The sequence below is a fragment of the Brachyistius frenatus genome, unplaced genomic scaffold (genome assembly GCF_029030835.1).
Source record: "Brachyistius frenatus isolate BFR_SWC_R1_liver_20210118 unplaced genomic scaffold, ASM2903083v1 Contig_6, whole genome shotgun sequence".
Taxonomy (NCBI): domain Eukaryota; kingdom Metazoa; phylum Chordata; class Actinopteri; family Embiotocidae; genus Brachyistius; species Brachyistius frenatus.
The window spans coordinates 7,428,345-7,546,732 of record NW_027210605.1 but is presented as its reverse complement, the minus strand read 5'-3'; the positions used below and the strand labels follow the sequence as shown (position 1 = coordinate 7,546,732).

The window sequence follows — 118,388 nt, the reverse complement described above, 5'->3', positions numbered from 1 at the left end:
CATGAAGGATTTTTAAATGAAAATATAACACAGATTGAATTCGAATGTGCTGCTGATGGTCACCTTTCGCCTCAAAGTAAATTTCCTTTTAATAAAACAGTTCACTGAGCTCACAGGTACAAAAAAAAGAGAAAAGAAAAATGATGACATTTTTGAGTAATGCGTAAAGTCTCCAGTGGTTTATGTCCTGCAGCTGTTAATTCTTTGGTGGCCTGATAGGTGTTTGTGTTTACCAAAGAGCTGAAGTGCAGAAAGGTTTAAAGCCTGTAACGCAGTGACCTTGTGTTGAGCAGGACTTTACTGCTTCTGCATTGCTGCAGCCCAGAAAAAACCTGCAAACTCCTTTTAGTGTTTGCAGCAGTGCAGTGGAACGTTGGTGTTTTTCCTGCAGACTGCAGCAAACACAACATCTGCATCATCATCACAATCCAAGATGACCTGCGGTCGGGTTTAAAATACGGGTTTAAAATACACAATAAATTCAACAAAAGATGGTGAGATTCTATAAACAAAAAAACCAGAACAACACCGTACATCCAGCTGCGTTGTGTGTGTGTATGTGTGTGTGTGCGTGTGCGTGTGTGTGTGTGTGTGTGTGTGTGTGTGTGTGTGCAGGATTCATGTGCACTTGGCTCATCTGCACTCATTAGGTCTTCTGTGTCCACACGGCAATATTGCTTTCTAAATGGTCTCCAAGGGCTTTAAGACGATGCAATGGGGCTTGCACGACACCCATCCATCCATTATCTATATCCCCTTTATCCTGAACAGGGTCACCGGGGGGGGAGCCTGTCCCAGTCCCAGCTCACTTTGGCCTTCGGCAGCGTCCCACCCTGGACAGGTCGCCGGTCTATCACAGTTCTACAATACTCCTTTTACATAATTATAAAATATACATGTAATGTGAAAACAAACAAGCCAAGCTGACAAATGAATCTTGTTGTACCTTTTATTTACCCTCCATTTTTTTTTTTTTTTTTTTTTACAGTTAATAATTTCTGACATGAAATCATCATTAGACTTTTAAGAGTTAACGTCCAGAAAAAAAATAGTTTAGTTCTTAAAGAAAAATAAAATTTGGTGACAAAAAAACAACAACAAAACATGCATTTGCAACTTAAAAACAAGGACTCTAAAATTACAGTCAGCCAAGCCAATATTTTTCTGAATGAAAGGGATTCAACCGTGTCTCTGTGAAAACATAGAAATACACTGCAGGTTTTACAAATTGGTGCAGTGGTTTGATGGAACAAAAGCACGATGGGAGGCTGCTTTCAGTCACAAGATGGCGGCAGAGGATCGTGAAAGTACAACACACTGTGTCGACGTTTGGTGCTTTGGTCCGACTGTAAATATTGTGGAGGCTGTCAACAAAAAGGCCATGCTTCTCAGTCGATCTGTCTTCTGTTAACTCTGGTAAAGACTTACAGTAAGCAGCGGGGTCCGTATTTTGCTTTGCACCCCCCCCCCCCACCCCACCTCTTGTCTTCTCCCCGGCGACGGCTGTGATCCCGGGGCCTCTTATTGCGAAGAATTTCTGCGGCAGTATACTTGCTGATTGCTTCGTTCTCACTCCTCACAACAACCAGCTAAGACACTGCCAGAGAAACACCCACAGCAGCCGCGTCCAAACCGTCCCGACCGGTTCCTGCTGCTGCTCTTTCCACCGGTGAGCCTGGCACTCAACACTTTTCCGTGGCCGGCTCTGAAGGTGGTTGTTGGAGGGCCTCATTTAAAAGCCCCTGAGGGTGGTGCAAAGGGGCTTTGCCGGCAGGTCTATAAGAAAAGCAGGGGGGGGGGGGGGATTATTGAGTGACAGTTGTTTGGTGGAATAAACCTAGGCCGGATAAATGTCCACGTAGACACGAAAGACATATTTATGTGTATAGAGGCACACTCAAATGTCCTAATTGCACAATGCGTCGACGAGTCTTCCACTTCACTGCCCAAAGTGACCCGGACCTCGCTCCAAAGTCGATCTCGATATTCTTCTGGCCTTTTGTGCGGGCACCACTTTAAGTGCACATAACTTGGGCAAACACAAACACTCCCGAACTAAAAATAGACGTGCCGTGACTCATGATTTTGCAACAAAAAGCCCAGTTTGATTTAGCTTCCGTCCGCTCACTCGAGTGCCGGATCTGCGGGTGTGTTCGTGTACCTCGGGGACGACAGCTAAAATCCTCCCGCTATCGGTCGTGTTTCCTAGCTGCGCAATGCTATTTTGGGCCGTCGGACCGCTCCGTACCGTCCTCTCCTCTCCCCCGCGGACTCCCGCTTTGCCGACGGGACAACACGGTCACCGGAGACCGGTGTGCGCGCTCGCCGGCGAATGAAGGAAGTGGGAGGAATCATGAAGGGAAATTGGATGTTCGGAGAACAAACAGTTGGGGACGAACACCCTCGATCTGTTGTCTTTACGGCTTGAAGTCCGCAGCCGGGCTATTTGTGGCCCTCCGCGTCTGCTTTTAGCGTATTTCGTGACGCATGGTTGGTTGTGTAACTGGAACTTCCAGAGCTTGATCTGTGGATTAAGCGTTTTTGACCATATCTGATGTCGAAGAAAGAATTTTGATACTTTAAAGGAAGTAGTCTGTGATGCTGGTTTACACCCGTCATGTAAATATTTATTTGTCTGCCACCGTCGTCCACACACACACACGCACACGCACGCACACACACACACACACACACACAAGTGATGACTGCAGGCCAACACACATGACACCTCTCGACCTGCTTTTGGTCGCCAAACAGCTGCATCCGTTTTCCCTCGTGTCTTTGTGGCGAGCCAGACGCTGCCTTCGCTGAGCACATGATGACAGGAATTCCTTCCTGCTCAGGCCTTGATGTAATCCCTAATACAGGATTGAGGCATGCCAGTGAAAACAAAACCCCGCTTGCTTATAATGAATGACTGGCTGCTTCGCGCAGCAAACAGCAGCAGGAGCAGCAATGCGCCTGGACTCAAACCTCTCCACAAATATGTTTCGGGCCCCCCCGGCAGGCTTCACCTCTGCTGACACGTTTGTTTTCTCTCATATTTCTGTTCTACTGGCCATAAAAAAAACAAAAAAACAACACTCATACTAAAATACTGTGGAGTATTTGTTTACAAATATTAGGGTAAGGTGTGGATGAATACTGCATGAGGTGATTTAATAGAGGACTGACGAGGATGTTTAGACTGACAAGAAAGAACTGAAGAATGCTTTTTGGGTTTGCAAGGTTACAAGTTGTTTTCCACCCTTTCCGTGTTTTCTTGGCAGTCTCGATTGCAAAAATAACTTTTTTTGGTGGTTTCAAGTACCGAAAACCATCCTAATATAATTTAATATCTTCTCACCTAAGCTTCGCTGTGGAGCGCCAATAAAAACAGGCTGCTAGTGTCTGTGTCTGGAAGATGCATTGATATCGGTGTGTCTTCTGATTGGCTGACTCTTGTCTGAGTGACGCATGCTCAGGCCAATCACAGGTTTTCTTGTGTGTCGTAGCTTGCTGGCTTTATGACGGAATCGCCGCTCACCGTTTTCTTCCATGTTCTGTAAAAGTTTGGAGAGTTAGCTGTGTTGAGGGCGGACATGTAACATGGGTGTGAGTTTGTGACATCACAAAATGAAGGAAGTCCCAACGGCTCGTCCAAACCACACAATTGCTTTGTGCATTTCTCTTTTACAGTACTTTTTTTTTTTACACTTTTACAGTATCTATATGACAACTAGACCTGCTGTATAATCAAGAAAGAAAGAAAAAAAAAATCAGAATTTGTACAATATTGAACCTTTAAATACATCTTAAATTAGACTGTAGACTGATGCAGGAGAGGAATACTGGCGTAAATATGATCGAGAGCTAGAGAAATATTGAGATGAGACAACAGGAATCAAGATAAAACCAAACATTAATTTCTTTAACAAGATAGAATAAATTGAATGAAGGAAATATTTGGCATTTTAGCTTGAAAAAAAGATTCAACAATTAATTGCTGATCAAGACGGTTGGCTATTAATTTTCTGTTTGATTGACTCGACAAAAAACAGACAGTCACGCTTAAAAACACGTTTAAAGTTGTCTTTGATATTTTGAGTTATACTTTTTAGGTTGTGAAGTAATTACATATTTTGTGAAAACTCTTGTTTATTTTGTCAGATACCAAAAGTGGCACCAAATATTCTTGGGGTCATTTATCTTTGATCTGATAATATCTAATTTCCTGCTTTAAATTATACTTTAGTAACATTTGATATTTACAATATTCATGTATTCAGGTTATTTTATTAGTAAACCGTTTTGCATTACTGTGACATCGAAATCGAATGTAATTAAGAAGCTTAATTTGTTAGACGATAGATGACCTGTGAGACAAAAAGGTATCAAAAGGATTTTTGGTAATTGCACTAAGCAACGCGAATATCTTCTCAGCAGAATTATCAAGGTACAAATCTTTGGTCAAAATATGCCATCTATCTGTATGTTTGTTGTGCAGCAACTACAGGCTTAAAATATTTCAATAAAAAAAATGTCTCAATTAAAAATAGATTTGTAAATTCATTACACACACACTGCAGACAGTGTTTGTCTCAGAATAGCATTAGTCAAAGTAACTGTGGGCTCTGCTGTTAGAACAGCTGCACTCCTTAATAAGTCTACAGTTTGTGACATATTCAACCTACAGGCAACAAGATTTCCCATCACTTCACTAAAACACACGCACGCATTCACACACACACGCACACGCACACACACACACAGTATCTCGGGCTCACCTACTCTTATGCTGGATCCCTCTGGCGTCAGGCCTCAGAGAGTGTGATGCTAAGAAAACCTTTCACCCAGCGACGCATCACCAGCCTCGTGCACTTTACTTCCCTTCCCTTCCCATCCCATCCCATCCCATCCCATCCCATCCCATCCCATCCCATCCCATCCCCGCTCCGCTCCTCTCCCCTCCGCTGTGCATCTCTTGGTCGTTCCGGTGTTCCCGCTAACAACCCTCCTAATCATGCTTCCCTGCTCCGGTCCCATTCCACAAACCTAATCATTTTATGGCTAACAATGACGTTAGTATTTACCGTAGCGCCACATTACACCACGACATGCACGCCGACGGCATTGCCTGGCGCTGGAGCTCGGCCTCTCCTGAGGTTTGCGGCGCGCGTTTGTACATTTATTTAGGTTCGATTTATTTTAGATGTTTAAAATTTAAAATTCCAAACCCACACTGGAGGCACTTAAATGATTAGAGGTAATAAAAGCCTGATTATTTGTATTTAAACATTTATTTTGAAAACCAATTTAAAACTTTTTTGGTGGTGTGAATTGATTGAATTCAGTGTCAGTATTGTATTTCAAACTGCAGCATATTAATAATTCAGTGGTTTTGAGTCTGACACACAGTGAGCACTACTTACTCCTGGTTACCAGAAAACACAGTTGCCCCAATAACTATAAGCTTGTTTGGCCACACATGAGTAAAATACAAAGATCATTGTGCACTGGACGCTGAATGATCATCATCTGAGTCAGGGTGATTAATGTGTTTGAGTTTTCACGGGCCCATATGACTTTTTACTGTACAGCTTATCAGAGACGCGTGGTTACGTGTGACAACGCGGACAGTCCGGGCCCTGTTTATCTGCTGCTCTGTGTGCACCGCAACGGTCGACGACTGTTTTCTTTTTAAGACGTGTGAATCTTCTGTCTCACTGTCAGTCATGAGCAAAAACTCAGATCAGCGCCCTCCAGATACAAATCAGTTGTGAGAAACGAGGAAGTCTGAACTCTTTATCTCTCTTTGGTCTGGCGCTTTTCGGAGAGGAGCGGCGGCCTGCTGGGTCTCCTGATGGAAATCGACTTTCAGTGTGAGCAGAGGAGAAAACAACAACAAAAAGCAGCTGTCTTTCTCTGTGAGGATCAAACTGTGGTCAGACAAATGACGGTGTGGTCCCCGGGGACTCGTGAAAGGGTCACTGGTGGTGCTCTCTGTGTGCCGAGGTTACTGTGCCACTGTGTAATTGGCATCTGTGTTTGGGTGTCTCACAGACCTCTTCATTCAGTAAAGCTTTTGTCCAGTTACCATGGCTTCATGCTAGCATCAGACTCAGCTTAGATGCTTTCACAACACTCAGAGCGGTGTGCTTCAAGTGAACATTTGCTCATTTGCACTTCAGTCAACTTACAGGCCCTATGAAGCTGATTTGAAGGCCTCAACTAGGCATCTTTCGGTTTCTCCTCACTAATTAGTGTTTTACTTAAAGTAGAGGTGCAGAGTGTTCCTCTTTGCAATACAAATGAACCTAGATATTCACACAAGGGTTCAGCTGTAACACTACATGTCAGAGGCATTTATTCGCTCCCAGTTTTGACACTCACCAGCCAGCGAGGCAGCGGCAGAGTTCCTCCATCCACCCTCGTCTCCGTGTGCCCCCCTGCGCTGTTGAACACCAGCAGGAGTCTGTCCTCGGGCTGCTGCGGGGCTGTCCCAATGCGTGGGGGTCACTTCACACTGGAAAACTGTTGACCACCAGCCTCTTCTCCCTCTCTGTGTCTGTGGCTGTCTCTCTCTGCTCCACTCAGGCAGCACAACAAGTCAAGGCATGTTCGGACAAGCCAGCCACCGACAGCCGGGTGCATGAGTCTGCTCCTAGACCACAGGGGGAGGAGCAGAGGATCAGAGAGAGAGGGGGGGAACCTAGAAAAGACCCGGCATGACTCAGCCTGCTTTGGTCAGTTAGCATAACTTTCACTGTAAGCACTTCAATATGTGAAGGAGGAACTGTTTGATTAAGACTGATTCTCTGTGTGAGGTGGGAAAGTCACCCTCCACTCAAAAACCCGATTATCTTCTTGTTCTTGGTCTCTGTGTAGTGTTTAAAACTAGAAGGCTGGTTTGAAATGTATCTGCTTAAAGTTTCTCTGTGCTCATTGAAAACCAGATTTTAAGGGGCACGCCTATTGGCATGATTTGTGGCATCACAAATAATTTAGTAGCCAGTCCTAGTCCAATTTAACTCACACAACTATGATGTGGAAAAGTAAAACCTTCAGTGCCCAATGAACTTGAAGCATGAAGTACAATACCAACCCGGTATCATGCTGAAGTGTTTAATACAGTCCACTAGAGGATACTGTTTCGGTGTTACTTTTTGTACTTTTTACGCCAAGGCAAAACGTGACACTGACACGACATCCTCTAGTCGACTGACAGGTGTATTACACACTTTGGCGTTGTCCCAGCCATACAAGGTCATTTTTGGGACGGTCGAACACAGCTAACTCTCCAAGTTCCTAATATTTTGAAAACCCAATTTATCTAAATGGGAGTGAAAAAAATATTAGGAACACCTCTCAATATAACCCAGCACAGTTCAACAGCACCACAAATGAAAGCCTTCAAAATGACCATTGAAATATACCAACACCTTTCTCAATTAGATTAAACAAGATTAAACCCTGTCAGTGGATTTAAGTTTGTGGCTGATCAGTGTATGAATCCAAAGATTCAGAACATTTTAAGACATTTTATTTTTATTGAATGTTATGTGGGAAAAACGTATCAGATACAAAACAATATTCAAAGTCGAGTATTTTATATTCATTTTAAAACATGTCTGGAGGGCATTCGGAAGTCAATTTTTTTTTTTTTTAAGGACGCAGAGACGATGTGAGGGATGGTGGCAGCTGACTGAAAATATGTTAAAGTGAAAAGCACTTTTAAATTGGACCAACTTGTCAGATCATCTTTGTTATGAGATTATAAAAGGTTGAGTTTGTCTCCAGGCGGTGGCCTCTTTCTCTTTTCACCGTCTCTGCCCCGAAGAGGGTGGAGGCAGATCACAAAGTCTGTCTTTTCTGGCCCATGCACAAATATCAGCCTTTCACTAGTTGACGCTTAATTTAAAGTAAATGAAATCTCTTGAATTCAGCTGCAGTTCGCTTTCATTAGCAAGTAGTCCGACTTAATCTGCCACACAGCAAAATAAATATAACTGGGCACTAGTACAGCATACTAATATAAGCTGCTGAGTCATCAAATCATATTACAGGATCCCTCAGTGGGTCACATCCTTTATAAGAAGACCATCTGTATGAATTATAAAACTGTGAAAATCAGAGAGAATGCATCAGCAAAGATATGAAATACTTGTGAAATGTAAATTTTTTTTTCCTCGAGCAGCGACATTTAATGTCAGATCTGAATTTAAAAGTAATTTAGTAATTATTCATGCGGCAGGGGAAGACTCCGCTATCCGCTGGATCGGAGAGATAAATACCAAATGTACATTGCATGCTATTTAGCTGCTGACTCCTTAAACTGCAAATGTGCAGAATCATCACCATCCGTGAGCGCTAATTATTCTGAGCTGCTCAGATGTTAGCTTGGGCTTTTTTTTTTTTTTTTTTTTTACTAGAGGAGGGTGATGCCAGTTTATCACTGCTGTAGTGGAAGCTGATCACCAGGCAGATTCTGGGTACAACGGCAGGAGCCAGCTCAGCAAAACTCACCTGCTACAATATGCTCTGAGTTTGCCTGCTTTGAGCATCTCCAAAGCAGCGTACTGTACATCGTTGGTGCTGCTCTCCACTGCAGCCTGTCAACAGACTGATGACCTTATCAATGAAAGAGCAAAGTCACTATGATGTTGCGCCCAGAGAGAACTCGACGTACTTTTAGCTCTGCTGGGGGTTTGCCTTTACCCCTCTGACAGCAACTAGAAAAGCAGAACAATGTCCCGAAAAGAGCAGAGGAGGCGCATTCCCCGGAATTCATTGCAAGTGGTGATGCGGCACTGCAGTGCACAGCAGCGTTTTGACGAAGTGCCAGCAGTGTAGTTTCTCCAACTGAGTTGGCTCTTAATTTATGAAAGAATTAACTATCTGTTTACACAAGAGTGAAATATGGACGACTAGTGAGCTGGCCCACTCACAGGAAATTATTTTCCTGCGCTTAAATAACTAAAATCAGCACATAAAACTATAATTTTATGAATCTTCCTACCTGGGATACAGACTGCAGCGGAGGCCTCACATTTGTGTCAGTCGGGAGAGGGGTGGGGGGGGGTGAGAAGGAACCCCTACCCCAGCAAGTTCAAAAGCTTGCTGCATTGATTACATCATCGGAACTGGAGTGCTAGAACGGGACAATGCAGCATCAGAGGTGGGGGTGGGGAGGGTGGTGGGGGGAGTGGGGGGGGGACAATCGGCTAATCTCACCAGTGTCTCTCCATGGAGCTCCATGAACAGAGTGAGAGTGTGTGTGTGTGTGTGTGGGGGGGGTTGGTGGGAGGGGGTCTTTCTCTTCCTCCTCTGTCTCTAAACTCAGGGCACTCCAATAGTGAGACAGCCTTGCTCTGCCTGTCTCTGACCACCTCAGTGTCACGTGACTGAAGAACTGTCTCTGTGAGAGAGAGAGAGAGAGAGAGAGATGCTATGCTTCTGGTGTGCATTCCCGTTTTTCTGTGTATCTGCATCTCTGCGTGCACGTGCACTTGTGCACGTGTGCCATTGGCGGCCAGCACTGCAGGAACTCAGCACACACACACACACACACACACACACACACACACACACACACACACACACACACACACACACACACACACACACACACACACACATAGCATGTGTGCTATTGTCGGCCAGCACTGCAGGAATTCAGCTGCTGCAGGACACTGCAGGATTGCTGTTCTGCTGCCCGCTCACTAGCTCTTTTCTCTCTCTCTCTCTCTCTCTCTCTCTCTCTCTCTCTCTCTCTACTCACTCAGGCAAATTGCTCAAGGAGGACGGTGAGAGCATGTGCTGCATACTTTTTCAGCAGGGGAGAGGGGGGAGGAGGAGGAGGGGTAGGGGTGAGTGGAGGAGAAAGGAGGAGGAGGGGGCCCGAATCACAGAGGTGCAAAGCATGCTGGTGAGGCACTGTGCTGGCCAACTGTACCTCTGAGAGAGACTACAGTAGAGAAATTGGAGACTAGGAAAGAGGAGGAGGGAAGAGGAGGAGAGACAGTGGGAGGCGGGGAGGGGGGAGGAGGAGGAGAGGGGGAGGGCAGAAGCGAGGTGCAAGGAACATCAGGTGAGTGCGGCAAGTTTCCTTTGCTGGCAGTGCAGCACCCACCCTCAGTGAAAGTGTGAGCGGGGAGAACTGCAGATGTTCCCGAGATGATGTCAGGCTCCGGATGTAGCGCAGACCTTCGCTGTCATCAGTGCACGGCGGCCGGCCTGCAGTGAGGCAGAAGTCCAGAGGCCACAGAGATGCTCTGGACTTCTGCTGATGACGCAGGGGCGGCTTTTTCAAGGTCTTAGCACAGTTACCTGAGGTGAACTCAGAGCTGACCAGGCCCTGCATGCAGACAAACTGACCTGGCTGGATTCGTCACCCGGGCAACCCAGATTGGTTTCACAGTGGCATTTTGAAGACTGACTCACTTTTACGTGAAGCTTTTTCAATTTTTTCAATTTTTTTTTTTTTTTTTTTTTTTTTACACGGCTTTTGAAAAAGGCTTGGAGTTGAGCACGGACACTGCAATAAGACAAAAGTAGCAACATTGACTTTTAGAGCAGAGAGTTGCTGAGATACTGCCGGTGCTGCTGCAGTGATATTACTGAGTGGTTCTGCTCTAAAAACATCTTAATTTCTTGTTTTTATCCCCCCCCCCCCCCAAAAAAAAAAAAAAAAAGTTCAAATGCACGCCCAAACAGCTCGGCATGCTTTGTCTCACACAGTTTGGGCCAAATTCTTCAAAAGGAATCTCACAGAGCCGCATCCTGCTCTGTTATCCACTTACAGGATGGCAGAAAAAGTCCTAGCAGCTACAGCACAACTTCATGACTGCACCACAGCTCCCCTGTCCCATGCAGGCCACTGTAGCCTCGTTCTCATTTCCCATTCAGAACTCCGCACTTGGCTTTCCGATACAGCAGATCCTTCTCAAACAGTTTTCCCAGCATCTTATTCACAATTAACACACGCTGCTAAATATAAACCCACAACTAACAAGAGAAAAATAGGGAGCTGGGACTCTCTGCACTCGTTTAAAAGCTAGGTCAGCAAAGATAAAAGTCTCCTCTGGTGGAGGTTTTTTTTTTTTTTGTCCTTGTGTCAAATGGCGAGTCCTCTCCGCCGCTATCTGACACGCCGGCTGCTATTTCCAGCCTGTACCATGTGTTAAACATGGATGAGGGAGCAGTGGAGCCTGACTGCTAACGGACTGGCTGTCTGGCTGCCTCGTTATTACTGGTGCAGAGGAGGCTGAAACTGACGAGACAGTCGCAGCCAGGAGCTTCAACACTGCAGGCATGCACACAGACACATCAACTCCTGTAAGGATGATTAAAGAAGTGCACTATCCCTCACGAAAGAGGAAGACACGGAAGAAGACGACATTACAAGGTAAATAAGACCAGGGTAGAAAGAAACGCATACCTATAGATGAGTCTCGGGCCGCGTCACGCAAGGGAGGAGAGGAGGACAAACTTCTCTGCACTCACTGTGAGCCTCTTGGTCGCTGGTGATGTGCTTTCATGGCGCGGCAAAGTTGACTGCAGCAATGCCTCCTGAACAGAATGACATTGTTTGCACTCTCTCTCTCCCTCCTTCTCTCTCCCTCACTCCTCCTCCTCCTCCTCTTCCTCCTCCTCCTCCTCCTCCTGTACGCGCTCGCTCCCCCTCCTCTTCTTTGCACGCTTGCTGGCAGCACAAACTGCACCGCTCAGCAGTGTTCCCCCACTGCCGCAGCAGATCCTGCATGAGCTCTGCGTATCTGAGTGGGATGGGACTTTTAAAGGGGAATGCAACCTCCAGGGTCAGTGTGTGTGCACATCCTCAGCCCGCCCTCCTCTCCTCCCTGTCCTCCTCAGCAACCCCTCCTCCTCCTGAACCCCCCCCCCCCCCGAGAATCATCAGTGTAAACTAAAGGACTCCTCACAAGAGAGACCCCCTCCACGCACACATAACTCTCCATCCTCTTGTTTTTTGTGTGTGTTTTTTTTTTTTTATTCATTTTCACACCACAGCAAAAGCTGCTTTGAGATATGAGGGTGCTCAGATCTCTGAAGAACTGTTTGCTCCAGGGAGAGGCCAATCTCCTCCAGTGTGCTTTTAAAACAATATCTGAAATCTAATTTTCTCAGAAAAAAGGCCCGGAAGGATGTCCTCAGGTATGAGTTGCAAAAAGATCTATTTAAAATTTCATGAACGGAAAAAAAAAAAAAAGAAATGTGACAGTCAGTTAAGAAAATCACCCATTTTCAAATCAAAACGACCACTTCTCGTCTGGTTAAAAAAAAAAAAAAAAATTGCATTGAGTTATCATACTCTAAATACATCATCCCGGTGCATCAACAAAGCACAAAACGCAAGGCACGCCTCTGGATTATTGCGCTCAGTGTCACCAAACATTGTGACAAATGAGTAACAATCATGCAAGCAGAAATTAAATGTTGCAATCTAAATGCAGTCGGCTCAAAACTCGCTCAAAGTTTCACAATTCTCCTACAGTGAGTTCAAAATCCCCTTCAGTAAAGTAAAACATCCTTATTCTGCAATCCTCCTTACTTCATTACCCAAGATGCACTGCTCTACTGGTGCTATTCTGCAGTGCGCTAAAATATAGAAATATCTTGACCAGCTGAATTTGTCTTTTGTGCGTTGCACAACTCTGTGAGAGTCAGATCATCCATCATTTGGTCGGACATTAAGGTTGAACCTCTCTCTCGGCAATGTCTTTTTCTTCATAGAAACACACTCGGTGTTTCACTTCTCAGCTCTCAGTGAAGATATTTGTCAGCGTACTGCTTGGGCATTGTATAGATGGTGGTGCTTTCATTACAAATTCTCTGTGTTTGAGGCATCAGCGCCTTGGCTATTCTCTGCAGCAGTGCAGCGCTCTGTGCTTCTCACTGCAGGAGCGAGTGGTTTTTTTTTTTTTTTTGCATGACTTTGTGCTGCCTGGGCCCCCGGATGAACCCTGTGAGCCTTCATCTTCTGGAACAAAATCAGGAGCTGCATGCATCTCACATTAACCCTGACTCATCCAGCCAAGGGCATGCTCACCAGCGCATTACAGTTTGTATATACATGAAGGCTTTTCTGCCCAATTAGCTTGTATTTCTGCCCTTATAAGATACGCCACTGCTGGTATCGGCTGAATCAGCAAAAAAAAAAATAAAAAAAAAAAAATCACATAACGGACTATTGGGAATCAGCTACATGAGGCTGTCCATATCAATCAGTGTCCGTATGAATCATAAGTGTGTGACATGCGGAAACTGTGATCCATCAGCAGAGAGCGAAGCATCGCTCCCTGCATGTCCGACCTGCATTCGGTGCTGCATTAGTCTGCCGAGCGGCGCAGCATCTGTCCTCTCCTCTGTACTCTGTGACACCAGGGAAAATGCCCCCACGCCAGCATATCCCTCACATAGCTCACGCCATTCTCAGTAATGGCATCCCCTGTAATGAATAAGCCATGAGGAGGGGCCCTTTTACATGTCCTATTAGATTACCTCGCTATATGCTCTACCTGGCCGACTGTCACTTCATCGCCTCTGGTTCTCCACTTGACTAAATATTCTCTCTTATTAGCCCGGCCAAGGGCACAGTGTAAAAAGGCTCATAGATCATACGAGTGCATGCATTTAGAGTCGTCCACGCTGTTCAGTGGTCCACTGGACACACACACGGCTCTCACACTTGTTTATGATTTGCATTCAGGTGTGAGAAAACTGCATCGCTCTGAGCGCTGATGGGGAAACGTTGAACTGAACGGGTGATTGTGTTGGTTTTTTTTGGCGCCCGGTGTCACAGCGGCCCGTCGCCTTTCGAGTTATGTCTCATTAGGCGTGAGCTGTAACAAAACTTGAGGTGGTGCTCATTCGAGGGAATAAAGGTTATCTGTCGAGTATGGACAGTCTTGACATACGCAGATAATGGAGTCGAGTCCAACCATTGACTGGTGAGTTTGCGTGTCTTTTTTTTTTTTTTTCTTTTTTTGCCATTCACAGCTCATTCCTCAGCTCCATTGATCTGTCCAGAAAAGATAATAGACACATTGATTCACAAGCTCAGCAGCTTGCTTGGTTTACACATCAGTTCAGACTAATTCTCAACAGTCCTCGGTCAGGGGAGGAGAATTGCCTTGACTGACGACTGACTCCTGCCTCTTTGAAAGTGAAGATTTAAAAGCTGTTCTGTGAAGATTTTGTGTTTTGTTTGGGCGCAGCAGAATTTATTTCTAAAAGATGTAGCAAAAAAGGATTTCACAGAGCCTACGCGATTAGGCGGTTATGAGGCGTAATCTCAGGGGGAACTTGTCATCGCCGATGAAAAATAGAGTCAGAAAGGAGGTAATTGAGGCTAGCTAGCAATAAATTAACTTCACAAAAATCTGTATTCGTGCAGTTCAGTCAGTCTGGCATAGAGATAGACTGAATAAGGGGATCCTGACTGAGGAAGAAGGTGTGTGGTGGTGTTTCACTGCACCAATGCTTCGCTGTTGACCTCATTTTGTAAAGCTGAGCAGATTCCTCCCAAAGCCAAGTGGAGTGAAAAAGACATCGTCCACAACAAAACATGTCAAATGTGGGCGTACCGGACGGACTGTGTGACCACGCACGTGGACGAGCGGTTTCACATTTTGAATTGTGAATTCACGTCAGGTGGAAGCAGTCCCCCGATAGCTTTTACGTCACCGACATGGAAACACTGTTTTAAATCCATTAAATTACTCGGAGAGATATTAAAGCTCTCATGTTGAGGGCAGAGCTCTTTATGTGAAAGATATGAAGTGCAGGGAGTCATCAGTTTCTCCCTCAGTATGAGAGCGACGCTAGTAAAAGATCTATGATAGATTGGCATTAAAGTGAGTGGCTGAGCTTCTGACAGCTGGCTGCTCTGTTGTAGTGAATGAGCAGCATCTCTGTCAGCTGTCGATGTCAGCCGCAGACAGTCTGCTCCCTACAGCCGTGTTGAAGCAAAGCATGAAGCCCAGATCAGCCTTAAGGAGGGAAACTAGGAGAAGTCTTGATTAAGCACTCACACAGCTATATTATCAATTTTAAGCATCCCTGTGTAATATTTCCAGATAAACAATCCACTTTTTTTTTTATTTTTTTTTTTAAATGGACTTATAAGCTATCATTTAGCTTTGGCACTTTGTGTATTTGAGATGACTGCAGATAAATGTGAACTTTCAAGGGCAGCTGAAGTAAATATTTGTGTGCATAGGGAAAGAAAAGGTTTTTGTGTTTGTCCTATCTGTAGCAGGTGAGACCCACTGAGCTGTAAACTAGCTAAATTATACCTCCAAATACTGCTTCTCACAGCCAAATTGCACTTCTTTATGCAGAATAAATTAAAAGCAGTGGCCAGTTTACACGTAAAACAAAACAAAACCAACATAATGACAATTTTAATAACACTCTGAAAAAGATAATTTACAGGGAACTGTATGCTGCTCTGTTTTATAATACAATAATATTTGTGTGGTAGAAACATATTTGTGTTCAATAAAAAAAAAAACGTCAGTATTGTTTCTTCATTCTAGCAGAAACTCCAGTGAAAATAGTCTCCGGTGTTTTTTCTGTGAGCCGTTTTCATCTGCAGAGATGGCGAGCCGCTTGTTATTTCGGTCCTTTTCCCTGCTGCATTGTGTTCTGGCTTCTTGGAGGAGTGTGGCATATCCTCCACAACAACTCGTGTCATCTGGAGTTGTGTGTTGACTCCTGGCCTACATTCACTATGCTGCCATTTGTTACCTCCAAAAGCACACCGGGACAAAGATTGATAACGTAGAGGCTCCTGTGGAGCGGCCTGTTGATGTCTACATCTGCCTGTGAAATATTTCAGCCGCCGCCGCCGCGGCAGCTCCAGTGTGATTCCTGACATATGCAGCGTCTTCACCAAGAACCCAGAAACACTGAGGAGGCTGCTGCGTAATGAGCAAGTTGTAAACTGGAGGAGGGGGGGGCAGACTCATATTCAAAGGTAGTGTGAGAGCAGGAGAAATGGACATTTCCTTACCTGATTTACTTTCACAGTTTACAGTAACGTGTAAACTAAAAAAAAACTAAAAAAAGGTGTTTTCTTTGTTTTATTGTTGTTAATTATGTCGGAATTTAACATCGAAGAAGAATACAAATAATGTCTTTTTATTCTTTCTTTACATACTCAAAAGATACATTTGCAATGTTTCATGTTTTTGTTATAGTCAACAAATGTTACAGGCATGTGTCCGTTTCACAGTGCTTCTCCGCCGGTCTGCAGCTCTCAGCCCATGAGTCGATAGTAAGGATGTGAATGTTTAAAATGGATCACAGATGTATACTTTAATTTAGAAAAAGAATTAGTAATTTTCTGAAAACAGTTGGAACAGCAGTTCTGAACAAATGCTACTCAAACCGGAGTAAACAGTGCATTTGCTGGGAACTATTTTTACTCACAGATTGCTGCACATTTGGTATTTCTGGCAGCAGGACACTGTATGTGGGACTGAATTAGAAAAAACTACATTTGCCGTGTTCACTGTACCGAAGGGGAAAAAGTGTTGCTCGTGATGTGTAGTAGTTTTAGATGAACAATGGCTGTGTGTGGCACAGATGAATCAAATACTTCAGCCTTTTAACACAGACAATAGTTGGATTACCTGATTGTTTTTTTTATGTTGTCATGGGCTTTGTGAAGAAAAATGAATAACAACAGATGTGTTGTAGGAGGAAAGATACTGATATGTTCAGCTGTGCGTTTTCAAACGTGCTTTTTAGTGTGAATGGTTTATCACTTATAGAAGCTTCCACCTTGTTTTTCTGTCCATTATTCTATTAACTTTAATCTATGATTCAATGTAATGCAATACAGTGAACATAGCTTTATTATTGTTACCAATATAATAATATATTTTTAAGCAATGACTATCCATGACTGGGAATCTAACCACTGTAAATCTTAGAGACTGCTTTGTGATATATATATATATATATATATATATATATATATATATATATATATATCTGAATAACAACAGAAGATAATTTTGACCTTAACATTTTTAGTGATGAAATAAAAAATAAAAAAAAATAAAAAAAACATACATATATATGTATATTGTACATATGAGTTTTATATTGTAATATATGTATATTAATAGGTCAGTTGTCAACCATGAAGTGACTGATCTACAAACCAGTTTCTTTGTGGGTGTCGTCATAAAAAAAATGTAGTGATTCCACCGTTAGTCTACATTTCTTCAGTAATTCAGTTTTTAGTGCCACAGGAATCCCTGAACTCCCCTCATATAAAATGATAAGTTCCTCACTGTATTCTGTCCACATTCTGTGAAAACCTTTTGTTGAGGTTAAATTGGTACTGGGAAAGAAAAAGCCAGATCTTTGCGTCGGCCCATGATAGAGGTAAATTCACCAGCTAGGACCCCGCCTCGGGCGAGGGCGAACCTTCATTGATTGGGGGAGATTAAGCCAGGGTGAGAGTTTCGCGGTTTGGGGGAGGCTTAGTTGAGGATCCATTGCGGCTCCCGGGCCTTGCAGATCCCCGAGATCTCCATGTGGGACGGAAAGATAAAGGCTATGAAAAATGATAACCATAAGTGAAACGGTTTAACAAGAGGGAGGGAGGGTGGGATGCGGAAAACACGAACAGGCCGAGGTTTAGAGTGGGTGGATATTTATAGGAGTGTGGCCGGAAGTGGGGGAGTGGTTGAGGCGTGGTCCTGCTCCTGAAATTCAGCGAAAACTTTATCTCCAATGAAAACATATTGTTGCATTTGTTTTTGTATCTTTGGCAGGTAGACCAAGGAGTTATAGCATCCACTAGAGTCTGGAGTACATGGACTGGCAACAGTGAGTTTTTAAAATGTATTTATGATGTCATGCAGCTCCATTATTCCTTGCAATTGATGAGTCAGATTATGAAATACTGTTTACATTTCACTCATTTATGTTCACCTCTTTCTCTGCCTACCAGGACGGTGTTGCCGACGTGGCCAGTTTCAGCATCGTCCCTCGCCGAGCTTGTGGACACTCGTTTGCCTTGCGGAGGCAGCCAGGAGAGCCTCAACCACGTGAGAGTCGGTATCCGCCATCTGCAACCGCTGTGTGACGGATGAGAAGGGCCGACACTTTCTGACAGGCGGCTGCGAGAGCCGTGGATGCACCGGAGTACAGCCGGGCCGGTCCCCCCCCCGGCTCTGGCTCTGGCTCTGACTGTGGTCCGCAGCAGTAGCTCTGTGGGTCTTCACACCGACTGCAGCGTCACCCTGCAGAACCAGGCCACCGCTGAAGCGGTGACCTCACTCGGCTTCTCCGCGTGTCCCAGGATGGAGAACGCTACGCTGCTGCTCACATAAAAAGACAAGAGTATGTGCAGGTCCAGGTAATGGCGGAGTCTGTCAGATAATTGGAACGACAGTGTAATGTGTAAACTGCAATATCCGAAAAGCTGTTTTTGCTCCCCTACGGTACAAAGAGAAGCGCTGTAATCTGTAGACACAAATTGTTTGCAGCATTTTAGACAGTTTAGTTCACTTTGAGCATCAAACTGCAGGTAGAACAAACTCAAAATAACATTTTAGGTTGAATTTGATGAATATGTAACATTTTTCACAGCGGCAGTCGGAAAGGTATCTAAATATCCCCCTCAGAACGAAGCAGTTCTCCGAGAACAAAACAGATCTGTCTTCAGTTTAACCCCGCCGGCTGAGCCGATTTAGCTGAGAGAAAGACTCCTTAATCTGCGCATCACCCAAGGAGGCTCTCATTCACCTGGGACCCCTCCGTGGAGGTGTGCTGCTGTGGCGCTGCTGATTGCCTCGCCGTGTTTTAGCAGCAATGCACCATTCAAGTCTGCAGGCGACTTGACAAATGAGCAGCGATCTGAGCAGAGGGGATGCTCGTACTGCACCACACACCCTGTCCCATCCACATCCCGCTGTCTTGCAGTGGTTCACCTCTTTTAAACTGACGCCCTTTCTTTATGCTCACAAGCCAGCGAGCGCTCCACGCAAAGTCACGCGAGCGGAGTTCACGCCAAACGCAGGCTTGCTGACGCGTGTTCCAACGGAGACCCAGCAAAAAGAGTGCGTGTATGAACACACGCCTGTATATTTCTAATTCTTTGCAGAAATGTTGATCTTAACTGCAGCTTTATACCAAGCTGCATCATTTTAGTCATTTGACAGAAAAGTAACTGACCCTATTTTTTTATAATTAGTTCATCATTTAAGTCACTTTTAAAGAAAAAAGACGTGGAGCATTTGCTTGTGTCTACTTCCCTAATGTGAGGATTTGCGGCTTTTCTCTGTTTTGGTTTGGAACCTTGCAGGCATTTTTAATTACAGTTTCTAAACAACATTTTTAGTGAGTTCACTGACGAAGAGATTAAGCTGTAAGAAATACAAGTGTAATCTACAACATAAGTGTTGGAAGGAATTCTCCCCTCCAAAAAAAAAAGAAAAGAAACCAGCAGGTTAAAAATGTAAATATAACAAACATGAAACAGCGTTAATGTAAAACTGTAATGGCATTTTGTGACTGGGCCTCTCAAACACATGATAGTATTTTATTATTAACTACCCAAAGGTCAGGATACTGAGCATGAATGATTTTCTGAACCTCACTGTCTGTGCATGCTACTCTAATGACTTGTAAAGATTATTGCTGTGTAAGGATTTCTCCTTTACAAAGCTGGACTGTGCTGGTTTTATATTGCAAGCGATCCACTGAAACACGAGATGTCTTCTCACCTACTGCATGAATCTATTTAAGCGCTCCACCTCCGATACAGTCAAAGAGGTGTAGGACGATAAAAAAAAAGAAGAAAAAAAAAAAAGAGATATCAGGGGGGATTTATGCAAGATGCATCTCAGCTGCATCTCTTTATTCATCTCAATGGACGTCTGTGAGTCGGCATGAAGAACATGAATTACCTCAGGGCTGAACCGGTTCACATGCTTCATTATCAGTATGTTGTCTGCAGCTGCATCCAGCACCTGAGGACAGCATCCACCCACTGGTCCTCCTCAGAAACTGCATCTCAGAACAAGTGAGGGGCAGAGCGTCTGACGCAGCATGCGATCATTCACCTTGACTGCGTGTGCTGCTCGGACTTGCCTTGATGCAGCTGTCCGCGCACGCACGCGCGCACACACACACACACACACACACACACACACACACACACACACACACACACACACACACACACACACACACACACACACACCACCCCCTATAGAGGGAGTGCACTCTGCCAGCCATGGAGTGGGACGTACTATCGATCCTGCTGAAATGATGGTTTTTAAAAGGGAGGCAGTAAGCATGTCTGTGCGCCCCTCCTCCACTGTGAAGGGGCCCTGAGATATCACCAAGTTCAGCACATTGCACCATCACCACATGGGAAAATGGGATTTTCACTGGGAGACGAGCTGAGGGGAAGGTAATTCAAGTCGCCAAGCTATGTTCCCAAACGAGGGCTGAAAAATGAGCCGGATTACCTTCAGACGTCTCACGCAGTGGACAAATAAGGTCATTTTAAAAGTCCTATTAATTCCAGTCCTTGTCAAAGAGAAATCAGATGCCCGATGTGAAAAAGTGCACGAGTATGGAAGTTAAGAAGGAAGTGAGGAGAGGGAGGATGTTCATTCAGCAGTCAACCACATTCGGCTTTTAGCACTAAAGCTGGATGAGCATATGTGCCATCGTGTCCCGCTTGCATTGTGAGATTCTTCGAGAAATGAAACGTTATTGTGAATAAGTTATAAATGAATGGAGAAGAGTTTTTGTGCAGACTCAGTGAGACTCTGAGCCTCAAGCAGGAGGTGTGTAGTCCAGAGAATCCACTAGATGGCAACAGTGTCCTGGTGTTTCCAAACCTCCACTGAAATTTGGTGCATATGTTTGCTCTGACTCACACAGGGCTGCAGACTAGGACATTCTGAGCAGACCAGGGTCTGATACACAAAATAAAACTAATTAGGAGTCACTAATACGTATGAACTGACTTCCTCTGTTCCCTCGAACCGAGCTTGTTGGAAAGGCGCTGCTGCTACTGAAGATTTGAAAGATTAGACGTGACTTCATCAGTTGTACAGGACATGAAGGTCGTATGCAGGGTGCATCCTCCTGCTCGGTCCAATTCACTCATCAATAAACATACTTTGCATTCTTCAGGGACAAGTGCGTTGGTAAGTGGAGTTTGATTGTGACTTTGTGAGCAGCAGCGACCGATGTAGAGGATCTCCACTCGTCTTAACATCATTGGCTGCTTTTTAAAACGGTGTCAGTAAAGGACTGACTGCAGCCTGAAAATGTGTGTGGGCAGACATGGTTCACTGGTGCCGCTGATAATGTCATGCTGCATGTGTGTGTGTGTGTGTGTGTGTGTGTGTGTGTGTGTGTGTGTGTGTGTGTGTGTGTGTGTGTGTGTGTGTGTGTGTGTAATTGACAGTCTGGAGAGTGTTCATGATCAATTATGGTTCCTCTCACAATCACACATCATATCAATGCCCTCAGGACAAACCGTAATAGTGTAATTCTGTTCAATAATACACAACAGAGCAGAAATATCCTATTGTTTGTTGGTATACCTGTAATAAAGATACCAAGTACTCACAGTGAATATAAATCCATCATTTTAGAGATGTTATCACTAAAAATTAATGTAAAATTTAATCAACAAAAAGTTTAAAAAAAAAAAGGCTTTCTAACTGCCTCGTTGTAACTTGCTGTTTAAAAGCATATTGTGGTGCTGATGTAGGCCACCAGGCTGAAGTCAATATGTTTCCATCCACAGTAATGTGAATATAATTAAATCTTTGTGATGGGGAAACAAATTACAACTACTTTTACAACAGTTTTTAGTATTTGTATGAGATAAATAAACCCATCTAATATCTTTTATAATTTTAACCGAATATTTGAAATTTACAAATTGAATGTTGCCTTTGAATGAGACTTGCCAATAGGGGTGGGCTCTATTGCTCTAAAATAATATGACATTTCAGGGTATTTCTGCAATAATTATATTCGTGATAATATGACAACCCCTGGTGAGCTGCATGGACACAGAGGCCTTCAAAGGGCTCTTCCACTACTGAAGCCATGATGCCCCCCCCCCACACCTCTGTGACTGCTGGCCAGGTTAGGAGACAGCTGGAGAGACTCCACCAGCGCAAGGCTGCAGGACCTGATGGCATCGGCCCCGGGGTCCTGAGGACCTGCACCATCCAGCTGTCTAATGTCCTACAACACCTCTTCAACCTGAGCCTGAAGCAGTAGGAGGTCCCGGTGCTGTGGAAGACGTCCTGCCTGGTTCCTGTCCCCGAGAAGACGACTCCATCCGGCCTCAACGACGACCGACCGGTTGCCCTCACATCTCATGTGATGAAGGTGCTGGAGAGGCTGGTCTTGGCCCACCTCAGGCCGCTGGTGAAATCTTCTCTGGACCCGCTGCAATTTGCGTACCGGCCTCGTGTGGGAGTGGACGACGCCATCATCTACCTGCTGCAACGAGCTCAGTCTCACCTGGATGGAACCGGTGACTCTGTGAGAATCACTTTCTTTGATTTCTCCAGTGGATTCAACACCATCCAACCACTGCTGCTGAGTGAGAAGCTGCGGGTGGACATGGGTGGTGGGGGGTGGACACGTCCACCGTCTCCTGGATCACTGACTACCTGACAGGCAGACCACAGTTTGTCCGTTCTGTCTGATACGTCGGTCGGTGGTACGGCAGCTTCTCTGATGACTCTGCAGCGGTCGGGTGCATAAGTGATGGACGGGAGGACGAGTACACGGCAGTAGTGGAGGACTTTGTGGAGCGGGATGGTAGAAATCACCTGCTCCTGAACGTGGCCAAGACCAGAGAGATGGCGGTCGACTTCAGGAGGAAGACGACTATCTATCTATCTATCTAAAACTGAAATATATTTCATACTACATTTCATCTATATTTCAAGAACATACAATTGCAACAAAATAAGTGTTGTAGTTTTATATGTCAGCATAAACGTAACAGTTTGCCTACAAATATTCAGTAAAAGCTCACATAATACTGGGTTTTGTTATACTGTACATCTGATCTTTTGTGGACAAATCACTCCCCTTTTCAGAGCCAACTCTTCGCCAAGCTTGTTGCTGCTGAGTGTTTCGACCCAAGTTATTCTTGTAACGTACATCACACTACAATGGTATGACATAAATTACATCAACGAGAACAAATATTGATTACGATATAAATCTTTGAATTTGTATAAATCTTAAAGACTCTATCGTAAACCACACAGCACACCCCTAGTTTTTTTTTTCCTACTAATTTATCAATAAAAATGTAAAAAGAAATGTATATTCTTCAAATACAAGAAGCAGAAAAGGGACTAAAATCCAGCTGGAGCAAAACAAAGTAGTTTAGTTTCGCTAGAAATAGATGTTGTGTTTTTTGTTTTTTTAAATTTTCAGCTCGTCTCAAAATATGTGCATCTATTATTACTGTGCTTCCACAACTTTTGCAGCCTAAAAACACACACACACACACAAAAAAACCCCACATAATATCTGCATGAACTGCATTCCCAACATGAAGCCATCTTTGCTGTAGCTGCAGACCGTCGGTAGGGAGGTCCTAATCTGGTGGAGCAGCTGGGAGCGTTTTTTTTTTTTTTTTTTTTTTTTTACACCACGTGATGCGAGAGATGTTACAGAGAAGCCGTCACCATTTCACCTAATTCATGTCCAGGCTGAGCAGTAAAAAGGTAAGAAGGACGACGAGGAAAACAAAAAGAAGCGCGATGGAGTAGGTGAAGACTCCCAAGCCTTACCGGGTCTCGTCCACGCTGCCCGTTTCGCCGCCTCGCAACTTGACAAGGTCCGTGTCCTGTGTGCTTTTTCTTTCTTTCTTTCTTTTTTTTTTTTAATCCTCCTGTTTTCTGCTCATCTGGTGGCTGCCTTGTTTCGGTTTCAGTGTTCCTCTTTTCAGCATATTTACATATTTAATGCCGCAAACAAACGGCTGCACACACACGGTGGTGGTGGAGGTGGTGGAGGTAGTGGTGGTGGTGGTGGTGGGGGCCCCGTCGCTTTCCAAACGTCCAGTTCAGAAGAAGTAACCTCTCTTGTTTTCGCCGCTCGCTCGTGTTAACCGTGTTTTGTAGCCTGCTCGTGCTAACGGCAGCGGTTCGTGTAACGGACGTTTTCGCTCGAGACCTCGAAGGTAAACACGGCGTTACGAACCCAACGGCTGGTAACGCTCGATTCACGCGCTGCTGCTCCCCCGCGGAAGTTCCTCGAGCCTGGAGGAGCCCGTCCGTCAGGCCCGCGAGACTTTACGCAGAGGAGCCTGCTTTTACGTGGGCCAGCATCGCCCCGGCGCACGGGTCAACTCTCCGGAAAGGCCTTCGCGCACTCGTTCGCAACTCTTTACTTTAAACTACGGATAAAGCGACGCGGTTTTTTTTTTTTTTTTTTTACTTTCAGAAAGGTTGCAGGACGTTTAGTTTGTTGGTACAATTGTTGAAGGGATGTGCCGACTCGACTGTACGGGCTGTCTGGGCCTGCAGACAAAGTGACAGGAACTTTATTGCTTGCCCCGCAACTCCCAGGTTCGCTCTGTCCTACCTGATGCAGGCAGGGTGGACCGAGATGTTTCTGATGCTCTGTCCACCCTGTTTATATCGGTGAGAGTCGACGAAATAGGAAGAACATCGCTCTGTTTTACACAATACACTTCAACGGCACCACCACTGCTACAACCTCCCACAATGTCCATAAACTTGAGTCAACAATAACTGAGTGTTAGAAGGGAAACTTGGATGTGTTTGTTTAAATTGGTCCTATTAAAAAGTGAGAAATATTCAGTAGAAACCCGCAAAAAGAAGTGGCAACGGATCGCTTTTGGGGGCAGTGGTGCCCCGTCAACACACGCTCACTAAAAGTGCCTGTTTGGTGCCACCGACAGGCCGAGATTTTTAATATCATGGTCCGACAACATTACGAAAAAGGATCTTTAACCCAAAAAAAACACAATAGTCTCACTCCAAGAGAAGTCTTTCTCTGAAATCTCTTAAGACTTTTTGGAGGAAGACGGCAGTGAAGGTGTGTGTTGGAGAGAGAGGAGTGCCAGGAAGTTTGTGGTGTTGAAGTTCAAAAAAGCGTAGCTACTAAAAAAGACTTTTAGAAAGATAAGACGATGGTTTGTGATTTTGCGCAATATGCTCACAAAATTGCACAACTCTGTGCGGCTTTCGTACACATGTACAACATACCTTTGTTGGATAGGGACACTCTGAAGTTGTGGTTACAAATGGACGCCAACACTCCTGTTATTTACCGTCGGGACGCCAATGAGCAATTTAGAGCAGGGTGAATAGTGCTGGCCAAAGAAGAGAAGAAATCATCAACCAGAGCGTGTTTTCCTAAAGCAAAATGCTGTTCCAAGCGTGGAGAGACCTGCTGCAGACAGATGGGAGGTAATGCCATTAGTGAAAGTTGGTGTGTTGACAGGAAGTTGAGCAAGTCTTCTGTTTCAGGTCAGGGATCCTTTCTATAATATTGTTAAAGAGTCCTACTAAGAATCTGAATTCGTCTGTGGCAAAAACCAGCAGTTTTGGACGCCGTGTGCTGACGGGGTGCAGTTTCCCCAAAATATTTGATTGCGGTGAGTTTGTGGACCCGTTTCAAAGATTGTTGCCCCCATTAGTCACTTGGCTAATGTGAAAATAGACTCCAGATTGAAACCTACCGAAGTTTCCATTTTATAACCTTCATGAAGGTAGGATTTATTGCGCTGCTTTTGTATTAGACTGCATTAGTCACAGCTAGGCGTGCCGACACGACTAAGTATAGCCTGCTGAATTGCGCTCATAAAAAGATAACTGGACAGAATAAGCAACAAAAAAAAGGTCAGTTAAAACACTGTAAGGCAAGTGAAAGGCCAGTCACCAACTATCGTTCAATTTAGCAACATGTTTTTGTGACACGTTGAAGGGTTGTGTTTGTACAATGGATGTCTCTGGTAAGCCTTGAACCCTCTGTACTCAGCAGGTCAACAAACAGGCTCGGGCTTAAGTTCAGGTGGGCCCGGTTTAAATTGAGCCTTAGAATAGAAACAAGTGTTTTCTTGGCTCGGCAAGTCAAGCGAGCCCTTCCTCTTGCATTTTAATCAGCTCCAAACCAACCCTGGGGCCCAGGGACCCCAACAAGCCCAGGCCCGGATCTCGACCCGAATATCCCTCCACAAGCCACCTTTTATACTGCTAATGGCTATGTTTATTTTGAGGTCCAAGGTAAATGTGGGAAGACCTTTTATTATTCCGTTACTTTTGTTTTGCTTGTGTGTGTTGTACGGTGGCCCTTTGCCACATGGAGGAGAGAATAATAAAGTCCTGGCTCAAAGAGTGTGCAAATGAACATGTTTCACTCTCCTTGAATGCTGGACAGGCATCGTAAAAGAGATTGTTTACATTCAGATGCTGACCACCCGCTGCTCGCTTTTTCTTCCCTCCTGTTTTCCAATCACTGAGGAGACATGACCCATTTAAATGGTTGTTTACTTGCATTAGAAGAAGAGCCAAAGCACTGCTCAATGAACTCTTGTCTACAATTCAATTAGAGTGGCCTTCCCAGCAGCACAATTTTCCACATTACACAACGCTCTCTACTGCCTCGCTGCAAACACAGCCAGAAACGGGAGGACCAAAGAGCAGCAGTAGTGACACCTGCGCCCACAAAAAGTCACATTATTTCTTTGGGATATTGATGTGTAATTTTGAGTGTGGGGGATCAGGCCAACAACAGTTGGCTTCAAGCTCTTCAGGAAGAAAAGCTTTGTAAGTGCCTCATTACCGCTGTGATCTAATGTAATGGAGTTGGTCAAGTAAGCAGCTATTCATCAGGCTTTTATTGTCCACGTTCTGTCGTCCTGTCCTGAAACTGTTTGTTCCTTAAAAGAGCTGCGGTCCCTTAAACACGTTTTTTTATTTTTTTTTTATTTCTTAGAGCCAGACGTTTTATTGCTACTTTTCCTGTCACCCTCTGACTAGACAACCATATAATAGGAAATGGCTGGAGTTTTTCCCCTTGGTTTTTTTTTTTTTTCCTCTATTTTTGGAGATTGTGGGAATATTTCACTTTCAGAGTAGCTGCTGTTATCCTGTCAGAGACCACGGACCTACTTTTTGCCTGCTTACTGCTACTTTTTAAAGACCAGTACTATTAGACAAGTTAATAACAATCGTGATAGGACAGAGCTGAATTTCTTGGGAATGTAATTTTTTTTTTTTTTTCACTTTTGCTGTTATAACCTAAAATAGTTAAATATAATATGACTTGATAAATGGTTGAAATTGGAAAGATCATGCTCACATAAATTATTGCATTCGCTCTTCTTTATCAAGAAAAGCTGGAGAAGTAATGCATAAAATTGAGGACACATAATCAAATTAGGTTTGAATGTTATATTTATGTCCTTCGTGCACCATAATCCTAAATGAAATTACTCAGCAAAAGGAGCACATGAAAACATGGGTGTTGCACGTGTAGAGCTCATTGATCGGACAGTCAATGGGTAATTTACATTTTCTAAAGCGTCTGCATGGCTTCCCCCTGCAACTCAATGTAAAGATTTATCTCTAACTTGGTTGGTCTCTAGTTTTCAAGTTATGATAGAGACACGTAGAGACATGTCTAGTGTGCAAATCTGTGAAATTCTAGTCGTGCAAATTGAATTTGTCAAGCACAGTCAGATCATGTGTTGTTGTTGTTTTTTTCTTTTAGCACACAGAGTTAGATTATTCAAATATAAAAACTAAAAGAATAACTTGGGAGCTTTATTTCAGATTTTGCTGTCTTAAGCATAATGAATGTTTTATCATCATAAAGACAATAAAAAAAAAAAATTACCTGGATGATTTTGTGCTGTTAAGCATTTTAAAAGAATTAAGCGAGCACCTGTGTAATTGTTTTTGCTGAAACTGTTAGGTGCATGAATAGGCACCGTTTGGAAAAAAAACAACCTCTGTCGTGGAATAATTAATATGACGCTGTATTGTGTGATAAATTAAATACTCAGGATAATGAACTGAGAAAATGTGAGAACAAAATTCTGGATATACATATCTACTTTTGGCTGATCTGATCATCTCATTGTATACTATCACATTGCCCAACCTTAACTAACCTCTTGTATATAAAGAGTGTCTGTTCACAGCAGCTAAAACCTGTCAATTATAAAATTTCCAACTGTAGCCGTTCAATCTGGCATCCAAACTAGGACAGTCTATTCTCTCTGAATAGTCGGGTCCATTATACATAATCGTTTCAATCTAGCACATGCGTATGACTGCTGAAAGACAGAAACTTGTTGGTCTTGTCTTTCTTGGTTGGCTTGACATTGTAGTGAACTGGTAGGAAGGGAAAACAAGGCCACGCAGTGTTGATCTACTGTATGGCAGCTCCAGACTTTAGATCAAGTTGAGATGATAGAACCTCTTCATTATCTTTTCTGACGCTGTAGGAAACGAGGCCACAGTCAGCAGACGATGTCTTCTGCTATTGTGTAATGATAATGTTATCAATGTAAATCTGTATTTAGCTTAATTCTCAGATTTCTCACATCGTAGGACGCTGCCTTCTTTATGTTTTGATCACTAAAAATCACATGAGAACAAAGGCACTGTTGAGGCTGTTCACTACAATGTCGAGTTGTTGTCCCCATGTTACCGAATGAATCGAGTTAGTATACATTCTGTAACGTTTCCAGTATGGTCATGTTGTGTCATTAAAGCCTCAAGTACCACTGATGGACTTACAATATGTCCTTGATGTTTAGCTTGGTGGTGTTTGTAGATGCTAACATCTCTTGGTCCAAACAGAGGAACGGTTACTGAGATTAGTTGATTAATTATCTTTTCTGCTTTCATCTCCTCAAACCTCTCCAGGAAGGCTTCAAGCAACATTTGGGTTTCACCTCGGCTGTCTGCATCGACACAGGACGACCAGGCTGCCTCTCTGGTTGCAGGAGCACAGTGGAGGAGAGGGTCTGAGACTGAATACTCCCCCCGTTAGTCTTTGAGGAGGGGGGGAGGGGGGGAAGAGGAAGAAGGAGCTGCTATAACCACCTGGAGCATGGGGCAAAAAGTCCCAGGTGGCATTAAAACCATTGATATGCGGGATCCGGCGTTCAGCCCCTTGAAGTTGGAACTCCAGGCCCTTAGTCACACCAAGCCATCTCGACTGGATCTGCTGCTGGACATGCCGCCCGCCAGCCTGGACGTCCAGGTCCAGCACTCGTGGAACAACGACGACCGCTCCCTCAACATCTTCGTCAAGGACGACAACAAGCTGGTGTTCCACAGGCACCCGGTGGCGCAGAGCACGGACGCCATCCGGGGCCATGTTGGCTACACCCGGGGACTGCACGTGTGGGAGATCAGCTGGGCCATGCGTCAGCGGGGCACGCACGCCGTGGTCGGGGTGGCTACGAGTGACGCCCCGCTACACTCGGTGGGCTACACGGCTTTGGTAGGAAGCAACGCTGAATCCTGGGGCTGGGACCTGTGCAGGAGTAAACTCTACCACGACGGCAAGAATCACCCAGGTAAAACCTACCCGGCCTTCCTCGAGCCAGACGACACCTTCATCATACCAGACTCCCTCTTGGTAGTCTTGGACATGGATGAGGGGACCCTGGGTTACATAGTGGATGGACATTATTTAGGGGTGGCGTTCAGAGGACTTAAGGGCAGGAAGCTGTACCCGGTGGTGAGCGCTGTGTGGGGACACTGTGAAATCCGAATCCGGTACATAAATGGACTTGATCGTAAGTATAAACTTTTAAATGCTTTAACTACCTCTGTTGTTATTATGTCCTCATGTGAGCCAACATGTCATTGTGATGTCTTGTGCACGGCGCTTACTTAACCAGTGGGTGGATTTATTAACACAATAAACCATGCTGTAAGTGTCAAGGGTTTGTCTGTACGTCTAAATGGGATACATACCTGCAGAGGTTACTGTAGAGCAGCATTATGGTATCTGACTTACGTCTGCCACTATTACGTAAAGCAGTGCTTGTCATAACACTGCATTATTTGCATTCCCACCTTGTAGTTTAGATTACGTGTAAATTAATATTCAAATGTATCCCTGACTCACCTTTTCTCCTATGAGAATGATGTCAGTGTCCTGATCTTAGTGAGCAGTGATCTGCCTGTAAACTGTCCGAGCTTATCATTAACTGTCCATCGTCCATCATAAATGTCACTGAAACACCCAGTCGTCCTGAATGTTCTTGTTCAAAACCACGAGCTGCTCATGTTCCCCCCACACTAATGGAAAATGATTCCAATTGGATTAATCCCAATTTTTCCGTGGTGAAAGGCTCATGAGCTCTCAATGAGGAAACATAGGTGCTTATGAAAACATGTTGTACTACCCACATGTCCCAAGTGCTCCGTGCTCATTAGATTTTTATGTTCAGCTCAGATCTCTCGACCTAGTTTAGGCCTGTGGAAAAGCAGCTCACTGCATAAAAGCCCGTTTGAATTTGATATGACGTCCTTCCTGCCATTTGATGTGGGGCAGGGAAATCCCTGAACTCGTATATCGATTTTTGAAGATATGTAATCTGAGAATATGCAGTTAATTCTTGTGACTCGATCCTGTATGTAGAGTTGTCACTGCCACTGCAGGCTACAACTAAAATATTATTTTTGTTCTCTTCCTGGCTGCGTTGTTCCATCTACAAAATGTCCCAGTTAATGGTAGATATACAAAGGACTGCATAATTATACTTTTTAAGGACCTAAATATTTGTGTAGAACATATTTGCTGATAATAATAAAAAAACATTTTTTTTTTTAAAAACCCAATGTTTTTTGTTAACTTAAATGGGGTTTGTACAAAAATAGTATAGTATCAGCGTGGACACTGAAACTCTTTTGTATTGGCACTGCAATTTCAATTTTTAAGAGACTTTAGATAATGTGTTACAGGCCTTTGTGAAACCAAAGATAGGATGAATAGAAAACAGAAATTTTCATCTCTTTGAAATTCTAACAAATATACTTTAGGCTCTATTAGAGTGCGTCCCTACTATTTAATGACACTACCGTGCAGAAATTGGCTGAATTGCTTTTCCAAAGTTGATGTCCTCTAGAAATCCACCGCAGAACCCAGATGTGTTGGTAGCACCTGGGATGTGGGATTGTTTGTCCATTTCATTACTTCAGTGTGGATTTTCTACTGGTGTAAACTGCCTCCTTCAACATCCTCCACCTTGATACAGCCTGCACACATTGAGGCCAACATCTTGATTCACGATTTCATTAGTTTTCTGGCCTTAAAAGTGCAAAATATCATATGGACTGACGGCATCAGAAAGTGAAGACAAATGATTTTCTTTTTGGTAAATCTTTATCAAGCACAAAAAAGTGAATATAGCACACAAAATGTTCGTGTCCTCCATGGCAACAGCAGATAAATGGTAAAACACTTTTCAAGTCCCATTTTAAAATAAACAAGTTCACTTTATTTTATGCTAGTTTGCGTCTCTATAACTGACATGACACATTATGCACACTGCCTCCTTAGATTTGGGTCAGGCCTATGTTTACACACCCCTGAAAGGAGATGCTGTAGTTGCGAATGCATAACATGCCTCCTTCTCTTGTCTCCCCTCAGCTGAACCCCTCTCTCTGATGGACCTGTGTAGGCGTTCAGTGAGGGTGGCGTTAGGAAGAGACCGACTCAGTGAAATCCATAGACTGCCCCTGCCGGCTTCTCTCAAGAATTACCTGCTCTACCAATGATGGTGCCGACAGTCACAACCCGCTCAGCACACCCTTGTTTCTTTCTCCTGTTTCTCTGGGATCATTCTTGGGTTAAACCCGTTTGACAGCATTGCTGCCAGGATTGACTCTGCCTCATGGATGATTCAACAAGTACGCTTTTGTGTCAGTGGCTGGACTCCTTTTGACTTTCTAATCCTGTTTTTATGACTCTTTACAACTGTACTCTCTAACTTTATAAAATCAGGAATCACTGAGCACTATGCACACGCTGATCCAGTCGATGCCCTGACAGTCGCCATGTTGGTGTGCTGCTTCCAGTTCGTAGGTTGATGTGGTGTAAGTGGTCAGTACCTCTGCTGTGACCTCCACACTTCTTGGTTTAGAAAGTTCTATCTTGTAGCCTTTAAAATTTAAATGCTATTGTGCTTAAACAACAGAGTGATGACAAGTTAACTTTCACAGTAGTGGACTGCCAGTATCTGGCCACAAGGTGGCAGCACACACATGTCAGCCTGTACATGATTTGAATTTGAGCATTATAACATAAAATCCTAATTGTTTTTAGACATTTTTAATAGATAATACAAATTGCTGTTCACACAACATGGAAAAAAGAAGCTGATGGCTCCATAGGGAGTCTGTTGTGTGGATGACTGCACTGTGAGGAAGAGCAGGTGAGACTAAGTTTCTCTGTGATATGGAAGTGCCCCATCACTAGCCATCAGGCATCGGACAGGAACACTATCAGCAGAAATTTTAACGGAAAGGTTATGTCACTGTGATTATTTGTAGCATGCATCTGCAGGAACTTTTTCTCAATACAGTCACATCTTTTTATCATTTGTCACTCCTGCTTTTTGTAGTGCAGTAGTTTTCAACCACCCGCTGTTGAGGCCCAAGAGTGTTTTTAAACTCATCTGTATCAGCTGATCTCACTGGTTTGCACATATTAATCCCGAAAATGGAAAACGACCAGTGGCATGGCTACTGCAGTGTAATATTTGGCTGGATTGAAAACCTGCTACTCTTGGGTCCCACATAGCTGAGAACCATTGATGTGTTTGTGTGTATAACATGTAAATGAGAACGGGGGGTGGGGGGGGGAGTTTGGGAAACAGTTCATGTTGATGCTTGAATGAGCAAATATCAGTTTTAAGGCACCACACTGATAGAAAATGACAATCTAGCTTCAAACAGCTGCACAAATGTCTTTCTTTTTTTTTTCTTTCTTTTTTTTAAAGGTCAGATTGCCAACAAATTGTCAAATGCCATATCATAGACCTGTTGATTCTATAGTATTTTTAAATGTACAGACTGGGTACATATTTGGCACTCAGCTGAATGTGGACACACTGTGCTTCACCTTACTTTTCCTTGCTTGCAACTTCCACTTCATTTGTATTCTTTGTTGTAGATTTGTTTGTAAGTATCGATTAAAGATTATTTCAAATTATCTACTACTGTGCATCGTGCAAGACTCTATTGTCATAGACTTATTGCTTAACTACCAGCAGCTGAGGGAAGACCAATGCAATACTGCAAACTGTGGCCTTGAAATATATATATTATATAATATTTCTGACACATATATATATATATATACACACATTGAACACAATTACGCACTGATTTCTGACATTAAATTGCAGACGGTGATGCTGTAAAAAGTAAACTGGGAGCTACATAGTCTGGGGAAAATACATATATTATTAGCTGTGTTGTATTAATAACGTTTAGCAATCTTTTTCTGTCCAATAAAAACTGGTCTAAAAAGAGGGCAATGAATCGCACACCGGAAGGTAGAGATGTGTGGGTTTTTTTTAAACTGTAAACCTATAGTCCTAATAGTGATCACATTAAGCTAAAACATTTGGTAAGTGACCACTAGCAAGTTTGTTGGTTCAGATTACCAGGGACATGAGCCATCAGTGGAGCCCCTGTGGGGACAGCATTGTGGGGATCCGGGATGTGGGGAAGGAGGTGGAGGGTTATGGAAATCAGCTCATGGGTCTGGAAGAGTGAGACGGTCTGCAGCAGCTCAGCGTTTGAACAGTGGGACTCCTGTTGGGAAGACCTCAACATGTAATGGATTTTTTTTATTATTATTTATTGCATCTTATTTTTAAATCAAGTTCAAATTGTAGATTGTGTTTCATTTCCCTTCAAACAGCTTGTTTAAATTTGCCTGTACTATGCCTCTCATTATGCGATAATGGATTGTGCAATAATTGCTAAAGTCATTTCATAGTAATGGTAGAAGAATTTGCATTTAGTGACCACATGGTAGCAAATCACTGAGTCTGAGACCAAAGTGGAAAAAGTAATAGCTGCTTCAGATGCACTGGTAGCAACTAGCTGGTTGTGAAGCAGTTATACATGGATATTCAAATCCCACAAAACACCAGAAAGGACTTAATGGAACAGAGCAGGTCCCTGCTTTCGAGAAGTTTACACCAGGAAATGATGGCGTTGTTTTGATCATCTGCATCATGTTGGCTGAGGTTGAGTGATGTGACTGACATCCCCCGAGCTGTTCTCCAAGATTTGGTACCAGTGTCATCAAAGCATTTATTTAACTGATTGGTATCGGCTATACTAAACTATACTCTGCTCCTTTGTTTTACGTCAAATGTCATAAACAGAGAGCACAATTTGTGGCAGCATGCAGAAAGTGTACTCTGCATCATGACATGTTTAGCTAACGTGTGCAATGAAGGAAAGTGATGTCTTAATGTCTCTCTCATGCTTGTGGTGACTTAAGGTGGATTACTTACAGTTTACGGTTGCAAAATGTCATAATACAAAACGACATACAGTATATCCATTACTGTCCATTTAAAGTATAAGTACAACTGTGCAGAAGTGAATATTTTAAACCTAATAACTTGAAATGTTTGCTGTTTCAGGTGTAAATCTCTGTGGTAAGGGTTTCAAGGTAAGAGAAGAAACTTTATTTATATAGCACCTTTACAAACAGAGTTTACAAAGTGCTCTACAGAGAAGCAAAGCATAGTCAAACATAACGTCAATACCGGTAAACATTTAGGAAAACAGGAGGCAAAAAAAAAGACCATACCATTAAGGTAATGAATACAACAAAACCAAACAAAAAACCAAAATGAGCAAATGGAATAGAAAACAAACAAGTAAATAAATGAATAAAATAAACAAACAAAAACAGGGGAACAAAAGAACTGCATGAAAGGACATAAAAGGACGACATTTGTGACACAGCATTGTGACAAATCTTTGGTTCACTACAACCTATAACTCCACCGTCCATAAATATTCATTCAAATGCGACCAAAATTAACGCAGACATTCTTTGGATAGTAGATATACGTGTTTTCAAGGGTGTCTGCAGTGATATTAAATATCTTCCTGTAATGTGTAGTGTATGCAAAACCTTTTCAATTTCTTCAAACGTTTCAACTCCACTAAAAGTGGCACATACTGCCCACTTTGATCTCAAGTGGGCCAGACCAGTAAAATCGTAGCATAATAACGACAATATTTCTCTATGTTTAAATCATTGGTGAAGGTTTTTGGATGATAAACCCTATTTTAAGGTCTTTCTACAATAAACTAGAAACATAAAGACCAAAAACTCAAACATCAACCCACTGTTTATCTGCCTGGGGTCTCCTCTGCAGATTCCCTCGCAAAGTGAGCAGCAAACACTGCTGCCTGTGGCAACGAGCGCTTCTGCCTCCGCAGCAGACATCGCATTTGCGCTATTTTTGAAGCAATTACTGGATCGATTAAAAACAATTACAAAACGTTTGTACTCATAAACCTCCATATTCTCATAGAAATGCAATTTATGTCTTTCTGTAATTTTCACACTTAGCAAAGTCATCCGGAGGCAGAGCTGGACCCCCTGGCGGGCTGGATCCGGCCCGCGGGCCGTATGTTTGACACCCCTGCTCTAAGGGTAAGCCACAGCGTGCTCACAGCTTCAGGTTTTTGGGTTTGCGTTGTACATGCTAAAAAAAAGACCTAATACAAAATAATAATCCCATTAGTACATTTTGATGCTGTAGTATGACTTCTTTTTTTTTTCATATTTCGGAGGACATGCTGTCGTATGACACAATGGTGCAGTGGTTAGAGCAGTTGCCTCAGTGAGAAGTGGGTTAGATCACCACTTGAGGCATATGTCAGTTCAGGAAAAGGTCATATTTCAAATAGTGATAAATTTTTTTTTAAAAAAGCAATTTTTGTATATAATATAGCCAGGGCGATGCGGCTAAGTTTGATGTTTCGCCGTGACACAGAAAGTTGATGTTTAAGGTCAAACGATGCTCCAAACCTCACGACACCTTGCACATGCGTCAGGCACCGTCTTTCATGAGTTTTTGAAGATGTTAAAGCCGCCGAAAAAAGCCAATTTTTTTTTTTAAAGACAAAATTAAAACTGCAAGAGGGAATATGCGGACCCTCGCTTGCTGCACGTCGGGGAGCCGGCGGCCCCGACCCGCTGGATCCGCTGGACGTGCAGCATGCGAGGGCCCGCATATCACTGCTTGCAGTTTTAATTAATTTTCTTCTTTCCATTTTTTTTTTTTTTTTTTTTACTTAAAGTCAGGTTACTGAGCGGAATGAGGACAAAAAAAAAAAAAGCATATTGTAGCCTCAGGAGGAACGTTAGTTTTCAGAAACGGAATAATTTGACCCATAACTTTCTGTTCATAAATAGCACACCCTTCTGTAAAGGCAGACCGAGGCTGCTGGAAAATGCCCTGTGCACTAAAACAGGTCCTGGGGCATGACATAGAGCTCTCTGTGGCTTATTTGATCATTTGCATTTGGCTGAAAGTAGACTCTTTGTGCCACACCTCATGCAAACAGCCTCTATTTTGTTTACAACCATAATTGTTGCTTTCCATTCAATTTACTTTAGATTATTTATTTTGTCCTGTGCATTGTAAGGAGTTAAAATGTTAAGAAGCAGTACTGTAAAACCAATAAGCCGAAATAATGAGAATTTTTTAGGCTAAAGAAGAACTGTCTTTTTTTAGTTAGGTAAATTGCATTATTATTAAATTAGTTAGGTAAATTGCAAGAAAAGGAATTACACTTTGACTCACATTTAATTTGAATGTTTCTACTTAATGAAAAAAAACATCAAGATTTGGGTGCAGGTTTACAAACAAATACAACTGAAGATGAAGGAAATTAGTTCTGAACACTGGGTTAGAAACCGGGTTTGTCGGGGTGAGTGATGTGGAGGGATGGGCGTGGGGGCGTGTCAGTCTTCAACCCCTGGGACAGTGTCAATGATTCAGAAACTGATCCACTTTATTCCCAGCATATAAAAAAAAAACAACTGAAAGATTTCTGAAAGCATCAAATAACCTCAGGGAACTTAATTCAACCTTCAACTTAGTTGGACTCGAGGCGCAACAACAAGAAAACAATTATCAAGAATAAGACACAAAGGGGTGAAAATCAAATCAGAACAGAAATAAAATCAAATGCAGCTGATGGAAAGAAGGACGTAAAAGAAAATCACAGCTATCTAAATTTTACTTCTCTCTAACAGTCCTTCAGCTGCATGTTTCACATTTGGTCACTTGATGTCAGCATTTCCAACATTTACACAACCAGACAAACAGTCAGCTATTACACTGGACAACAACATTTTAACTATTTTTTTGTCCCACAAGCTGAAACAGATGGATCTTTCAGTGCTTTATGACTGTGAATTTTGATATTTTCGGGATGATTCTATCTTAAGTGACAGGGTGTATATCACTAAAGCTGTTGTTATGTTTGAATGTGTACAAACTTACCTTTAAAATATACAAATGTCTTTATTTTGCCTAATTTTTGGCCACAGGAGTGTTCCTCTTTTGTGTCCAGCGATACTCTGCCACCTGGACTTTCCTTGGTACAGCTTTTCTATATATCCGCATTAAAGAATACTGGATTAAGAAGAACAATAGGTAACAGAGAAATTCTGAAAACAGATTTGGATTTTTTTTGCATGCGACAAAATCTTTCTAAAACAATTTATCTACAAAATATACTGTTGCAAGTATCAAACTAAATGTAGCTTACTCACTCTGCAAAAAGCAATTCCCTTGTGACTGATTTCACCCTACATCAATGTATCAGCAGCATTTTACAACTGGAATTGTGAAAGGAGACCCCGTAATTAGGCCATGAGATGTTAAATGGGACAGGAAACAAGCAAAGAAAAAGTTCTGTTACACAAATTTAAATGAATATTTTTGGACCTTGGACTCGAACTTTGTTAACGTTGTGAAAAAACTGCTCAGTCTGACCTGTTAAAGGAGAAACTCCGAAACATATACTGTAGAAGGGATGTGTGTTTTCAATTGAACTGCTAACATCTAACGTGCAACAAGGAAATTCAATCTGAAACTCTAAAGCTGTCAAATAAATGTAGTGAAGTAAACAGTAACATATTTAAAAAGTAGTGCATTATGAAGTGGTATGATACGCATATATAATAGCCTATACTTCATGTCAACATTTGATTGATTTACACAAGCCTGAATAAGATCATTCATGTTGGCATAACTGATGAAAATGACACCCAAGCTTTGTTACATGACAACATTTTTCACTATATTAAAACATCAGATGTGCCTATATAAAACAAACAAAAAAACAGGTAAAAAACCAGATCTTTATCAATGAGCAAAGTAAGCTGAAGCCCAGTGTCAGTGTTTTCATGTCAATAACAGAGTGAATGTACACTGTCAATACAGGGCAACAAACATGTTGTTGCAATCTTAAACAGGACAAAAAGCAAGTGCACCTGGTTTGACTGGGGACTGTTCTGGCACAATGACAGATTGCACAGACAGATAAGGTGCTATTAAGACAATTGCACAACTTGTTGTTTTGCATAACATATACCATAGTGCCATGTGGCCGGCCTTGCAGTGTTATTTTCATACATCACAAACAAGCCAATTGGATTACTCGTGGGTGTAGTTTGCATTTGTAACTCTTTCCTAGCAGAAACAAAAAACTACCAATTGTTTTTAAGGAGCTGACTCTCACAAGATATGTCACATTCTTATTGGAGTTGTCACAAAAAGAAGTGAAAAATATAAAGGAGTGCTGTGATTGCAAAGCACATTTGTCTGTTCATTTATGAAAGTGCAATCCATTTGCCACTTTAGTTGCTTTTTGTTACAGTGTATTTTAAGGCTCGGCGATTAATCAATATTTTATCTTATCATGATATGAGACTGGATTTTATTTTAGATTTTGAATATCCTGATATGACATAAGTATTGTCTTTTCTTGGTTTTAAATTTAAAATTTACAGTAATGTCATTTTATGAATGTACCAGACTATTCTAACAATTGTATATTTTACCTTTACTCAACCAGTCATAATATACACATTACAGATAGTTATTTATCAAAAATCTCATTGTGTAAATACTTTGTGAAAGCACCAATAGTCATCCCTACAATACCACTGCAATATGATATCAAGTCATTTAGCCCCAAAAAAATATGCCATGATTTATATTGTCCATATTGCATAGCATATCTGTATATTTCTTTTGCTTATTCATACCATTGTGCTTTTACGTACAATATACACTGCCTGCACGATATGAGGCAAACTCCCATTATGAATAAAGTACAGGCCATTGTGAGAATATTATGTCCATTGTGCAAAAAGTCCAATTTGATTGTGAACAAAAACCTGGGGAAGGTCAACAGGGACTCGGCAGTTCAAACTGTTGTTCTCCTGTTGTGTGGGTTTTTTTTATTTTTTTTTTTTATTTTTTTTTAGCCTTGTTGTTTCCAACGGTTATGCAACAACTTCAAAAAGGCCAAAGGAACACATGTGCCCTACGTCACAGGCAACACCCCCGTCCGGCGATCTGACGTAAATGTCAGGTCACCGTGCGCTCGGCCCTGCGCTGACAACACCACCGAGCCCGGGAAGGACACGAGTGAACGGCGGCACACCGGGATCGTAAAAAGCGCCTTTTGTTCAGTCACTTGAAAATACAAACACGATTTTAACAGAGCGGTCCTGAGAATATGGTGGCTGTTTGAGAAGAAGAAAGAAGAAAGAAGAAAGATGGCACAGAGAGACACGCTGCTGCATCTCTTCGCCGGGGGGTAAGTCACATTTATCGCCATCCTTCTGCGTCCCGCCGGGTGACGTTATTTTTTTTAAATTATTATATATATATTTTTTAACTCAATAGTAAGAGGCAACCCAAGTTTAGGTAGTACACTCGCTGCTATATAATTCATTTTTGAGAGATTTTACTCGTTCAGCATTACGCAGCCAGCGTGCTGAAACAGACAAGGCGAGCTAGCTGGTGTTAGCGCAGCACCAGCTCTCCACGGAAGTTGTTCGTTTCCGCACATGTTCTTCAAACAGCGTTGTAAATTTATTCTCCAAAAATAACGAGGCGAAGACGACGACAAACGTTTGTGTGAACACTTTTAAAGAATAAACTCATAACGCTGCTGGTATTGTGGTGAACAGCGATGCGTCCGGGCGGAAGTTTGCCCGATAGCCGCCGTTAGCTCGCTGGATATCGCTGTTCAATGTTTGGATGAGGAAGGTCGAAATGCCTGCTGCGAGTGATAATGTGCAGTTTTAGTTAATTCACTGTAAAAAAAAAAATTAAAAAAAAAAATTAAACCCCCCTTCCCCCCAAAACACACACATTGTGTTATGTAAATCTGAGACTGAGTTAGCGGCTCGATGGGTCTCCTGTCGCCGCATTGGATGGATATGTCGCAGTTAGCCTGGAGCCGCCTGACGTCCTTCAGCATTATGTAACACAAACTCTTCACTGGCAACAACCACACAGCCATGATATGCAAGACTGAGATATAATTAGGAAGTGGGTGGCATCCATTTAATGTTAAGGTCACATTTGAATAAGGTCACCGTGGGCTTGTTTGAAATGCTTTAGCTTTTTTTTTTTTTTAAATGTGAGGGCGAGGTTTCAGGCTACTGATTCACCTGTCCTGCTTTGATGAAGAGGTCCTTTTAAAAAAAGAAAGAAAAGTGAATTCAGTCAAATGTGTGATAGTGTGATGGGGCTGCTGACCTCTTTGTTTGAGTGTGTATGTGTATATATATACAGAGTCTGAAAACATTTAGTATATCCGACCCACACAGCCAAAATACACGTTTACCTCTCGTGTGAACATTTGAAGCAGAAAACAAGCTGAACTGTGTCTTTGGTTGATTTTAAACAAAATCAGTCGGCCATACACACAATATACAAGGTACAAGGATACCTGTTCATTCTAGACGGCTCCCGCTGTTGCACCTACTGCCCTCTTGTTTCTTATCTTAGTGGGCAGCGGTCATGGCCGCAGCAACTCGACATCACATTATTTCAACATGGTTACATGAGTTTGTTTGTCGTTGGTTACACAATGTAAAACCTCATCAAGAGTGCAGGGGTGGATAGGTGACTACTGATCAGGAATTGGGCAATTGGGTCAGTTGTTACTTTTGTTAAGATGTTTGACTCTGTCTTCCTGATATGATACAGTACAGAGGCTTAGTCTAATCTGTTCCAGACTTCAAAGCTTGTCGCTGACAAGGTTATACGGTCAATAAAGGATGTACTAGTGAGAGCTACAAAGAACTAAAGTGAATTGTTGGTGCAGGGATTATGAAAGTACTGTCTAAAAGTATTCCTTTCTTGGGCTAGGCCGTCTGAGTTGGAAAAACCTGTCCTCCAGACGTGTTGGTTTAACTGTGGTTATTTCCATTGCAGAGTCTTTGACCATAATTGTTCATTGCTCCGAGCCAGTAGCTCTTGAGTTGTTATTATGCGGGGGGAAAAAAAGTCTTCAGTCAAGGCTTTAATGTGCAACCTTGCAAATGATACAGGTTGATAGTATTACGGTTGTCAAAACATATGTATCAAGCAAGCGCACATCACCTACTCTGTTTGCAAGATTTGAATCATCCCAAGGCTCATAATCCTAATCTGTGTGCTCAACCTGCAGATGTAGTGGTACAGTGGGAGCCATCGTGACCTGCCCCCTGGAGGTCTTGAAGACACGGTTGCAGTCCTCCGGCCTCACCCTCCGGCCCATCTTCCAGGTCCACCTGGGCACGCTGAGTGGCACCGGAGTTATCCGGCCAGGAGGTGTTACACCTGGGCTGGTACAGGTCCTAAGGTGAGACGTTTGTTTGTGTTGTTGTAAGGTAAACAGTGCTGCAGCATGCTGTATTGCTTGTCCCTAGATGTTTGATTTTGTTCTGCATGCGGTCATGGGCACAAAGTGTTCCTTCCTGACAGCTGGTGCACTTTTGCTGTTTATCAGTACTATCATGCTGTGACTGGCTTAATTACGGGGTTACTGGCTTTTGTAGCTGCTCATTTGGTTTTTCTCCTTGCCGTTTTTAACTGCAAAGACCTGTGTGTTTAGGCATGTCTGATGCGTTGACATAATGACTTTGTCAAATAAGGATTTTGGTTTGGAAGACATCGAGTTCTTTTGAGGGTCTTGTTATTTACTCCGTGGAGAACATAAAATTTGCTTTCTGCGTCTGTAGTCTGAAAATGAAGGCCTCTAATCCTGTCCTACATAAAGTGATGATTAAGTGCACTCTATCCTGCTCATATTTAGAGTCTCTCACCAGCTGTTTGGGGTGACACTCACCATGCTTTTCCACCTGGCTTTAAGATAGGGATAAAAATAAGTCTTTATGGTTTCCATGAAAAGAAGTGCTTTAATGATTCTGCTTAGGCTGTCGAAGAGTGGAAGCAGCCCCAGTGAGCCGACAGAGAATGAGGGAAGGTTTTACCAAGGGTGCTGCGTCAGTGTTATATTACACTCGGAGGAGTAGGGCTGCAAACTGAACCGGTCTGGACTGGTGTCTGCTGCAGCTGTAAGCTGTAAAAGTTACACATGACTAAAGACATTTTTTTGGGGACAAATATTTCCTTGTTAGTTTAGGTTTTATGCCAGTTTTTCATCTTAATCTAGATAATTGTTAGAACAATTACTCAGAGGCTGTATTCAAAATCAAACATATCGGACATTTATTCTTGCAAGAAGGAGCAAATGCATGCACACTCAAAGGGAGGTGTCCAGCATTGCTCGAAGTCTCTTCGCCGTAGTTCAGCTTATATACAGTGTGACAAACAGTTGACAGTCATCCCCATTTCCTCTGTATATCTGATTTTGTAGATAGTACTGAGTGGGGTCGTAGGTCACAAGATAAAGGTACAGCGACGTTGTAACTGAGACTATATAACCATGTTGTGCAACAGATAGACCAGCATTTGACAAGTATGATCAGTTCATTATTTTCCACCAATAATGCATTTTTGTAATGTTTGTTAGAGAGTTATCTTTGTACTTATAGGCTTGTGTTTATGTATAACCTGCAAGAAATTCCTCATGCACCTTGAGCCCTTGTCAAGCCGTTGAAACCTTGAGACTGGACACTACTTTGAGCTAATTGACGGGCCATTCTTTGAGAGGAGGTGTTGACGAGCAGTGAGAGAGAAGTGGAATGTGTGAAACCGGCTTGAGTGGCAAGGTGTGCATTACAGAAACCGACCCAAACTGCAGGTGTACCCTCCCCCTTTGCTTGGCTCCAGGCAAAGCAGATTGCCATCTGGAAAATTAAGATGTCTTCCCAAAAATAGTTGAAGAAATGTTCTGAGGGGATGTGTCTGACGTGACAAGCCCAGCGTTACGTAATGGAGGGGACTTGGTTTAGTTTAAAAACTGAAAAACTAGCTCAAGTGAACAGGGCTGGTGTAACATTTACAACAATTGCAGCAGTGAGCTATCATATTTATCGAGGCTGGGACGATCATACACAGGCATTTGCCGTTACAAGTGTGGTGACAGTTTAACATGTGCACTGGTGCGTATTAATAAAAGTTTGCTTTTATTTCAGATCCATTCTTGAAAAAGAGGGGCCGAGATCTCTTTTCCGAGGACTGGGGCCGAACCTTGTTGGCGTTGCCCCTTCGAGGTACAGTGAATTCAGTGTTCACGTTTTTAGATGCTCAAATGCATCTGGGTTGTCCCATCTCCCCACCATCCTTACCCACTTTATTTTTGGTGAGCAGTCTTGAAGCTATAAGATAACCTGTTGGCGTACGAGCTAACGCACACTGTGGTGTCTTCGTATCTACAAACAATAAACAAAGCAGAGGCAAAGAAGATTGAGATGAAGCAGAGTGCCGATTTCTCAGCAGAGTCTGTTGTTTTATAGAACCGGGACACTTCAGAGTATAGAACACCACAGCTACTAATCAAAGAAAACAAAAAGGGGACTGTACATACTTTTAACTTTTAATGATTGAAAGCACTATCTAACTGCATAAACAGGAAGCGGTTGTCATGGCAGCAACTTCTGAGTCTATCCCTCTTCCTTCCCCCCTCCCAGCCCTACTGAGTTTTATGTGTGAGCTACAGCTGTCAGCACCAGTAGGCCCATGTGTTTGTATTCGATTAAACTCGTAACAAATACGGCACTATGTTTGAGGTGCAGAGATTAACACGTGCGGTGGTGAGACTAGCTGGGAAATAACGGGCCTGAAACAAATGTTCAGTCTGATGTGGATTCACCTCGTGAAGTTTCAATTCCACCAATGGTTCTATTTTTTAGTGTCGACAAAGAGTCAGTACTTTGCTCGCTCTCCTCATGGCTGATAATCTCAAATCGAAACTCCGCTATACAACTGTGAATTGAAAAAGGCCCAATAAATCTGCCATAAAATGTTGATGAGAATTTGAGACCGAGTCCAACAGAAACAGTTAAGAGTTACTCTGCCCGGGTTAATTAGTAGCCGCAGCGTTATTCTTTGCTCTGTAAATCCGCTGCCCCTGCGGTCCACTGGCCAACTTGGACAGGCTTGCATTGAGAGCAGCTCTGTGGAGTCCAGTGCTTATTCAGCCCATTCTGGTGCACCGAGCGTCTGTTCCAGAAGCCAAGCAGGCAGCAGGGAACAGATTGCTCTGGATACACGGTGTCAAAGGCTAACAGCAGCCCGAATGAAATGATTACACAACTGCAGTTATTATACAACCACAGTAATATTTTGAAACAGAGTTCATATTCAAGCAGGGTTTGTTAATCTTTACAGCTGCTTCCGTGTTCTGAACAGTTTGTTTTCTGTGTTTCAGAGCCATTTACTTTGCTGCATACTCGAAATCTAAAGAGATGTTCAACGGGCTGTTGGTGCCGAACAGTGGATTGGTGCACATGTCCTCAGCTGGTCTTGCAGGTGAGCAGACTGGGTATCAGCTTTTGTTACATGCACGTAATGAATATAACATGAACAGCAGTCAAGTGCAATGCTAAAATAGTTTTTGGGCACTTCATATATTTTTGTTGACAGCATAACACCGTCCCAACATGAACCACTGAAAATGTATATTATTTGCTTCATCAAGGACATGTTTAAGTTCTCAGGCTGTTTTTCCCTTTAATGAGTTCTTTTCATTATGACCTGTATTTTAGGGCACGACTGCTCTAAGTATTAAACTGAATTTGCTTATTTCGTTTCTCGTTCTCAGCTTTTGTCACCAACTCACTGATGAATCCCGTTTGGATGGTCAAGACCAGGATGCAGCTGGAGAAAAAGTATGTCAACTCTTGAGTGTCACCTGTTTCGCGTGTATTTAATGTGTTTTTTTTAAACTCTAGACAGACTGCAGCGTTTTGCTTTATATCGGTAAAAATCAATCCGACTTATTTTAAGATCTCGGCAGGTGGGAAGGGACTCCATATAATGTGACCTTTTAATAGAAACCTTTAAAGTAAGCCTACCTTCACTGTCCTTGGGACCTGCAGTGTGTGAGACTGAGCGTGTGACCTGGCTCCATAAATACACAGCGCTGACGCACTGTCCTGCGTTCAGAAGAGGAGTCTATATTTACATGGCCATGTACAGGGCAGTAGTATCGTGTGAGGTTGTCTGTTCATGAAGATCGGGCCCATGTTTTGCAACACAAAATGGGGGCTGTTTGAATGGGTGGTGAAGGAAGCGGGTTGAATTTCAAACACCATTCAGTTAAGGTTTGACGAGCTGTTCATTCAACCCAATAAGGAAATCCAAGGACGCCACATACTTCCTTATCCAGATGAGCATTGACTTATTGCTTTAACACTAAAAGGCTTGCTTTTCTCATAATAACATTATGACTTAAACGGTTTGTTCCTCTGATAACTGATATGCGTGTATATATATATATAAAAACATGTCGGATGATCAGTTAGTTTAACACCTTGCCACATGTGAGTTTGTGACTCATGAGCCTGACCTGTTTGACTTTTCAGATCCCGGGGAGAGAAGAAAATGAATGCACTGCAGTGTGCTCGCTATGTTTACAAATCGGAGGGAATCCGGGGTTTCTACCGCGGCCTGACTGCATCCTACGCTGGCATCTCGGAGACGATGATCTGCTTCCTTATCTACGAGACACTGAAGAAACAGCTCGCCAAGAGCCAATTCAGCTCTCCGAACAGTGAAAATGAGAAAGGAGCATCGGACTTCCTGAGGCTGATGATGGCAGCTGCTTTTTCAAAGGGTTGTGCATCCTGCATAGCCTACCCACACGGTAAACACGTGCATCCATCTTCTCTTGCAACATCAACAACCTAATGTCAGAGAAAAGTTTTTATAAATGGCTAACTTTAAAAAAAAAAAAAAAAAATATTCTACTTTGTGTCTCCACAGAGGTCATTCGGACAAGGCTGCGCGAGGAAGGCAGCAAGTACAAGTATTTCTTCCAGACAGGGAGGTTAATAGCAGTGGAGGAAGGCTATGCAGCTTTTTATAGAGGACTCATTCCACAGCTAATCAGACAAATCCCTAACACTGCCATCGTCCTCTCCACATATGAACTCATCGTCCATCTGCTGGGAGATTCCAAGTGAAGACACGTTTAAAAGTCAGGAATTTTCCTGACAAACAATGGACGCCTCCCGAAACCCAAAACACACTGGGCAAGAGACTTTTGAAAAAGCAGCACATCCATTTTTTTTGATGTCATGCCACAGATACTGTTATGATGGAACTGAAGCAGGTTGTACTGTTATCCAAAGAGATAAATGCATTATTTTATTGAATGCTTGTTAGGAGTTTATTAAAATAACGCAAGAAGTCTTGGTACTTACTGAAACTCCAATCCTGTAGAAAAAGGTCATCTTAGAGGACTACTTTTAAGTTAACTAAATTATTTTTGTTTTGTTATTTTACGACAGTGTTTGTTTCCTTTTATCAGTGGTAACTGTACCAACACACATGACTTGACTCTACTAGTGAATGAAGGTATGTAATTCTGAAGAGGTGCTAGTAATAATGCTGTTCTTTGCATTGTAATTACCGCACAGACTATTTTGAGATTTCTGCTCTGTTTTGACAAATACAATCTGCTGGATTTGAAGTTCGAGTTAGAGAAATTTATCATATTTTTCATTTATATATGTATATATAAATGCACAGGCTTATCTTCTATCTTTGTTTTCTTTGTGAAAAACATGGTCACCTTTACAATATAATGAGAACTTGGATGCTTATTTGACTAGTGGCTCAATAAAATGCATCAAAACACTACATCAGTTGGTGTTTAACCCTGAAATGAGGATTGTTAATATTAAAACTTTCCCTTATTTTGGGGGAAATACAAGGATAATGCATGGTGGATAGATAAAATACCATACAAACAGTAGTATGGGAGAGACTAGTTTACAAAATATTCAGAGGAATTCATTTTATCAGGAGTTTGTGCTGGTTGACTGAATTGAGATGTGGCTAAAAAAAATATTTTGAGGAAAAGGGTGTCTTCAATCAAGAGATTTTGGGACAATTCTGAAACTTCCAGTATCCGTCACATGAAGAGTAAATCACCCTTTTTGCTTTTCTGAGAACTTCAATCAGCAATCACATATCTTTTCCCATAAAAAAATATTTTCTTGCTTTGCTGTGCTTAATTAAATCACAGTTGATGTATTCAGGCTTTTATGACCCACATAAACATAAACCAAATATATTCCAAAGTGAAAGAAAATATGCAAACATTGATGTAAATTTCAAAAAAATCGGAAGAAACATTATTTTATTTAACTGTAATCACCCTCTTTGAGTCAAACTTTAACAGTAATAGTGCCTTTGGCAGCAATTACTTATGAATCAGAGTCACCTATTACTTTTACACTAAGAAACACTGCAATTTGTCCCAGTTCCTCATAAAACAGGCAACAGTCTGTCAAGCTACTTTGGGACCAAAAGTAAAACAAACACAAAATCTTGATTAATTACAGGTCTAAACTTCATCCTAGACTTCTACGCTTGTTTATTAGCCTCTGTGTGTTAGGCTTTATGATTGGGCTGTTGGGGGGTAGGGCTGTCTCCCAAATCATAGTTCTCAACAAAAAAAGAAAGAAGGAAAAGAAAAGTCAGCTCAGGCCACAGAGCTGACTCGTCATCCAAGACGGGAAATTGATAGGAAATGGTAAAAATGTCTCGAGGCGTTTACGAGTATTTGTCAGTCACTTGGTGTGTGAAATCCAGTGACGGGTCAGACATGAATCAGCAAAAAACTTCTTCCTCCTGTTGCGTTTCTGTTGATTCATCCACACTTTCCTCTCCAACCGGAATAAACAGCCTCTTCACAGAGAGTTTTTAGAGGGAGAACTGCAGCAGGAGCTGTCATGAGGAGCAGGGTGAAAATGCGTTTGGCCTGTTCCTCCCACTCTCTGGAATGTACACAGGGTACCACTTTCTGAAAGGTCACCCTATAGAAAGGATTTATACATTGTATAGATGTAAAGTTAAATTACTCAAACTATTGGTTACAACATTAAAATAGTTTACCCTACAAATGCTTTATAAATTAGTCATAAGACATAAATAGACATTTTTGGGTTGCCAGGTTGGGGTAAATCTCTTCTGCTGATGTTTCTGTTGATACATTTCTTTAAAGGGGAACTTCTTAAAGGAGAACATAAACATGTGGTCAGTGATTTCACTTGAGTCAGCATAGGTTTGTACTGAAGACTACAACACTGAAAGTAAAGAAGAAGCTGGTGGTGTGGAGTTGGAAAGAAGTGTGTTTACCAGAAGTCTGTAGCCTGCTTACTGCTGCTTGAGACTACGTCAAGTAACACACATTAATCTCTTAAAGAACTGCGGTTGAGTTGAGAAATTGACTGAGCACAGGTTTGTTCATTTTGGCTCAGCTCCATCAATTGTCTCTTTAAGCCATGACGATGAGCTTGCAAAGACCAGGATAGTAGCTTTCCTAACAGGAATATTTTTAAAATGACTAATTACAGTGGTGTTCTTCCTTCTATGACAAGCCAAAATGTCTGCTGTGGGAAGGATCTATTTGGACTATTGTTCAACTGTCGATTGTTAGTCACTGTAATGCCAATTTGCTGGAGTACTCTTTCAAGTAGCCCATCAGTTCTGCAATTAAAAGTCTATCAAAGGTTAATTTGGTACTAATAAGGTCTACCCCAAGTAGATGTAATAAGGTCTTTATGACTTGGATTAACATTTAGAAATAACATTTTATTCCAAAGTGAAAGCAAACCTGTATCGTTCACACCAACATAAAGTGACAAATAATTGCAGAATTATTTTGCAGAGGACACCTACTTAATGAGAGCTGAAACCCATTCTTAGCTACTGTTGAACATAGGAATCTATTTTGATTAAACGCCTGAGTGAGCACAGACAGGTTCTTAAATAACAAGACATTACACAATGAGTGGAGTGGATGAAAGCCAAGAGGAAGACGGAGCTGCGGAAATCACAGACAATCAGTGAGACATTGTGATAACCTAAATAATGCACACTGCCTGTCTGAAGCCACAATAAAAAAAAAAAAAAAAAAAAAGGAAAAGGCTACATCAAATCATAAGAACTCAAGACAATTCAATAAATTCAAATTTTAAATACATTTTTTAAATAAAAAATATCAGATTAAATGTTTTATTTGGATTGATTTGACTTTATTAATCCCACAGTGGGGGAATTTACTCGTCACAGCAGCATAGGGAAGACAAAAATAAATAAATAATATTGCACACAATATGAACAAATTTACAAATAGTTATGAGAAATAGGAAATGAGGTAGATAAGCCTTCTCCAGGTGAGAGAGAGGGATCTGTGCAGCAGGCAGATCACCACGTCCTCCAACACCAACGCCTGCTCTGTAGGCGAACTGCAGGGGGTCCAGTGAAGTGCTCACCGGGGGTCTGAGAACGATCCTCTCATCGTCTTCATCAGGTGGGGGGGGGTAAGGCTACAGGTCGGAAATGATTTAGCTCCTTGGGGTGTGCAGTCTTTGGGGCTGGACCCGCACAGGAGTTTTTTTTTTTTTTCCCAGAGGACCGGGACTCTCTCCAGACTGACGCTCAGGTTGAAAATGTACAGCAGCACCTCACACAGCTGATCTGCACAGTCCCTGAGCAGCCCGGAGCTGATGCCATCCGGGTCTGAAGCCGTGGTGGTGGTGGTGTGTGTGTGTGTGTGTGTGTGTGTGTGTGGGGGGGGGGGGGGGGGGAAGGCAGAATCAAGCAGCAATGAATTTAGTAAATATATGTTCACAATAAAGCAATATCTACAATATTTAGGGATGCAATTTATATTTCTTGGGAGATGTTTTCTTGCGCGATAAGTCGGGTGTACGGGCCCCCGGGATTTGTAGCTCCGCCCCTGTCCCCCGTTAAGAGGGCGCTGAGAGCTTTAAATGCAGCGCTGCGGCTTCTGGTGACCTCTGTCTGCCGCAGGGAGAAGAGCTCGGCACCGGACTGGTGACGTGAGCCCGGCGCTCTGACGGCAACCGACCACCCGGACTCTTTTACCAACAGCCTCACTTTGTGCTCGACGCAAGGGGATTCGTTCGTCAGCGCGTCGAGCAGCCTCGCCGGTGATGTTTTCAGCGCCCGCCGGTTCCCGGTGCGCGGCTCTTCTTCTTCCTCCTCTTGTGTTTTCGGCTGGTTCCGTTAGCCAGTCCCTCGTAGCAGCAAGCTAGCTGATGTCTTTGAGCCACTGCGAGCGCCGTCACCCCGACAAAGGGCTCCCTTCACACCCGGGCCGTCTGATGGGAGGGTGAGGGGAACGATGCTGAGATTGCTCCACATCCTGCTGACAGGTAAGCCGACGATGGTTAGTTCAACTCGTCGGCCACCTGGCCGTAAGGCGGGACCAGCTAGGTGGCCTCTTTCAATGTCGCGTTACGCAATTGGATAGCCGGCGATCACCGGAGCTTCATCCGGCACTGTTACATCGGATAAAACTTTCTTCATCAGACAAAAAAAAAAACCCGCCTGGCTAACATGACATAAAACAGCCTTGCATTAAATTAAGGGCTTCGATATGTTCATTGTTGAGTTGTGTTATTTGTGGCCATTGAGGAACCTGTAGTTTATGGTGCTGTTAACTTTGATGCGTGTTATTTTGTGAGGAGGATCCTAATTGATCGTGAGGTTGAATCAACACCTCTCTTAATCAGTATTAAGTCAAACTGAACATGACCATGATATTCATTGTTTACATAACAAACAAGTAGCTGAGAGTTAATAGCTGTACTTGTTGATATTTTTTTTTGGAATAGATTTAGGTCTGTATTCGCCTGATCAGTTTCACGTTTTGTCATTTCCTCACAGGCTTGTTGGGCGCCCTGTGGGATGGAGTTACTGCTTTTGGTAAGCCTTGGATTTGGTATAAACTTAATGCCTCATTATTGCCTTTCCTGTACTTCATGTCTTTTTAAGTACATTTTCTCTGATCCACAGGTGGAATCAGGCTAGTGGGTGGGGACAACAAGTGCTCGGGCAGAGTTGAGGTGCTCCGCCATGAGCAGTGGGGGACTGTCTGCGATCATGACTGGGATCTCCGGGAGGCAGACGTGGTGTGCCTGGAGCTGGGCTGTGGCTTAGCTGAAACCGCCGGTCACGGTGCAGAATTTGGTGCAGGCGAAGGAGAGATCTGGCTGCATCACGTCCAGTGCTCCGGACACGAGTCCAGTCTGACACGCTGTGCTGCGGTCCTCCACGGCAACTTCCGCTGCACCCACGAGAATGACGCAGGCGTGAAATGCTCAGGTGAGACTTCGCTCTGTTGAGGCTTTCGATGTCTTGTGGCGCAGTGCCGGGTGGCTGGCTGACTGACGGATGTCTTGTATGTTGATCTGAAGAGGCTGCACCGGTCAGAGGCCAGTTTGACAAATACTGCAGTCATTTAAATAGACACTTTGTAAAAAATAAAAAAATTGGAACACAAAAGTCTTTTAATATAGTACATGCAAACTCCAACTCCTGTGTCAGGTCACCTAGATGCTGTATATCTCTAGGCCTGTCCCAATTATTACATAATCGCCTGATTTGTGATTATTTGAGCTGACAGCAATCAACTTGCACAATAGTCAGGCTTGTGTCCATACATATGAATAAAAACAGCTGTGTGAAACGAACAGAAATGTCATATTTCGATCACTGTTTTGATCGCGACAGCCCTGTATCCAAAATATTATAATCCGGACAAATATTTTGGAATGCACAGATATTATCTGGGAAACTGAAAAAAGTTTGTTTGTTATCCTCCGACTGATAGATGGCTCGAGCTCCATCTAATGACAGCTGATGAGTGTGACCGATCCTCACATTTTTGTGACGAACCTGTCTTCACTCCCAGGTACCCTTTTAACGCCCACCCTCAACCTGCTGTCCCCCCACACGGTGTTCTCTCCCGGGGAGACCGTTCGCTTTGGCTGCAGTGTTCTGCTCGGTCACCACCTCAGCGACTTCCACCTGTACAAGCGCGGGGTGTCCACGCCGCTGGTTACGCAGAGGGCGGACCAGACGCAGACCAGAGTGGAGCTCACGCTGACCGACGTAGAGACTTTTCACCAGGGCAGCTACGATTGTCGCTACAGGATCAAGGGCGGCTTCCCCTCTCAGCTGCTCAGCTCTCCACCCAGCAACTCCATCAACATCACAGTGGGTGAGTCATAGCTGCTTTGGCTCATCCACATCCATATAATTTCAGTGGAGGCGTGGGCTGTTTTTCTTTTGTTGTTCTTTTTAACCTTGAATAACCCATTTCATTCCTGTTTCTTCTGACTGACAGTGGAACTGCTGACTCCCCAACACTGGTACAACACGTCCACTGAGGCCCCGGCTGGTTCCGTCATTAAAGGGCACAGTTTCAACATCACCTGCTCCACCCCGCAGCAGTACCCTGGAGGTTCTTTCCAGCTGCGTCTGATCCGCTCTAACGGCACAGTGCGGCAGTCTCTGCCCGCCCTCACTCCAGCAGTCACTTTCACCTTTCCCACCGCACAGAGCTCCAACGAGGGCTACTATTACTGCCTGTATCGGGTCCAGCTCGGTGGACGTACCTTTGTCTCCAGAGAAAGCCAGCCCCTGCCTATAGCCGTCAGAGGTAAGGCCGTATTGACTGTAGAGACAGAAACGCGAGTGCTTTTTACATCAGTTAGATTCTCTTCAGATATTTCGGACAGGTTTTTCTTTTCTTTTCTTTTCTTTGTGACTCGTTAGTTCTGCATTTGTACCAAACAAAGTTACAAATCAGTTGGTTGCAGCAGCACATAAAAAAAAAAAGCAATCGATAAAAATGCATTTTAAAAGAACGTTACTCCTCTCACCCAGACCCAGATCCATTACTGAGTCCAATGGTGATCAGCTGGCTTGTGTCCGGCCTGACATTTGTCATAGCTGTCATCATTATAATCACTGTGGCCAAGATACTGTGTAACAAGGAGAAGAAGCCCTCTGAACTGGAGCGAGAGACCAGAACCTGTAAGTTACTTTATCTGTCAGAAGCCTTTGAGCTTTACATGGAGATGTGATTTAAAAAACTTTTTTTAAATTGTTTTTATGAGAAACCATCCCGTGTGTTTGTCCCCAGAGTAATGTGTGCTTCTCTTTACAGGTGTGGACAACACTTATGTTGCCTTATCAATCAACAAGCTATGATCCCTAAAGGTATTGAATGTCACCATTCTCACACAAACAGTCCCTATAAACAACAAATCTACCCCCTTGGAAGTTTTCTTGTTTCATTTGTTTTACAATAAGTTAATGGAAATTTTTTTACATTTTCTGGATTCTTTGATTTAAGCTTTTACGTAATCATTCCCTTTGCCATGATACTGACTCAGTAAATGTTGGCACCTACTATATACATGTGTATTTACATTACAATCAACTATACTACACAGATGATGACCAGTTATGTGACTTCTAAATTCATTAGCGCTTATGATGAATCTGTTTTGTCCTATTTAAGGGAATGAATATTTATGAAAACATACATTTTATTTTTGTCAATCATTCATATCACTTTGAAGAAACCTGTTCTCATGTTGACATTAACGTAGGAATGCCCCCTAAAAATCAATAACATGAATCATCTCTCGAGACCCCCATTCGACCGAGATCCTTCGAGCTGAGCAGGCAGCCGTGAACTCCGAGATAAAAGGAGAACGTGCTGCAAATTTTCTGGTTGACAGATAATCTATATGAAAAAAGGAGGAGTGAACAGTTGAATCTTCATCTTGAACTGTCAAATTGAATTCAACAAACATAATTCTGAGTTGGGTACAGCCCTAAATTCAAGAGTCATTTTTTTTTATTGATCAGCATTTAAAAAAAAACAAAAAAACGTGTGTTCTAAATTCTAAACAAGATAACCTCAATGGTAGACTTAATACATCTTATACAGTCTCCATAATATTTTACTTTTACTGCCTGCATTCATATTTTTTGTGTAATTAAAGAGTGTTTTCTGTTTCTCCTTTCAAGCAGAATCACAAGTGCGGGGCCGGTCGGAGGGCTCCCGCTGTGTCCTTCATGAATCCAGACATCAGGAGCTGCAACACGGAACCAAACTGCTTTGTTGGTCACCCACCAACCTTTGGAAAAGGCTCCAGCTAGAACCAGTTCAGCGGAGTCTGGATGAGGCAGTCTTTACTTGACGCTACCACAGACCTATTTAAGACTGCACTGCAGTATTCTTTCACACCAAACTTTAGGCTGTTGCTACTACTGGAAAAAATAAGATATGATTGGTTACCTGTATAACCAATCATATTATGGTGAGATGCAGGCTAACGGCGACAGAGGACTGACAAAAAGTAGAAACTGTTTGTAGTTCATGATAGAGTCAGCGATGGTTCGAGCTAGACTTGAGATCCACTGAGACCTGGCGACTGCCGTGACCCGACATGTACCGAGTGAACAACTGCTACTAAAAACTAAACGGGGGACCCGGGTTCCTCAGATCTCTGTTTAAATGCATTTTAAAAACATTTTTATTTTATTAACAGGCAACACTAATAACAATCTCCACCAGCTAACTATATACTCACACACAGATCAATGGTCCTTAAAGGATTAGAGGAGGTTTTTGTATTTCAAGTCTAACGGTACTATGCATCTTATGTCATTAGCAGTGTGTACATTGATGCACTTAAGTGCGTAAATAGAAGCTGTAGTTGATTAAAATGCTGCTGTTGTTGGAGCTTCTGGGCTCAGCGAGTTGTTTGTGGAAGAGATTACAGCTAATACTGCATGTACTTTTAGGTTAGCATCAGATCAAACTAACAGGAACAAGCTTTTAACATAAAGTAGAATGTGGGTCATTTATTTTTATACCCTTAATTATTTAACATAAAAAAAAAATTAAAAAAAAGAATTTGTTCCTGAATAAATTACTTGAAATTACAAATGTTTACATGTAGAAGCTCATTTTTTAATTATGAAACAGCAATACAAAACAAATCACAACAAGCTTGGATTATGTAGTACAAAAGTGCGATATCTGAATGAATTATATTGAAACAAAGCATAAACATGGCATTGCAGCTTGGCTGGAGCCAGTTTTTATAATTTTACAGGGAAAAAAATTCTCCAAATACGTATTTAGTGCTGAAAAACATGAACAGTTACAGTATATCCCAATTGTTCCTTTTTAAAAAGATTGAGGCACTTATTACCGCTGGTTTGAAACATGTCCCAAATATACTGTAATGTAATTATTTCAGATAAAGGGGAAAAAAAGAAAGAATTATTGTGCCCCATGTTTATGTAAAATACACAGATTTGGTCAATTTTCATAAGAACACGGTCAATCATATACACTTGGACACCTTTCTTACACAGTGCAACAGAAACAAGGAACATCTTTGAATGCTTTAAAAAAAAACCTTTTGATGCAGAACAATTAGAAAACACTGTGCCATGAGTCCAGGTGTTGTTTTCTTGTTTTTTCTTTGGAGATATGGACTCAAATTCTGTTCAATGTATTTTTTAGTCCCAAGAATAAAAGCCTAGAAGCCTGGTAAAATCTGGTGAAACTCTGTTGATGTCATCTAAAAATCTGGACAATAGTCTAAGAAATGTCTGGATGTTAATTTGTCCATCAAACTTTATATGGATAAAAAAAACATTTTACACCATCACCAACTCTTCCCATGCAGACAGATTCACTATGAGCTGCAGTGGCCTAAAGTAAGTGACTGAAAGTCACCACAGTACAAAGGAGCAAACTTATTTTTTTTCCTGTTTTGTGATGCTCAGTGTGTCAGACAAAACACAGTCTAACATGAACTACTCGCATCATAATCTTGTGGATATTTTATCTGCAGCTGTGGTGTACTGTTTGGAGTAAACGTGACAGAGTGCTGGAGGGAGCTGCGGATGATTATTTCTAAAATGTCAACAGGTCACCCTGAAGCTGTCTGGATGGAAAGACAGCCTCTGTCCAGGTAAGACAGAGAAGGATTTAGTGTGTTATTAAAGTGGCCTCTGCTGTTTAAGTAGTGGTGCTGTCCTGAAGCCACGTGACGTGATATGTATTATACCCATGACCAAATACACGGCAGTTAAAAAAAACCCGCATATAAATATTGCATAACCCACATTTTCAGCCATGTCTAAAATCAAGCCAACAGTCAAGATACATTCCTCAGAGTAAAATGCTAAATGAAATGTAACAGCCCTCAGCATGAATTAAAAAAAAAATCATTCTATCCCTTTGAGGGATTCATTCGTCTCCATATTGCAAAAAACTAAGTAGAGGAAGGCGGCGACAGCCAGGAAGAACACAAACTGAACCCACAGTGGGATGAGGCGAGACGACTTTGGACCCTTTGGAGCATCTTGACCTGATTTCACGGGTGTTGATTGCAAATAGGAGCTCCTGTAAGTGGATGGCGTGTCGTACATGTAGGGCCTAGAAAGATACGGGAGAAACAGTGGATAATAGAAATGTGACCTTGTTCTGACTTGTACGTCTGCTTCCACCGGTTCCAACAACCTCAGTGTTGATTCAGCACAAATTAGGTGGCAAGATTCATCATTCATTACCTCATCGCTGCTTCCCATGGTCCAATATGAAATTTGATTATTGTTTTAAATCATTCAACATTTATTATGTGATTATGTGGTTATGTGGTGTTGAAGCTGTAGGAAACTTGTGCAGGGAACTTTTTCTGAGTTTCTTTTTTTTTTTTTTAAATGACAATTTCCAGCTATTTTATAGAATAAAATAAGTGTGGGAGGAAGTTTTCAGATCCTTTGGTAAACGAAGTTACAGTATGTAAAAGTTTTGTATTTAAAATGCCATTTGATTGAGAGAATGCTTGTGTTATTAGCAAAATGTCTACAATATGAAAGGTAAACAGTTGTATTATTACATAATATATGATTATTCGTATTATTACTGATGCCTTAATGTGTACGAGGCATGTTACTGTTGTTGTTGGTCAAGGTGGAATTAACTTTTAGTTCATTTTATCTGATGTATTGATGGGAAGTTTAAGCCGTCAAACCTTTTTAGTGAAGTGAAAAATATAATGTTTGTCTCTGAATTGAGACAGAAGTATAACAAATGTAAGTGGAAGGTAGAATAACAAATAGCAAGAAATGGAAATACTCAAATTTGTATTTATATACAGAAAAATAATCAATATTTTAATTGATAAATACAAAATTAGTTGCAGCCCTATTTACAACATTCTTCTGAATAAAGTCAGTCTGATCTGAAATAATATGTGTGTGATGAATATTGTTAAGAAGTTATATTATGGTGGTCTTCAATATACAGTAATAAATACTTGAAACAGACATTTGCATCATCACTCATCTACAGGGATCAAAACGGTAATATAAACAATTTTGTTAACGTGAACCTAAATAGATGAGGTGGATATGCGACACTTACTCATGAACAAGATCCTTTCCTCTGTAATCAGGCACAGACTTCGAGTAGCCTGAGTAGGAAGTCCTGTAGAGAAACATAAAAAGTACATAATGTGAAGGTTTTGTATCCTCCTCACCAACTACAACAACAACAACAACAATAACAACAACAGTGAGTATGACTGTAACTTACTCTTGTTCATATTGCCTCTCATTCCACTCCGGTCTTGACCTCATGTAAGGCCCACTAGACAAACGAGACAAACAGCAGTTACTAACTCGCACTGATTTGTACTCACTTGTTTGATTAAACTGAAACAGGAAGAGGAGGAAAACCGGACGAAAGGAGTTCATGTTTGAACCTCATAGTTGGAGACGTGTGAGAAAACTGACCTGTCTCCCGAGCCACTGCTTGGGGTCTGCAAAGTTAGAAGCAGACATGTTAAGTACTGAAATATTACAACAGTGTTGATATAAAAAATGAATACCCAAAAGCCAAATAGTTACGTTTGCTGCTATTAAGTTACATTTACTTGCACGTCTTATTCTTGCATCGGATTCCCTCCTCGTGTTGTTGTTCAAATCGGGCCACAGAATTACTCCGAAACTAACCACTTAAACTAAAAGGGTAAGTGCACACAGTACATTTATTACCCGGCCATGGTACACAGAGGAGCAAACACGAGTTGACGCAAGAAAGGAAATTTGACCGTCATTCTTTGTGATGAATATAAATTCAAGAGAACATTTTGTTTGGCTAGAGACACATTAAACATTTATTGTTCACATTAAACGTGACGCACTGGGCAACGCCGAACATGTAATGTCGCCTCATGACAGATATGCAATTACGTATATGTATTTATCCACGTATGTGATAATATGTAATCATCAGTTTAAGTTCAATTATAACAGCAGTTGGATTTTCTCATTTATCCAAAGAAAATACATGAGCCACGAGATAAAACTTTAACTTTGAATGCCTCCTTCCAGTCTGGCCACATTCGGATTTAGGAGGCAAGAAATGCAAAACAATAGAGCCAGGTGCCGAGGGAGTGCGTAAAGAGAGACTTACTGGTGTCCAGTAGGTGACTTCATCCTCTGAAAGAACACAAACATGTTAAATGTCAGCCCAGGTGCACATTTATAATCGAGTGGCCAACTTAAGTCTTACATAAATGAGATTTATAATTTATTCATCTATACCTAAACAATTTTATTCCTCCATACATGTATCCTAATGTAGTGTATAAAAAAAAACGGTGTTATAATGGCTAAATAAGTGCAGTTGATTTTGTTTTACTTCCCACAGGTTTCCCACCTCTAAAGGAAAACGACACATACTTTAGGCATATAAATCCCTTTACTGGCTATGAATAACACCATTATAATATTATTATTAAAGGGCTTAATGCACTGCACCTTTAAACCTGGAGAGGAATGTCATAATTTAAGTTTCGGCACACCTGGATTTTTGTTCGGACCTTCGCAGTAGATATGTGTGTGTGACCTCTATCAAATGAAAGCGTCTGTGTTCAGTGCTGTCCCGAGTGTGGACAGAAGACTAAAGGTTATGTCGTCACCCTCTTCTCTGTAGTAGGTCTTGTCCGGTGACGGTTTGGCTCTTTGCCCTTTCGCCATGGCCTCTCTCAGCTTCTTCTCGTACAGACGTCTGGTGGAGTCTGCGTTCACACACATGAGGAGTAATGAGCAGAAAAAAAAACACAGACTTTGAGCCCGCGTGAGAGGTGTAACTCTGTGACCCCCCTCAGCATGGAGGAGGGGGGGGGGGAGGCCTGTGAAGTTAGCAGTGGGACAAACGGGGATTCAAATAAAACGGGCGCAAAGTAAACGGTTCAGCCACTCACCGACCACAGGTCCGTGCTTTATCCCGTACTCATCGAGCAGCTCGTTGATTTCCTGCGCTGACTTACTACTTAGAGACGACATTTTAACTTCTTTTATTCTTTTAGGCTCCTGTCCCGTGCTGTTTTTGTCTCTTCTTGTTTCGGTTAAGCTGTGGTTTCAGTTGCCAATAAAAGGAAAACAGTCGTAACTCCTCCCACCGCTGGTGAACGAGAGCTCGTTTTTGTCACGCGGGTTGCACGGACGACGCTCCTCGGAGTCGAGCGGTTGTCTGGGAATTTGGGAGAGACAGTTAATCCCGCCCTCGTTCTTTCAGACAAACATAAAAACAAGCGCACTTTCCTTCCCCGACGTTTCCGTTTCCGTTTTGACACGTTCTTCTTTCTTTATCTTCTTTGTATTCTGTTTACTTCCCAGGAACAAAGCAGCGCCACCTGCAGGCGGATATCAATATCTACTAACGCTAATGAGAAAAACTATTGACAACATTAATAATATTTATAGCAGCTGAAGACGTTTATATGTCTTAATTTAAAAAAATATATAATAATAAGAGTAAACGTATTCCATTAAAAGTAAATTTTCGGTCAAGAAAACAGTAAATGTAGTACATATATGAATTATTGTATGTTTTTATATTTAATCAACATTTAATTTTACAACAACATTCTACTTTTTAACCCAATCAGTGGATCTAATCTGGCTATTTTAATTACTGTCAACTAGTTTCAGCTGTTGTTACAGCATGTATATACATATATATATACATACATGTATCTTAATCTTATAGATTTATTGTGTTTTATATATGACGCATTTATTTGCAGAGGAACTGGAAAGTATAACTATCATCAGATGCTTGCGGTGGAGTAAAAACTATGATATCCCTCTGAGAGGTAGAGAAGTTACAGTAGGAAGAAACAACAGAAATTAATTTTTCCACAAACAACAATATAATTCAGTAGGCCTATGTATCAGCCTTGTTACTAAATGATCAAAAATACAGTACAAGAGACCTCAGTTTTAGGCTTGTGCATCAATGATTCAATCTACAGTGCTTGCAGCATTAATTATCTATAATTCATCCAAATACAGCAGCATTATTTTAAACAAAGATAGATCTTTATTAAGCACACAATTGCATATCAAAGGTTACAACACATTTGCATAAATACAAAAGTTTGAATGTCAGGGACTTTACACTGCATTCTAACAAATCAATATTTTCATTTTGGATCATGTGTAAGCTTATAAACAAGTTTTAATGACCAACAAAAAATAAGCTGTAGCCCTAAAAGAAGAAAACCTGACTGAGCCAGTCAGCTTGGTCTGTCGTCAGCCAGAACATCAGCAGCCCCGTCATCGTCACTAGACCTATCTTCAGTATCAGCTTCAGCATGTTGGGACACTGTGGGAGCAAAGGACAGAACAGTGAGGTTAAAATAACCTAAACTTAAAAAAAGTGAATTTTCAGTCAGGCCTGCGAGGACACACCTTGTGTTTTCCTGTACAGGTTTGCGTGTTGCTGAGGTTGGGCACATTTTCTGGTGGCTGAGTATTTGGGGGATCACAAGGTTTCATTTGCAGGGTGTCATCAGGTTCCTTCAGTTCCTGTGTGCACACAGAGTAGTTAAGTAGTGCGTGTGTTTGTTGTTTAACGTGTGCTCGTGTGTCTTCACATGCAAATGATCTTTTTTTTTTTTTTTTTTTTACATCAGACATTTCTGCAGAGCTCTGGTCCTCCTCCCTGTCTGTTGAGCTGCTGAGTGAATCTCTGTCACTGCTTAGAAAAGAGGAAACAGATACAGGTTTCGGTCAGCTCTGTCACTGCTCAGGTTGTTTTTATTGTTCAAGAGAAATCACAATTTATACACATAAGGACTTCTGCTTACCTGTCAGTATCGTAGTGAATGACTTGAGACAATAGATCGTCACAAAACTGAACCTTTATCTGCCTCCCTAAAAACATGCACAAATGGAAACAGGTGACTTGTTAAATTAAAAACAGGTTCTTTGAAGATGTTACTGATCTAATTCTGATTCAGATATAGAGACTGTACATGTCTCATTAACACTTACCTTCTCTTCCATCCTCCTCATTACTGTCATCATAAAACTCATAGAAAGCCTTGATCCTCTCCTGCTCCTGTTCCCAGTTCCTCTCCTCTTCGTTCTCGTCATCTGCCAGCGCTCCCAGCTCTGTGATCTCAGAGGCCTCGAGTTCAGTGTTGAAGAAGCTGTCATCAAGGGAGCCCAGGTATGAGGGGCTTGTGGTTTTGGGATCCTCTCTCTGCACCACAGTGTAGCTGTTGACGTCTTCTGCGGGACGCTGATTCACGTCTGGAGGAGGCATGCCTGCCTTGTCATTACCGTCTGTGGTTAACGGGTAATCGAACTGAAGAGTGTCAGTTTTTAACACATCAAACTCCCAACTGAGGAAATCTGCTGTATCTACTCTGTTTGTGATGCGATGGTCATCAGAGCTGCTCCTGCTGTCACCATAAAGCTGAGTGTCCTCCAGTTGCTTGTTGTTTTCAAGGTCGTGTGGGCACATATCGAAGAGGTCCTCATTGCTTTTCCTCACATAAAACTCTTCATCACTGGAGCTGTAGGAGTCACTCTCACCTGCCTCATCCCCATCATTATGCACCGTCACAGCTGCGTTGACCACCAAATGGGACACAATCTGTGGATTTCCTCTGTCTTGTTCTCCAGCTGCCACATCCAAGGACATCAGTGCATCAGCATCCATCTCTAAATCTCTGCTGTACAGACACTCATCGTCCTTTGTATCGGTGTCCTCAGCGCTGCCCAACCATGTTATATCTGTCACAGCTCTTTCCAGACAGGTACTCTGTTGTGCATATGAACTGCATTCAGATGTACAAGGCGAGGCATCCGAGTTACTGCCTTGAGTTCTCAGTCCATCTTCTACATATTCACATGAAGAGAAGTCTGAGGGATAATCTGCAAAGTGCTCGCCTGCCTCTTGGTGCTCGTCCCCTGAGAAATCCTTCATCTTCTCTTCATACTCTTCACTATCATCTTCAGAAGTGAGAACCTGCAGATTTTGCAGAGATATGCATGGAAACTCCGAACTGGCTGTCTCAGGATCATCCCCGTAAGAATTTTCAACCTCCTGGTCCGAACACAGGGTGAGAACGTTTTCCTCTTGTTCGGTTTTCATGCCCTCACACTCAGGATCAGATGAGTCCTCTTGCTTTTCTTCTTCCCTCTCTTGCTCGTCCTCTTCAGTCCCAGCACCTTGTGTCACCATCTTATTGCCACGTTCAGGGACTCTTTCAAAATAGGCCACCTCCTCATCGCGCTCACCCTCACTTTGCTCCTTGTTTCTAACTTGAGGGTTTTCAGCGCCCTGCGAGGCCAGAGGTTGTCCATCAGGGAACTCATTGCTGCAGAGAACTGACGTGAACAAATCCCCTGGTTTCTCTGCTGTTCCCACATCCTCGTCCTCATCCTCGTCAGCTTCTCCTGAGACACAACCTTCCTCTTCAGAATCTCCACCTGAGTTTATGCAATCCTCCTCTTGTGTTTTGTCCATGACCCCTACAATTTTAAAATCCTCCTCATCACTTCTATCATCGGTCTGCTCTTCATGAACGTCTTCAGCCGTGTACAGCACATCTTTAGCTTCGGTGCCAAACAACACAGCAGTCTCACCAGTTGCTTCCTGGAGCAGAGCCTCGTCTTTCTTTGTTGTTGAGTTTTTTGTCTCGTCTACCTCACACTTTTCATCGAAATTCAAATTCACGAAGTCCAAATCTCCTTCAGGGAATGATGGAACAGATGTCTCTGTAACAACACCATCAACTGTAAATTATCTTTATGTAAAAAGATTTAAAAAAAAATAATAATAAATACCAAAACACCAAAAAATGTTTCTTACCTGGAAATGCATCAGTAAAGATATCAGAAAAACTTTCCATCTTTGCAAATAGACAACTCAATAACTTATATTAGGCATTATATCAAGAGAGAAATGAATGCATTGCTGCAGATAAGCTCCTCTTTCAATAAGGAAGAGAACACGAAGTGACTTTCATCTGTTGCTGCTGCTGCAAGTGGCTTCCTGTCAAACAGACAATCACATATTCAAACTAAAACATTAAGTATGACTACTAATATCTACATCATATAAACCCACCATAAAAAGATGAAGGCGTAAGACAAGTTCTCTAGTTTTTCAAAGAAGTAAAATCACAAAAGTAATGTTTTGTGTTTTGTGTTGCTGTAGAAACGGAACTTCTTGAGCTCATGAAATTATGTCATGTTTGATGTGGTTTTGGTGTCAGACGCACAATGTAAACTCCAGCAGTCAGACTTGCAGTTCCTTCATGCTGAAACAGCTCAGGTTTATTGGTGTCTTATATTACTGAGAGGAGTGCAGTGCCACTTTGATCATGAGTTTAAGTCATTATAAAAGAACTATCATTAAATTTAGTCATAAAAATCAAGTAAAAGTACAGTTTTGAGTAAAAAGGTTAGTTGATGAACATGCTGAGGGGTCTACAGCTCATTGCGGAGGAGGTAGCGGTGGTTGGGCTTCAGGTCAACTTCTACAGGAAAATGATCACTCACTTCGAGAGCCTAAAGTCATCAAAGGAACAGAATTAGTGTTATGTTGAGTATAAACCTGAGGAGGTGTGTTTCTTTGTCAGGTTTACCTGTGCCTCAGTGAGATGGAAATTCTCTTTAAAGTTGAATGGTTGAGCTGAACCGGGAACTATTCCGGAAATAATCTCCCGTCCATGCACAATGATCCTGTTTGAAAATGTGAACACATCATTGTAGGACATAAAATCTTCTTACATGATCAGTGTCTTCAAAGCACCTAGAGAGTGATAATATAACGTGCAAAATGCGTTGTCATTATAAAATACGTGAGAATTCAAAACAGCTGTTGACTCGCTCAGTTTTCAGCAGCTGCTGACCTGTCGTAGGCACAGTGTGTCTTCTCCCGCACTGTGGTGTCCTGCTCATCTCCAATTAGCCAGCGAAATTTGGGGTCACTCCTCAAACGTATGGCTCTCCAGCCCTTGACCGTGACGTAGCTGCAGCCGGCATTCAGGTCACCCAAGATCATCACATTCTGGAGTGAATGAAAGGAAGCAAAAAAAGGATGTTCAAAAGCTTGAAGTTACTACTCATAAATCATAAAGAAAAAACAACATGAATCTAAACTGAGGAATCTGATCAAGATAGCAATAGAAAAGTGCAAAATGAGTAGAAAAAAAAAACTTGATGACAATGATGTGGTATAACTTACATCAGTCTTCCACTTCTTGTAAATCCCTTTGAAGACCGTGTACAGTTCATCAATCTCCTTCATGGCATTTTTTGGACAGGTGTGCTGCCCAATCAGGACAAAATCCTTCACCACTGAAAACAAACACAATGACCGTCATGACACATCTTGAATGTTTTATTCCACTCCCAAATCTAATGCCAGATTGAACATATTTTATTAATTAGTGATGTAGAACAAAGAGAAAAGAGATTATTCTTTTCAGTGTACATATTTTTCTACTGTTACTAAGGCTTCTGATAGTTGAAACAGGTTCAGGTTTCTCTTTCATGCCTCTGAAGCCAACCAAAGTTTTTTGTGAAGTTTCTTTCACTTTGAACTTTACACTTGATTTACCCTTTTTATCTGATCATCACTTTCCCTTAGCATGGGCATATAGGCCAGAGTTATTGTTTATTGTTTGTCATATTTTTTTTACTTAACAGGCTGAGATGGGATTCACCTGTTACGTTCACCTCCAGTGTTGGCTCAGTCTCAGCTTTTCACTTAGATTAATGAAAGTGAGAAAGTTTCATAAATAAATAAATGCTGATTTATTTTGGGTCTAAAAAGTTAGCCACCCCAACACACAGCTCTTGAAGACTTATGTTTCCATGGTAACAGTCAGTGACACCTGCTGACTAGTGTCTCCAAATGACAACAGAAAAGGAGAACATGGCACGCAAGTTGTGATTTGTCAACAGTGCTGTGGAGCGAGTAATGAGAAGAGTTTTAAGAGGCTACAGAAACCTGTTTTACAGCACTCGTTCAGATTTACTACTGTATATATTGGGACACTCTTCCATGAATTTGAACAGATGGCAAACGTTTTCTGCTGGAGTAAGCAGCACTGAGTGGTTCTATGTGGTTACACTGTCAACCATGTTTATTTTTTTTTATTTTAAAGAAAGTCTAACGTTTTCTAGACTATTTGGCAGATTGGTGCCACTTAAGATAGTCAAGGACCAGACAGCTTTGTAAATCTCACGTCTGACTACTACTTAGACGGTCACATAGATGCGTCATAGCGGGGATACTGATGTATACTTCTGTACAATCGTTTAAATCCAAAGAAGTCTTTCCATGTATCCTTACATGTCGTAGGGGAGATGAAGCGGATGATAAACGGCTCTCTGGAGAAAACATCTGTTTTATTGGCTCCCGCTCCTTCTAGTCTAGGATACTGATAGTGCTCTTTGACCTTCAGCACGTTGTTCCTGCAGATAATGACAGAGAAGAGGGACTTGGACATGTTGTCCATTTACAGAAACGAGTCATGTTGGCTGATCAGCATGGGTTACCTGAAAATGTAGACGTACTGCTCCTTGTAGGTGTTCCTCCCCAGCCTTTCACTTTCCACATAAGAATAGGAGTTGGATTTGTCAAATCTGCTGACAGCAACATGAGTGACATTATGTTCAAGCTGTTGTTTAGTAGATTTTTTTTTTTTTTAAATTTTTGACAGACTTTATAAAGCAGTTACCTGTTAAGATCCTCAACCAAAGTTGGTATTACTTCTCCTTTAGTGTCTCGGACCTCCTGAATGAGACACAAGTCACATCTAGAAAGAATCTTGGGAGCAAAAAGGAAAAAAGCTCCATCAGCTGTCCAGTTCAGTGTAACATGTTGTTCCAGTTGTTGTTATAAACATACAGTAGAGTACCTTTCGTAGAATCCCCATAACCTTCTTGTTGTTTGCCTTTGATTCACCAAAGCTCTGAACATTAAAAGCACAGATTTTCAGGGACGATGTGACGCTCAGCACACACAGCCCCAGCACAAACAGCAGCTCTGCGGTCCTCATCGTGCAGACAAGTATTGTTCTGTAAGTAAACGACAGTTTGGTAAGATCCCGTTTCTCACCTTGTGAAATATGTTACAGAAACTTTTAACCACACTCCTACCTTCTGTGAGACTGTCACCGGCAGACTGACCCCAGGCCAGCGAAGATCCATCTCTTCAATGGCCAGTGGTGTATTTGGGGGAACATGCAGGTAAATGTGGGTGAAAGACAGGGGCTGCAGATGTGTGTGGTGGATGTGCTGTGTCAGTGCCTGGTGAGAATGGAGCTTCATCTGGAACAGTTATAACGAACAATGACTCCATCCAACAGTTCAGCTTTGAGTGTGTTTTGTCTCTAAGTTTGAGTGTAATCACACAATAGATGCTGCCATGTGCCATGACACTTTCATGAACATTTGTGTAGCTGGTAGTTACCACACAGTGCTATCATACCACATCAATGAGACAATACCGATTAAAGGTGCGGCCTCAACTGATGGTTCTCTGTTGTAATGCGATGCATGTGATATTTGCATTGAAAATCTTTAACACTTATGACAGTTTTATTTGTATTTGGAAGTAAAATAGTGATTTTTCTGTCAAATTCTTGTTTTGGACCAACTGAAAGCAGTAATGCAGTGATAATATAATTTGTTTTATATCAAATCTGAATCTAAAAACTAACCAGTAAACTGTCAAAATAAATGTACTGGAGTAAAACATTTCCCTCTGAAATGTAGTAGGAATACATATTCTCAAGTACCTTCAAATTACACTTTAGTACAGCACTTTAGTAAATGTACTGTTGCTTTCAACAACAGCTGAGGAGAATATGAGCTTGTTACCCCTAAGAAAATAAATATCAGTCAGCGGATGATGAAGATCAAAATAAAAAATAAATGATACTGTTGTGAAGATGAGACAATTCATATTCACAAGATATGTCAAAGGTATTTACCACCTACTTTAGTGTGATCATTCTTAAAAAAAAGCAGCATTAAATCTAGACTTTGATCAGTTATTCAATCAATTAAATCAATATTGTGAGATTATGTTTAATTTCAATCTATGGTCTCACTAAAATTTATTTATTTATTTATTTATTTTAACTTGACAAACAGTAAAATCTGTTAGTCACAGTATATTTTCACACTCAACTTATTTAATTTGATGTATACAACTCTTTTATTGTGTGTCTCTGAATCTAAAACAACTCCCCCAACACCCCATAGCAGTGATGTAATCCCACCATAGCAACAGCTGGCTTGTTTTGTTCTTTTAGGTTATAGAAAATGCATGGCAGCGAGGACAGAGAACACTGCACCTATTATAAAAAGGCATTTCTTCTGACATGTTTTGTTTTTTAATCTGTGGACCTGTATATTGTGATTTTCATGTGGCTGACCAGGTCATTGTTGATGTCTAGTGCACCACATCATGCAGGGCACCCAAATAAACAAACCCATCAATCAAAATATATTGTTTTTTAATGAGTCAAGGTGGTGCTGCTGACCAAGTAATCCGTTTACAGTACAAAAGACACTTCCTATTTTTCTATTATTCTGATATTTAGACTCACAATTTCTTAAAATGACATTAATGTTTGTCACTGTGAGCGGCAAACAGCTTGCAAACATTACAAACAAGCATGTACATGTACAGTTCATCCTCCACAGATCAACACAACTTTATCTCACATGACACTTTGAGTTCCAAATATGAAAACATATAAAATACTACAATCTATAACAACAACAATATTCCTGAGCAGTGACAATATCATATCGGTCTAAAACAGCCCGAGTGTTGAGGCGAGCGCATTTCCATGAGATAGTCTTCGATACGTGTCTCTATGTCTGAGTACAGGTCTTCAACTTGCTCCCTGAAGGGGGGATGCCACAACCACAACATGGCAACCCCTGCTACAGCGAGCAGTAGAAGGAAGAACACACACACTCTCCACCAGGACACGAACTGTGTCTAAACAGAAAGGACAGAAACATCAAAGTTACATAGATGATGTACATAGAAAATAGAGTTATCACTTTATTTCTGGTTTTGCAGCAAGGAGGTCACTGCAGCAAAAAAATCATATTGGTGCAGAAAGTGTGAAACAGGTCATAATTGCTGGCTGTCATTGTGAGGGCAAACCTGAGCTTTTGAGTACTGCAAGGGCATTGAGTCTCAAATTCCCTTAAATGCACACACGCACGCACGCACGCACGCACGCACACACACACACACACACACACACACACACACACACACACACACACACACACACACACACACACACACACACACACACACACACACACACACACACACACACACACACTACTCACTGGTCTCCTGCGGCGGTGGCTGAGTTGCCGGAGTTCGTCTCTGCACTGCGACAGCCGGGCCTGGCTGGACTGACACTCCTGCTCGATAACATGCAGCTCCATCTGCAGCTCCTCACACTGCACGAGCGCACGGGGACACACACACACGCACACGCACACACACACACACACACACACACACACACACACACACACACACACACACACACACACACACACACACACACACACACACACACACACACACACACACCATATGGAACAAGATCATGCAGATAATCTTTAGAGACGCATTTAAAAAGATTTGATTTAAAGCTTGAGGTGTCACATGTTTTTATCTACACAATGTTTTCGTGATATAAGAGCTTACATAATAATTTGCATCCTGAGAATATTTTTAAAACAGGTTTGATACATATTTGAAACATATTTGCAATTCAATTTGAAAAAACAAACAAGTGGTTAACAAGTTAACCTCAATATAGAATTGGATCTCTCTAAAATGAGCCATGATCGTCATGTGCATCTTGAACCATTTTGAATAATATTTCCTTTAAGGACATTATCCATCTGCCTCGGCACATTTGCAAAAGCTGTAAAGGAGGGGATATTTTTTTTTCTTACCTCAGCTACTAGACTTATGAATATTTTATTTTGTGATACACTTAACTGTAATGTTACTTGTGTGGCAGTTTATGTGATATCCTCACTTTACCTCTCGCTCTTTGAGCTGGAGTTTCTCCTGAGTGTGTCGGAGCTGCTCCTCCATAAGAGTGTCTTTCCTCACAGTCAGTTGTGGCTCTGCTTCCTCTGATGTAAAACATTCCTGCATCATGACGTCCTGACTCTCATTGCAGCCATCTGAGAAACCAAAGCATTTTAAATACATAAGCTATGTTGAATTTGAAGTTTTTTTTAAATGTTACAACTCGGGGTTTAGTTGGAGAATTACTCCCATGTAAATGCCAATAATGGCTTCACATTGACCCTTAACAAAACATGACTCAAACGTCTTGCCTGTAAGGTGCTGGATTTCTTCTCTTAAAGTCTGGTTTTCCTCTTCCAGCAGGCAAGTATTGTACTGCTTTTCTTGCTTTAGTGACATCACTTCCTCCCTCAGCTCGTCCTCTCTGGCTCTGGACAACTGCACGAGACACATGTTTTTTTACAACCATTTACATTCAAAGTTCTGATCAGGCACATTGCCACAGTATACCTTACCTCCACTTGGTTTTGCAGCTGTTGCAGTTGTTCATTACTGAGGTGTTGTTTTTCTCTGAGCTGTTCAGAGTTCCGCTTCAGCTCCTCATAAAGGCTCTGCCACCTCAGGGCCTCCATCTTTGCTGTAGTGAGGGCTTCCTGATGGTGAAAACATGTCTTCAGAAATCAACTGTATAATTACACTGTAACAAACCAAAAAACTCAGTGACATTTATGTATTTCTCTGTAGTCTAATATATATATATAAAAAAGAATGTGTTTGGACTTTTAGATGCCAGGTGACCTGCAGTGTGTCAGCCTTGCTGAGCGCCTCAGTTTTCTGCTGTGTGGCCTTCTGCAGGGCAACCACGGCCTTCTCCTCATACACCATTCTCTGCTTCTCCATCTGCAGCACCACTTTCTTCACACCATCTTTTGGAAACTTCTGTAGGGACACAACACTGCTGACTTTGACCTACAAATGCTTGTGGGGTGAGATGCAAACCACTCTGTAGACGCTGCACTAACAGAGTTATGTCAGAGCAGCGTAGAGCAGGGCTTGTTTTAGGAAGGAATAAATGTTTGACATGTTACAAAGAAAATATAATAAACACTCAGTAGTTGAACTAGCTTCTTCTTACCTGCACACAGACTTGCAGCTGCGCTTCCAGAGCCTTGATCTGGTTTCTCAGCAGGTCTTCACTGCAGTGAGACTGTGTGGGTTGGAGAGGAAATGAATGACTATCATGCTGTAATCTGCTGATGTAAAATAAATGGTTCATGTGCAAAAATCTGTGACAGCAGGCTGTTTCACAGTCTTCAGTCACAGGTGCACAAAGAGAACTTGCAGAATCAGTGAGCCTGAAGAAAGATAACAATATCTGCATGTGCTGCAACACTACTGTTTTAAGTGTGTAAAAGGACACAAGTTACCTCGTTTTAATGTGCCTCAGTGAGAAACAACTTTCACAGATGGAAAGCTTAAATTATTTTAAGTAAATAAATTCTCGATCCTGAATTGTTAAAACCAAATTAAAAATATTAAAACAAAAATAGGAAGCACCAATAATTGTGTTTCATTCATTACAGCCAGAGTTGCCAAAAGAGAGCTAATGAGGATTCACAGCACCTCAAATAAACTAACTGACTGGCCCGCCCTTCCTGTGTAAGAACAACAGCTTGTGCTCGTCCTATGCAGTGTGGACTAGAGCGGAAGCAGGTAGCTCCAAACCACAGCCTGCAGAGGCTTTCCTGTGGCAACAGCAGTCACACACTGCATGCTACACAACTGTGACAAAGAAATGTTCAGAGCAATATCCACAGTGACCCTTATAGAAAGAGATATATCAGTCTTTGGAAACTGTAAAACACTTGACAGAGAGTCTCACCGTCCATATTTTGTTTGAGGAGTTCAGGAGGTTTGTCGTGCTCTGTTGAAGGGCCGCCAGCTTCTTCTTCACTGCCTCCTCCCTCCACAACGCCTCCTAACAGAAAACAAGTAGTTACAACAACAAACAAATGTTCGGTTTAACTTGTTACCTGACGTTTAAAATAAATTATTCTATTAAATAAGTTATCGGGTTCTTAAGTAACTTTTTTTTTTTTTTTTATTTTTTTTTTTTTTTTACCTTTGCTTAACAACATTCGTTCTATTTAAAGTTATGATGATGTGACATTTGCCACCACATGCTACCTGCTGTTAATGCAAAACCAATTAGCCTTAGACAGTGTAACAGCCACTGTATCTACTTTATCAGGGATCGGTGAACATTTAAAATGTAGTGTAACAGTACAAGTAAAGAAAAGTTTTAGGAGGGTCAATCTTTTATATACAGTCTATGGTTACACAACAAAATCTTGCTGAAGTTTGCAAACATTGGCTAACCTTTAGCCAGCCAAGTAGAGCTAAAGTTTCCTAAAATTAGTTTCCATCAGTTGCTGGTCACAAATGAGTATGTCTGATTGTGAAAACTTGAGGGTAAGGGAATTTTATGGCAAATAAATGTTTCTTTTCATTTATTAAATGGACGATGTCTTACTTTTTCCTTCAAAAACATAGTTTTGCTTTAAATGAATAACAAGTCAGAGCTCAGGATGGACTTGGATGTTTAGTTTACCTGCAAGTAGTCAGCCAACCTCTGAACATCCTATAATGAGAGAGATAAGAGACATTGAAAACAGTTTAACTTCGCGATTTTTAATTAAAAAAAAAAAAAAAAAAAAGCCTTTGGTAACAAAATTGGCATTAGATTACAGAAATAGGGATTAGACTGTGGGGACCTAACCCGACCCTAAAGCTAACCTGTGACCTCTACCTGCCCCTGAGCCTTGTAATCTAATGTCTACCATGAAAAGAGCAGAAACTTACTGATTCCTTGACAGTAACAAGGCCCAACCTGAATGGAAGAAAATATCTTATTAGAGAAAAATACAAAACATTGGTCACAGCCACTTCTCATACTAAGTTAGAGATGAATAGGTTGCAAGAAGATTTCAATTAAACTCACTCTGTCTGCACGCTGGTCTCTCTTAGTATCTTTTTTTGAGGAATATTTTCAGTTTTCATGGATGATCTTTGGTGAATCTTTTCTGTCTGAATGAATGTTTTGATGTTTGTCTTTTGAACTATGAGGAAAAGAGAGAGATAAAAAAAAAGGCTTTTTATGATGAAAGATCAAGCATTATTTGATCCTGTTAAAATGTTGCACAACTGGCAGTAATTTTACCATTAAAACTACTGTCTCTTTTATGTATGGTTGTCGTTCGATGCTGGTTTGATTCCATTATCACTGGTGTGGCGGTAGATGCTTGCTTCCTTGCATGACCTTTGTCTTGCCTCATCAGCGATATCTGTTCTGACCATAATGAAGCCTGAGGAAATGAGAGGAGAAAAGATGCAGGTATGGTTTCCAGTTGACTTATGAAACAACAAAAAATTGATGAGTTGATATTACTGTCAAGGTCATCTGAAAGGATCTTTTACCCATTTGTTGGTGCTTGGATTATCAGTTACGCTGCTGTGTGGCGTTAAAATGATCACTGGTTGCTCATTAGCAGGGAGACTATTTTGTCTATTTGTATGCAGTGTCTTAGATTTGCTGCTTGAACTGTAATATTTCATTGAAAATGTCTTTGCAGAACGGTTTGTAGACTTGGAGGCACATGGCTCTGGGCTCACTGATCTCCTCTTCAGAAACTCCTGATGCCTCTTTTCCTTCTGTCCGTTCTTTATCAGTCTTATGTCAAGTTCTCTCGAAGGGCTCCGGCATAAAGTCACGTTGTTACGTCCTCGTAAGTGTTCACGTTTCGCCGCTCTGATCTCCACTATTTGGTCAAAGTCTTTCACTGGGGAGGGCTGTGTTCCACTGAGAGCCGGGGCGTCCATGGCAGCTCCTCTAGCTGTTATGCAGCCTCAACCCTACAATGACAGAGTATCAGGAGACTGATTATAACTATTTCTAACAATTAAATATATAGCATTAAAACAGTTGGGTTGGAATTATCCAATTTATTGATGTTTTGAGTAGCTAAAATGTAGGATTTTTAGGTGTTGCTGGTGCAGTATGATAGCTCAAATGTTACATATGAAGAAAGTCTATATGAGCTGTAAACTATTAGCTTCTCAGTTTGATAAAAGTGACTGACTCAAATTTAAAAAGGTCACTGATAAAGTCTGGAATAAGTTTGTATTTCCCAAACACTGCTGACATTTTAACCTCAAACCTTTTACAGGCCTAAACAAAAGAAAGTTAGTGAGGTGTAGCCTATCACCAGATTGTACTCCAAAATGATGTGAGCTGTCAACACAAAATACAGTGAAATGTAAAGCCTGACGAGTATTTTTGACATTTAGGATATTCTGGCTCAGCAATACATTTTCTCTGTGAACCGTGCAGGACTGCTGTAGTCCAACCAGCTGCAATAGTAGCTTGTAGAAATACTAGTACAGTAGCTGTTATCTTTTAAGAGAGCACCACAGTTGTCAAAGACAGACCAGGCCCTGTTAATTACGACTGTGGAAGGGAAAAAGTGCAAGATAATACGCAGACAAAATACAGCTAAATAAGCAAGAAACTGATAACGCTTACCTACTGAGCCATCTCATACAGTGGGGGAAAACTCCTCATGAGGTGGCTAAGAAGTCATCCATTTTCTCACTCTTCTGAAAGAGCGTCTGTGGTTTTGTCTGTGTTTCACATGTAGCTGCTTCTGTTGAGCATAATTTTACAGGAAGTGAAGAGAACCACAGCGTCATATGTTCCTCTATCTCACCAGCCACTCACACAAAACTGATGCCATGCACGGGTGGGCCCCAAGATTACAGACAGATCCAGCCAATTCCCCCTGCATGCTGTCTGGGACCGAACATAGCACTTGGTAGAGAGAGCTGTGTTGTGTGTATGTGGTTGCCTTTTGGAAAGTTGGTTAAGAGCAGCGGTCTTATTTCTTATTGAAATGGGTTAATGAGTGATAAATCTGTCTATGATGATATAGAGCTATTCAAACTCAATAGCAAGAGGACCAGATAGGAAAATCACTTTGAGCTTGAGGTCCACACAGAATATTTTGTCAATTAATGGCTACAAATAACTTATTTTTTGTATCATATTGAGACAACAAAATACGAACCCCAACCCCAACATAGGGAAACAATATTGGCCTCTTTATGATAGAAGCATACGCTTCTATCACAGAAGCTTACGCTTATAGCAGGATCATATTCATATTTGTTAACAGTATCCAGAGTAACAATATGTAGACCTGTTTGAATAATAATAAAAGATGTGTGACATACCACTATAAAACTATCATACATTAGACCTCTGACATCTTTGAAAGTTAGTGGTAGTTTTATTTACAATATCATATCATTTACATGCGAGGTATCTTTGATACTGCGACTGCAGTTTGAAAGCCATAGAGCTTCAACAGCTTCACCATTTGCTTTTGGCGTGTGGGCCTGCGTGCGTGTCACATGTGTGTGCGTGCGTGTCATAGGCGCGTGTGTGTGCACACGTGCTGTTTCCTTTACTGACCGCTAGCTTTCATATTTCATATAAAACTCCGGTTCTTGTTATCATTATTTAACCGCAAACTCCATCCAATAAGGTCTTAATCACCTTAAATCATCCAAATACACACGAAGGACAAAGTTGTATCTTTGCACGCAGCGTCACCTAGAGGCTGCTGTCACTAAAATCACGCCGGAGCGCCGTGCTCTAATCTCGCGTTGTTACTCTCGCGTTGTTTCAGGAGGACTTCTCGTGTGTCCGCCATCCTTGTGGCTCTTTGCAGAAGGGCACGGAGAGGCTGGTGCAGAAAGAACTCGGCACTTCACCCTTCAAACATGCTGTCCAGGCTGGTCTTTGTCTCAGGTATGCATCACAGTAGCTTTAAAGACGATATTGAAACTCATTTAATCTGTGACGCGAGCCAACTGTCAAGTGGGAGAAGTAAAAGTTGAAAGTGAAGCTGAAGGGTAAAGTGAAGGCCGCACTTTGAATGAGACGTGCTAATGCTGGCTGGCTTAGATACGTCGCTACAAGCGAGGTATCGGCTCAGAAACCGGCTCGTCTACTGCATGTGGATTTGTATTTACGGTTATTGGAAATGTCTTTGAATGTTTCTTCATTTCTGTATGATCAAAACTCGATTTCTGTTTGGTTACAGCGAAGCTAACTGAAGCTACATGAGCTAACGTTAGTGCTGCACGCCTGCAAATGTCACCTTATTGACATCGGTCGGGTTTCTACTGTCTCTACTGTTTCTACTGTCTCTACTGTCTCTACTGTTTCTACTGTTTTCAGGTACAAGTTGACAAAACGTATGAGGTCTAATACAAGAGCCCGATTATAATTCAACAATATAACTGTCAATTAGGCCTCCAGTAATGAAGGTTATATTGTTCATTGAGTCAGACTGTTTGTAAGAAGTGTCTATCAATAAAAAAAAACAATGAGCAAATTAATATATTGATAAATACAAACATTACTTATAGCCTTGTACTGACACACTTGTCTTGCTTGTTGTTTGCAGCCAGTGCCCTGAAAGGCAGTGGCCCCCTCAGAGCTGGGTATGTATCTGAAGCATTGTTTTATTTGTATCTTTGATACCAACATGAAAATGCATTTCAGCAACGAAGAATATAAATCCTTTGAGGCCTGTTCTTCTCAAAGTTATTAATGCCATCTCCCACAGGCTAGTCCATGGGTCTCACTCCCTGCACACATCGTCCCAGAGTCTGGCCCCAGTGCCCCCTCTGCCAGAGAAAGGAGGCAAAGTCCGCCATGGAATCATCCCAGAGGAGATTTTCCAGCTTCTATACCCCAAAACTGGAGTCACAGGTCTGTAATTGTTAATCCAGAGTAAGGACTTTCAAGTTACTTCATATTTTCTACCAAAAAGAAAGTCTTCTAAATATAATCCAATGTCTTCAATGAGTGCAACGTTTTCACTCTGTGTTTTAGGACCACATTCACAATTAGAAATTGTTCAAAAATGAGCTGTAGCTTGATCAATCTCTTTCTAAAAGAGATTCCCCAGATAATCAAAACTGAGTTTGTTTTTTCTGTTCTCGCAATAGGAACCTACATGCTCGGTACTGGCCTCCTCTTCTACATGCTTTCCAAGGAAATCTACGTTGTCAACCATGAGACCATCGCTGCCGCCTCCATAGGTGCTATCATCATATATGGTGTCAAGAAGTTTGGTCCAGATGTTGCAGCTTTTGCTGACAAACTGAACGAGGTAGGTTGGAAACCTGATCTGTGTTTTTAAAAAAAAAAATTTATAGCTAATAATAGGATACTTGAAACAATTTAACAGATTGGAGTGTGGATGCATATTTTGGTTTTCTAGACTACTGTTCATACTTAATAATTTTTTAATAACTGTCTGGCTTTCAGATCAAAGATTGTAGCGTCTCTCTTTTTAACCTTTCCAATATCCCTTATCCTTCTGCCATGTTTTTTTTTCCCCAGGACAAAGTGGTCAAGGCTCAGGAGGTGAAGGACCTCGCCATAACCAGCCTGGCTCAAGCTATTGAGGATGAGAAGAAGGAACAGTGGAGAGCAGAGGGAAGATCAATGCTCTTCGACGCCAAGAGGGTAAGTAGCTCGGAACTTTTCAATTTTTATTTCCTAATAGCTTCACTAATGATAATATACTTTTTACACTTCAAAGCACGTTGACAGTTGCTACTTTCAGCTGAAAGGGCAGTAAGTAATCTTTGACATTGTTCAACCTCTGCTGGCAAGAAGTTGAAATTGCAAAAGAAAAATAGGTGAGAGACTGAAGAAATCTGCTTGGACAGTACTGGGATGAGGAACTGTGACTAGGAGTAAAACAAACCCATATGTTGGAAAAATTTGAGGATATGAATATTAATAAAAGCATGTCGGAATTAACATCGATCTTTACAGTGTAGCAGTGTATTTGTTAAAAATACAAAAAGCAATCAAATTCCAAGTCTGCTACTGTTGTGTAGAAAAAAAACGCAGCACTTTTACGTTTGCTTTGGAAAGCAATAACCTTCGTGAGTACGTTTCCAAGTTATGTCGCTTGATCCACATGAGCACCTAAGTTACACGTGTTTTCTATGCAGCTGGTCGGAGCACATTTCCAATTTTAGGGAGCAAAAAGAAGTGGCAAGGCAAAACCAATGAGTACAGGGAGCGGGACGCAACAATTGTGCTGTTGAGGGTGAGAAACTTGAGTGTTGTCAACATGCTGCGAGTCGGCAAATGTCATGTTGGGGAACCCAAGTGCCATCTTGCCACGGTTTAGGTCGTGTGTACTGAATGTTTTCCGTCAAACACCTCAGGGTATCAGTTGAACTCTGTATTTGACAGTCTGACCCGGAGGAGCAAATTCACGGTGCGCAACCCTGCAAATAACGAAACAAAACCCCACCCTGGTCGCTCCTGACCTGACGCACTTTCTTTGGTCTTGGATAGTGGCGTTTTGCCCGTTTTGAAACATGAATGTCATTCAAAACACCTCACCCGGCTCATTGCTCCATTGCCACAGATTTTCTGAAGCATTTCAATGGTCTCTCTTGCTGATTTTCCCGAGTTCAGCACTATGTTTGATCTGTGCTCTCTGCTCATGTTCATGGAGAAATTGCCAATATGCTCAGACCAGTGGTCGCAAAAACATGTGTAACTCAGGAACTCATGATGATCAAGTGACATAACTTGGAATACGCGGATCAGGGGCGCACCTTCCCCTCCGCGCTCGCCACGGTGCTGCATCCTGTTCGCGTGCCACAGGAGCAGTCGCTGAACTTTTTGATTGCCCTTTGTAATTCATATATTTGCAGTGACAAATGAACTTTTGCTATCTTTAGAAATCAGCAGTCTGTTTAAAGATATACAGCACTGTGCAAAAGTTCCAGGCACCAAAAGAGAAGTGAAAAAAAAAAAAAAAAAAGTCCTGCCTTTGTCTTTAAAACAGTTCCAGTTTTCTTCAGTACATTTGTGCATAGAGTTTAAGGTACTCTGCAAGTAGGTTTTTGAAACAGAATGTAATGTAGTTCTTCTCCGGATTTAGACTTTTCGTCTCAGTGTCTTCTCTCTCTTCATGTGATCCCAGACTGACTCCATGATGTTGAGATGAGGGCTCTGTTGTGGTCATACTATCTGGTGAAGGGCTACTTGTTCTTGTCGCTGAAGACGGCTCTTTATGCCCAGGCATTATGGTTGGATTTCTTGTCATGCTGAAGATTGTATTTGTGGACCAATCAGATGCCTCCCTCACCTCTGAAGCACCTAATAGTTTTGCAGAGTACTGTATGTCCAAATTCTGGCTGCACATGTCAGATTTGTGTCACCTCTTGACTGAAGTCAAATTTACTTCTAAAGTATGGGCTGAGGAGAAAACTGCATCAATATATTTTTCTTGCTGGTCACTTAAATCTACTTTCAAACTGTTTTGACTTAAATTTCAACACAATATTAAGAGCATGTAAAAAATGCATTTGGACTAGAAAATGCAATTTTTTTTATTTTTTTTGCCGTTACAAAGACTTACATGGACTCTTCTTTCCCTCTCAGAATAATGTGGCAATGCTGTTGGAGACCAACTACAGAGAGAGGCTACATATGGTGACCAATGATGTGAAGAGGCGCTTGGATTATCAGATCGCCCTGCAGGACCTCCACCACCGGATGGAGCAGGAGCACATGGTCAACTGGGTGGAGAAGAGCGTCATCAGCAGCATCACTCCTCAGCAGGTCAGTCTTTTTCTTGTCAGAAGCCTCCAGCTAAACAATGACTCTCACCTTGGGAGATTGCTCATGTAAACATATTGCTTTATTGTGGTGAGTTTGTTTTTTGTAAAAAGTTGTTATGTACTACTTAGGTTAGTGGCTTGTTTTTACGAATAACCAGTTTTTTGTGTTGTTTACTTGGTATACTGGCTCGGATACAAGATATTTTAACTCCAGTTCTGTCTTTTTTGTTGTTATTTTTCAGGAGAAAGAGAGCATCGCCAAGTGCATCACAGACCTGAAGGTGCTGGCCAAGGCCACTCAGGCCAAAGCTACAGTCTAAACTGTCCTGGCTCTAGAGGAGGCTGCTCTAACCCCTAACTCATTGTCCCGAGACGAGACGTTACTTTTCTTTACAGAATAAAATATTTCCTCTTTAACAATTGTCTCTGTCAATAATATGGGTGTGTACAGTATTTACACGTCAACAGATGGTAAAATAAATGGTTCTCTTATTCAACTTCAACTGTTTTGTTTGAATTTTTCCAGTTCAAGCACTGTTCTTTTTCCTTTCTCAATGTTTTAGTTACCTTTGCTATATAGTCTCCCTGACGTCACCATTTTATGACATGATAGAATATACTTACAAGCTGCATAATTGCACAAGTAGACTTATTTCTGGTGCACTTAAGACCTTTGATCACTCTGGAGGAGGTACTGTGAAGCATGCATAAACCTTTGGACTCATAATGAGCCACAGATCTACTGCCTTCGACCCTACCTTGAGTACTTATCCACAAATGACAAATCAGGCCAACCCTCCTGAGCCGTCGCTCCTATCAGGTCCTTGCACTTTGATCCTGGTGCTTTCAGGTGGAAGTCAAGAAAATTTCGGTAAAGCTGTGTGAGGAGCAGGTGCTTTCTGCTGTGAGACGTTTTGGTGGCAAATCCTTTTGAAAGAGGAACCGTAACACTGGAGCAGAGCTGACACTGACGGGTAATAACTGGCTATAGAAACTAAATGTCATTTGATTAGAGTTTATAACTGAAGGAGGTTAAATAAATCTTCACTGGGAGCAGCATTGCATCCTGTTCTGAAATGGAAATGTGTTTACTATTGCAGAAAGTGGGTTGTTACCCGGAAATCTCAATTTACAGCCGACGTTCAGACCCGGCGGTATGTGACGGTTTTAAGTTAATTTCTGAATCTAAAACAAACTAAAGTGATGATGTGTGTACTACATCATGTTGCTGATTTGGGGCAGGTGTCTGTAAGAACTCTTAACCTTTGGTCAAAATATAATTTATACTGATCCACTGTAGATGCTGGTTTGTGTACTCATGAGCTTCTTCAAGCTAGTTTAATAATTCTTGAAATTATTTGCTCGCTTAAACCTAAATTTATAACTTTTTCTTGTAATTGATTAACAGGATTTCCCTCTTTGTGCTTTATTATCGTTTCTGTTTGCACTTTAATTCAGTTTTAAAGCAACACACTCAGACTTTTGCTGACTATCACACAGTAGTGACATGAGATCACTAAACGATAAAATGTAGTTACACAAGTAGAAAACAGACCTCAGCAATGTCACTTATACAGAAAAATATTACAAAGTTTAGTCATTCCTAAAATGCTGGTGATACCAGATTAATAAAGACTAGCAGTTAGACCCGAGTCTGCTCAATTTAGATACCGTGTCTCTTATTGCTTATAAATTGAACTTTTATTTTTGAGGTGTTAGACAAGGTGTTATTTTTTGCCATAAACTGTCAGAATCTGTATGTATCCAAACTTGTTGAACACATCCTCTGTACGTTTTGTGAGGAGTGAGTCCATACGGCCATCTTTCCTGGTTGAGTCTGAAACTAGTGCAATGTGTCACTATGCGTACTGTGTAACTTTACCAACATGAGAGATGTGTTTTCTTACAGGTTGGAGCGGCTTCCAGGTGATTCATGCCAATCTGAAGTTTAAAAACTTAGGCGATCATGTTTGGAAACACCAGCCATTTCTCTTATTCCCCGAGGTCAGTAAATGTTCAATTTTACTTTTATGTGCAACAGTCATTTATGAATTTCCATCTGAGGTCTAATTACAGCACTCTACATACCTGTTCACACCCTTTCCTCATAAAACACTACTGTGCTGTGGTAACTGCAGCTGATTTGAGTTGAGGCTTATCTCCACATCGCTGTGCTGGTGACCAACATGCTTTTATTGACATGTAAGGGGCCCAAGCTGTTGACAGTTGGCTCATGTACCCGACTCCACCTGCTTTAATAACTTACCTTTTATTATTCCTCAGGGGTTTCTCACCAGAAGACCTCCCTCAACAGAGACAGGCCTTTCAACAGAATGACCTCAAAGATTCTTCACTGCGGAAAAGCATGTCCAGACCCAGTGGAAGATCCATATATAGTATGTTCAGACATTAAAACAGCTCCTACCTGCTTCTATGCTCACTTATGTGGTAGTAAAATGATTTCATAAATGTCCTTTACATCAGTGCAGAGAAGGGAGTACTCGGAGGGGCTGAACAGACAACCTGACAACTTTAACTTCAGAGTGGAGGTAAAGTTTTGTGACATCAACATCATGGAGACGCATGTTACAAACAACATCCTTCAGCTCTCTTCACCCTCCACAACGTCTCCACAGCATCTGTTCACCGGGGAGCTGGATGGCCAGGATATGAAGACGGTGAACGACTGCGTGGTCAAGCTCAAGAGCCTGGATGCCAAAGGTCGTCTGTGGCCTCAAGAGATGATCATGGAGGTTCAGGGAGTTCATCTTCTGCTCAGTGACATTGAAACCAAGGTAGGCAAAATTACACAAACAGAACCATTTGAAGGGTGATTTGACATAACTGTATATCATAGAAATTTGTACACAAGAGATAAACATTAAGAGTCTGACATAACAAAATATTAAAGAGACATTTTTAGATGCTTGGACAATACTTTCAATATTGACTATTAACTGTCTATTCACGTCCATTAACCTGTGGTCCCGTCACTCTGGTTCTTCAGGCCGAGCTGGAGTCTATCCCTTTGAGTTGCATTGTACAAACCAAAGCTGTGCTGGACAGCTGCGTCTACAACTCTGTGCTGACACTCACTGTGCAGGAGCGCAGCAGACGGGTCCCGCAGGTCTTTATGTTCCAGTGTGAGGAGACCAGGGTGAGTCCCACTTCTCAAGAAGCAGCAGTGATCTGCTAACTCTGACCTCAAGAGAAGGGAGAGGTGTTTGTAGAAGGTATCTGTACTTCATAACAACATGGATGTGGTGTCACTGAGTTTGATTAAAATGAGGTCTGTTTTACAGGCACAGCTCATTAAGAGTGATCTGGACAAGGCAATCCGAACAGGAGGCGATTCGGACCCACGCAGAGAGCTGTCTGACATCAGGTGCAGTGTTAAGATACATGAATAAACAGAAATGTAATCAGACTTAAGAGAAAACAGGAGAAGAACAAATGTAGAAAAACAACTCATTAACTGCTGTTTGTTGATGTTTTCAGGATTAATCTTGAGAATATCATCGGTCAACATACTTCAGGAAATTTCCAGCAGGTCAGGCCCCATCCTGTGCAGCAAGGGAGGGGCCAGCCACTGCTGCCACCAGCACCGAACCCGCTGGCTACACAGTGGAGCAACAGAGAGCCAGGTACGTTGTAAACATGGAAAATAAACTTTCATCACTGACACGAGTTAACTGCTTATCTACAACTGACTTGTACATTTTTTATTTCTTCAACAAGTTTATGGATGTGTTCTCTGCAAACAAGCAATATACAAATCTGTTTTATACTGCGTCAACATGCGCTTGAGTTTTTGTCCAAAAAACTTTTTTTTTTTAAATTTCCAATTAGATTATATGCCTCTTCCACGACTCCATGCTTCACAAGAGGAAACAATGCGCCATCCTGACTTTCATGAATCACAGCGCGGCCCCGAGAAAACAGAATCGGACAGGAACACGGTTAGCGCTGCAATAATAACCGTTTACACAAGCTGTAGGTAAGGGATTATATCAGTCACTAATAAAGGGAAATATCCTCTTATTTTGTTTCTTTTAGGACATTTTAAACCATGTCATAAATGATTTGGAGATCTTCATGAACAAAGTGATGGCTGTAGTAAACATATCCTCACAGAAAGAGGACAAGAAGAAGAAGAAAAATGCATATATGAAGATGAAATCAAAGAAAAATGGTAAATACCAACCTCCTCTTGGTATAAACTGTAAACTCTTTAGCAGAGATGTTTGTTGTCTGGAGTTTTTAATGTGATTGTATCTCTTCTGTAACACCAGCTCTCAAAATACCGCCCTGGCAGGAATATCTCTCCTTTCTTCAGAAAATCAAATATGGGCTCAATCTGCTGGTAAGTACATGTTCAGATAAATATCACCACAGATTACATACATTGGGAGGCTGTGGCTCAGATGATAGAGCGGGTTGCCCACTAATGGGAAGGTTGGTGGTTTGAACCCCGGCTCCTACATGCCTTGAGCAAGACACTGAACCCCAAGTTGCTCCTGATGGCATACCGTGAATGTGTGTGAATGTACTCCTGATGGTGAGCACCTTGCATGGCAGCGCAGTCTCACTAGTGTGTGAAGGGGTGAATAAAGTGCTTTACAATGCTCAAATGTGTTAACTGGAGTGTGTGCTTGCAGCAGGTGGGACTGAATTTTTTTTTTCCTTCCTAACATTACAGGGCCAGCTGGATGGTATCCTCACCCAGCCCAGTGCCCCTGACTTTGTCCACATCTTCTTCACTGTCTTAGGCACGGTAAGATCTTCTTAGTCTACATTAGTGGTGACCATTTCACAAATATAGTGCAGTAATACACAATGTTAATGTCACTGTTAAAGAACGGTGAGTAAACAAAAAAGTGCAAATAGTGCTAAAATCCTAGTGGAAAAAATTAACGGACTTATTTTGAATCATGAGCATAATGTGCTTTTCAAACACGGTAAAACTTGTAATCCTCACCAAATTTTAAGAATTTAAACTGAACAGTATGAAATATGACATTAATAGTCAGACTTACCTAATCCTAAACCTGTTTACAAATACTAAAGTGCTCGAATCAGACCTTACTACTGATGTGACGAAGTTAGTTTTGGTCGTTACTGTCATGACAACGCTTTCAACAGCCCTTTTGTATAGTCTATGGCAACAGCAAGTGGCTATACAGCTCATGTCCTGCGTCATGGGAAATGTATGTCTTTCAAAATAAAAGCGCAGAAGTTCTGTAGGTTTGAAAAAATATTTTAAATTTGTTTTCTTCATGCACACATACACTCAAAAAGGCCAAGTGGGTTGCGACACCGCTGTTCTTGTTTCAAGGTTCCAGTTATTTGTCTGCTTTAGTTCTGGTGTTCATATCGATGCTCTCTTTTTTGTGACAGCAAATACTTTTTTTGTTTTTAATTTTTCCACAGATAATTCCTCATTATTCTGCAGAGCTGCCTCCCAAAGTTCTCTCTCCCCTGCTGACAGAGACAGCTGTGAGGCTGCTCAGTCAGGTCCTCAGCCTGGAGGAGGACGGCCTGTGGAACTCTTTAGGAGACAGTTGGAACATCCCGAGGTGAGGCCTTTTTTTAAAGCGTATGCAAGCCTCTGATAGTAAGTGCACCGACCTGCCTTGGCATGCCTTAACTTGGGACATAGTGCGTCTGTTTGCTGATATGTAAATACAGGCCAGAGATAATGCTGCATTCATGTAATCTGGAGAAAAAAATGGTAGACAGGGACATTTTAATTTGAAACTAACAATAATTTCAGTTTTAAGATGATAAAATTATTTTTGAGATTCAAAGTTTGGCAATGTACAACAAGGAGATTCTGTTAAGAATATATTAATCTTTTACTAATGGCTCATTAATCAGTTATTAGACATGAGAGGAACAGCTTTAGGGTTATCAAATTGGTAAAATAAATTATTTATAGCTGCATTTTAGGTGCAAAAAACAAAAACCTGGCAACCCAATGTTTTTTTATTTTCTTGTTAAGAGCTTTTAAATGATCTATACAACATTGATTTATTTATTAACCATTGATAAACCATTAAATAAATAGTTAAAAATTTTGGAGAATACAATTGATTGGGGAAAAAGAAAAAAAGCTTGATACAACTAATGTCTGTCTTTTAAATATGAAACTGCTAACCTACCTCAGATAAAAGATTAAAAAAAAAAAAAAAAAAAAAAAAAAAAATCTGCCTGTAAACAAGAAGTTACTGCCAGACAACAAGCGGAGACTCACTCATTGTCAAACCAGAACTTTTCATTTTTACACTTTGGTTAATTAGTAAACCTTAGAGGTACTGGTTTTCCAACCTTTGCACTGGTGCAGGCTACTTCATCTTTATCTGAAGCTAAGCAAACCAGCTACTGGCTGTCTCTCAGCAAGAAAAAAACTCCACCAGTTATTACCCAAAATGTCAATTTATTTCTGTAATTTGTCACTCATTAGAAAGTGTTACCAAAGCATTTTGTAACCACACTCCTAAAATTGCTCCTGCTTTGTACTGTTTGTGGATTACATTTACATTTCCTCCATTTCATCCAGTTTCTTTTTGTTTTTTACTTGGCTGACAGTTTTCTGTTCCCCTGTCCCCCCTCAGGTCTCGATGGCCGGATGATGATGTTCCACCTTACATCCCTGACTTCTACGACGGCTGGCAGCCACCTGCACCACCTCGTGTATCTTCGCCGCCCCCCTATCAGAACGGTGCACTGAGCCGGAGCAACAGCCAGCGCTTCCCGCCCGGCCAACCCAGTGTAAGTCAGAGCTGCTCAACCACAGCGATGCGACGACACCTTGACCTGAGGAAGTGCAGCCATACTGATATGTTGCTTAGTTAACTTTCCCATATGGTAGATTACAGTGATACCAATTAAGACAGACGTTGAAACTATAATATCACCATTTCAAAAGATGGACAAGCTTTTAAGTGGCTATATTCAATACTCCCCTGTGGAAATCAACTACTTTTAATATTTTTTTTCAAAACCACAAGAGAGGAAAAATATCTCCAGTGAGGCCATTGTCAAAAGGTTTATAATAATTTTAATAATGGTGTATTTTTACAGCTTGTGGCCAGCGGTCCATGGAGTTCAGCACCACCAACACCACCACAGTAAGCATCAATACACAGCAGTAAATATGGCTTCATGAGCACATTTGATGCAAACATCCCTTCAGTGCTCACTGTGTTTTATTCTGGTTATCAGCATTGTTGTCACAAAGTGTCTCCGTCTGCTGCTGTTTCAGCTCCAGCGAGCCTGCCCAGTACATGCGGGTCATTTACGACTTCTTGGCCAGGAACAACCGGGAGCTGAGTATCATGAAGGGCGAGGTGGTTCAGGTGAGATGACAAACATCTTAGAATCACTAGATCACTCAGGAATACAAAAAATATCCTTGTGTTCGGCGACACCGGGCAAAGATTGCTTGAATAGAAATCGAATTTACGGCGAGCACTAGAAGATTCTTCATATCAACTATGTCTGGAGCAGTTTACTGTCTGCCGTACAAACCACTTTGTTACATCAGGAAAATGAAATTAATTAGAATAACTGTTCTCAAATTTACTGCCCACGCAGTTGGATTTAAACATCCACCTACACTCACAGAATCTGTTTTATATGTTACAAAAAAATTCTCCAACAGTCCACATGATGTTTGTTTACAATGTCAGTGTGAATATAATGAGCAAATTATAAAATTGCAAAAGAAAATGTTTCAGCTCCATAAGAAATAAAACTAAAGTACAGATGTGGTCACATCCACTGGAAGCAGCTGAAAATGTTTCCAGTGTATAACTATATTGGCTGAATGTGTAAATCAAACATATATTATTTTCCTGCCAATATTAAAATGTCCTACCTTCTCGTCTATAATGCACCCTGAGACTTCAGTTAATTGTAATTTAGGGAATTGTAATTCAGTGAAAAGCAGAAACATTAAAACACAAAGCTGGCTTCTGAAATGCTTCCAGCAGAAACCAGAATTGTAGCAGAGGGCAGCCAACGTCCAGGCTTTATGTTTTAATTCTTCCAACTACATTCACGTATGAGCGGCTTTTTCCAGTTAAGTTTGTATATTCACCATGGTCTCAATCACAGCTGACATCACTGTCAGTATTAACAAAATGTTCTGGTCTTTTACAGGTGATTCAGAAATCTAAGCAATGGTGGCTTGTTCGCAACACACATGATCAAGAAGGCAACGTTCCTCAGAATGTTTTGGAGCCGATGAGGAGCGGCGGACCGATGGAAGATCGACCGGTGAGATGAGTGATGTGTAGCACTGGTGAGTAACCCTCCTAACAGATCTCGTGCGATAATTTGTTCCCCTCACTCCTCCTCACAGCGGGACACTCGTGGCCCGGTGACCCTGGACATGGCCTCCCCACCCGCAGAGGTGAAAGCCTGGTTTGAGTACAAAGGTTTCTCCAAAATGTGAGTGACATTTTAACAGAGGAGTTGGGCACTTCATGATGTTTGCACTATAAACAAGAATTGTATACAATTGTATAACAGCACGGTCAGAACCCTCGGCGTGCTGAGTGGACAACTTCTTCTGGGAATGAGTAAAGACGAGATAAGGACTGTGTGTCCAGAAGAAGGAGGCAAGGTCTTCTTCCAGCTTCAGGCCGTTAAATCAGCAATTGCAGTAAGTAACAGGTCATATGACTGACACACAACACACACACACACACACACACACACACACACACACACACACACACACACACTCTAATGCTTTATCTTGTTCCCTGCAGCTGGCCAGTGAACCGTACGACAGCCTCTACTAAACCACTGCTCCCGTCCTTAAGATTCTCCCCCCCTGAATTTTCATCCACAGATCAACATCTGGATTCAATGGTGTCAGAATTAACCCTTTAATGGCAGAAATTATTTCTCTGCTTTCCGCTTGAATTGAACATCACGTGCTGTTAGCCTGTTATTTAAGGGAAAGCACTTTGAGTGAGTGAAACTTCTATATGTTGTACAATTTATCATCAGCAAAACTTTTTAGTTACTCAAAGTTAATTTATACTGTAATTTTCTACTTAAACTGTACTTCTAGTTAAGTAAATTGTATGCTTCTAAATTGATCAAATACCAAACTATAAATGTGTAGAAATTCATGATCTATCCAACACCTCTTTCCTCTTATTAACCATGTTGGATGTCATTGTGAGATACGTATAAAATATAAAGGAGTACTTCTCTTCTGCTGCATTAACTTATGTCTATATTTCTATATTTAATTAATGTTTCTGAAATGTGATTTACTGTACAGAATGTGAAATTAAACTTTTATTACAGAATCCATGAAACAAAGTTAGTTCAAGATTTACTTTAATCTGTCCAAAAAAATTTTCTTCAAATTTAACAATAAGTGCTTCAAATTAAAGTTTCCATATTACAACTTGGTAACAACAGTAAAAAAAAAATGTTTTTTTAATTTATTTTTTTAAATATAAATCAAACTAAAAATGGTTTTGTAAATCTATTGAACAATGTAATGTTAAAGGACATTAAACCTAACTAACCAACTAGTTTACAGCTTGTAAAAGGGCAAATGGTATAGACCAACTTTCTTCTAGTCTTGAATCTACTCAGCGAGTCAGTTGCACTTGTGAACATTTTTCTTTCCAGTATTTCTCTAAGGCATGAATACATTGTTCTTTACTCTTTCTTGTTTCCCCATTTGGCCATCTTGTTGTTGACAGGAGTCTTCATGTACCTGTCTGACTTCATGTAGGCAGCAATCTTCTCCAGAGCCTATGAGGATATACAAAATGATTTGATTAAAAAACACTATTAACATGGCAAGACCAACACAGAAGCACCTCTACTGATACATCATACACAGGAAAAAAAAGAAGAAGAAGGAAAAAAAAAAGTGCAGTATTAGTACTTAGATTTCCTGACTAACTTTCAGTGTACGATGTGCTGCTGGTTCAAGTTGAGTGTTCTCACCTCAAAACGGTCCAAAAGATCTTTGAGGTTCTTGAAGTCATCCAGACATGTAGATTGAAACATCCTGTGCTGATCCAACAGCTCGTACATGATGAAGTCCACGAAAGTGATCTGTCGTGAAGGAAACATATTTACAAGTTAAAAGTAACATAATGGCTTAAGATAGATACTTTATTAATCCTGCAAGGGGAATTTGTTTTGCTATGGCAACATGTACAGGGTAAAAGCAATAAAAATGACAATGAAAATAGAGCAGACTTTAAATCAATAGTCAATAGTTTTATATTGTATGGACAATCAAACAGGACGTCACCAGTAGCATACAGGTCAACATGGAGGTTTGAAAATGTCAGGGAGTAGTTTTACCTAAAAAAAAAATACAAACCAGAATTGTTTGTATTTTTCTTTATATTTAAGTTAGGATAAAATAAACATCTATTTATCACACTGGAGTTCAACACTGTGGTACCAAACAATAGTAACATTTAAAATACTCATTAACATAGTATCACTAAATGTGTCTATGTATGCATTTTCTTTTGAGTTTACGTGTGTTGTTGCATATTAAACTGAATCTAGCAGACTTTACAGAAGGGGTGGCCACCATCCTGGTGAGGAGTAGGTATAAATGGTGACAGTTCAGTCCACCTCTGCCCAAATTTGCTGGTGTGTATTTTAGGTGGAACGCTTTTTGATAATGACCAAGTTCGCTGGCTCATTCAAGCAGCATCCAGCTGGCCTGCCTGCCTGAACAGGGGGCAGCTGTGCATACGCCCCTTGAACTGGGTGGTGCTGGATGAGTTGAAATTGTGTGTAGCGTGTGCTTTGGGTGTGTTGCAGTCGTTTCATTGACGATCTTGCAACTTCAGACAAAAATACTAAATTTGTAGATCCGTGTAAGATGATTATTAAAATAAAGTTTGACGATCATGAAAATGACTTGAGTTTCACAAAAAACAAAACGGATAGGCACCGGGAGATGTCCTTGACATATGGGCGAAACCCAGGAACAACGAGAGTGTTGACAGGTTCGATCGTAGTGATAAAACCCCAGAGAATGAGTTGCGCAACTCTGCAGTTCTCTCAGCTCTTAGGCTTTATAACCTTTTAAAGCTCATTGTTGTTGTTTGACAGACCATGAAATTACATACCTTGTCACCAGCAAACCACTTCCTGTCTCCCAAGAAACTTGAGAGCTGCTTCAGTGAACCTGCCAGCGTCTTAAGGTATTCTGGCTTCAGCTTATCCTGATGTCAGAAAGGTGAGACCGGCATTAGAGGAGGTTCAAAGGCCTAAAATGACATTAAATTATATTGAACTAAATACTCACAAAGTCGGAGTAGCACAACCTCACGAAGCCGTTTCTGAAGTCCATGGCCTGGTTCTCCATGATGTCCACTCGGACCCGTTCATCCTCAGTCTCTCCACCTGTTATCAGATCACAGTTTCCACTCAGGAAATAAAGACAGACCTGCTGCACCTGAAGCCTGGAATTTATATATACTTATGCTTCTTTTGTTTAAAAGGAGAAAAACCTGTGGCTATATCAGCTTGATAGATGGCCAGTCAATTAATAAAAATGGAAATAAAAAACACATTATCTCTTTAAAAAAAAAGTCTGTGGAATGAACACACAATACTTACACAAATTATGCTTATGAGCGATGTATCTCATGATAGCATTGCTCTGCACTATCTTCCTGTCTCCATCCTCCAAGTAGGGGAGCTATGGTGAGATGTTAATCATAATATTAGTTGATGGTTTAAACTTTCCTGCTCAACAAAAAATTATCACACGTTAAACTCTCTTACGTTGGGAAAGGCCAATCCCAGTTTGTCTTTTTCGTCGAACCAGCAGCTCTTATCGTAGTTTGGAGCTGTGTGAGAGAAATGCAGGTCACACAAGTGAGCCAGATCTTTTGTTAAACGTATGAAAGTTGTAAGAGGAAATGCAAAGTTACCTTCGCCGCAGACATAAAACTTGTTCTCGTACTTGGTGCCGGTGTACTCCAGCAGGAGGCGAGCGGGTTGGGCAAGCTGCACAAGAGTTCACAATCAGGGACGGGAGAGAGAGGTTGGTTTAATGTCCACACGTTTGAGATCTGAGGTTTACGATGTGGATGGAGGTCACGCACTGACATTTCTTTGTATAATTTCAACAGTTGTTTTACCTTTTTAAACTGTATATACAAGCAGTACTTTTGGGGGCTAAAACATTAGTTTTGAGATGTTAACATATTAGACCGACCAATCAGTAATTAGTTGATCAACTTTAAAGATGGCAATCATATCTTAATTGTTTAAAGGAAATCACATAAATTTAAGTAATTCATACTATAATCCAATAAATCTCTGTATGTATGTATGTATGCATGTCCTTCGAAAGCTTGACAGCCGTTCCTCCCGTCTGCTTCAAACTTGGTTGGTATGTTCCTGAGGACCTGACATTGTGCACTAGTGTGCAATATCGACATCTGACATATTTGATAGTGAGCGAGTTCAAAATATTTTCAAGTCCATGCACAATAAAACCTAGAGCTGAGATAGCAGTATGTGGGTACTTTGCCCCCAATTTCTTTGCCGTTTGCCTCCTAATTTCCTGTATTTTTTATTTTTTTTAATTTCTTGGTCTCATTAAATGCAAACTGGTAAAACATAGGTTTAGACTCAAGTTACTTGAGATCATTATAAACCAGAACAATCAAAAGTGATGATTATTTAAAAAAAAGTTTAACTTTTTTTAAAATAGTTACTTGTAAAGTTAGACTGTATTGACCAGTAGCGGTTTGACTAAAGAATATGATTATCAGTTTAGCCTATAATTTACGTTATAGCTTGCTTATCTTTTACCATAGCGGCACAAAAACAGCCATTGAAAAAAAAAAAACCCCACCATAAATCGACTGCATTTTGAACAGTGCATGCGGGTTTGCATGTTAACTCCCATCGACATCTCCGCAACACAATACATAAACATCTTTGACATAAAATCAAAACTGATATTTCTTCACATTCTGTGGACAATTTTGATTACTTTCTGAGTGTTTGAAAACTAAAAGTCTTCCATATTGTACCTTTAAAGAATGATCTAGTTGCAGCCATACCTGATGGCTCGTGGTTATAGCCTTGAACTTTCACCGGTTAAACAATAATTGCTCTGACTATTTTAGCTGCTCTTACATAACGCATCTGGCTGACTTTTATCAAAAGGCACATTTAAAAAAAAAAAAAAAAAAAAGACTTACGTCCCACATGACTAAGTGAGCACACTGTTTCCGCTGGCGCTGCTCACACAGAGCAGAGAGAGCATATAAAACTGTCTGATAATGCTATTAAAATTATACATGTCAGCTAATATCTCAGCTTCGCTTAATTTTTTTTAATTTAAACGCTAAACTCGTTACGTCACTGATGGAGACAACACAATTTCAGCACGTGCACGCAAAGCCGCTCCGGGTGTTGCGTGTTGCACATTTGACCGAGCAGACAGCACTTCTTATATGCTCAGGAATCACAATAACGTTGCGCAATAAAAGTGAAAACGTTTACAGACGACACAAACAGTTTGAGAGGCGGCGAGGCGGGCCGAGGTCTGGTGAACCTCCAGCTGCTTCTTGCAAACAACAGGAGGTCGTTATTTCACGTAACGACGGAGACGGCGAACTTACCCCGCGAATATCCCAGTAAGCCAGTTTCATCGTCATTTTGAATCACTTTCTGAGACCAAACGTTGCAAGAGGAGACTGAAGCGAAGCGCTGATCGCTGCAGAAGAGACGGAGTGGTTAGCTGCAGCCTGAGAGGGGAGAGGCGGAGGTATTGGGCGGGGCGAACCTTGTCACACTTGCGCTGCTTCTGGTTCTTCCGACTTGTGCTGACATGACCTGTATGGAGTACCGACACTGCAAAACTCTAAAACAAAGAAATGACTCTCTGAAATGATTTATATGCAATTAAATGCACCGCAACAAAAACATGAATGAATGATAAGACATTAATTCATTGAGAATTGGAGAGTATTATTTATGTTTTGCTTCTGTATTTATTTACTTATGTATTCATTTCCCTATTATTTATTTTCTCATTTGCATCTCCATTTAAGTTTTTAATTGATCAATTTTACTAAATGATGTATTTATTTCTGTACTTTGCATTCCCCCCATTTATATTTTCATGTATTTTTGTATTTTTTTTTACATAATGTCATGCATTTCTGCTTTATTATGCAAATAAGGGGTCTGTCATTCAAAGTTTTTCATTGGCTCGATGGATCATCAGGGTGCTGATATGTGGACAATTTTGATTACTTTCTGAGTGTTTTAAAACTAAACATCGTACATATTGCACCTTTAAAGAATGATCTAGTTGCAGCCATACCCGATGGCTCGAGGTTAGGCAATTGTTGAGAGACTTGAACTTTCACCAGTTAAACAACAATTAAACTGGGTGTGGACAAAGTGGGGCATATCACTCCCAGTGCTTAAATGAAGTATCTGGCTGACTGTTTCATCAAAAGGCACATTTTTAAAAGATATGATTATATCCCACATGACTAAGTCAGCACACTGTATTGGCTTATCATTGGGTGCATTTATTAGGATATTAATTTATTTATTGAGTCATTTACTTATTTACTTATTTCTTCATTTACTTTGATGTGGCATTTCCGGGCCTCCATAGACATCTTCATGGCGTGTGAATATGAATAGGCTAATCTGGTAGCCATCTGTTTTTCATAAATCCACATCACCTGACAAGTGACTGACACCAGGTATTGTGTTTGAAAAAAAAAACATTTTATCCAGAGTCATGGTGAGACTGCAAGTCTAAACTTTTCCAGGACAGAGAAACCCGAATGACAGATAGCTGCAGAAACACACAATTCATGCAGGGATTATTGCATAAACCTTTTACATAGAGGGATATTGTAACCCGCATACAAAACGGTTTTGCTTTTAGGAGGGGTTTTGTGCAAATATTTGCTACCACACAAAAAAGAAATAGAGATTAAGAGTTCATTATGACCACGTCAAAGTCCAATTACAAGCTTCTTCCAGAATGTTCAGCTGCAACATGATTATCATCAGCAGATTAAAATAGAACAGCCTTCTTCTCACCAACAATTTGTATATTATCACACAATAGATGACCCAGGAAAAAAAACCCACAGTTATGTGTGTTTGAGGTTGGCAGCCAGGGTTTAACTCTTTAATTTTGAAATGGAGGTTTTTTAATTGGTATGAATTTTGTGTTGAACTTCCTGCTGACTTTGATCCGCATTAGAGGGTAATGAACTGAATATAGACAGACCACACAAAGCACTCTTTGTTTCAAATCTTATTCTCATGTGCATATTTCCCCAGAGCCCTGGGTGATTATCAACCACACAGACAAAAATGGTCCTTTTTTCCCTAAATAAATGATAATCATGTTTTTTTTTTTCCAAATATTTTTTATTTCTATAACTTTTGTAACCTACAGTTTTGTGTAAGCTGAAAAGAGAAAAGCACTCCAACATGAATAATATTTATTTTTTTTACACAAATTACATTAAATAATATTTCACAAACAGCACATACAATTCTCTGCGAGGACACACAGTGCTTTGGAATAGCAACAAACAGCCCACTGATGATACCAAGACCCAAATTGAAGGCAGGAGTGTAAGAAGGGTTGGTCAGTTTAGTTGCCTTTCAGTTCTCTAAAAAATAGTTTATTCCTGGATTTGGCACTGGATGAACTTGCGCAAGGAGTGAAAAGTGAAGGACCGGATCATCATGTCATGCATCATTCACTGTACTGTTAGTCAGAAAAGTAGCCTATATATGCTATGAAAGAAAGGACAGATGGTACCAGAGTCAAAGTTCAGACGTTCCGTAGAAATGATATCACAAAATAGGAGTTAATATAATAACATACTACGAGTGAGGAGCATCATTGCACACAAGAAACTAATATTGACATGCCCTCATGCAACCCCACTGAATCGCTGTAAAGACTGCAGAAAAAAATAACATTAAATAAAAAAAACAAGAATATTGCAGATTTTTCTGCCAGTTATAAAACATGAGGTACTGTCCTGTGGATAGTTACAGTGGAAAATATCAACCGTGAATATTCTTTACAAGGTTTTTGCATCACATCTTTAATCAATTTTGCTGAAAAAGGTAATGATTTCGTAAGAAGTCAAAGCTGTAGCCAGGATTTTAGATATACTGACATCATTATTCCAGTTTTTCCAGATTGTCTTCTTTCTGTAATTGCATGTAGTTTAAGTGTTTTATCAAAAGGTTAAATTTTAAATTTGAATATTATTCAAGGCTTCATACAGGAATCACAGACATTATACAAATGTTGAGTTGAATGGTCATAAACCATTGAATAAAATGATTTTCAAAGTGAATGATCAAGAGACAGTATAAAATCACCAAGACAAATCAAACAATGGATGACTCAAACAGACTAAGGGAAGCAAACACCTTGGGTACACAGATTGTAGGTCCTCTCTCATATTGCCACAGTATTAACTCTTATAATCTTCTCGTGACGTATCTCTTCTCTTTTCATAGGCGTGATATGTTTGTAGGAGAATCTGTACATCGTCCTGATGTGAAAACGGGGAATGTGGTGAGAATTTTGTTTGTGTTGTGCTACCTGCTCACTGCTCTGCCTGCACAGCCCCCATACACAGAATCCCCTCCTCCAAGATGGTCTCCAGCTCATCTGTGCGAATGGCCTGTGTGATTAGATTCAACTCCTCACACATGGTCTCGTACCGGTATGCCACACGGATGTCGGGAACGTTGGTGCGCCTGATGTCATTGCTCTCCTGTCCCTCCTTGATGCAGTTTGGTCCAAGCCAGTAGCGCTTCACCTGATCCAGGAGAGGAGACAGAGTGAAATGAAACTGCAGACTGAGGAGGGAACGGTATGATTGCAGACAGTAAAATTGTACATCTGTAATGGGCTATAATGATAATTGATACCTTGTGAGAGAATCCACTCATCAGCACACTGTTTCTGGCCAGCTCACACATGTCACAGGAACTCAGTTTCCACACCTGAGCAGCAATGCTGTACTCCTCCATCAGGGGCTCCTACAAAAAGTAAACTGTTAAAACACACACTGCCAGTTTAAGGATTTTAATATGTTATATCCCAAGCAGTTGAGCTATAAATTTACACCATAAACCTTATAAATAATTTCATTGTATTTACAGTGAATTTATAACTGAAGAAAGGTGGGTTATACAAATATTTGGCTGACCTTGGTGAAGTGAAACTGCAGAGGGTCATCTGTGGACAGAGAGACCACGAGGCCTCTGGACAGGTACTCTGGCAGAGGGTTACGATGGTAGCTGAGAAACAGGCTGTTATTGCTGAGAGGGGACATGGCGATCCCTATCTGGGCCAAGTAGTACAGATACTGCAGCACAGGAGCCTGGAGGAACACCAGGTGTAATGTTGTGTAGAAACCAACAAGCAATGCATCAGAATCAGTAGTACAGTAGCCCTGATTTTACATTAGCTTTTAAGAAACAAACATGACAATTAAAGTATGATTTCATCAAACAAAAATAAGCCAGATGAGCACGTCTCTTAAATTCAAAATTTCCTTTCACACTCCAGGAAAGAAAACCTCTTCTGTGTGTATGTGAAATGAACAACTGTTGTGATTGCGTTGAGATCGCACCTTCCTGAGCAGCAGCCCATGGGAGATATTCTCTGACAGCATGAAACCAGACACCAGGTGATGGATCGGACCCGCCTCCCCACAATGAGGACGCAGGACAAGTGTGTGAAACCCCCGCTGCCTGCAACGAAAAGACACACAGATCGTTGGAGGGTGACTTCAGATTTGTTTGGGCTCCGCAGTAGTCTGCATATATGAACACCCACTGCTGTTTTTTTTTACTGTTGCTATAAACACCAAAAACGTACAATCCCAGACTGTTGGCATCAATCAAACTTTACAATCAACAGTTACAAAAAAAGAACCAACTACGAATAACAACAGGGAAAGAATATGAAAAATTTTGATCAAACTGCTGAAACTCTGAGAGTTGGACTGAGGGACAAAATGGATGCTACAATGACTCACTATCACCTCCTAACGTGCAAATTGATATAACAAGACAGGACTGGAATCTTGCATATTGCACCTTTAACTGAGGTAAGGTTGACGTACCTGCGCAGGTGATTCAGGACGGTCATGTTTGCATACATGTAGTAGAGGTAGTAGGAATAGGGCGGGTTGTCCTCCTCTGTCCAGTTGACTGGCAGCGGACTGTCCAGGTTGAAAATATGTTGTTCTGGTTTTGATTCGTCATCCACACTATCAAAACCCACAACCTGTGTGAGAGATCAAGAACAGATCCATGAAACCCTCTGAGGATGGACTGCAGGGAATTTGATCCGATGCATATATTTACAAAGACATCGTACGTGCTGAAGGAAGAGGTGCAGCTCTGGGTGGCTTCTGGAGTCGATTGTAACCTCAAACAGAGGCATGAAGATATTCTCCAGCATTTCTTGGAAGTTGCACAGTTGTTTCTTTGTGTGGTAGACATCACTTTGAAGGGAGAATATAACCAAATCAAGAAGTCAGTTGGGAGATAAATATAGTTGTGTTGATGAAGTGTTTCTTATTTTGTCTCGTCTGATTTATGTATGCCAAATATTTACAAAATGACTATTCATTGAAGGGGCAGTGGGTAAACCTCAAAAAGGGTTTTATCTTTGATTTTAATGAAAGTCCCTAGATCAGTACGAAATACAACATTTTCAACAGGTAAAAATCCTGTATTCCAAATTTCACCAAAATAAACAACGGCAAAAATCCAATATTAAAAGTAAAAAAAAAAAAGAAAGTAAGGGAGGTTATTCCAACATAAAAAGTACAATACAATAACTAATACAACAGCACCCTGCATGAAGCAGACTGCAACCAAATTAATTTGACCAGATGCAAAACATTACACTAAATTTGATAGGAACTTTCGATTTATCTGGGTCAAATAACAAAATTTATTTGAACAAAGAGAGATGGTTTAATTAGTACTTTGACAAACAACCTTTCCTTCTTATAATATTATGCAGTGATAATTCCAATAATAATTTAAAAAAAAATCCCCCCTTTTTGATGATATTTGCATGAATATGATACTCACCTTCCAAATAGGTACAGACTCACTACTTGCTATACAAGTGTATTAAAGATTTTTACATTTAATACTGAATTAATATGCACAGGTGTAGCAAATTACAGCTTCTCAATATTTTACTGTGTAGATCATTAGATTGCAATATATTGTATAAACCGTATGTTTTGTTTTTGAAATTAAAATGCACAACTCTGAATATCATCATAGTCTATCAAATACTGTGCAGTAAAAAGTAACATATTTTCAAGTAAAGTAGAAGTATACAGCCGCATTTAGGAAACGTACAGGAGCCTTAATACAGTATGTAAGTACAGTACTTGAGTAAATGCACTTAGTTACGTTCCATTCCTGGAAAACTCACAAGAGTCGTGGCACTTGCACAAGCCAGCGCACATTGTCGGAGTAGACCTGATGTTTGACGGCCCACTTGGCCAGTTTGTCCCACTCATCTCTGGAGCGCCCGTAGATCGACAGCCGGAGCTCCACGTTCTGGTATTTGCTCTCCTCCAGGTCGGCCATCACCTCCTGAGAAGCCGAGACACAAACAGTCACCAGAGGGCACCAGAGCCTCAGACAGTCATTCTGCAGGTATCAGATGCCATGTGGGCGAGATGCAGGTGATTGTTTATGCACTCGGTGAGCACCTTAATAATGTGACCAAAGTATTTCCCCTCAATGTAGTTGTCTGTTTTGATGAAGATCTCTCTCAGGATGGACTCGCCTATGGGATTGTATTTGGCATTGAACTTGTCAAATCGATGGAAGGTGTTTCGGTCCTGCAAAATAATTTAAACATTGTGTCACAATCTCTTACTGTGGACACAAGTATCTTTTCATTTCCACAGGCAGTGGTTCTTTTTATCTATCTTTTATGGGCGTCACTCACGGCATGCATGTCCAAGGTATCGACACTCAGGTCAAAGGCCGTCAGGTTCATGGTCTCAAACACCTCCATGAGTGTCTGACCCTTGGCTCTTTCCACATGCACAATCTCTTTAGGATACTTCTTCATGGCCCTTTTGATAAAACGTAGAAGGTGCTTCTGGTTCATACAAGATGAAGCGTGAATGTGTGTGTCGACCTATAAAATAATCCAGAAAAAGTAAATATATACATGTATATACTGGTGTCATTCTGCTGGATTAAAATAATAAAATGATTAGGTCAAGAAGAAAAAACTCTCAAGTTCACCTTACGGATATTATAAAAGTCTCGATGTGGGACTTTCTTCTGTGCTGCCAGCTCCTTCATCTCATTTAACAAAATGTGCATCTGAAATTTGGAGCTGAGGTATTGCAGACGACGATAGCAGAAGGACTTTCTGTGGCAAAGGCAGACACTTACAGTTTTAAATGATAAACTTCACTGTTTACTGGTATTTTTTTTTTTGTCTCTCTACCAGATAATACAAAGAAGGCACATAACAAAATCAGATCAATATAAGAAGTTTCTGTTAAATCAAACTCACACTGGTCCATTGATGATGAGGGCCATCATGACGTTCATGTCAGCGATGTACTCCTGCAGGTCTGGATACGGCAGGTCCAGCTCTGTGCTCCTGTTAACAACATAACAACTAGAAGACTTTCTTTGCTGCCAACGAAATGTGTGAACTGGGTCTAAAAACAGACGAGCATCCTTTCACATTGAGGATTAAGCATGCGTGCACCAAGTGATTCATCATAAATATCTCACTTTTCCATAATGTTCCTCGTAGTGTACACATGCATGACACCATCCACCATTTTACAGCCGTAACCCATATCAGGGGGCATGCTGGCAGGGTCCTGGTTCTCGTAGGGGTGCGTTTCAGAAACAGGTGGGTGCACTGTGGAATCTGAGAGGAGACAGAAGTTGCACCGTATCACGGCTTTGAACGAGGTGGGCACGCACATGCAACCGAGGTCTGACTTTTTTTGGCCTACACGTTGTGACAGCCTGTTCAGGGGTGTGTAACAGACGGATTGTGAAATCTGTAGGTGTGCCCGGGTATGTCTTAATGTGAGAGAACTGCACATGACATTAAACATCGTATTATCAATTATTTTAGTTAAACAGAGCTGGAATAGAGTCCTTAAGAATAGAGCTGCAAATACACAGAAATATTTATGATCACATTGAATTAATTGTATGTCCGGTTAAAGTTTTTCAGGGGAGTTTTTGTCTGAATTAAGGGATGCTGTATATTTTGGAGGCAAATTTTAAGCTAATAGATAAACAAATGTTTTAATTACATTTCGCTGAAAATCTCTAAAATTCTAAACCTGGAATCAGAAAATGTGCTGCATATTTAAATTGGAAAAATCATTTTCACTGTCACTCGAGCTACTGATTATTCAGCTAAACATTTCCACACAAATTGGGACTTCTTGTTGGTTTTTACTATGCAGAATATAAGGGGAATAAAGTGATGATGCAAATATTATGTACATGTGTACCTGCAGTGAATATGGTCTCTGGGAACTCCTCCTCATAGAAGTCTAAGTCCAGAGGTCTCTCACTCAGCTCCTGCAGGTAACGAGCAGTGGTCCTGCAGAAGCTCTGCATCGACAGACCCATATATTTCTGTCTGATGAAAAGAGCTTTCACCACACATTTGGCAGCATCCAACAGATCTGTGAATGGAACCTTGACAGAAGAACAACAGGACAAAAAGAAATCAAGATAGAAGGAATGACATGTAATCGTTAGAGAGGTGTTATTTAACTGAGAGATATACAACAAAAGAAAGTCTGCGTTTGCTTGCTGTTTTACGTTATCAGTGACCACTATGACTTACCCCACATTTCTCCTCTCCAGAAATAGAGACTCGCTGGTACTCTTTCTCTGGGACCGGCTCTCTCTCCTGCAGGTCAGGGGATTGGCTCTGCTCCTTCATGTATCTAATGATCGATCAATAAACATATCATAAACGACTATTCCGGTGGTTTAAGTTACAGACTCAGTGTTACTCATGAGATCACTGTTGACTCACTCAAGATCTGTGGCACTGTCAGTCTTCAGGAACTCCTGTTTGGCTCGCAGGAGGATGTCAGGTTCAAACCTAAGGACAGAGAGGCTGAGCTCATTGTGGGATTATCAGCAGAGTCTGACTGCAAGCACAGTCACATGTGGTGCTGCATTAACTATCTGCCTCTTTCCTTCATCTCACTCACTTGACATCCTGGCTGATCTGTCGCTCAAGGCGATGACGTCTCTCCTCCAGCTGTTCAATGGGACTGTCCTCAGGAAACTCATAGGGGGCGCTTCGCATCTCACTCTCGGCCAGACTGCGGGAGAACAGCTCCTTCGCACACACACGCACACACACACGCACACACACACACACACACACACACACACACACACACACACACACACACACACACACACACACACACACACACACACACACACACAGTACAAAGGCCACAAGTACGTTTAAAATAATTCTTATTATGTTAATAATTCAGCAGGATTACTGAGCACTGACCTCTGCAATCTCTTTGTATTTCCCATCCATGGAAGTACGAAGGTCAATGGATTGTTTCAAGGCCACGGGGATCCCAGGCAAGGAATGCTGGGAAGTGAGGAGGTGGCGGGCACCACGGAGCTCAACTGCAGATAAATAGGGGGAGAGAGCGGCGATTTAGGAAGTATTGAGAAATGTGTGTTCTCTGATAATCTATTCTCACATGCCTTATTTTCAGAGTTAAATAAATAACGATACATTAAAACACTATTGTACAACTTTGAATAACAGAAGTAGTACTTTATTTCTTCAACAAGTTAATGTTCATAAGAAAAATAGGCACCTTTGTTGGTAGGACCAGTAGCTCATGGTGCCTAATGTTAGTTACACAGATACTGCTCAGTATCTTAATGACTTAAAGACCCTACTTGTGCTTTTGTTACACAACACTTAGCATTTATGATTATTTACTACAGCGGTGAAAGTGTAAATTAAAAGTCACTTTGTAATTTTGAATAATTTGGTTCAGTTCAGTTCAAAGATTCATTGTCATTAACAGTGGAGTTTTTTCATTTTTTCATAGTGAGACAATCACATCATTAAATATTTACATTAGTTTTAGCACTGATTCTGTCCCAATCTTAGAAGCACATTCAATCAGTTGTTGGATAAACCGTTGGGTTGTTATGAGGTTATTAGGTTAGGTTAGGTAGTTACTTTATTAATCCCCAAGGGGATATTTTTTATTAGCTCAGCAGCCTCAGAGTTATCAGATTATGATTGTTTCTGTGGTAGCTGTGATCTTTTGACCATGAAGTAATGTACTGTGAAACACAGCTGAGCTCTCGGTCACCAGTGAGAGGAGCTGTGACTGTGGTGATTCAGTTCACTATGAAGACTCGTAGTTTTAGGTTGTTTTGTACATGTGCTGAACACCTCTACATAGCGGCCGCTGTTTGTTACTTTTAGGCTTCTGTATCATCCTCTGGCTTCAGTCAGACAGGGATTCCTCATATCAATTAATTTCAGTAAGGAAAGACCAAAAATCAGCTCCTACCCTTGATTTGATCAATTGTCAATAAATGAGCTTATAAACTTTGATGAAAATGGAAAGTGTCTTATCATTTTAGCAAACATGAAAAAAGCAAATTAGACATGTCCATGAATGAGCTGAACTTGCTCAGTCAACTGATAAATAAATATTTATGTTTATATTTTACAGTGATGAAAACAGTCTGCAGACGCTTGCTGTTGCTCTCAGACAGCAGTGGTGGTTTGAGCTCAGCGACTGTTTGTGCCTTGAGACACAATGGACCATTCAGGTGGGGAGCCCATCAGCACATACACCGGCCAATACGGCCCATTGTTGCCACCGCTAGACTGCAGTTTTAAACAAACCCAGTTGTCATGGAAAGGCGAGCAGGCAAAACTGATGGGGGGATTGTCCTTGAGAAAAACACTTGGGACAAGGACGGCTGTGAGTGCATGCTGGTTACAAAGGTTGTTCATTGTGATGAGGAAAATAAGAGAGCATTCGCTGGTGAGAAACAGAAACAGTGAGTAGAGAGAGTGTCGTCACAGCTGTGTTTCCCCTCGGGTGTATATTTAGGTGGACATTAATCTTTCCCTTGAAACTCTGCACCTGCCACTGAAATATTCATCATCCTGCTGAATATTTCATCTGGTGCATGCTAGAGTGTCAGTGGGGCTGTTGTCCACCAGTATTTATAGACCACACACAGAAGAAGGTCAAAGAGGGAACACTATGATATGCAGTCTGATTTATTTAACGCAGCATGTCTAAGTGTGTCTGCTCTGTCTGTGGGGACAGTAAAGGAGACCGGTTAACTGAACCGATCAGACTTCACAACAAAAAAAGCTTAATTAAAATGTATAAAATCACAGAACGGTTGCTATGAAGACATGACGGTAAAATAATTGGCTGGACCCACAACTCACCACACGTGTATCAGCTTCTACTTAACACTGTCCAATCAACACATCCCACTCAACACACAGGACAAATTTCTCTGCTCCAAAAGGCAGTGATGTGGAAACACACAGTATCTCAGACTGAAATACTTTAGTGAGGGACACTCACACTGTGTATAAATATTCGATTGTGCTCATGTTTTGCCCTATAATAGCTGAATACACTACATCCAACACTGAGGTTTAAGCCCGAGTAAGATAAAATGACACAAATGATAACAGAAACTGATGAGCAAGGAGATCACCTCTTCTCACATAATTTACATGAGGACTTTAAGAAAAAAGTAATTTTTACTAAATAAGAATAAATTAGGAAGCGCAAAGTGTTATTGAGAATTGACCACTGTGAGATATTTGGAAAAAAATGAAGATCAAAAGAGTAAATCTGTGACTAAGATTAGAAATAATACATGACATTTCATGTATCATACCTGGTATAGTTCCTTCTCTGAATAGTGAATTTAGTAAATAAAAGCATATAGTTGGAAAACATGAAAGCAAGGAAGTTCTAGAAGCTGAAGTGCCGCAGGAATTTAAAGAGTGAAAATTAAATTCACTGTCTAAAAGTATAAATTTATTTTTAATTTATTCTGTGTTAATATATGTAAAGTAACTATTTTTTTTCCAGATTTATTGACAATTGGCTCAATTTGACCCATTTTCCATTAACCAGAGTTACAGCAGCTTTTTTGTCTGCTTTAAAATATTGTAAGTTTAATATTTTGGGGTACAAAACAAGACATGTGAAGGGACATTAGGAAAATATATTAAATATCATATTCTGACTTTTTACAGACAAATAATTATTTGAGTCTTTGAAAAAATATTGTCATGGAAATAGTTGTTAGTTGCAGCCTAAGTGGTAAAAACCTTAAATCTGTTTTTTCAAACTTCATGAAAAAAAAACCTTGGTTAGATTTAGACCGTATGGTAAAATATTTGTATTAATCAAAAACAATACCATTAAAATAATACTAATCCATTGACTTTTCTCTCCTCCAAAGCAAACTGCAGTCAATAAAAAAGAGCACACATGCTGTAATGCTAACTGTGTTGAATTCCTGTCAAGCTCAAGCCACACAGATGCTCCTCTGCTAATAGGAAGGGCACATCTGTGCAATGTAACGGCCAGCTAAGATGTTGTCTGTGCTGTCAGTCCGGGGCATGTCAAACTGTTGTGATTATAGTGTACACTGGTGTGGACAGCAGGAGGTGACCAGTGGCAAAGACATCCATGCTGGGCCACAGTAAAGCCAAGCCTACCAGACCCGGAGCTAATCCCCTAATGGCTGCTATATTTGGATCAGTAGCATCTATGGTTATATAATAGCTCATCCCCCCACTGTCGGAGAGCAAACCACTCAGAAATAAAGTCAGCCATGTTTCACTTGGACATATACGACAGGATCAAGTCGGCTGAAGGTTTTAATGATCTTATATATGGCAGGAGGAGCACAACACGAGGGCCTGATACAACAAAAGTAAAACAGATTTTAAACCATCACCGGCTCTATGAGATGCTCAATACAAAAACATGTTGAATCAAAGACGAAGCACAGTCGTCCACAGCTCATCGCTCCATTTTGCCGCTGAGCCTCAAAACAAGGTCAGATAATATCAGCTTGCAGAAATAATTCCACCACATGCATTTTTCAGTGGCAAAACAGAGTATGGTGAATCCTAACTCCAGTCTAACTCAGACCGGATGATGCAGCGTAAAAAGTCCTCGGGGATGCAATGACAAGTGGAAAGTCATCTGATGCCTACAAGCCAGAGTCAAGCGAAAGTTCATGGGTCATGAGACATCCTGTGGAGCGTCATCTGTGGATCTGCTTGTTTTTCTCTCACCTTTGTCAGGAAACTTCCCAGAGAGAGCCAAGACTCTCTGACCAATAAAAATTCAGCATAAATAACTTACAATTTTCGATGTTTATATCTAACATTCACTCTCTTTCACCTCATAAGTCCATCTTCTCTGTATCTGCCAACAAGCCAGCCATGCATCATCAACCACTGTCTACCTGCTTCCACTGACTATACAGATTTCAGCATGCAAAAAAAACCTGTGACTCAGAGCCTCTTTGGCAAATGTGTCACAGCGAATGCCGTATGTTCTCATAACGCATATGTGTCAGCGCTGCTGAGAAGGCAGGATTAAGTGTAATGACGAATATAAACAAAGCAGTAATGGAGGTTAATTTGAAGTTGAAGATTGGGTGGAATAACAAATGTTTTACTTCAAAAAAACATTTAGTAAATGCAAAGTGAGAAGCTAAACGTCATTTAAGAAGTTTTGCTTCACAGAACAGTTTAAAAGTGGCCAAATTTGTATTTAATTTTGGAAGTATTTTGAAAAATGACGAGAAAGAAGATTACAAATCTCAACAGTCACTGAAAGCCGGTTTCCAAACTTGGGAGTTTTCTATATTCTTTGCTCTGGATACATTTTGGCCAGTCAGTTTCAATAAATCATCAATATTCACTGACCAACTACAATTTTAAAGAGGTTTGTCTCCCACAGGAAACAGGAATAAAATCACAAAATTAAACAGAATATTTCAGGTGTTTCATCAGAAATTGTCGCACACAAACACTTCACAATGACCAAAACATTACTATCATGTTGTGAGTTTCCTATCCAAAATACAAAAACACCTGCATGAAGCAAGGAGAGTGTCTTTCGATCCTCCTCTGCTAATCTGAAGGATGCTTCCCCTTCCAGCATATTTCACTGGCTCTGCATCAAACAGTGGACATTTCTCAAGATGTGTTATGAAAGTCCTTCTATGCCCAGAGATGGTTTAGTCTCTGCAGCTGCACCGACTGCGTGTCTGCAGGTGTTGGTGTTCCAGTAGAAATGTCTTTCATGTATTTCTTTTACTGAAGTCAGCCTTCTCACTCGAACACTAAAGAAAACAAACACTACAAACATTCAGGCTGAATTCCCACTCGCCCTTAAAGCCATTTCGAACAGATCCCACTCTTGCAGGTGTAGCACAATTTATCGACCCGTGCTGCCTCTTTGTGCACAGTTGCACCTTTACACCAGCGTCAAAAGACATGAGAAAGCTAGCTGGTTTGTGGGGCAATCAATCGACACACATTCTCCTCGGCACACTAAAGACAACACTGCTAGGGGCTGTTACACAAAGCCGTCAAGGGACAGGCAAGGGCGAGTGGCTGTGGTTGTGAAAGAGGGAAAGAGGGAAAGAGGGAAAGCAAAAGGGGGGAGGGTTAGAGGGGAGAGGGTTATTGGTGCTTTTTGCAAGGGATGAGGGTAGTGGAGCGTACCTGTCTCCTCTGAGCCTGCGTTAACCAGAAGCTAGCAGGGTCGAGGGAGGAGAGAGAGAGACAGAGAGAGGGAGAGAGAGGCTGTCCTGGCAGAGAGATGGAGCGTGCCAAACAGCAAATGGCCCAGGATGGCGTCTGCTGTCTTTTCAAGATGGGTTAAACGTGATGAGAGGGAAGGAGGGATGGAGAGGGAAGGAGAGAAACAAGACAGAAACACTTCAAACACTCAGTCACATGTCAAAACTGGCAAAAACACACACACACACACACACACACACACACACACACACACACACACACACACACACACACACACACACACACACACACACACACACACACACACACACACACACACACACTCACAGAGTCAAACAGTCATGTCCTCTATTCCCTTAATCTGTCCCTGTCATACATACAAAGAGCTGGTCCAGCAGATCCATGAACTCCCCCTCACATCCCAGCGTGTGACCCCCCTCTGTCTGCCTCCTGGTTCAGGCCAGCTGTCGCTGCACTAGCTGCCTCTGGAGCTGATCCTCCTCATTTAAATGCCTCTAACATCTATCTGGAATGTACCACAGGAGGACAAAGAGGCGGGGGGAGACGCCGGACCTCACCAGAGGATGTGGATTCTCCCGCTGTGAATTTCTCAAACAGCACCCCTGTCTTGTCCACTTTATTGTCCATGCTGTGTTTTGCTGAGGGGACCATGTGTTCGGGATGTTTGTGTCATCTCTGTATGTGTGTGTTTGTGTGTGTGTGAGTGTGTATGTGTGTTTATGTGTGTAATGGTGCTGTCTCAGCAGCAAGGTTTGCGATGTCACAGTCTTATTTTTCTCACCCGGTGCTGAATAGGATTAGTCTGAGGGGGATGACGGTCTAATAAATAAGACCTTGCCTCCATCTCCTCTCACATGAATGAAATTAAAGGGCCAGCACGTTGTCCCCATTACTGTGGCTGCAGCATTTTCTGGAACATACTTTCCAATGCAATAAAGCAGCACTGAGACTAGACTGAATAAAAGATCACGTTAAAAACACGGAGAGCTGTTGCAATTCCATGATCTGATTTCAGAAAAATAAATGTTTGTGAAACCCTACATTGTAGCTGTCGAGTGCAAGTTTATCTGCAAGAATAACTATTTACTTGTTATACTTTTGTAATGAATGTAAATTTGCTTTGGATAACGGGATACTTAAAAAAAATGTGCTGAAAATTCTTAGCGTCTTAGTTAATAATTACAGGAAGATTTTGGCAGGCTGCAATTTTCCTCCATGTGTTAGATTTGTTTCCATCAAATTATTTTTTTTCTATTAAGATCTTCCAGATCAAGACAACTGGACATTTATCTGAGTTGTCCACCAAACAAGGCTTCTGACCTTTCAAGAGGAGCTTTTCAGGAGGGGAATAAGCATCATTAATCCATTTTAAACTCAATCAACCACTTTGTATAGTTCATGTTTGCGTTGCCTATCTTATCTTCTGTTGCTCAATACTCACTAGAGTTCACCGGTAGTTTTTCTCAAGTTAACTGAAACCTGAACGAGAAATCTTCAACTTTTCAAACACAGACTTGGGTATTCTGTTTATGACAGTGTTTATGAGATCTATGAAACATAAGAAGATATCAAGATGTGGCAATAAATGTCAGTGGGAACAAATAGTTTTGGTCTTTTCAAGGCATTTGTTGACAATATTTTATTTTTTTATTTTTATTTTTTTAATCCTGCTAACCTCAGCCTTTAAACAAACATTTTTGTAAATTTTAATACCGCAAATGTCCAACCTGAATTTTCAAACAACTCCATACGATATGCACGCAGATACAACTTAATATTTATACAACTGTATGGAAATACAAACTAAGCAATGACCTAAAAAAAAAACATCCTAACAGTCCTGACATCATGTACTACTAATAAAACACATCCTCTTTTCAAACTGCAGACTCAAACACATTGTTGACAAAAACAAACAAACAGAGCATTACAGAGTCAATATGACTAAATTACCACTTTGCTTCTCAAGGTTAAATGATTTCAAAGTTTTCAAATCCAAGAGGTCTAATAAAATTGTTCAGGTCCTGAAAGGTACACAGCATTGCTTCATCAGCCTGACTGCATTTATTCAGACCAAGCTCCCTCAGATGGCCAAAAAAAGCATCACACAGAGCTCATTATGGAGTGAGGCATTCGATAAAGGACCTAATGAAACTCTCGAGGCCTGAAAAACATTAATCTACACCCTAAATTCATGAATAGAAAAAACAGCAGCAGAAGTTCACTGACAAAAGTAAAACTATGCAGATGTTTTATATTGTTATATGTGCTAATTATATTAATGAATTATTAATATTGATACACTAACATACTAATCATTAATTGATTTTACATCCAATCTTGATAGAGCCGATTGTAACTGTGTCACATACTGTTGATCATTTTCATAATTGCAATGCACCATTAATAACATGAAGACAATCAATGTGATGATTATTTTCATTTAATTATTTTGACATGTGTGGGCATATAATAAAAACAATTGTTTATAATATAAAATGTGGAGAGATGTTGTGAAGTGGAAGTCAAACTGCACCTAACAATTATTGTCATTACTGATTATTTTATTACATTCTCAATTAAAAGCCCATACGGCCGTTTCAAATGTCATATTTTGTCTGACCAACAGTCAAAACGCCAAAATATTCACGTTACTATCATAGAAGATTACAGAAAATAGAAAGCATTAATTTTCTAGAAGTTAAAACCATAATAGTTTTTATTATTACAAAGTTATTAATCAATGGATTAATGGAAGCTTTAGTAGAAAGTAACATCAAATGGAAAAACCTAAAGGAACTCAAAACTGCACGAAAGACTTTTGGTTATATTCCACCACTGAATAAAATGACTTATTGGACAAAAATACTGATATATTTCAGTCACTAGATATTTAGTGTAATATAAGAATATGCCTGAAGCAGCGTTCACTGCACCTTTCAAACAAGATTGGGTTGATGTGACACAAACAGCAGCTGGCATCAGGTATGTGGACAGTGTACCTACTGCATCACCACACCACTAAATATGAGCAATGACACAACAAAGAGGTGGTCCTACCCTCGGGCACAAGTCCATGAGACCTCTATCAGGCTGGGTGTTGGTTCATATGAGCAGCAGAGACACAAACACCTAAACAGTAGCTGTAGACACACGAGTAGTGACTGACTGAAGGTTATCAGTGTGTTGGGGAGGGCGTCCCGCTGCCTCGGTCAGTCATTAACAAGAATTTGAGCAATTACTTGGGGAGTGACTGCAGGGTGTCTCTATGGTCATCACTGTATTTGTTCATGACACAGATCGTAACGTGTGGGCATGTAATGATGACAAAACCTGACACAACCAAAGGAGATGTGGGCGAAGTAAAGTGTGTTCAAAGGTACATCATCGGCCTACATTACTGCCTGATTGACCATTTGATCGGTCAGATTGTAGGAGGTATTTAATCTTTTATCCTGTTGTGGTTCTGCTTCTCTGCAGGGGAGAAATGTAGTTTCACACGTCTATTCCTGTATACCCACCCTCTCATCCACATACATTTATCTGACAGCTGTTATGGTGAACCTTAGAATTAATCCGCAAGCAAATACCGACTGCCAAATACATCTATCGTCAAGTGGTTTGACAAGTGCAAAACAGCACGAAGAATATACTATGCTACCTGCTGAGTGGGGGTTGCTCTAATCTCAGAACTACCTTTTTCATAGCCAGAGAAGTGATTCACCAGCTGCCGCTCTCTGCTGAGGTTCACTCCACAAACCCTGCAATAATGTGCTAAATATGGACAATGCTACACTGCAGCCCATCACACAATAAGCAGAGAAAAGTGCTGCCTGTAGCCACGATGGGACAGTATATTATGTGTTTGGGGGTCCAGAGCCTTTAGAGAAAGATGAACTGTGAGGGATCCAAACTCATTTTGTGCTGATTAGATCCTGCTGATGGATTACTGATTCTTAGGGGTCTAATAAACTGAAGCTCCTCCAGCATGCAAAGAGGGAATTTAAACAATCTTTAGGCAGACTAGTGAGAGGAGAGTGCCACACAATCTGCATTAATGATCCTGTTATGACTGGCTGAAGCAGAAATAAAAGCCACTTTAAGATTCGTTGAGCATTTGAAGCCATGGCATCGGAAATGATTCAAAAAGTCCATCTAATACAATTAAATGATCATTTATCTGCAGCCTGCTTTCACTGCATGTACTACTGTTTACACAGACTGTACTGTACAATCTGCCCTGGATTGGGTGAGTGCCCTTTTGAAAAAAATAAAAGAAGATGAGTCACCAAAATGTCATCTTTGCTTACTGAGATGGTTCCCTGGATGCTTTAACAACATAAAATGTGGCTGTTATCTAAATGTTCTTCTGAAAAGACTTTCTAAATCAAACACTGGAGGTGTCAGGACTGAACACAGTCTGCACTCCCTCTGAAATCTGCCTCAGCCAATACTGCCTCCTCTCATCAATTATTTCTCTCAGCGTGGAAACCATCTTAGTAATGCCACTGTCAGCTGTGTGCTGTAAATCGGAGTGATTACATAGTAGATCCTGATTGGGGGGTTTGGTGAATCACTCCGACTTCCAGCTGTTGGTTGCATTTGTCTACACGGTTAAAAATCAATCTCTGGCTACCTTTGCAGTCATTGTTATGTCACAGCATTTCACTGTCAGTCCCCAGTGGTGATATGATCTGTGTCTGGAAGATTTTTAAAGACGCAATATGTTTTAAAGGAAAAGGTTGTGGCTGCATTATGTAATTCAAATATCTTAAAAAACTGCCAATTAAAATAACATTAAGATATCAGGGATCGCTTTCCCGTCAGAAGTACGCCCATCTTTCTCCTTCTGTCTTGATTCAGGATATTAATATTCATCTCTGGGAAAGAGAGAACCTGCAGTGGGGCTGAAATGATCTCACCCCATTTGTATACTTTTCTTGCCCAACGAAAGATAACCCTCAAAGACTGAACATTGTGCTGAATGAGACATATTTTTTCACAGATTACATGAAGACGTCAAAGGTCTTTAAGAACATCACCATTTGTACATCAATTAATCCTATAAACTAAATTAATGTGTTGCATTTTAGATCAAATGTGATTAGACTGGGATATGGCACTGACTGAACAGAAATGGCTAGTATTTGATTACTCTACTCTCTTTGTAGAGTGGATGAAAGGCTGACCAGCGTGTGCATACATCTGAGTGGAGGCTAATCCTCCCATTCAGTGGCAGAGCAAACCCTGAGGTACAAACCTACATATTCTCTCCAGGCCAAATACTGCCATCAAGCCGAGTGAAAAACAGCCTCGTCACGTTTACCTATGCAACACATCTCTGTTCTCATGGGAGACATCCCATTAAGTATACAAAAACAAAAAAAGATATTTTAATGCTTAAAGCATGCATTTTTGCCAAAAGCAAACAGTCTCCAATTTGTAGATGAGCACGTAATGAGGCAAAGTATGAGTTTTCTCCTGATAAAAACAAGTTAAGCAACATCAAAATTGTTTCATACAGCAGTGACTGTGCATACTGCAAATTACCGATGAGGATTGAGCTGATGCATGTTGTATCATTTCTAAAAAAATAAGCCTGAAAACTAAGGGATGAAAGCTATAAGCCGACACACTTATCTGAAACTGCAGGCTATGGATGCTGAAATCGTCCACAAAGAGCATCCTCTGCCTCACCTGTCTAATCAACAGGTTTGTATTTCCCCAAACTACTTCCAACGAAAAAGTAATTCAGACTCTTCTTTTGAATGCTGCTTTCTGCCGCTGATCCTCCAGAAAAACCGAAAATGAAAAGTCTGATTTTACATAAAGATGCACATTCCTGGACTAAATCTCACTGGTCTCCCTTCATGTGAATTCCTCTCTCTGTTGCACGATCAACACACTCACCCCGTCTCCCTCTGCAACCCCCACACTCCCTCCACTTACCTGTGTTGGCTGTGTACTGCAGGCTGCCGCGCTTCCTGAAGGGGGAGAGGGGCTTGTTTTTGGCCGCGGAGCCCCCAGCTGCGCTCCCAGAGGGCAGGTTAGAGGACATGTTCCCAGGTCGTATGGTTCAGCTCGGCTCGGATGGGAAAAGGAGAGCGGGGGGTGAGTCAGAGCTGCGCAGGACGGAGAGAGAGAGAGAGGAGGAGAGGCAGGCGGAGAAAAAGAGAAGACAAGAGGACAGACAGGGACGGAGATGTGGCCAAGATGCTGGGAGCATGAGGGAGTTTGATGGCAGTCAGCGTCACTGTGTATGTTTTTGTGAGTGTGTATGTGTGCTACGTGCCCATGAGCATGGATTTCCAGACTGATTGGTCCAACGTGGGGCTGCGGAGCATCCCTCTGCAGCGAAACAGGCCCCGCCCCCTCCGAGAAGACTCCCGTGCCTGAGCTGCAGCACGGATGGAGGCTGGTGGGAGGGTGTGTGTGTGTGTGTGTGTGTGTGTGTGTGTGTGTGTGTGTGTGTGTGTGTGTGTGTGTGTGTGTGTGTGTGTGATGGGGTGATGGGGAGCTTTGCCCCCCCCCCCCCCCCCCGCTGCCATGCACAAACACACACGCAAACAGGGGACAAAACACACAGCAGCAACAGAAGCAAAAAGCAGCTGCGCAGTGCTGCTGTTGCCGTGACAACCACGAATCCATGTGTGGGCAAATCAGCAGGGAAAAAAAAATTGTTTACAGAAGTCAACAATTCAAATGTTTGTGAGTTACACTTACGTGAAAGTACACCTACGTACATATGGTGCAAACTGATTAGGACTACAACCAGTGCCTCGTGGCTCTATTGCTGTTTACATCCATATCTGTGGAAACTTTGAGGGAATCCTTATATAATAAAGATGACTGATATAAGACCAATGCTTTAAATATAGATGCTGCTGCAAAAGAAGCCACACATTGTAAAATGGGGATGCTTCACACACATCATGTCAACAACACAGAAGATCTATTGCCTTACTCATCACAGTTTCAGGGTAGACAGATTCACCAATTCTGCATCTGACCAAACGTGAAATATCGTCACACTCTCCACTTCTGTCCCTGAGGTATGATGTTGACTTTGTGTGAAATGTTGTCATAGTTATGTTTTGGCCTCAAACATGTGTGAGGTCACAGTGACCTTTGACCTTTAGATACCAAAACCTAATCAGTTCAAGTTAATATTTGAATCCGTTTTAATTAGCCTACATGTAACAGCTTGACACCTGCTTATTTTTAGGGCTGCGCCTAACAGTTATTATCGTTATTGAATTGCTTGTTTATATATCACAAAATTGTAAACACACACATACACTTGTCGTTCTATCTTTGTGACGACACCTGACATAATTCAATCTCTGGCCCTTCACCCTGACCTTAACCATTACGCGTACCCAACCCTCACCTTAAGTGTAACCTAAACCTAAGTCCCACCTTCACCCTAAAACCAAATCGTAACCGTCAAATGAGGACCACACACACACACACACACACACACACACACACACACACACACACACACACACACACACACACACACACACACACACACACACACACACACACACACACACACACACACACACACACACACACACACACAATAGTTGAAAGACTTGAACAAAAGAACTTTTGGTGGAAAATTACTCTTCCAGCCCTTCGGCAGGAGTCGCTCTGATTGATGACTATTGTGTGAAATACACAAACTTTATCACCCTATTTATTTTCATCATTTAATTATTGTGACTTCCATTTCTCATAAGCTTGAGTGGCAACAAGATTAGAGAAGACAGTTGAAATTAGGCAGCCTGCTGGTGGAGAGCATTCTGAGAAAACAACTCACTGGGTTGCATGTCCTCTCCTGGAAAAAAAAACCACAGAGATATATTCATAATGCTTTCACCATGTACAATCCTCCGCTTTTAAAAATGTAACATTAGAATCTGAACTTAAACAGATAATTACTGATGCACAAGACTGAAACCCAATAAGAGCATTGCAGAAGAGTACACTGTTGAGCCAGCGCCCTCCTGTGGTAAAAGGAAGTATTGAAGCTGATTGCAGCATAATACCATGCTGCAGAAAATCATCAATTGCCTTTTAAATGGCTACTAAGAGTATCTTACAGTCTGATAAAAACCCACTGAATAACCTCTGTCCTTAAAATTAACTCGTCTTTGACTGCAGCCATCAGTCTGCTTGTATATATGTGTCTACGTGCTTTGCACACACATTTGATCGTTCTTTGTTGCAGTACTGTTGAAGTTCAGTCAAAATCAGCTCTCTTAAAGCCCATTAGAATATTTTTAGATGGATTTAAATCCGATCTCTGATTTGGCACCTCAAAAACATTCACCTTTCTATCCTTAGGCCACCTCCTTACTGTGTTTAGTCTCACTATCATGTTGGAAGGTGAACTACCTGAGTACCTTCAACTGTGAAGGCAACTGGTTTTCTTTTTGGTTTTCCTGCCAGCCACAATTTTCCGTTCAGTCCTGATCAACTGTCTGGTCCCTGCTGACCAGAAACTCTCCACAACATAATGTTAACTCCCTGAGGGATTAAAGCAGGCATAGTGTGTTTTGGGTGGTGTGTTGTATTTTACTGCACAATCCATCTTTATGTAAGGCTTGTGAGATTGTTGCTACATGCACAGACTGGCCAGTCTCATTGGCCCTGATCAATATCCTAGTTTAGAGGGAGGGCAAAGGGTTTGTAGCGCCATATGCCTTTTCCTTCTCAATAATATCAATCTGAACATTACTCAGAGCCTTTGACATCTTTTTATATAATTTTCTGACCTGTGCCCTTTTGACAATTTTCCTTTTGAAAGCAGTTTTCCAAACTTGGTGAATTCTTTGTTTTGTCTTGCAGTACATCTAGTGGAATCATCAAAGTATACCTGGTTTCATAGATCTGTTTTTCACTGAACACATTTTGACTTGTCATAAATCACAGGTGAAACAAATGTGATTATAATGGCTCAGTTCTATCCCTGGAAAACCACAACAGACTGCACAATACCAGGACACCGAAAGCCGAAATGAAAAGCAGTTTCTTGCTTTAAATCAAAATGTCTCCTGGGAAAAAGGTTTAATCTGAAGTCATGAAAATGACCACAACTGCTGTCAGCTGGAGGCCAATCAGCCTGGTGTGTGATCAGGAGCGTTGACAGGTTCTACCTGATCACGTTTGTAATGATTACTGTGAAAGACTGATCACTTATCAAAACCTGGTATTTCCCTAAATTTCAACAATTGTTAGTAATTTAAGAAAAATATGCTATTTTCATGTTTATATTGGTGGTCGCAGTTTGTAAATATGTTTAAAAAAAGGAGTACATTTATTTAATTTCAAGGGTTCAGTGTTACAATACAGGATTGATGACTGATTTCCAATTTTCTATTGGCCCTGCAAATTTTAGTCATAAAGAATACAGTGATAAATGCAAGTATGTTTACAACACCATAGAAGCTAAAATACAAAATAAATTTCGATCTTGAATTTACACAGAACAAGTAATACATTTGGTTAAATTATCTTCCTGGTTTGTCAAAGATCTACAGAATTATTTTGTGGGAAATCGGATGCTTGGATATGTGACACAAATGCCATGGTAGTTCTGGGCCTATATGTGGATTCTTTATTGGTCTAATAGATCAACAAGCGCACATGCTGATTTAATGTTCGTTAAAATGAAAACTATAGTCGGAAAGTAAACCCTTGCGCAGCAAGGAATGCAGAGATTGTAGTGTTTTGCAGGAGAGATGAAGGACAGTTTTGTTTCTGGTAATGAGACAACACCTTCTCCCCTGTGGACAATTTTAGAGCACATGGGGATGATGAGTGGGTGAACAGATTAGATGCTCTCAGTTTCATGCGGCTCTCTGACTGAGGACAGCCAAGTTGGGGTTGTATCAGAAAGGCACACCTCAAGTCCACTCTTGTTCAGTCTGGCTTTTTTTCCATGATTTATTTTCTTAATTTAACCGGTCTGTTAATCCCAATTCATCTGCAGGAAAATGTAAATGAACTTTGACTCACAGCTTCCTTCCATACTGTAAGGACACATCTATAAATGCAGCCATTAACAAGTGTATTAACACATAATTTAGATTATGTTCCCTTTACCGTCACAGGGGAGGTGAGTGTCCCTGCCTGCACCCTGCATGGGTTACAAATCCAGGACCTAAACACAGTGAATCATTTGATTGAGTGGTTGGATTGCAGTGGGGTTACGTGAGGAGCATGGAGGAGGAGTAGACACAGGATAGAAATAATAATTGACTTAATTTCCCTTATACTTTTTCACCTGATTTTAACTCAGATATACTGTGGAAATTCAAACTCAATCTTCAAACATAAATACGGTAAAAATAATCCATTTATCCATATAATGTATGATTGAAGGGAAATCCTACAAAAAGGAATAATACAAAAAAAGTGTTTAAAATAATTTTCTGTTGTTTTTCATACACTTATCACTTTCATTTTTACACACCTGTGGTTAACATTTTGTTTACACATGCAAATTTAACATTTTTGTTTGAAAAACTTTTCTTTACATAGATTTTATATCATGTGGGTGATACACTAAATTATTAGAAATAAAATTAGATTGATCTAGCCTACAAAATAAATCAATGCATCAAACATTAAAGATTAATCTTCTTTACTTTTCCTGAATGTGACATCCTCTGCAGGCTCCATTATAGGAGGCTCCTACCCACTGATTAGCTCATGTGGTTTAGTCC

General features: G+C 41.3%; 10 protein-coding genes across 17 annotated transcripts; 5 read left to right on the top strand and 5 right to left on the bottom strand.

The window, feature by feature from the left end:
* The first annotated feature begins 29,078 nt into the window (after positions 1-29,078).
* spsb1 (splA/ryanodine receptor domain and SOCS box containing 1) lies at positions 29,079-33,238 on the top strand. Its single transcript, XM_069689067.1, has 2 exons — positions 29,079-29,815; positions 31,678-33,238. Exons 1-2 carry the CDS (start codon positions 29,122-29,124, stop codon positions 31,803-31,805), a joined length of 822 nt encoding a protein of 273 aa, XP_069545168.1. The 5' UTR covers positions 29,079-29,121; the 3' UTR covers positions 31,806-33,238.
* A 6,443-nt stretch (positions 33,239-39,681) lies between these two features.
* On the top strand, positions 39,682-47,384 carry slc25a33 (solute carrier family 25 member 33). Its single transcript, XM_069688970.1, has 7 exons — positions 39,682-39,911; positions 41,778-41,951; positions 43,690-43,767; positions 44,925-45,025; positions 45,318-45,384; positions 46,081-46,361; positions 46,481-47,384. The coding sequence occupies exons 1-7, from the start codon at positions 39,871-39,873 to the stop codon at positions 46,678-46,680; spliced, it is 942 nt and encodes a 313-aa protein (XP_069545071.1). The 5' UTR covers positions 39,682-39,870; the 3' UTR covers positions 46,681-47,384.
* Positions 47,385-50,511: 3,127 nt separating this feature from the next.
* On the top strand, positions 50,512-55,298 carry LOC138615381 (uncharacterized). 2 transcript variants are annotated; one of them, XM_069688969.1, is made up of 8 exons: positions 50,512-50,907; positions 51,422-51,460; positions 51,551-51,859; positions 52,449-52,757; positions 52,884-53,198; positions 53,426-53,575; positions 53,709-53,761; positions 54,584-55,298. In XM_069688969.1, the coding sequence occupies exons 1-7, from the start codon at positions 50,877-50,879 to the stop codon at positions 53,750-53,752; spliced, it is 1,197 nt and encodes a 398-aa protein (XP_069545070.1). In that variant the 5' UTR covers positions 50,512-50,876; the 3' UTR covers positions 53,753-53,761; positions 54,584-55,298. The 2 variants fall into 2 exon arrangements, with proteins under 2 accessions (XP_069545070.1, XP_069545069.1); XM_069688968.1 differs by having other exon boundaries at positions 50,513-50,907; positions 54,581-55,298.
* Positions 55,299-55,507: 209 nt separating this feature from the next.
* Positions 55,508-60,046, bottom strand: LOC138615383 (emerin). The gene is made up of 7 exons (XM_069688971.1): positions 59,848-60,046; positions 59,563-59,661; positions 59,055-59,080; positions 58,373-58,398; positions 58,173-58,226; positions 58,002-58,064; positions 55,508-57,011 (listed from the first exon to the last, which is right to left on the bottom strand). The coding sequence occupies exons 1-7, from the start codon at positions 59,927-59,929 to the stop codon at positions 56,801-56,803; spliced, it is 561 nt and encodes a 186-aa protein (XP_069545072.1). The 5' UTR covers positions 59,930-60,046; the 3' UTR covers positions 55,508-56,800.
* Positions 60,047-60,945: 899 nt separating this feature from the next.
* On the bottom strand, positions 60,946-63,912 carry LOC138615380 (protein starmaker-like). Of its 2 annotated transcripts, none has more exons than XM_069688966.1 (6): positions 63,753-63,912; positions 61,925-63,658; positions 61,738-61,804; positions 61,559-61,628; positions 61,340-61,456; positions 60,946-61,253 (listed from the first exon to the last, which is right to left on the bottom strand). In XM_069688966.1, the coding sequence occupies exons 1-6, from the start codon at positions 63,790-63,792 to the stop codon at positions 61,137-61,139; spliced, it is 2,145 nt and encodes a 714-aa protein (XP_069545067.1). In that variant the 5' UTR covers positions 63,793-63,912; the 3' UTR covers positions 60,946-61,136. The 2 variants fall into 2 exon arrangements, with proteins under 2 accessions (XP_069545067.1, XP_069545068.1); XM_069688967.1 differs by having other exon boundaries at positions 61,559-61,625.
* Positions 63,913-64,163: 251 nt separating this feature from the next.
* Positions 64,164-74,685, bottom strand: LOC138615510 (TRAF3-interacting JNK-activating modulator-like). The gene is made up of 22 exons (XM_069689176.1): positions 74,566-74,685; positions 73,461-73,895; positions 73,204-73,348; positions 72,985-73,102; positions 72,846-72,873; positions 72,595-72,624; positions 71,866-71,961; positions 71,119-71,190; positions 70,782-70,922; positions 70,499-70,636; positions 70,295-70,421; positions 69,993-70,138; positions 69,278-69,394; positions 68,714-68,912; positions 66,814-67,013; positions 66,634-66,722; positions 66,452-66,541; positions 66,246-66,367; positions 65,133-65,245; positions 64,798-64,955; positions 64,531-64,627; positions 64,164-64,453 (listed from the first exon to the last, which is right to left on the bottom strand). The coding sequence occupies exons 2-22, from the start codon at positions 73,860-73,862 to the stop codon at positions 64,373-64,375; spliced, it is 2,709 nt and encodes a 902-aa protein (XP_069545277.1). The 5' UTR covers positions 73,863-73,895; positions 74,566-74,685; the 3' UTR covers positions 64,164-64,372.
* A 1,055-nt stretch (positions 74,686-75,740) lies between these two features.
* Positions 75,741-80,206, top strand: atp5pb (ATP synthase peripheral stalk-membrane subunit b). Its single transcript, XM_069688965.1, has 7 exons — positions 75,741-75,852; positions 76,514-76,550; positions 76,676-76,821; positions 77,061-77,224; positions 77,458-77,583; positions 79,531-79,710; positions 79,952-80,206. Exons 1-7 carry the CDS (start codon positions 75,825-75,827, stop codon positions 80,027-80,029), a joined length of 759 nt encoding a protein of 252 aa, XP_069545066.1. The 5' UTR covers positions 75,741-75,824; the 3' UTR covers positions 80,030-80,206.
* Positions 80,207-81,675: 1,469 nt separating this feature from the next.
* eps8l3b (EPS8 signaling adaptor L3b) lies at positions 81,676-89,004 on the top strand. Its single transcript, XM_069689175.1, has 19 exons — positions 81,676-81,713; positions 81,993-82,105; positions 82,194-82,258; positions 82,346-82,504; positions 82,717-82,866; positions 83,012-83,094; positions 83,208-83,353; positions 83,559-83,668; positions 83,766-83,922; positions 84,002-84,072; positions 84,409-84,483; positions 85,140-85,285; positions 86,324-86,484; positions 86,793-86,859; positions 86,974-87,067; positions 87,873-87,989; positions 88,075-88,163; positions 88,245-88,377; positions 88,487-89,004. The coding sequence occupies exons 1-19, from the start codon at positions 81,676-81,678 to the stop codon at positions 88,517-88,519; spliced, it is 2,007 nt and encodes a 668-aa protein (XP_069545276.1). The 3' UTR covers positions 88,520-89,004.
* Positions 89,005-89,087: 83 nt separating this feature from the next.
* Positions 89,088-93,508, bottom strand: LOC138615378 (glutathione S-transferase Mu 3-like). Its single transcript, XM_069688963.1, has 8 exons — positions 93,362-93,508; positions 91,655-91,730; positions 91,506-91,570; positions 91,338-91,419; positions 91,024-91,121; positions 90,845-90,940; positions 89,694-89,804; positions 89,088-89,495 (listed from the first exon to the last, which is right to left on the bottom strand). The coding sequence occupies exons 1-8, from the start codon at positions 93,395-93,397 to the stop codon at positions 89,400-89,402; spliced, it is 660 nt and encodes a 219-aa protein (XP_069545064.1). The 5' UTR covers positions 93,398-93,508; the 3' UTR covers positions 89,088-89,399.
* A 1,695-nt stretch (positions 93,509-95,203) lies between these two features.
* Positions 95,204-113,963, bottom strand: ampd2b (adenosine monophosphate deaminase 2b). 6 transcript variants are annotated; one of them, XM_069688959.1, is made up of 19 exons: positions 108,009-108,105; positions 107,590-107,727; positions 102,328-102,452; positions 102,011-102,141; positions 101,830-101,898; positions 101,635-101,737; positions 101,294-101,483; positions 100,551-100,692; positions 100,324-100,413; positions 100,047-100,176; positions 99,742-99,936; positions 99,500-99,631; positions 99,217-99,380; positions 98,137-98,263; positions 97,880-98,043; positions 97,385-97,505; positions 96,959-97,132; positions 96,678-96,788; positions 95,204-96,565 (listed from the first exon to the last, which is right to left on the bottom strand). In XM_069688959.1, exons 3-19 carry the CDS (start codon positions 102,355-102,357, stop codon positions 96,350-96,352), a joined length of 2,289 nt encoding a protein of 762 aa, XP_069545060.1. In that variant the 5' UTR covers positions 102,358-102,452; positions 107,590-107,727; positions 108,009-108,105; the 3' UTR covers positions 95,204-96,349. The 6 variants fall into 6 exon arrangements, with proteins under 6 accessions (XP_069545060.1, XP_069545059.1, XP_069545058.1 ...); XM_069688958.1 differs by having other exon boundaries at positions 107,590-107,731; positions 108,009-108,090; XM_069688957.1 differs by lacking the exons at positions 107,590-107,727; positions 108,009-108,105 and adding an exon at positions 113,599-113,963.
* Between the last annotated feature and the right edge of the window lie 4,425 nt (positions 113,964-118,388).

Coding starts and splice junctions, on each gene's coding strand:
- LOC138615378 (XM_069688963.1), bottom strand. CDS start 93,397: ATGACGATGAAACTGGCTTACTGGGATATTCGCGGG. Junction 91,731..93,361: donor CTTACTGGGATATTCGCGGG/GTAAGTTCGCCG, acceptor ACTCTTGTGCAG/CTTGCCCAACCCGCTCGCCT. Junction 90,941..91,023: donor GGTTGTGCTACTCCGACTTT/GTGAGTATTTAG, acceptor TTCTGACATCAG/GATAAGCTGAAGCCAGAATA.
- slc25a33 (XM_069688970.1), top strand. CDS start 39,871: ATGGCACAGAGAGACACGCTGCTGCATCTCTTCGCCGGGGG. Junction 39,912..41,777: donor CTGCATCTCTTCGCCGGGGG/GTAAGTCACATT, acceptor CTCAACCTGCAG/ATGTAGTGGTACAGTGGGAG. Junction 41,952..43,689: donor GGGCTGGTACAGGTCCTAAG/GTGAGACGTTTG, acceptor CTTTTATTTCAG/ATCCATTCTTGAAAAAGAGG.
- LOC138615380 (XM_069688966.1), bottom strand. CDS start 63,792: ATGGAAAGTTTTTCTGATATCTTTACTGATGCATTTCCAG. Junction 61,805..61,924: donor TGAGGAGGATGGAAGAGAAG/GTAAGTGTTAAT, acceptor GCATGTTTTTAG/GGAGGCAGATAAAGGTTCAG. Junction 61,254..61,339: donor CCTGTACAGGAAAACACAAG/GTGTGTCCTCGC, acceptor TTGCTCCCACAG/TGTCCCAACATGCTGAAGCT.
- LOC138615381 (XM_069688969.1), top strand. CDS start 50,877: ATGCTGAGATTGCTCCACATCCTGCTGACAG. Junction 51,461..51,550: donor GGATGGAGTTACTGCTTTTG/GTAAGCCTTGGA, acceptor TCTGATCCACAG/GTGGAATCAGGCTAGTGGGT. Junction 52,758..52,883: donor CTCCATCAACATCACAGTGG/GTGAGTCATAGC, acceptor TCTGACTGACAG/TGGAACTGCTGACTCCCCAA.
- eps8l3b (XM_069689175.1), top strand. CDS start 81,676: ATGTTTGGAAACACCAGCCATTTCTCTTATTCCCCGAG. Junction 83,923..84,001: donor TAAATACCAACCTCCTCTTG/GTATAAACTGTA, acceptor CTGTAACACCAG/CTCTCAAAATACCGCCCTGG. Junction 85,286..86,323: donor GACAGTTGGAACATCCCGAG/GTGAGGCCTTTT, acceptor GTCCCCCCTCAG/GTCTCGATGGCCGGATGATG.
- atp5pb (XM_069688965.1), top strand. CDS start 75,825: ATGCTGTCCAGGCTGGTCTTTGTCTCAG. Junction 77,225..77,457: donor TTGCTGACAAACTGAACGAG/GTAGGTTGGAAA, acceptor TTTTTTCCCCAG/GACAAAGTGGTCAAGGCTCA. Junction 77,584..79,530: donor TGCTCTTCGACGCCAAGAGG/GTAAGTAGCTCG, acceptor TTTCCCTCTCAG/AATAATGTGGCAATGCTGTT.
- LOC138615510 (XM_069689176.1), bottom strand. CDS start 73,862: ATGGACGCCCCGGCTCTCAGTGGAACACAGCCCTCCCCAGTGAAAGAC. Junction 73,103..73,203: donor AAGAGACAGTAGTTTTAATG/GTAAAATTACTG, acceptor TTTTCCTCATAG/TTCAAAAGACAAACATCAAA. Junction 70,139..70,294: donor AGAAATCCAGCACCTTACAG/GCAAGACGTTTG, acceptor TTGGTTTCTCAG/ATGGCTGCAATGAGAGTCAG.
- spsb1 (XM_069689067.1), top strand. CDS start 29,122: ATGGGGCAAAAAGTCCCAGGTGGCATTAAAACCATTGATATGCGGGAT. Junction 29,816..31,677: donor GTACATAAATGGACTTGATC/GTAAGTATAAAC, acceptor GTCTCCCCTCAG/CTGAACCCCTCTCTCTGATG.
- LOC138615383 (XM_069688971.1), bottom strand. CDS start 59,929: ATGTCGTCTCTAAGTAGTAAGTCAGCGCAGGAAATCAACGAGCTGCTC. Junction 58,399..59,054: donor AAGTCACCTACTGGACACCA/GTAAGTCTCTCT, acceptor CTAACTTTGCAG/ACCCCAAGCAGTGGCTCGGG. Junction 57,012..58,001: donor GGAAAGGATCTTGTTCATGA/GTAAGTGTCGCA, acceptor GTATCTTTCTAG/GCCCTACATGTACGACACGC.
- ampd2b (XM_069688957.1), bottom strand. CDS start 113,707: ATGTCCTCTAACCTGCCCTCTGGGAGCGCAGCTGGGGGCTCCGCGGCC. Junction 98,264..99,216: donor GTGCAAGTGCCACGACTCTT/GTGAGTTTTCCA, acceptor CTCCCTTCAAAG/TGATGTCTACCACACAAAGA. Junction 97,506..97,879: donor GTCCTGAATCACCTGCGCAG/GTACGTCAACCT, acceptor TTTTCGTTGCAG/GCAGCGGGGGTTTCACACAC.